This window comes from Tyto alba, unplaced genomic scaffold (genome assembly GCF_018691265.1).
Source record: "Tyto alba isolate M040663 unplaced genomic scaffold, T.alba_DEE_v4.0 Super-Scaffold_40, whole genome shotgun sequence".
NCBI classification, from domain to species: Eukaryota; Metazoa; Chordata; class Aves; order Strigiformes; family Tytonidae; genus Tyto; species Tyto alba.
Genome location: NW_024881316.1, coordinates 18,014,229 through 18,152,284, shown reverse-complemented (window position 1 = coordinate 18,152,284; position 138,056 = coordinate 18,014,229). Strand labels below are relative to the sequence as shown.

The 138,056-nt window shown below is 41.7% G+C and overlaps 2 protein-coding genes and 1 long non-coding RNA gene across 7 annotated transcripts; all 3 read right to left on the bottom strand.

Annotated features, from left to right (window-relative positions):
* Positions 1 to 6,230: 6,230 nt before the first annotated feature.
* On the bottom strand, positions 6,231 to 22,359 carry OGFRL1 (opioid growth factor receptor like 1). Of its 2 annotated transcripts, none has more exons than XM_042803168.1 (7): positions 21,988 to 22,359; positions 19,847 to 19,933; positions 19,182 to 19,263; positions 15,889 to 15,967; positions 15,730 to 15,796; positions 15,442 to 15,587; positions 6,231 to 13,436 (listed from the first exon to the last, which is right to left on the bottom strand). In XM_042803168.1, exons 1-7 carry the CDS (start codon positions 22,252 to 22,254, stop codon positions 12,677 to 12,679), a joined length of 1,488 nt encoding a protein of 495 aa, XP_042659102.1. In that variant the 5' UTR covers positions 22,255 to 22,359; the 3' UTR covers positions 6,231 to 12,676. The 2 variants fall into 2 exon arrangements, with proteins under 2 accessions (XP_042659102.1, XP_042659103.1); XM_042803169.1 differs by having other exon boundaries at positions 19,182 to 19,260.
* A 37,923-nt stretch (positions 22,360 to 60,282) lies between these two features.
* LOC116964128 lies at positions 60,283 to 98,972 on the bottom strand. Of its 2 annotated transcripts, XR_006166522.1 has the most exons (5): positions 98,843 to 98,972; positions 91,356 to 91,470; positions 76,573 to 76,637; positions 75,898 to 76,016; positions 72,582 to 73,347 (listed from the first exon to the last, which is right to left on the bottom strand). It is a non-coding gene; the product is annotated as an uncharacterized LOC116964128 (long non-coding RNA). The 2 variants fall into 2 exon arrangements; XR_006166521.1 differs by lacking the exons at positions 72,582 to 73,347; positions 75,898 to 76,016; positions 76,573 to 76,637 and adding an exon at positions 60,283 to 61,835.
* A 17,389-nt stretch (positions 98,973 to 116,361) lies between these two features.
* On the bottom strand, positions 116,362 to 137,678 carry ASRGL1 (asparaginase and isoaspartyl peptidase 1). 3 transcript variants are annotated; one of them, XM_042803492.1, is made up of 7 exons: positions 137,359 to 137,678; positions 135,960 to 136,253; positions 132,283 to 132,425; positions 126,835 to 126,989; positions 122,513 to 122,631; positions 120,394 to 120,504; positions 116,362 to 117,763 (listed from the first exon to the last, which is right to left on the bottom strand). In XM_042803492.1, the coding sequence occupies exons 2-7, from the start codon at positions 136,144 to 136,146 to the stop codon at positions 117,528 to 117,530; spliced, it is 951 nt and encodes a 316-aa protein (XP_042659426.1). In that variant the 5' UTR covers positions 136,147 to 136,253; positions 137,359 to 137,678; the 3' UTR covers positions 116,362 to 117,527. The 3 variants fall into 3 exon arrangements, with proteins under 3 accessions (XP_042659426.1, XP_032858701.1, XP_032858702.1); XM_033002810.2 differs by lacking the exon at positions 137,359 to 137,678 and adding an exon at positions 137,147 to 137,224; XM_033002811.2 differs by lacking the exon at positions 137,359 to 137,678 and adding an exon at positions 136,701 to 136,767.
* Positions 137,679 to 138,056: the final 378 nt, after the last annotated feature.

The window sequence follows — 138,056 nt, the reverse complement described above, 5'->3', positions numbered from 1 at the left end:
CTTCAGTGGTTAAGCTGATTTTTACTAATTCGCTTTTGTAGGAGACTTATAGCTAAAAGAGAAGCAAAGGTTCTCTAATCTTGCCAGTAGCTATCATTGCAGAATCAGGAGGAAACCAGTGCCAGATGAACACAGAAACTGAAATACTGTCATGACCTGGGCAAATAACATTGTGCAAATCCTGAACAGTCTTATGATTACCTGGTTTTAGCTTTGAGTGTTTGCTCTGAGTTTTGACTCTTTGGGCTTGGGGTAGCATCTGCAGGCTAGAGGCAGTCTCCAGTCCAGTGAAGTTACCATCCAAATGACCACCAGGGTTAAGAGAAAGGTTGCAACATAGATATGGTTAGCAGTGCTGTCATTAACATAGAGGTGAGTGCTGATACAATTAACAAATGTGTGACTGCCATTAGGTTTGGTCCTCATATTGGCTGTCTTCTGAGTTTTTCTGTTGAAAAGGGACGCAGATGAGAGTGAGAGGGAAGCAGGAGAGATGGAACCAGCCTGCAGTCAGGACAGCAAGAGTGGGGGGAGAGAAAGCCTGAACCCAGAAGAGCAAATGAAGCCACCAGCTGTGGGAAAATGCTGTAAGCCAGCAGGCTCTAGGGCTGTGGTGCCAGAAGGGAGCAGGGATCAGCAGCAGTGCAGATGCTCACAGCTGCTGCTCCGGCTGCTGCCATGGTTTGGGGCTGTGGTGGTGGGATGAGGGTATTTGAGGAGGGATGATCCTCAGGGGCCCTCCAGACAAGTGTCTGAGGCACCAAAGGGCCTTACCAGCAGTCTATCTCATTATATTTGCAGCAAAGACTATTTAATTAAATTGTTTAACCTACTCTTTCCCTTGTCCTGTTACAACACTGAAAAATAACAGTAATGAAGAAGCAGGCCCAGTCAAGCCATGAGTCAAGTCATCCGGCTGGGCTCGGTGAGGAGCACAGTTAGGCGCAGGCATGGCTGCAGCATAGCTCAAGAAAAGCCCAGGGATCAGCAGCTGAGCTTAACCTCAGGTCCCCCACGAGGCAGGGGAGTTCTCCAATGAGCCATCTCATGGCTTTTTTTCTCCCACAGCTCTTTTCAGAGCAGCCTGATCCTGGGTTACAGGGCTGCAGTGGGTTACGGCTGCCATGAACACAGGCAGCCAAACCCCTCGTGGGATATCGCAGAGCCTGTTGGTGCACCCTGGACCCTGACATCGGGTCTGCACTTGGACAAAAAAAATTCAAGAATTGTGAGTAAGGACAGTTGCTCCATGAGGATCTACAGAGTGGTTGCTGGCCCTTGAGGAAGTCAAGCTCAGGGTAGGCTCAGGACTTTTTAACAAAGCTTTTCGCTCAAATTACAGTAAAGTGAAAATAGATTTGCAGATTCATAGACCATCAGGATTTTGAATGCAATGTATCTCTTCTGAAATGTTTCTACTTGTCTCCAAGTCAGTGACATCCAATCAGCTCTGGCTGAAAACGTGAGTAGGTAAAGAGGGGAGCACTCACCTTCAGTCTATACACAGTCCATCTCACAATGGCACGAAAGCTCCTCTTTTCATCCCTAAGTCATTACTTCAACAGTATCCTTGGGTCAGAAACCCTCCAATCCAACAGAGTCCTTTCTGTGCCTTTTCTCTGAGCATCCCCCCTCACAGAACCTCAAAACATTTCATTAACTCCCATCTGCCTCCTGACACTGGAACTTTACCATCAGAGACCGGCCAGAAGTGGGACATCAGGCATCTAGGAAACATATGATTTAATAGGTAAGACAATTTAGGGTTACCTGGATGACAAATGTCACATTTGGTATGCTATTTTTTTAATTTTATATTTTTATTTCATGCCAAAAGGTTCAGTCACCAAGGTCCTACCTTTGTTCTTAGGCTGCTCACAGCAGAAGTCTGTGAGTTATGTTTTCCCAAATAATTCCTGAGAAAGTGGGTGAGGCTTGGTGTCAATGGAGGAAGAATCTCTGGGACAGCTTTCGTCCCATTTCTAATTTCAACAAACAAGTCCCAGATGAGTCAGATTCTCTCCAGGAGAGATCCTTGAACTATAATGTGACTCTTATTATATAAATTTATCATCCTTCTGAGTGTCTATGAAAAGATCTTTGTAAAGTCCTGGCAAAACTCTGCCTTGAATTTACCTGATAGGACTCCTATTATCTCAGTAGCAGTGCAGTAAATGAGTCAGCAGAGAATGTGCCACGGGGTATGTTACTTAATCATTCACATCTGCTGCATTTTGGGACACATCTGAAATAGGCATTGGTGTCCCCAGCCGTGCCCCAGGGAGGCACTTACCCTATGTGAGTGTGACTCAGCAACATTTCTTAATTATCTGATGGTTGCAGGAGATTTCAAGATTGAAATTTTGTCAGCAACATTTTATCCAAAGTGTTGAAAAGCTTCTAAAAAGCACTACTGGGACATATTCTTGCTGGCTTTATGGCACTGGGCGTTCATTACCATAAACAAACTGATACCTGAATGTAGTCTTTTGGGGAATTTCACATAAGGCCACGGGAAGGCTCACTGCAATCACTTACACTTGTTTCCTTCCTTAAAAGCAGTGGTACTCCCCACGCAGGCTGGACCATTTCCCAAGGGATGGTGGCCTTTCCTCGCTGCTCCTCACCGTCAGCAAGGCTGCACTGCCTTGGCGCAGGGGTTACAGGTCTGTCATCATCTCACTGGGTGAAGGGAGCTTGGTACCAGGTGGCTGCACAGTTTAGGGGTGGGATGACAGCAAAGGCCTTGAAAACACGGGCACCGGTTGAGGAAGGAGTCCCCAGAACAACCAACGGTGCACGGATGGGCCGTTACTCACCACTGAAAAAGTGCAAGGAAGAGACCCGGGAAAAGCCTGCTTCTGCTTTAGGAAAGGGAGCAGCAGCTGAGCAAGGAAAGAAACAGTGAGCAGGCAGGGTGAGGCACCCAATGCAGCCTGGAAAGTAACATCCCCGCCAGGATCGGGCGGCGTGTGGGCTGGGGCGGAGGCCTCGAAGCTCAGCCACCTTATAAAGGGACCAAATCTGGGGCTAAGTGAAAGCAGGTGCCCGCTTCCTCACGGAAGAGCTCCTGGGTGTGATCCCCTCCACCTCATGGCTGAGGCCACGAAGGACCGTGGCCACCAGTGCTAGTTACAGAGGGCAGCTCCACGGTGTTGGGCGCTCAGTCGGGCATGGTGGCCAAGCAGGGATGGCTTTGAGCGTGTGACGGCGGTGACTGAGGATGAGCAAGAAGCAACAGAAAACCCCTTCATAGTCTTCATGAGGGCAATTGTTAACTGAGTATCAGCATTAAGTGTCTCATAGTTTTGGTAAATTATACTACATTTCTGCATTTTTAGTTAACTAAGTGCTACAGATTTGCCTCCAAGTGACTGAGGGTCCCATGTAGGGCTGAAGGTCCCAAGTCCTAGTTCTCAGAAGTAATTCAAGGCCCTAATTTCAGCTGCCAGTTTGGAAGCAGAAAATTAGAAGCTTTCTTGTTTAAGCTTTCAAAGGAAATTGGAGAAGTGAAAATGTGAGGTTTCTTTTTTTTTCTATTTCTATTCTGAAATTTGAAACAGCTGCCACAAAATGTTTATAACCATACATAGTGCTCAATAAATGTCTAAACCTGGAAGGAACTATGCATGAATTATGTCTGATTTATACATTAAATAAAAATAGAAAGAGCCAGTTGAATTTTAAATGTTCTTCCTACATTCAGTAAGCCTTGAAATTACGATGTCTATAGAATATTGCCTGCAAAAATGTCTAATGCATTTCATATACTATAGAAAAACATTTAAGAAGAATTCCAAGAGTTTATCAGATAAGGCAAACACTTGGGCCTAATTAAACCTTCTTAAATTGGCTTTTCATGGGGAGAATTCTTGGAAAATAATTTTATTTCTAAGCTCACCCCATAACATGCAGACCAAGATTAACCATAAGGAAAGGGCTGAGCTGCCAGTAATTGCTGCAAGTAATTGCACTTGTGCAGGTCAATAACCCCACTGGGCACATCACTTAGCCTGCAGGAAGGAGACCCCAGCGGTGAGGCAGAACAAAGCCCTGCCTAGCCCTGGGCCCTGGCCATCAGTAGCAGATCCCAGGCCAGCTGTGAGAAGGCCAAATCTTCAGCTCATCTCCTTATAGGAAAATTAAGCGTGTTTGATTACAGCATCTTTGGGGAGGTGGGAGTAGGGCCATGTTACGACCCCAACCCCAGACTCTGCTTGACCGGCTCTCCGTGCTGGCCAGGAGTGACAGTGTCCCAAGGCAGAGACAAAACCGGGGACTCCAGTGGGGGCAGGAAGAGTGGATGTGCAGAAACACTGAAAAGAACCACACTGTAAGGAACAGGCTTCATGGAGCTGAAGTGCAACCCTTATATTGGGTACAAACGAGTCGATAAACTTGTACTCCACACTTTTGATGCAGCCCAGGGTTGACTTTCTGGGCTGCAAAGCCCACACTGGTGGGTCATGTCGAGCTTCTCATCAACCAGCACCCCCACGTCCTTCTCCGCAGGGCTGCTCTCAATCCATTCTCCACCCAGCCTGTATTTGTGCTTGGGATCGCCCCGACCCCATAGTACTTAGCCTGTTTGACCCCAGGGAGTAAAGATATTTAATATTTTGTCCTCCAGTTTATTACCCAGCCAACTCAAAGGAAAATAAATCCATTAAAATGTAATTTTAAGAAGAGTATTCCCAGGTTTTGTTAGCTAAATCACATTTTTGCAATTAATGTCATCATCATAGACATTTTAGGCCTCGCTCACGATCATCCGCATATATCAAAATAAAATATTCTCATCCCAATTTTATGGTACAGGTCTGTTACAGTGAACCAACAAAATCAAAACAAAACCTTGCGGTTTAATTCCCTAAACAACAGAGGCGGTTTAGATTTATTACAGCCATCTCCACTGTCACTCTCTGCATAATAAAACTGCTTCCTAACTCCCCTTGCACAAACACAAGCGCTGTCATCTTGGTCCTTCCTGGCTGCGCACTCTTCCCACCAGTGCAGAAGTGGGATCTGTGTGCCCCCCCCCCCCATCACCCACAAATTTCCTAGGTTTTACCCCCCAAAATAGAGCAAAGCAGGTGAGTGCATGCCCTGAGAGATATGCATGGATTATCCACCCACCATCATATTTTCAGGGAGGTGGGGAGAGCGCAGCTGGCTGCCCTGCTGACCCAAAGGCACCGCGGGACAGCGTGCCCCCGTGTTCCCACCCCTTGGGCTGGGGGAGGCAGCAGGCAGGGCACGGGGTGCTATGGCCACCACCTCCTTGTTCCACCTCTTCCAGAAGCTGGTTTGTCTTAATTTAACTAGGGCCAGCTCGATTTGGGATATCAGTTTATGCTCTTACCCAAGAAAACCTCAGAAGCGGCTCTGGCACCCGTGGGGGTCCGTGCTCACACAGGAACAATCATTTTACTGCAGATGTGCTCAAAGCCTGGAGTTGCTGGTACAACAGCCAGCAACTTAACTAAGTGTTAAGCCGTGGACCTTGAGTTGTGAAGTTTATACTCCAAGAGTAAAAGAGGGCAATTGCCTTGCAGCCACTCTTTGCCAACGAGCAGATGAACCATGGCAGTTGCCTCAGAAAGCTGTAACTGAATTTTCTGGGGAAACCAACACACTGACACATTACATTATTGCCTACCAGGTCAACCCCATCCCTGGATGACCTGAGAACATGGAAGTAAGTTAATATACCCATGTCAATGCCAAGCTTCATTTGAGACACAGACCACATATGAAGCCCTCCTTCTGTATAAGGAACACCTGCTTCCCCTCGCTTTGAGAAGAAACGTGTGAGAATAGGAAGCCCTCTCCCAACCTGCTGGGCCCTTTATAGAGCTACATAATTCTGCAGTCCCACCCTCTGAATAACAGTTTACCACAAAACTGGGGGGGGGGGGGGGGGGGGAAAGGAGATGAAACCATCCAATTCTACAGCTTCAGTGCAGGATAAATACAACCAGCAGATTAAATATTCCCCTGCTAAGTTCAAGCAGCAGTAGCCAGTTGCTGGCACTGCTCCAGAGGCTTTTTGCCTGCACAATCATAATGGATATTTTACCCTTTAATGTTAACCGTGTTTGCATAGTGTATATTTTTCTTTAAAAAAAAAAAAAACTTAACTTTTAATAAAGCTCACTCTGGGCCTTCCCTGCTTCCTCTGCTATCCATGGTGGTTTTCCCACTGACAACAAAAAAGGAGAACCAGAGCCTTTAATGCCCTACTTTTTAAGTGTTAATACGTTTACAGAAGACTATACAAACAAGTGCTGAACAGCAATTACACATTATTAGAGATACACAATATTTGTACATGTTGCTAAAACAATGCTGCTAAATGAAGAAGCTTTATTAGTTTAGAGTTTTTGGCTGCTGTTATTAAAAATATATTTACCTGAAAGGAAATCCAAGTATTTCATTTTACAAACGATTTAAAATATAGCAGTAAGCAACAAAAACTATTGCTTTTTACGTTTATACATATTTTTTTTTGGCATAACACTGCCATACAGTTACAGAATTATAAAATATATCTTTATAGTGCATTACAAATCCAGAAACTGGTTACCACTCCTACCACATACATATGGTATTGGTACTACCAAACATGCACGGCATTCTGTAATTAAACACTGCAAAGGAATACAGAGAAGAGAGCAGGACCATTCATAAAAACTGACACGTAGCTGTTTCATTTTGCAAGTCAAAATAGTTGGGTTTTGGTTTTTTTCTTTTTACTGCACTTTTTTCTTAGAATACATTTTAACAATGAAGTCTATGATATTTCCAAATTTTATCAGTGCAAAACTATACCTAATCATCTGTTGCTGAACTCAAACAGCATAAAGGGCAAACAACCATGGAATAGGTTAAAACACATAAAAAGAGCAAGTAATGATAAGCAAACATGCTTCAGTAGATACCAAAAATAAGTGCCATAACTTTTTTTTTTTTTACAGCAAAACAATAGTTTTCACATAGTTAGCCACAGTAGTAAATACATTTAGTATATTTCACAATAAACTTTAGTTGAGGAATACTCCACCAGACCTGTAAGCATGGTAGAATTAAAAAGGGATGAGTTTCTAAGAAGTGAGAGACTTATTTCAGAACAAATTGGCAATTCTCACATTTGTTATTTTATAGCAAACAGCTTAATCCTTCTGAAAATAAACGTGATTGTAAGTGTAAAGCCACAGGAGGTCTCTATTTAATTGATCCCTATAGCTTTTGAACTGTATTTTACTAGTCCATTAGGTATGTCATGTATTAAATATATTCTTTAAAATAAACTCTTGCTTTCCCCAATGGTCTTAAGTAAGTATACTTAAGAATGTGGGCTGTAAAAGGAACACAGCTTTCAGGAAAATAAATAGTTCATAGGCAATACAGAGCACAAAGATATTACAGAGACACAAGTTACATTCCCCTTGGAGAACTGCATCTAACTACCTGTCAGTAGTGTATCTAGGATGTTGACCACGATGGGGACGGAGGGCAGGCTGCCTACGCTTCGCCTTTGTGACCCATTCTTTACTGTCAGGCTCCGATGGCCACCAAAACCACCTTTTGAGCAGTTACCCCAATTGCAACTGAAATTGGGGACACGTATCAAAATAAGTTACCAAAATGTGGAATGAGGTGTATGGTACTCAGCAAACCCCTATTTTTGTCTTCTACATGATCACAATGTTACACTCACTGATGCTGGTGTCTCCAAACCTAGAGGTACCTCACTCAGATGTGGGCTAGGAATAGGTTTTGCCTTTGACTGGTCTTGCTTTTACACTGACAGGAAAAAAAAATAAATCTGTTCTGCAGTTGGAATCTGACTTCTAATACTTCACACAAAAGGATTTATGTGTAAAATTTTATTCAGAAGGGACAAATAAGAGAATACTGTCATCAACACAGGACAATTTTTCTGCCTAAGCAGACATCATCTGCCTAAGGACAGTAACATAGGATATTTTCCACCTAAGCGGGTATTTTATCATTAGAATCTCCCACAGCTTTTAAAGATTGACTTGAAGTGAATTACTGTTCATCTTACAGTACTTTTAGTAACTGTATCAATATGCACTAGCAATTCTTGAATAAACAGATCTGAGACAAACAAGAGATCACTTTTTCCACACAAAACAACTAAAACATGGAACTCACAGCCACAAGGGACCGTGGAGCCTGAAAGAAACCTTGAGTTCAAAAACTGAAAAATTCCTGGAGAAAATCTGGGTCACCTCATCTGTTCTTTGTTTCACACCATCTGTTGGTGGCCACTGCTGGAGGCAGGATACAAGGCTAGAAACATCTTAGGTAACACTTAGGACAACGTACATCGTTAGCATGACATTGTCACACTTTTATTAATGGCAAAACTTATTTCACATACTTGCATCTTATTCAGAAATACAGCTTTTGTCAAGGAAATTCAGTGTAATGTTACCTGTAAAACTATGGTGTAATAAGAACTGAATTTTCACTTAAACATATATATCTTACTATAATTTGTGATCAGTACCATCACAACCGTCAGGAAAAGAAAGGTGAAAAAAAAATTTAATTAAACAGATATACATAAATTTTACTTAAAAAGAAAACAAGAGCTGTTTTCCATTTAAATCTAGTAAATCTCCCTTGACTTATCTTATTGGATCATCCATCAAAATTAGACAAAGCTTCCAAGATCTGTAAACTTTCTGATTATAGTAAGAGTATATGTAACTGCAGATTGTTACAATTATCCTGAAATAATTCAAGGAGGCTTACACTAGGTTGTATGAAATATTGACTATGATTATACAAATACCTAATTGATCAGGCTGCTGCAATCTTGGAGCAGGAAACTGAGGAGCCAACCAAACCAGTGAACAGCTCTCAAAGGCTTATTGACAGTATTTTTAGCATCCTTCAGGATCACACCTTTAAACATGAGCAATATGGACACCAAGAGCTCAGGTCTGCTCCCAGATGTGTGCACATGCATAACTGCTCTTCTTATCTGGATGGCCTATGGTGCACACCTCATGTACCCAAGCTTTCAGTCTCTACACCAACACAGTATCAGCTACCGAGGCAGTTATGTCCTGGATAGTAGGGCACAGAGCTGTAACTAATCTTAAAGTGCTGCATTTTTGCATGATTTGTACGATCGCCTTCACCTGCATGTGTGTACTCAGCAACATCTTGTCAAGTTGTGCATTCATATCCCCTCATCATAGGATACTTAAAATCAAGTTCACAGGTGTGTGCATATATACACTACTCCCGTTTAACAGTACCAGAGGCTACTCAGATGTACTTATTAGAAAAGAACCCCTACATGGGAGGTTCTGTTTAATTAATAAATGAATTGCTCAGATACTAGTAAAACACTAGGCCAAAATACATTATTGTAGTAAGTACAAAGAAATCCCTGAATACTTAAGCGTATAGCAAGACAAACCCAAGTTTAACAGTGAGCAAATGTCCTGACTTTCTTTGCACACCCTCAGTTTCTGAAGTAATGGTTAAATAACTAAGTACTGGTATTTACGAGAATTCAATCTTTTCAACATATATTGTACTGTAAACCTGAAAGCCAATACTTAAAAACTTCAAGCACGGGGTGCTTCTGGTTGCCAGGGCCATGATTCTGTAATGAAATGATAGAGTGCACCCACTTGATCCTCATAAATCCCAATGGGATGCTACACTGCATGATTGCCCTGCAATGAATCCTTCTTCTAAGCACTTGCAAAATCAGAAGAAACAACTCCTCCATGAAAAGAATGATAAATCATCACATTTTACATAGAGCAAAATTTGTTAGTTAAAGTTAAATTGTCCCATGGGAGTAATTTTGTTGATAAAACTGTAAAACAAAGATTACAGAGTGCAGGAGTACCACCTGACACAAAAAACCTCACTCACCTAATCCCCATAGTTCTTTGTAGGCAACTGGTATGTCACTACTCACTTCTATGAAAACTGATAGAAACTGAGTTGTGGATTTAAAAAAAATAAAAAAATAATTGCAGACTTAACAAGGATAGGAGTCCTAAATTTCTTGACTGTATTTTCAGATACACTGGGCTCTTACTGCAGACAAGCCCTGACAGATTAAAAGGACATTAAGTACTTCATTCTGAGTGGAGAACCAGCAAGCATGTATAGGTAAAAGCTGTGTCACAATAACAGAATACTGTACTGCAGAGAAATCTTTTGGATGCACATCCCAAGAGCTTTCTGGCTTAAAATTAGAGCAAGATTTCTCTTTTTATTTTTTTGTTCAGTACACAAAAGATCTCCTGAGGTCATCGATGTTCAATCAAATCACAGTACAAACCTAACAATATCCTTGGCATCCCTTATTTCACTTGAACACTACATATTTTTTTTTTTAAAGTGTTTAACCTTAATACTAAAGTCCATAAATTGAAGGCTCTGTATAACTACCTACCTTACAGTTATGTCACTCATACACAGGGTATAAATTTTCCCTATGATATTCAAGATATAACTACGTAAAAACAACACTGTTAAGTTGGCACAGTTAGGCACTCGAGATTTAAAAAGCCATAGGCAGAACGTAAAGTTGTCCTCCCTGTGAGTACATGTGGGGTCAGAGTCCTTAACTACACAGACCAATTTTACCTCAGCATTTCGTGTCCCTTTTGGCTCTGATGGTGAGAGGCAAACGTGAACAAGGAGATCCTCGTTCAAGTCCAGGGTATTCTGAAAGGCTTCTCATCAACTTTCCAGCTTTAAAGAGGCAGTGGCTGTGTGAGGAATTCTCTGAGGCATTTCTGCTCGGATAGACTTAATGCCTCCTTGAGCAATCTGGGTTACCCTTAAAAAAATATATCTATATATGTTCCTTTTCTTACAAGTCAGCACAGGAGAAGGAGGGATACGCCTTCCTTCTTCCCTGCCTCTTTAGGATGGAAAGAGCATAATATTTGTCCATGGGTACCAAGATCTCTAATTGCCACTCTATTTGACCCCAAGAAACAGTGTTACCTGGGGAAAGCAATGGATAATGCACTGCCATGATGGGAATTAGCAAAACAGAAAAATACAAGACATTTTTTCTGTGCTCTGAAACCCCTGAAGACTTTGTCATTTTGAGTTATACAAGACTTAAATAAAGTCCTGTAGCACTCTGACACTCAAACTGTAGTCAGCCACTTGCCTCATAACATTTCATCAAAAATACATTAAAGGCAGTGGATAATATATACACTTTTAAATAGAAAATACATACAGAAGTTTTAGACTACTTTACGCCTGTAGAAAGTGTGAGTTCTACCTGCATTATTTTTAAATTCATATTCTACACAATTAACTTGCTGGGTACTACCTTGTTTGACTGAATGGCATGAAGTCAGAAGGGGCTACTCAGAGAAAGTAGATAGTCCTTCAATGAAGAAAGCTGGGAAAGATCTTAATTGGGAAATTCCTACCTGCTGGGCTCCAGCCAGGCCAGCAGACTGGCCTGCCTCGGGTTTCAGCCGATGATCAAAAAACCATTAAACTGTGAAAGACCTCTGACAGAGAGCAAAGAGAGGAAACAGACAGCTGGCAGGACGCATCAGGTCTGCCTTTCTCTCCCAGACCAGCAACAGGGGGTTCATCATTGTGCAGACCTTACCTAAAACTGGCCAAGAAACATCCAAGTTCAGGTAAGATCCAGTTGGACAGGCCTGGTGACATATTTTCTGGCAGCTTTGATGATTCATCAGTGCTTTGTGGTGAAGACACTGATTTTCAGCTGTCCAGAGGCTTTCCAGGTGCTGAACCCAGCTGAGGGAATTGTTTTATTACAGCTGATCAACAAGGAGCTTTCACACTGAGACCAAATCTGAGTGACCAAAGAGATGTCTCCCCCCAAATTAGTAGTAGTAACAAATGAGTCAAGAGAAGAGAGAACATAACAGGGACTGAAAGAAGTCTAAAGTGCAACTTCCCTTTTTCCCAAAAGCTGTGAATACAGTTTCATTGTAAGTTAAACTTTTTTTCAATGTACAATGACACCCAGCTGCATAGGACATTTTGATATCCGTTACTAAGTATCTCTGACAAGGATGCTAATCTAAGGTAAAAGAGGCTGTGCAAATACTGCTGTTAAACATTAACATAGTTCCTAAAAAAAAATATCCACTAGGGAAAAGACTGTGCTCTTGAAAGAATTTCTAGTAATTTCATAAAAGGAAATCAACACTTAAAGCATATTAAAAGAAACATAAAAATTCTGATGTTCTGAGACTTTCTAGTAAGCTATGTTTGGTTTGGTTTTTGGTTTGTTGTTTTTTGGTGGTGTTTTTTTTTTGTTTTGTTTTTTTTTTTTGTTGTTGTTGTTTTTTAATACTGGATTAATTTAATAGCAAAAAAATAGATAAGCTATTCTATGCAATCTGTCTGGAAAAGATAATGGATTTCTTAGCTTTGAATATACACAATTGTTTTAAAGAGCCACACCTGGTTGACTGCTGATAAACTGAGGTTGACAAAAAAATCAAATTCATTAACGTAACAGAAGCCTAATCTGATGCATTCGCAACAAGCATAGTCTCATCAACATTTTATACTACATTAGCTGGAAATTTCACCTAAAATGAAGGAGGAATGAATAATTTGCTTCATTCAATATGAAACATAATGATTTTTAACCTCAGATTCATGATTTGAGCTCATCCTTGTTTATTGTGGTGGTACCCCCTGAAAGTGTATCCTTATCAAGGTTATCCTGTAGATCTGCTGATGTGTTATTTGAAGAATTCTCAGTGTCACATAAATCTTTCTCTACAGTGCCTGGGTGATTTCCACAGTCATTGTTTAGGTTTTCATCATCTTTTTTGGAATGAGAAGCATCCTCTTTCCTGTCTGAAGTATCATGAATTTCTTCTGATTTTGAAAGCTGACTGACATCGGTATCATTGTTCTTTTCACTGTTGTTCTGCTTAACAGCATCACAGTTCATTTCTTGTTCATCCTGGTCATTTTCTTCCCCATTTTTTATGAGTTCCACCTTTCTTTCTTCAGTTATTTTACCAGCTGAGCTTCCACTTGCTGATATATTCTTAGGCTCTTTTGATTTCTTATTCTTAGAAATACAAGTATTGTGAATAGAAATTGGAGATGCTGGCTTTTTATTTGTTTTGCTTCCCTCTGACTTCTGTTTTCTTGGGGGTCCCCAGATAAAATGCTCTGAGGGCGTATAGTGTTGCTGGGCAAATCTCAGGAGTTTCCTCCTTTCTCTTCGGTCTCTAATAGTATACACAAAATATTCTAAAGCACTTTGCTTAATGTTGGGAATGGTATCTTCTACAAGTGCTTCATGGAGAATAAATTTTACCAGGGGAGATTTGAAACTCTCATATCCAAGCTCGCCAAGACTTTTCAGAATTCGAGTGATTCTCAAGTAGTTGTGTTGGGACCTTTGGAAGAAAAGGGTGAAAAAATTCCATTGAATCAGAAAAAAAAAAAAAAAAAAAAAAAAAAAAGAAAGCCTTGCACAGAACTGGAACTGCAATTCCTCACTGCTTTTTATCACTTCAGGTGTGTACTTCAGGCTTCCTGTACTTCAATTTCTCACAGCTGAGGAAGCTTGCTAGCACCTCCTTTGCTGGGATGTTGCGAGTGAAAATTAAGATCCGTAAAATGCACTGAGGCAATGGGATGGAAAAAGATTAAAAAAAAAAAAAAAAAAAAAAAAAATATCAAAGTGTGCACTGATTTTGATTCCTTCTCCTGTATGTATTCTTTCTTAGGAGAAAACCCAATTGCTTTAAAAAAAAAAATGGGGTTTGCAGTGCATTGCAGCAATACAGATACAGAACAGGGTTCACTGCACTTCACTTAAGCTATTTAACAGCTGGGTCGCCAGCCTAGGCTGGCTACCTGCACTTCTGATACAGTTGATGCTGGGAGAAAAACAGGCACCTCTGGAGAGCAAGTCCCACTGTCATAAGAACTGAATAATATAAATGGAATGAACTATCTTCTGGAACTGTTTGTGGAGAACTCTCTCCCTCATGAAGTACACGTCAGTAAACAGGAAAACTTAAATGCCTGTATTTTAGATGGCTAAAATCAGGTAAAAAGAGTCCGAATTCATGACTTAAAACTGCGTAGCTACTCACTGGTGAGAGTATCATAGAATGGTTTGGGTTGGAAGGGACCTTAAAGATCCTCTAGTTCCAACCCCCCTGCCCTGGGCAGGGACACCTTTCCCCAGCCCAGGGTGCTCCCAGCCCCATCCAACCTGGCCTTGAACCCTTCCAGGGAGGGGGCAGCCACAGCTTCTCTGGGCAACCTGTGCCAGGGTCTCACCGCCCTCACGGGAAAGATTTCTTCCTTACATCTAGTCTAAATCTGCCCTCTTTCAGTTTAAAACCAGTCCTATCACTACACTCCCTGATAAAGAGTCCCTCCTCATCTTTCCTGTAGGCCCCCTTTAAGCACTGGAAGGCTGCTATAAGGTCTCCCTGGAGCCTTCTCTTCTCCAGGCTGAACAGCCCCAACTCTCTCAGCCTGGCCTCACAGGGGAGGTGCTCCAGCCCCCTGAGCATCTTTGTGGCTTATAGGACTTGCAGTGCTAAAAATGTGCAGTGAGTAACATTTGGGCTTCCTGAAACCCTGGTTTATCTGTGGCCCGAGTCTGTGCCCACACCCCTACTGCCTCATATAATATTTAAGCGAAATTAATAACAAATTATTGACATTATTCGCCCCAAATTAGCCATCAGCAATTCTATGTGCAAGCTTTCATTTGGATGGCAGAATAAATAATACAAGAAAACAATCTTCAGCTTTAAGGTCAGAGGTATTAGGGAAATGATCAGAAGATTTGAAAAGTGTGCAAACTTATGCTCCACACAATGCCGATGAAAAGCAACAGGTGTAATTTGCTGAAAGTTGGGCTAAAATTTGACTTAATGCATGTCTAAACCTCTCCAGTTTACCACTGCATTTAAAAATTATTAAATACATAGTATATCATGTTTTGAGAAGGGAGGGAAATATTGTTATTTAGCTTCCACACAGGTGTGGAGAACTTGATTTTTCTCAAAAAGAAATGTGAATACAAATATAAACCACTCGTCCTTTCCAACTGAGAAGCAGCACTTTGGGATCAGGTGAAAATGCATTCAGTAGCATGAGAAACAAGTTAATTTGTAACAGTGATCATCTTCACCACCATCTGAAGGTGTATTTTGAGGAAATTCAATTATGTCAATTAGACTGGTAATGGGTGAGAAGCACAATCAAAAAAAAGGGGAAGGAGGAATGTACACATACAGACACAAACCAGGCATTGACTATTTCTTTTTCTCTTTTTCCTGGCGAACTGTGAAAACGTATCTTCCCTTTCTCTAGAAAACAAAAGGCTAAAGAGATTCTGCGGCAATTCTAGAGAGTGAAGTGCACGTCATTACTTACTCATTCAAATGTTGAAATCTTTCTTGCCAGTTAGCAGCTCGTGCTACGTTTCCAGTTTTATCAATTAGTTTTATTCCAAAAAACTCCAACATCATTTTGTAAGCCAAAAGGAATCTTCTAATTGCTTCTTTTGTTTTCTTGAATTCCTAATAAACAAAGAATACATCCAAAATTCTAAGTGGCACTACAGCAAGTACTTCTGCATTGAAGAAAACAACTCTAGATAACAAAAAGCAGTTATGTATCAAAATTAATGTGATGGTTTGTACTGAGCTCAATTTGTATTACCTCAATTTCATATGTAGTTAATTCTTTAGCATAGAAGTTCAGACCTTGTTCCCTCAGCGGGAAAAGCCTGTTAAAAGAAAAGGCACATTACAGCTCACAGTATATGAACAGTTAATCAAATTAATGCTTTGAAACAGAAATAGGTAATAAGTGACCAACCACTGTATGTAAGTGTGGTTATGTTCCAGTTTTTCATAGTCTCCTTTCCATTTATTTAGCACTTCTTCAATATAAACCCCTGTACAAAAATAATTTGAAAACTGTTAGGTAGCCATCAAAAACATCATTCAGCTACATAAAGTACATGGCATGTTACCATAATGATGGAATGCATACTTCAGTTATCTTTCACATACTATGTCAAATAAGGTCTATTATAGCCATTAATTATTAATTAATATTTTTAATTACATTACTAAAATTTAATTAAAACCAAGAGATTTATCAAATTTCAAGATAAACAAAACCAACTGACTTATACTGAGTTACTTACCAGCAGAGGGTATGTGACAATAAACTCTGTAAAATATACTTCCCCAAAAGTTCTCATGTCCTAGATCCCTTTATTACACTGACTGGTAATTAACAAGCCGTTTACAGAAAACATAGCATTGTGAATCACCTGGCATTGCTTTAATATGACAAAACTCCGCATATAGATGTAGATATATGTGTCGTCTTCGTAGAACAAAGCCTCAACTCTAAGAAATCTCCTATTCCAGGAATCTCTCCGGCTGCAAATAACGCTAAGATCGGGAAATCTTTCTCAGTTGGCTGCGGCCAAGAGTCTTGCTGCCACTGCTATGAGTTTGACCTTGAGTTCTCAGGTCATGCTCAACAAATGAGAATTTCAGCTGTTAGTGGTCTTAAAACAGTTGTGGAATTCAGTCAGTTCCTCTCGGAAAGACAGAGTGATAGAAAAAAGGGGACAAAGTACATGTAAAAGGACATTAATCATTCTTCGCGCTGAGATTGTGCTCCTTAAATTCGCGTATGGGTATGCAAAATACATAATGCAAAATCTGCACAAGTATGCAAAATAAATTAAAAAAGATGATTCTTGTTACAAAACCTGTACAGTCTCTTTCCATGAATAAACGATCAGTGTTAGCTTGTTTCTACTCTGAAACCAACAATAGTTTTACCACTGCTGCACGGCCTCACCCAAAGTCAGACTGCACAGGAGTGGCCTAAAAAGCCCAAAGCCCCACGTAGGTAGTCTCCTATTACACATCTGAGATCTCATTCTCTCTCCCTGGTGAAAATTTCCATTTGGGTCTCAATAACAAAGGGAGAACTCATTTGGTACTTTTCTTCAAGAAATGGAGAAAGCAGCCAGTCAAAGAGGCTGCTAAGAACATGGGGTTTCCAGTGCAGGAAAGGCTGGAAAAGGACCTTGCAAAGAGGACCTTCCACCATCACTGCACTGTATCCAACCTACATTTCAAATTCTGGAAAACTTGCTGCTCAGTTCCAGAGCAGAGAGAGAGACAGGCCAGCTCTGTGTTCAAAACCACCAGATAAATCTGTAGGTCATGAAATTAAACCGCAGATCTAGTACTGCACTAGAAATGTCTTTTTTAAATAACATTCCCCAATAGTTCAGTCCCTAACATGATACCTTAGGCTCCCTCTGAACACTCATAGATCCACAGACTTAGGTCAAGGTGGTGGCTACTCTTTCTTATTCTCAATAAATACTTCCACATAACCAGAGCTCACAGCCATCAACACTTCAGCCTCCATGGACTACCAGCTACCTTTTACCCTACCAACTGCAGTTTTCTCCTAAATTATTAAGAGAATTTTATTCTTTACAAATTTTAGGAGGGAATCCCTCCTCTAGGTTTCATGGCTGTCTCTTCTCATGGCTAATCCTCTTCAATTGCTCCTTCATTTTGCACTTTATGTTATGTTAAAAAAAAAAAAAAAAAAAAAGTTGGGATCCTCCTCCAACCTTTTCTGGCTTTCAGTTTCAGGTCCATGTGGTCCTCAGGTTCACATAGACCTCAGTGCCCTTCTTTTTTCTGTATCTGTTCTCTGTTTAACGTCTCCTGAATTTGCTACTGTTGTACTGGTAATTCACAGATCTAACTCTTCTTCCAGTCAAGCTAAAAACACAGCATCTACCTGTGGATATCTAGATGAAGTTGAAGATGATTAAAACAAAGGTCTTATTACTCTTCCACACAACCTGACTTGTTTTCTCACTTGATGAGGATATTATCACTATCTTGCTTACAAACAGCTCTCATCTTCAACCTTCTTATATGTACATCTTTACATCCTTATGTACAACATTCCTTCCCATCCAGCTTCCTATCAGAACTTTGACGTTTTGTATCTCAATATCCTTTTTGCCGACCTTGAAAAAGTACCCTCGTCACGCCTACATCTACCCTGAATGCTGCTCGTAAGATCATGTTTCTAGACTGCAGCTTTTTTATACTGCCTCTTTTTTTGCTTTGCCTTCTTCCATTGTGAAGCCTTTTTCTGTAACATCAAACAAAAACTATACATCTTCACTTCCAAAGCCTTTTGTGACCTGTCCCTTCCTACCTTATCAGAACCCATTTGTTGCTATGAGACTGATCCTGCTTCCAACAGGATCCTGCCTCAATGGCAGCCTCCACATCTCACTTCTGTACTCCAGTGCACACTTCAGTATTTCCTCCCAAGCTGCTATCGTGCTGAGAGGATCTTTCTGAAGACACCTTCAAAGTAATCTCCTCATCGTTCTTTTAAAACTCCCAAAAGCTTATTTTTGGCCTGCAAAATTTTTTTTGCCAATGGCTAAGCTCTCTTGTGCCAAGACTCCTGTCTATCATTCTAACCAAGACTGTTTTATTGCCTCCTTCTGCTTCCCCATCTGTCTGCTACCCTCTTGTCTCTCATACTTCAACTGCAAACTCTCCACAGCAGCGTTTGTCATCTTCCAGTTCATCCTGTGTTTGTGCAGAACCCTGCATATGAGGCTCCTGCTTCACCATCAGAACCACTGGGGACTTTGAGAAATGATCTTATCATTGTTAATATAATAATCTCACCTAAGGTAGCAACAACACATTCTTTTTCTCCTACCCAGTGCTCGGGATAACACCCTGCTCCCTGCCACTCCTACTCAAGCAGCAAGAGCTTGTGCAGTAGAGTGGAACAACTTTGCTTAATAAAAAGTAGTGCCACTACTGTAAAGTGTTACAAACAACACGCTGCACTACATCACGCTGAAAACACAGGAGAAAAGCACCACGTCCCGACAGCAAAATCTAACTCTGGTTTAAACGTAACCTGCTCCCATGTTATCAACGTGCTACTTCAACATAGGAGGTTCAAGTCATACAATATATAGCTATACAACTTTGTCAGCACCACAATTATCACTACAGTTCACTTTGTTACTAATATTAGTGAGCATTTTTTTGTTATCACTATTATTGCCACAGATTACTCACCATCAGGTTTAAACGGGATTTTATTTTTGTAAAAGCGGAGATTGCACAAGTCATTTTGATATCGAAGATCTTTAAAGTTCTGCTAAAAAAAAGGAAATAGGACATTATCATATTACAAAAAAATCTATCAAGAATATCCAGACAGTGGTCTTGTGCTTTTTGATTAATTTGAGGACAAAAAAAAAAAAAAAAAAAAAAAAAAAAAAAATCAGAGTTTTAGGAACCACAGAGTTTTACTTATGCACTTAAAGACTCATTTTTAAGGATTTGCAAGTTCCTTCTGGCTGGTACCTTCTCCTACTGAAGCAGAGGCTAGAGAAGCAAGCATAGCAGCACCTTGACTTCAGTCTCAAGGAACTTGTGAAACAAATAATTGTAAGTCTAAACTCTATAATATACCCTCTTCGATGTTCAAGGCACAAGCCTCTTTCTGGGCTCCTAACACTGTTCCCAGGCTCAGAAATCTCATGTGTTTGCACATACACCTGGGATGAAAAGACACTGCACTAGTTTCATTCCTCTCTCACAAGCACACATTGGGCCTCTGTACCAGCTTCTTGATTCTCATTTCTTATATTTCTTAGGCACCACAAAGGTCTAGGAATGCTTGGGTTATGTGCTGTCTCCTACTAAAAAGGCAATTTTAAACCATAAAATATTCTTACTGGATACTGGTGTCGGTACTTGTATAAATCTCTTGCTGCGTAGAAGCTTCTCTTTGGCTTGGCTGTCAGCTCGGTTCCATCACTGCTCTGAAACAGTTAGACAGATAATAACCATACACAAACACAGTAAATAGCAAATTTGTGTCATATTAAAGTACTTATTTTTCATGACGGAGATCAGCAATGTAAACAAACACAAGTGTATGTATTTGCCTACTGTTTAGCCAAACACTGAAAAGCTCCCTGCTAAATACTTAACACCACACACTTTAAACCTAAACTTAAAAATAAAATAAAATAAAATACAAAAGCAACACTATGAAATGTCCTTCCAATGAGACTGAACTTGATTTAAAACAACAGGTTGGTTGTCATTTCCGAATGCAAGCCTTCAAAGTAACCCAGCAAGTGCTAGCATGAGATGAAATAAGTAACCAAACATGAAAATGCAGAAACTACTTGTTTTGAACAGGAAATCACACTAATTGCAGAGACTATTTGTCATGTGTACACTGACTTAATTGCTGTCATTGCATCCCATAGAAGAAAGCGAATAGTCACGGACAAGCCAAATTGCAATTCTACCACCTTCTTGAACTATTTCCTAGTATTTGTTTCTCAGAACTTAAATTTAAAGCCTAGTAAGGAGAACCACTAAGCCCCAGAACAAAAACCTGCTTAGGGAAACACATATGTAGGAGAACTTGTACCGGCACCCAGCTGTTGGGAAGCTGTGATCTGAAACAACCAGAGCCCAGTTATGTCAACGGAAATAATTCCACTGACTTCAGACAATGCTTGAAAAAGCTGCATGCTTTGAAAAAAAATAGAAAATTAAGCATTAATGTACAGAGACTCCAACCTGCTACCAACAACAACTTTATTTTCTTTGTAATTTCTTTATAACTATACTGCAACAAAGCGTTTAGCCTTCTTCAATCTTGTAAAATAAGTCTCTACACTACAACCAAAAACATCCTGCTCCTTGAAATAAGGATGTAATATATTAAAGCCAAGCCTAAAAAGGGAAGTTCCCTGTCACTGCACTGGACATTCGCCTTTCTTATTGACCATCCCATGGCTTATCAATAGCACATTAATGACAAACAAGCATCCGTTTTCACTCCCCCTTTTGCAAGACCAGGTTTGACCATGCCTACAGGCAAAACATGCTATCAAGCCCAAAAGGGGCAAATGCTTACTCCTATTTATTTTTGCACCGTTTCTGAACCAAACATAAGCATAACGCATCTAACGGGCTAAAAAAGAGATCCAGCTGGCCCACCCCGCATTTAATTCTAACTCCGATAAAATTACTGGTGAAGCAACCCTTAGGGTTAGCGTTTTCAAAGGCTCCTGGAAGGCAGACACTCGCTCCAAAAACTCCTCACCGCGGAGTCACAAATCCGTCGCCACGTACGACCTAATATTCAGCTTTTTTTAACCCGTTTCACGAAGAGGCCGAGCTCACTGAAGGTAAGGCAGGACCTTTCCTGGAAGCAGCGGCGGCGGGGCCGGCGACGACTTTCAGGGCCCCGGTTTTCTCCCGAGCGCGGGTTCGCGCAACGGTGGGGGAAGGCGAGGGGCCCGCCGCCGGCCGAGGCGCGGCGCTCGGCTCAGCGCGCGCCGCTCCGAGCGCCGGCGCCGCGCCGCCCGCCCCCGCCCCGGCCCGCCGGTGCCTCAGCGCGGGGAGGAGGGCGGGGAAGGGAGCGGAGCTGCCCCGGCCCGCCGGTGCCTCAGCGCGGGGAGGAGGGCGGGGAAGGGAGCGGAGCTGCCCCGGCCCGCCGGTGCCTCAGCGCGGGGAGGAGGGCGGGGAAGGGAGCGGAGCTGCCCCGGCCCGCCGGTGCCTCAGCGCGGGGAGGAGGGCGGGGAAGGGAGCGGAGCTGCCCCGGCCCGCCGGTGCCTCAGCGCGGGGAGGAGGGCGGGGAAGGGAGCGGAGCTGCCCCGGCCCGCCGGTGCCTCAGCGCGGGGAGGAGGGCGGGGAAGGGAGCGGAGCTGCCCCGGCCCGCCGGTGCCTCAGCGCGGCCCGTTCTGCGGCGGCGGCGGCTCCCGGCCCGGCCCGGAGCCCTCAGGGCGCAGACGCCAGCGCAGCCCGGCCGCCGCCCCGCGCCCGCCTCCCCCCGCCCCGGCGCCGCCGGTACCTGCGCGGGGCTGCCGGCGTCCCCCTCCGCCCGCTCCCCTTCCTCCGGCGGCGGGGACGGCGGCGGCGGCTCCTGGGACCGGCCCTCGGCGGCCGGCAGCTCGGCCGGCTCTTCCCCGCCTCCCGCGGCGGTGCACACCCCCTCCTGCCGCCGCGGCTCGCCGCCGGGCTCCGCCGCCCCGGGCTCCGAGTCGGTCTCCCAGGTGGAGTCGCAGTCCTCCACCGTGGTGGGCTCCTTGAAGCTGACCCCGCTCAGCAGGCTGCCCATCGGGCAGGGCCGGGCCCGGGCCCGCCGCCGCCGCCCGGAGGCCGCGGGCTGGGAGCGGCCGCGGGCTGCCTACGGCTGCGGCATGGCGGGGCGGGGCGGCGGCCGGGGCTGCTCCCCCCCGGCCCACGGACACGCGGAGGGCGGAGCTGGAGGGTCCGGGATTTCCACCGGAGACACGCACGCAACGCCCAGTCCCACCCCCCCGCCGCCACGCCGCCCCCGGGGGGCCCAGCCCTGGCGCCGGGCACCGGCGGTCGCGGCCGAGGCGTGCGGTGCGGGCTGTCCCGCCGCCCCGGGGGGGACGGGACGGGACGGGGGAAATCCCCGCGGGGAGGCGGCGGGAATCCCGCCCTCCGGGGAATCTCTCCTCTTGCAGGAGAGCCTGGTGTCCCCCAAAGGGTTGCGTGAAAAGCAGGTGGGTGCGGTTGCGAGTGGGGCGGGCGGCTGGCCCGGAGCAGCGGCCTGGGGAGGAGATGCTCGCTCGGTGGCAGGAGCGGCCGCGTTACCGGCAGCGCGCAAGCACGGGTTGTCCGCTAGACACGGGAAGGGTCGCGGTGGGGTGGACCGCAAGGAATGCACAGGTGATGGAGGGGGCAATAGTGCGGTAACCAGCCAGTTTCAGCTGCTCCTAAAAAACCCCTGAGAGTTGGAGGATAAAACTGACATGACATTCAAGGATGGATTTGGCAGACGCCGCGGCAGTGCATTATTATACATTTGGCTAAAGAATGCCTTTTGGGCAGAAACACTGCCTGGAGTGAGAAGACCTGATGAGCTGAAGGCTTAGTGTGTTGTTCCAGTGGCTGCTCTCACCCTCACGATTAAAAATGTGTTCCTCGTTGCTAACCAGAGTTGTCAGGCTTCAGTTTACACTCTCGAACTTCTGCCTTTTCCTTAAAGACCGTTCTGTGGTGCCCAGTATATTGACCGCTCCTAAAGATGTGCACTATCATCGAGTCATCTCCATTCTCTTCTTGATAAACCGAAGAGGTTGAGCTTCTTCAGCCTCTCACTGTAAATTACCTTCCCCATTCCCTCATTTTTGTGCCTTTTTTACTTTTTTTTTTTTTTTTTTTTTTTTTTTTTCCTGCTGCTGCTTTAGTGTTTTAGCATCCTCTTTGAGTGCAGGTACCAACATTTTAACTGGATGTCAGGATCATCGGTGTAGAGGTGATATCATCTGTATATATGTGTTTCCCAATCCACCCTCTGAAAGATCATTTTACCTGAAGTTGCCACAGCATCCTGCTGAGGTGCATTCACACCACTCACACATAACCCTTCTTCAGGTGCGTTTCCAGCGTATGAGCTGCACAGCGACGCCAAGGCCAGGGAATTACTGGGCATGCCCTGGCTGTCTGGCCTGGTTTCATGCAAGCTGCTTTGCAGTTGCAGCTCACCTAGGTGCAGCCACAGCTGCACGGCTGAGCGACGAGCCTGTCCTAGGGCTCCGTCTGCCTGAGGTGCCCGTGCCTCTGCCTCACCCCACCATCACCCACCTTGGCCAAGACAGTTCTCCTCCTCCTCTGCTCTTCATGGAGTTTAATGAAGCCCGTTCGGCCTTTCCAACACCCCTTAGTCACCATGGTGCCAGCTGCTGCCCTCCTCAGCACCCAGCTACTCCCACTCAGCCCAAGATCAAGCCTGGTGGTCCCAGCCAGGACCCCCACCCCAACATTCAGTCCAACCCCACTGCCTCTATTTTAGCCCCAGTACTGGAGGTGGTCCCTGTTCCACAATAATGGTTGGGACAGCAGGATGACCATACACAAATTGGTTGGTCTTTCCCACTCTTCCAGGGTTGGAGATGGTCGTTTAGGGATACTCACTGAAAGATTTAAGAAATGGGATGTTTATTTAACAGTCTTTACCCTGACATACCTTCCCAGTTTATGAAAAATCAAAGCTTTAGAAACCTCCAGTGCAAAAGGTTGCATGTGAGTCTTCATTTTAATAGCCATCAATGCACCTGTTCTTATACCATTTATATACAGTTTTGACCTCCGTTACACAGTGAAACAATGTAACATAGTTTAAATACGTGTTATCTAGTATATATTGTAGAATATAAAATATTATAATTTCTTTTGATGCTGTATAGGTCTCTTTAGTTCTTTTAAAATGAGAAACAGCGCATGATCATTCCCTATTAGCCTCAATGCTATTCACAATTTTATAAACCTCTGTCATTTCAACACCTATTTTTTTTCTTCCTAGATGCAAGGGCTTATCTTATTCAGTCTTACCTAGCATGAAAGCCATTTCATTACTCTTATCATTCTTGTGACCTTTTCCTGTAGGTTTCCTGTAGGTTTTCGAGCCAGAAAATTTTTAAATGTGATATCCAGGAATGTATGTAGTATACAGGAAGGTTCAGCCTCATTCTTGCCAGTGGACAGTGTTTTAATATGGAATAAAAATTCCCCGTCAAGAAGGAACAAGAAAGGTTATAAGAGGGCAAGCAGTAAGGCTGGATGCTAGAACTGCTGTTGGGGGAACATAGTCTTTTATGAAACTCATGCTTATGTTTCACCTTTTTTGAGAGTTTCCTCTTCTTTGGCCTTATCTGAAGGAAAGGCAGATTTGTTTCCTCCTTCCATAATATCTCCCCCCACGCTGTTGGCATAGTTTGAAGGAACTGACTTAAGAAATTCTGATGTCTGGAACCTGTTTGTCTTGACTGCCAGCTGACTAGCTATTTCCATTGAACCACATCAACTGGTCCCAGTATAGACCAGCTCTGATTCCCCTCCCCTGCTATAGCTTTTGACAATACTCCCTCATATTCCTCCTCACATTCAGTGTGATTATACTAGGGACAGTGGAGCCTCAAAAGCATGCCTTGTGCATGCATCAAAAATCAGGTGAGGATTTTGATGATATTTAGTTTGCATGATGATTAATCCCACAAACTAAAGATCTTCCTGCAAGAAAGCTCTGTCTCTTGTGCAAATAACTGCACTTTATAGAAAGCTCAGTCCTACCTGAAGAGCAAAACTGTCAGCAAAATCTCGTCTCAGAGCCTCAGGAGGATTTTTAAAGGATCTGGATCTCAGACCACTGATAAGAACTGGGAGTCAAATTAATGGACTTGGTATTGCTATGGGAAGCCAGTGCCATGAGCAGAAGACTGCTTTGACTTACAGTAGTCGGAGGTGATGTGATGGAGTTTCCTGAAGTACTGGGATGTATTTTTGGAGTTTCTTAAGGGTCGATAACTAGGTATAGCATACTGCTTGCAATCTGTGCAAGAAGTGACAGAAATGATGTTGGCTGAAGCCTGATCGACTGGTGATGGATTGCCAGGGTGGTGCAGGTTTTCCTAGCCAGCCAGAAATTTGTAAGGCGTTGTCTACTGCTATAAAGAAGCTTATTATCAGCAGATAGGCTAGAAGAATTCTCAAATTAGAAACTGAATTGACTGACTGTTGGTATGGCACTTTAAAAAAAGGCAGTGGCACCAATGATGCAAGCCTTCAGAATGTTTCAAATACCCATACAAATAATTTTTGTTTTAGCTGGAGTCAGCTCACATGCAGTTGGTTTTCATCCTTTAGCTTACCACTGGGCAGTGGCTAGTTTCTAAGTGAGGTTGCTCAGGAAAGGAAAAATGAATAGCTCTTACGTAGATCAACATCCAGCAAGAATTGCTTGTGAGACAGCTATGGGGCCTTCACTTTTTGCCTACTGAGACCTGGCTGAACATTGTACAGCTGAATGAGGAACAAAATTGTTCCTCCTCTGAAACAATCATAGGCTATTTTTATCATCGGTTACTTGCAACAGTCTCTTAGCTGCCCAGAAGGACATGGGTTGGACTTTTTGAGATAAAAATACTCCAAGCTTTGGATGTGGTGGGGCAGATCTGCACTTTGTCAGCTGTGTGCATTTTTCCCATTAACAATGTCTTCTTTCACAGTTGCAGCTTATTGCTGGTTCTGGTTGTGAACTAGAGGCAGTCAGGATTCATGAAGAGGCTCTAGCACCTTACCTGGCTTCTTAGGGTGATATTTGAGAGCTTGAACAGATCCTCACAAGTCATATCATAATTGTTTTAAAAAATAAATAATTAATTTTCCGTTATCTCACAGTTGTAACAAGTAGTAATTTTTGAGAAAGTGGTGAATTTTTGGCACTTGAGTTCCAGCACAACAGAAGATGGCTAAGTGCTAAAGCCAGGAGGACCTGTTCTGATCAAATAGTTTGACTTCTGCATAACACAGGCCAGAGGTGTTCTTACCATACTCATTTTTGAAGAACAATAGAAGACCTAGAGAATTGCACACCACTATATATCAAATACAGGCTTTCATAAAGATTATAAAAAAAAAATAAGCATTTGACTTCTGGTTATATACATTTATATGCATTTTAAACAGCATGGCTTAGTCAAATTTTTTTCTTTTTTTTCCTTCATGAGGACATGGTTTTATAAGGACTTTGAAATGGAAACCACATCACTTTCTGGAAGCTAATGCTGCATGTATATCAGTGTGATAACTGTCAAATTTTATTAAAAATTAAATATGAGGTAATTGTAATACTTCACCATTCTCTTGGGAGGATGTTATAAATAGGATACCACAGAGGTCAATTAACAAATGTGGAGAATCTTACCAACCTGATATTAAGGTGATATAAAGCTGGCAGGGATTATGCATCCTTAGAGGATATGAGTAGACTACAAACCCACTTTGATAAATGGCAGAAGAGTGCAAAATAAATAATGTCGGTAAAATGAAATTTAGTTGAGATAATGTAAAATGATTCATAGTCGATACTTAAACATACAAAGGTAGATTTTAGAAATGCAGAAGGGCAGCAATACAACAGAAATACCTGGGAGTTACATTATTTTTAACATACGTTCAGACTAAGGTCTGAATATATTTGGACACCAACATGTATTTGGGCAAGTGTCCACAGTCAGACAAGTATGACAATGTTTTGTATTCAATTGCTGTATCTGACTGGTATTTTAACGGGGTTTGTCACCTTGTTGGCTTATTTCTTAAAGGAACTGGGCATTCTCAGTGAATATTTGACTATGGTGAATTTTAATTTTCTTCTTTAGTTCAGTCATGCCCCAGATGATTGCTAAATGCCAACCCTGATGTATTATCTATAGAAGATGAATCTAATTTATAAAGTTCTCCACAATTTTCCTCTAGTGAATGTCACTGAAAATGATTAACTAACTGGAAACTCAGAAGTCAGCTTGTATATTTGCGTAAGTTTGTTTCAATTGAAACCTGAAATTAATGTGCAGAGAAGAAAAGACTTCACATAGATCATGCTAGACATTACAGATCACTGTATTAAGCTTACTAAAGCCAGTGAAAGTTCTTCCATTTTTTGCTGGGTTATGATTATAACCCTGAAGACCTTAACTAAAGCCCTATTTATTGGAATGGCTTGTACTGGGGCTCTGTAAAAGGTCACAACCAAGGTAAGCCCAGAACAAAATAATAAAAGAGTTTATTACCTTAAGACGGTCTGTCTAAGTGGTCAGAGAAGTAGCCTCAGTCTAGTTCTTCAGCCTCTAAGATCTGTCTCTATTTCTTCCCAGACTGGTCTTTCAAACACAGCACAAGACTGCAGCCAGTTTCTTGAGAGGAAATGAATCCAGTCGTAGGATGCAACATATTCTAAATGAGCGGCTGTACAGCGACCACTGATTTATAGCTGGGGTCCTGTGTTACCCTTGTGATGGACTGAAAAGAGCTGCCTGGGGTCAGCACGCTCAGTTTCCTGTGGCGTAGCTTGACTGCAGTGCATCAGCAGGTCAGCTGCCTGGCACCACTGATGAGAAATGACATTTACTTGCCAGCAATTCACACAGGGTTAGGTGATGCCATTAAGTTTTGCTGAAGGGCTCCTGGACTGCACCAGGCAAGCTAGTAATTTTGGCAGTGGAACCTAGAAAGAGATTCTTCTCCCTGAAATTAAAAAACAAGAGTGTGGTTCAGAAGCCCAAATGTAGGCATCCAAGAGCCCTCGGAGATCCCTCAGTGTATCTGTCTTCTGCTGCAGAAGTGTGCTGGTGCTCCATGGGTGCAGAAGGTCCTGCAGTGTAGCTGCCAGCCCCGCGCAGATGTCTTGGCTGCTCTAGGACATCTTAAAGGGAACAATATGCCCACTAGTGTATGCTTATCATGTACAGGCATAGGCCAGCTGTGCCTGTAAGTGGCTGGTCGGTTGGCTGATGTAAGCTGCATGGACTGTAGTGACCAGGGCTCCATTTATCTAATGGATGCTTATACGCCTAGTTAGCTTGTCCGTGTGTAAACAACTAAATTTAGGTGTGATATTACAAACCCTGCCCCTAATCTCTCTGAGCATCCATATTTCTGCTGGGAAGGTGTGCTACAGACTGTCTTCGCCATTGGACGCGTAAATGAACATTTCTGATCTGACAGCACATAGTATCTCCTGTCTTGAACTTCCAGAATTCCTAAACCAGGCACGTTCTACCTGTGCCAGATGTAGGACCTGACTTACCCATCTACTCAGTGTAGGCCCAAACCCCCCCAAAACTGTGTGACTGTCCTCTCTGGGACATTAACCAGAGACACTGACATCCTTCTTGAGCCTGAGCAGGCTTCTCATTTGGGGCATTTATATGCCCTGAGGCATCTAATATGTAGATGCTTATACCTGAGCTAATCACACAACATTCCTGTGTAGTCAATGGAGAAAACGGAGCACCTCCAGAGGATGATCCATATCATCCTAAATCAGGCATTTTAAATATGTCAGCTAAATCACTAAAGAGTTGTCTGTATCTACTGATTATAAAGGAATCCAGGGCCTAGTCAAACTCAGGTTTAGACATCAGACTTTCATATTGCAAAAATCATGTGACATGACCCAGTCCCACAGTCTGGAGGTTTTCTGAAGCTACTGAATTTTGAATAGAATACCCAGCTTCCCATAGGAACAGGAGAGGGAAACCAACCAAACTCATGGTAAGCATCCCTTTCCCTGGCATGAGGATTATCTGTAATTAGGTCATTCCATGTAATGCACTTCCAGTGAGAGACTGAGAGGACTCATGTTGCAGAGTATCTGTTGCCAGATATGTAGAACTCAGAGTTCAAAGCTCTTTAGGAAGAGACAGGGCTTTAACATTCCTGTGGCATCCTATTGAATTTCTTATGCATAGGATCACAAAGATAAAGAGATTAACAGGAAAATTGTCTCCTCCTTGGTCTTTGAATGAATATCCAGTCTTTGGCTCTATGACCAACAGAGAAGTATGAAAGGGTATAAGGAGATCATAGCATTGTACAACCCTGATATGCCACTATACAGTGCTTTATTTCCTCACCTAAATACAGCAGAAGTTGTGCAGAGCCCCTTCACCATCCATAACAAGGAGGCAGTAATGAATCATGTTCTGCTCTGCTCGGGTTAAAGGATCTGATTTAAGGTGCCATAAAGACAGGGCATCCCCTGGGAGTGCAGCCCATCAGTACCAATACACAGCCATTGCAAATTTGGCCCACCTCTGCCAGCTGAAAGAGAAGCATGCTCAAGCACTAATACTTCAGTATTACTAACAGGAATACTGGTCAGGTTGACTAGACTAGAAGCTCATGCTGTCCCTGTAAAAGATACTGCTGGTAAGCCATTATTTCAAGATCACAGACTCCGCTTGTTTGCTCTTAACTGAATTATTTGTATGTGACTGTGTGAATTAGTTGGGATGGTGCAGCAAAGCTATTTCAAAGATCTAACAGACATCAAAATTGATGTGACTCATGGGACTCACAGGACCCCTACAAGTAAAAAAAGTCCATGTTAAATGATACGCATTTGTGCAGTTCTGTAGTTTGCTTTTGAGTGGTTGATTGTGGATTTCGTACAGTTCGTCAAAGATAATTTGAAAATACCTAAAATCATGGATCTCTGACAAACTCCTCTGGAGTTAAGTCCAGTCAGAGGCTGGCACAAGGCCAAATAACACAAGTGGGACAACTGCAGGCAGTGACTGCCACCACCTGCTTTTCATCCTTTTCCATATCGTGCTTTGTATGCCATCTGTAGAAAACCTATATAAATACTCAGAGTGGGGAAGAAGTTCATCAGGGAAGCCATTTTCAATTAGGTCATTGGTGCTCCACAGAGCTTTTAGCTTGTGATTGAGGCAAACATGCACAGACAAGTAAGCAAGCAGACAAACACAACCAGAAACAGAAAGCACCAACAATACTGGCTTTCATTTACTTGTCACAGGCTCAGCAATTTTTACCATTTGGTCTAGTTCACTTGGTTAAATTATTTAGCACAGCATTAAAACACAGGTCCAGTCCCCACAGCTGCACTGGGGCAGAGCTGTCTTCTGCACCAGCCCTGCCTGTGCACCAGCCCTGCTCTGAGGTGGCACCTCAGAGCGACCCTTCCCCGTGCCTGCCAATCTCTGGGTGACTTCAAGGTGGGCAGGATGGAGGGAGAAGACTACACAGCTAAAGAATTCAACTACTTCGGAGTGATGGGGAAGAAGACAGGGCTCACAGTTTGTGACGTGAACCTGATTTGAGATAGCACTGAAGCATGTTATACGTCACATAATGTGAGCTTCAGAGAAAACTCTGTAAGCAGTTGGTGCACACAGATTCTGGAATGAAAGGAGTGATTTTTTAATCTTACTTGTTGCCCCTGTAATACTTCCTACCACAGGCTTCCTTAGATCACCACAGGACAGCCTAATCATAATGGTATTTTGTTCTATTCTGAAGAAAACACGTTAGTAGAGCCTGTAAAAGCCTCTCCCCCTTGTCTTTGTGGTGCCATCAATACATTAAGTGTACTTGCCATCTCAGTGGAGCATGCAAGATGGTAAATTTAAAGAGATTAAATTCTGCTACTAAGAGAACCGACAAGGTATAGGGAAGATCCTTTCCTGATATGAAGAATCTTGAGTTATGTGTTAACAAATAATGGTAACAAATGTTCACTTTAGGAATCTGATGCAGTGACCAAAATTATCTGAACACAGTGAGCATGTGCAGTATTCCAGAATTAGCCCATTTCATTTTGTAACATGCCATGCTACAGCGTGAATCCACCTGGCAGCTGGAGTACAGGCAGCCTTTGATGTGCTCAGGAAAGACATTGCTACTCTTTCACGTCTGCGTTTGACCAGGTTGAGTGAGCCAGTGGCATCCAAATGGGCTCACTTCTGTCCTGAATAAAGAGATGTGAATAAGCAACATCATTGTCCTTTTGCATGTGGCAAAGTAGGCCAGCAAAATACTGGTGGTAATGTGCTTAAATACAGTGAGTGCTTTGTCCCCCTTTGGTACCTCACAGCCAGGAGTTTGCTTGCAGCCAGATTTGGGAGGAGTCAATTTTTCAGAAAAAAACTCCAAAACCCTAGGTGAGCCAGGAAATTCCAGGATCTGGGATGAACAAGCAAAACTAAAAAAACCCCACATTGTCATCACAATTACAGATAAAATCAGTATTAACAGTGGATAAAGCTATTAAAATACGTTGTCAAATGAAGGTCATTACAAAGCAAAACAGAAACCAGGACACAGACAAAAGAGCACAGCCAAATCCAGACTCAGCAGGCAGAGCTGTGGACAGCCAAAAAGGACAGGACTGATCCAGGCCAGGGATGGGAAGCAAGAAACATCTTCCTTGCTGGGTAAAAATGATTTATTCAGAGGACAGGAGGATCCTTTCCCAGAGGATAAGAGCAACTAAACAATATACTTGCTACATCATTGTCACAACCTACAAAATTCCCCATACTTATCCTACAACAGAAATGTATGGCTAACAAACCAGAGGCAATTTTTATTCTTGAAACTGATGTTAAAAAGGACAAAACCCAATTGTTTTTTCTTAAGAACGTTAAAGTGATGGCATTTCCTGGCTTGTGGTGCTTTGTGGTCGTGTTTCTTTGTAGTGAGAGGCTACAAGTTAAGATCAGGAGATAATGTCAACACTACAAGGAACACAGGACTAAAAATACATGATGCGTGTTTGTGCTCATTAAATGAATTCTTCAAAGGAATCAGGATGAAAACAAAATAAAGATTGCCAGCCATGCGTGAGTAACAATATCGAGTGTTCTGGATGTTTTTTAAAGGGAGCTGGCTGAAATTCTGACACAAGCAGTTCACCCTCATGAAGGTGTCTGCAGTTTCTAGAATGCAATGATCATCTCCCTGCTCTGCTCCAGATTAAAACGGTGACTAATTTTTGCATTACATTTCTACAAAATTTGTCACCCTGTGACACCACTCATAACTGTCCTTAATCAGGGAAATACTTGACAGGTCTGAGGGCATGCCAGATCAAAAAATAAAGTATCCGTGGTAGCATAAGCATCATGTTAGGGCTAAAAAGATAGAATAGGAACAGCCCTTTTCAGCACTGTCAGTTTGAGCAGATGCAGTGGTGGGACATGTATCTAACTGCTTTGTTGTGTTCTTTCATTTACATTACAAAGGAATGTTTTTGGCAGAAAGTCGGTGTAAGCAGCATTCATGATTCCTTTAAGGGGCTTGATAATTCAGTATGTTAATATGCTGCAGGCTATCAATGCTGTCAACCATCCACCAAGATATAAATTAAACCTTGTTCCAGCATCAGTATTTCTGTATGCAGTCCTGAGATTTAATGGGCTTGGAGCTCAGATCGTGGCATGAAAACTAGTGATGGTTGATATGTTTGTGAGACATTTTGGGCCAGGCAGAAAACATCAGAAACTGAATAAAACTTGTGAAAGAAGTCATCATTAGTACACTGGGTGTGAAAATGACAGAAGATGAGACAAGGGATTTGATCTGACAAAAAAAAAAAAAAAAAAAAAAGCAAAACCAGACAACGCCGAAGAGGAATCTGCAAGTACATCTCTGAAGTCTGGCTCAGATACAGAAAGGAGAAGTGGCCTTCTCATGCAGCTCTGGTCATCTACAGCATGGGTGTCTAAACAGTTGCTCAGAGTCCCTTTATAGTCAGTAGAGAAAAACTGGAACTTTTAGGGCATTAATCATTTAATCCTAACATAGACATTTAAACTAGGTGTGATGAAGTACCTCTTTCTTTGTTTTCTTTATAAAGGGGGAGCAACTGACTTACCTACATGTAGACATCCACAGTGAAGATATCTAAAGTTACCCACAAAGCCATCAGTTCTCAGTACCTAGACACATTTTAATTTACCAGGCTGAGCTTGTCCTGCTTGGCCATCTGATGACTGACTGACAAACTCAGCTGGTGTTAAAGGACTCTTGCAAACCTTGGTCCTGCCATAAGAGCAGCTCCGCCCTGCAGTGGTGTCACACAGGAGTCACAGGGCAACGCTCAGCACCCAACTTTGCTGTAATGAAGTAGCTGGCGAGTCTCCACAGGCTTGCTCTATGGGAAATGAAGAAAGAGGGAGACTGGGACAGCAAGAGATTTAGAACTGTAATCTGACTTTGGTGCTTTGCAGCTGCATCTGTATTAGTGTTTTAGTCTGGGTCAGAAGAGAGCTTTTAAAGCTAAATTCCCAATCCTTCCACTTACTGGGCTTTGGTTCACATTATTCATTCACACAGTCTCAGAGAACATGAACTTCATTATTTTTTTAGATCAAGTAAACTGGAAGATGAAGTCCATGAGTGCACCAAATACACTCCAGATGCAATGGGCATTCAGTCCATGGGACCAGATTAAGACTATTCCAAAGAAAAAAAACTCTAACATTTTTAAAGTGTGGGTGTCAGGTCCTCAGCACTGACTGTTTTGCTCTTCAGGTCTGCCATTGCTTTGCATTACCTGCTAATGTAACGTAAATTGAACAGGGCCCTGGAAAAGTCCCTTGCTCCATTAACCATTGGAGGCATTTAGGAAGATGAGATGGCTAAATTAGCATACTCAAAAGTGAATGAAACGAATAACCACCAAATAGACTGTAGGCTAGTTTTCCAAAATCCAGTATTTAAATGAAGGAAACATCCATTAAACAAAGGCAGAAACAAGTCCTGCACAAGGCATGAGGCAGTGAATTAACTGAGGATGCAAAATACCTGCTGTTGACCGATTACTCTTTTGGGCCTACAGAGTTGGTATATCTGTCTGAGACAGCTAGTAAATTCAAAACACAGCTACCCATGGGATTTTGTTTATAGCAGTACAGCTTCAGGACTTCATCCAAGCATAAACTGTAGTAAACTAATCATGACATTATTACCTACCAGTTAGCATGGCTGCAAAAAACAATACAAACTGCAAAACAAAGCACAAAGGCCATTTTCAGCATTACCAACCCAGCTGAGGATACCAATTACCCCAGTGACAAGTAACACTGCACACCTGATAGTGAAGTATTATTAACCCTACCATCATCCAAATACAAAAGAAAATACTTTAGGGTAAATCTTTTAATTATGAGATGGTACAATAAGCTGATGAGAAACACCATTAACCAGGGCTCTACCAAGATGACCTGAAAGATACTGAAATCAGTTTACAGACAGTCCTGAATTTTTACTGATTTTGGATCAACCTTGAAACTGTATTCGGATGGGAGGCTGCCTGGTGCTGAGGGTTTTGGGTCAGTTACCAACACCGGTTTAGCCAAAGACCCAAAACACAGCCCCACTATGCAGGAAGTTAAATCCATCCCAGCCTGACCAGTCTACTGCCCAAATTCTCCCACACCCACACACCTTGCCCCACCAGGAATCAGCTGCCTCAGGGCAGACTCCCGTGTCACGTCCCCTACCAGCTGACTGCCCTTACAAGAAGACAAAATCAGGTTCACAGCTCACATCTGTATGAGAGCTCTGATTGTGTAAGGATGTTCAAGGAACTGAGTGGTCACTGCAGTAAGGCTGGAAACACCTACCTTGGAGGAGAAGGGGATGGTGCCCTTCTTCACTCTCCCTACAAAGCGGCTCCCAGAGGAGAGGAGGAAGGTGTAACTGCTGCTGTCTATATAAAATGGTTCTCCAGAGGTTGGGAGGGCAGTGATGCAAGGGCCAAATACAAGACTGGGCTCAAGGCCAGTGCTTTTATCATAGGTTTCCCAGGCAAGGCAAAACAAAGTGATAAACAACACAGAAAACAGCAAAGGCTGAAAGGAGCCATTAACAAGCCCTGAAATTCGATGTACAGAAAGAAAGGGAGCAGGTAATAGAGCAGGTAAGGGAGGTAAGGGAGAAAATATGTCATCATTGGGACCAGCAACAGCAAGTACCAACCTGCCGAGTAACAGCTAGATATCTATAACAGCTGTAAACTCAGTCTAGTACACTCCAATCAAATCTGTCATGATCTTGAACACCTCAAGCCCCACGCTGGGTGCCAAAAAGGACTGTGGTGGGTTGACCCTGGCCAGCAGCCAAGCAACTACATAGCTGCTCGCTCAGTCCCCCACTCCAGCAGGATGGAGGGAGAAAGTAGGAAGAACAAAACTGAGAGAACTTGTAGATTGAGATAAGGTTGAGAGTTCAATAGGTAAAGGAAAAAGTAAAAAAAACAAGTGAACCAAAGGAAGTGGCTCATCACCTGCCATAGGCAGACCAATGCCCGGCCAGTCTCTGAACACGGGACACCTAGGAAGCCACCCCCTGTCCCTTCTTTTTCCTCTACCCCAGTTTTTATTGCTGAGCATGGTGCTATGTGGCCAATTTGTGTCAGCTGTCCCGGCTGTGTCCCCTCCCAACAGCTTGTGCGCCCCCGTCTTACTTGCTGGGGGACAGAGGGGGAAAAAGAAGAATTTTTGACACTGTGCAAGCGCTGCTCACCGATGGCCCATCGATGTGTTACCAACACTGCCTTAGCCGCAAATCCAAAACACAGCACCGTGTGGGCTGCTATGAATTAAGTTAACTCCATCCCAGCCCGACCACTGCAGCTTGGAACGACTCCTCCAAGTGACCATAACAAGAATTGTTTCATATGACATTATCTATGAGAGCCTTCATTGCTTCACAAGCTTTAAGGTCTTCCTCATGCAATGATTTGCATACTTTCAGGGAAGTTACAAAACCCTTTATCCTTCCTGTAAACAAATGGACAGCTTGATTCTCAGGAAGATAAAAATGACATACTTTGCATACTTTGTTCTTTCATAATTCTGATTTAAAAAAATAGATTGGGCATTTCTCCATAGTTACTTAAAAAAAAAAAAATAGTGAACTGTTTCAGCCCTTCATAGTTTAATCTGAATATGGGGTTAAAATTGAGTTTTCCTGAGAAGTCTATTCTGAGTAAAATTTTAGCAAAGCTGCTACCAAAGAATCAAAATATCTTTTTCTTTAAAAAAACAAACAAACAAACAAACAAACAAACAAACAAAAAAACAACAAAACAACCTTTTTGACGCATTTTGGAACAAGGCTATCTCATTAGTTTTTTGCTCTGTAAAATAGGTGTATTAAGGAAAAAATATCCATGGTATTTAACTCTGCACCTATAAAATTCAAACTTTGTTGCACTGATTTTCTGAGATAGCATAAAAACACCATAAAGGCTAAATGTAATGTTCTACAGGGAACCACAACATTTTAATTTTTGTATCCTATATACAAAAATAAAGGGATACAGTTCAATACATCTCTTAATAGCTAATGTTCTTTAAAACAGGAATTAAAAATCAATCCTTGTGATCTTTGTTCAAAAGTAGTCCTACTTTCACTCAAATAAAATCAGACATTAATACAATTGCAGCTTCTCTGCATGGCAACAAAAAAACACAGACAATTCTGGTACTCTGTGAGTATCTCTGCATATAACATGGTTTCACACACTGATGTAATGCTGCTTCTTCATTCCCTAACCCTCCCCATTCATTTGCAAAGGAGGTGTACATCAAAATAACCAATAATTCTTCTATTGAAAGCATTTACTTCCCCCAGGAATGGAGCTAGCTAGCAGAGCTAAGTGATATAACAATTTAGAGAAAATCATACAGCTTCAGCTGTGAACAAAAAGTTACATCATTCCTTATGACTACCTTTCATAACAGCAGCATCACTCCCATTCTCCTTGTAAATGAACCTCTTATTGCTTGTATTAAACTAACATCCACTGGTCCCAATCAAGGATTTATTGTGCATGCCCCTGTACAAAGCCATAGCAAGCTACTTCCCTGACCTTGAGTAACCCACTCGGGATCTCAGCACATGTAAGCACTGCTGCGAAAGTCATAGAGCGTATGGCAGTACAGCATCACTGTTCACCTGCAAAACTAGCTCTAAATTAAGACAAAATGCAACTGAGTGATGTGAAAATTGAACACAGACAGTGTGCGAGGGTGGATGAGATGGGTAACACTGAGAAAGCGGTGTGTCTTCACTTTGGTGGGCTGCAAGCAGAAAGCACAGGATTGGGGCATTGATCACTTGGTTTCTTGGTCCCAGGGTTTATCTCGGGTTCCTGTCAGGCATCAGCAAAGCCCTGTGAGATGTCACCACCTGGCCCGTGCAATGATATTCCCCTACAACACGTGAAGTGCACATCAGCACTGGAGCCCTGCCCTGAGGGCATGGACCAGAGTCTGGCAGCAGAGCTGACCCCTGTTTCTCCAGCTGCAAGTGGGTTTCCTGGCTGCCCAGGTAGAAGGTTTGTACCCAAGCTGACACCAGCCCAGGCTACAGAAATGCCCACACCACTGTCCTCTGATGGATAGCTCCTGCTGTACCTATTCCCCGCAAAGCTGAGTCACCTGGTACAAAGTGCAAAGGCAGTGTTCAGTTGATGTGGCATGCATGACAAGGCATTCAAAACAAGAATACAGCATTGACAAGGTATTGTGGTAAATGCCATGGTAACCTAAAGAATTTAACTGAGAACACACTGTGTAGGATCTCTGCCTACTTGGCCCAGCTAGTGAAAATCAGCTTTCTTCCACTCCCATATGGAATTCTTTATCCCTAATGTGATGTTAACTCTGCATATATCCAGTCTGAGCATCCCTCCAACACTAGGCAAGAGCTAGTTATGAAGCCATTCATTCAGCTGCTGCTCTTACACCAACACTTGAGGTTACCCAAATAAAGATGTACACCATGTTCACAGGCTCTGAGAAGACTTCTTCAGAGTTAGACAGCGGGAGGCACAGGAGTGTGATTCAGCTGCTCAAACTCAGGTGTCTGGTAAGATCTGAGATGTCCAGTGGAATCAGAAAAGTCCAGTATAGCAAGATACGACACAGGGCTTCTGGTAGACTTACACTCTAAAAGCAGCATCTGGGGACATCTCAGTTGGCAGACACGTTTGCACGGACAATATAAGAGACAGCACAGGATGGGACTCTGGTTGGAAATTTAGATGTTAAGTGTTTAAATGTTTACTTCTGTTCTGCGTCTCCAAACTCCACAACAGTCAGTGGGAAATCTAACATACAAGGTCTATTGTAGTCAGTGACAACCTAACCAACACATCTCAGGAAGCCCCCACATTATTTGCCTTGCTGTAAAGTAGACATGCGATGGCTAGTTAGCTGAGGCTCTCTACTCTTACTGAAATGGGAGTATACAGCAGAAGCAAGCTGTAGACACCTACACTAAGGCATCAGTCTCAAGTGGGATTCTTCTCACCTAGCCAGAGCATTTTTGACAACTATGTTCTCGAAGACAAAAAAGCAAAAAGCATTGTTGCCTAGTTTTTACTTTCATGGCAGTGCAGTGGTTTGGTAGTGGGCTGTGGCAACTACAGCAGTGCATTATTCACATGAGAACCACATAGCAAATAAGTATCCACAACAACAACAAAAAAAAGCCTTTCCTTACTTATTAGAAATGTTACAAAGTGTTCCTCCTTTTCTCTTATGACAGAACAATGACAGTCATGTTTATGTCGTATCTCTCCATTGAAATGACCCAAAGTCATAAAAATTCAACTGAAGTTAGACAGTTGCTAAACTAAGACTGGCATCATCCTGACCCAGGCTGACAGTATTCCCCCATGCATCTATATCCATCTGCTGTTTTCCTTCTGTTATGTCAAGATTATCCATCATTTGGGGCAGTGGAATGCCTTTTATTTTGTGGCTGCTCAGGACTAAGGAACATGTGCTAAGAATACAAATCATAAGTACCACAGTGCCTGTGATAATTTTTCTCCCCTGCTAGTTTGCCTCTTCTAAAGGAGACCTGAAGCCCTTCCATGCTTTTTATGAAGAGTCGTGCACTTTTTTAGCACTTCGCCTCCCATTGCTGGTGAAAACAATTCAGTATAATCAATCTTTTAAGATTTACTGCTGAGCATCAACATACTCAGCAGAAGTCAGGACCACTACTTATTTTCTTTAGATTAGCAACAGGTGATGTCAGGTGCTCTTGTCAACCAAAACCAGTAAAGGGGTGACAGGTATGTGAAGGGAGAGCTGAGCATGGCACAAGCCAGGGGCAGGTTTTGTTCATGGGTTGAGCAGTTAAGCCAGGAAACAGGCTGAAGCCAGTAGAAGAGTCTGGACTTCCACTGCAGAATCTTTCTGCTGGTATTTGTAAAGTAATTACATCAGTAATTCTACAAAAAGGAAACTCTGAAAAATCTGCTCCTGCTAAGGAAAGTGCAGTAGCTATGGTTACCAAGCAAACGGAGAGGAGACAAAGCTGAACCACTGCTCTGAGCACCATACACCATTTTTAACACCAAAAGCCTAGTTTTAGCTTTCCAAAATACAACTGAGGCCAGCCACCCACATTCCCTATTACAGTATGTCTGTGTGTATGTATATATTTATATGTCTGTGTGTCTATGCATGTGTGTATATATATATATCTATAGTGGGATAAGGGGATGACAAAGAGAATGAAAAAAAGCAGTCATCTTTTAGACCATCATACAGCTATGAAGTTCGTCACATACTCATGGGCAACAATCTTGTACGCCTGGTTAGACAGCCCAGGGCCAGCAGCACGGGACTTTCCCCAGGGAACTTCTGCTGCCACAAAGAGGAAATGGGTGTCTTAATTTTCCCCTGAGGATTTCTTAAGAGGTACAAGCAGTTCCCTGTAAAGGAACTATGTCTATGTTGCAGGGTTAGTGCAACCCTTCCAGAAAAGCTCCAATTAACTTTAAGACTTATGCTCATTAAGTACTACTGTAGTATAGTGGCAGCAATGTGGAACTTGACACGTGCCATACACCCCTCTGAGAAACTGAGTAAATATTTAAGCAATTAATCCACATTGAATCACACATAAAATGGCTTCACCTAGTCATCAAGCTCCTTAATTGATGTTTTTGAAATGGTGGGGGTAGTTTAGTGGGCTGTAGCCCCGCCCATATGGTGGATTCCCCAGGCATGGATTTGGACCCGGGTACACCCGCATAGCTACCTTCACGTCTTTGATGGCAATGTCTTAAAGCCATACCTATGCTACCTGATAGGAGTCCTCCCCCAGGCAGCCATCAGCGTGGCCCGTTTCACCTCCTTCCCACACTGCTGTCTCGCAGACAGTCCTCAGAAGCCTCCTGCACCACCACGCCTGATGCACCCTCAGACAAAGCAGCCTGGACGCTCGAGTTCCTGGGCTGTCTGGACAGTACACCTGCCTGTGCCTCAGTGCACACTTGCAGTCTAATCGTGGTTTCTTTAGCATACCATGTAGACATACACTCTGAGGTCGCCATTCAAATTAGTCATCTAGGTTTCCTCTTCAGTCACAAGGAAGAGGCAGGCACAATCATCTCACTCAGGTACCTCCTCAGCACAAAACTCTTTCAAGCTGTTTATATCACTAAACTAGTTATCCAGACTCCCTCTGTAGACTAGCTAAGAGTTTGGTCTCTAAAGACAGGTGAAATGAAACCCAACCTTTACTAGATACAGTTTCCTAGAGGCTGAATGGGCTGCTACCAGTTTGTCCCTATGAATCCCTTTTCCAAAAGGACAATAGGACAGTGGTGGCTGTTTGGCAACAGATAGAGCATGGCCCTCTGCTTTGACACCAACTTCTAGATGAAACAGTCTCATACCACTGAGATGCTCTGGAGTATCTGAGATGTTCAGGCAGGGCTGGCAGATACGACACGAGACTTTTGTGAGACTGGTGTCCTTTTGGAGCAGTAGCCGGGAACCAGGAGGATGGCACGGGGGCATCTTGGCTAGTACTGGACACCTAATCATGTCTACCTGAGAGCTGGGTGTGTGACCTATATGTAAAGCCAAGGCAGACATAGTCAAGAGACCCTGGAGATCGATTCAGCTTAACCCACAACTGACACCATTGCAACCAGAACACCCACACAAGGTTGGTAGATAGGACGCAGGATTTAACAAACTCACAGGCTTCTGGAGCAGCAGCTGGAGGCCAGGCAGGGTATCTAGTAAATACCTGGACACCTGTGCTTGGGGATCTGAATGGAGCACATAGATTCTTGTTGCTTCTGTGAGCTGTTACTGGAAGTCAAAGAATTTTACAAGAAATCTGGTAAACAACCTGTATCAGCTTTCATCCACGTTTCCAAGAAAAGGCAAAATTTAGTCTCCTATTTTTTTCTTCTATACAGCCTTTTTAGATATTAGAGGCAGTCTCCAGTGTAGTTACATGTACACAGGGCTGGCCAGTGTGACACTGGAGTCATGACATAGCAGTGCCCTTTTGGACCAGAAGCAAGAAGGCAGACAGGCCTAGGGTGGCAGTTGCCTATGCTGAACAAGCAAGCCACGTGTATGTCATGGGCAAGATGCACATAGTTTTAATATTTATTTTAAAGACATAGGCTTAAATCGCTTTCATCTTGCAAATGGAAATAAAACAATATACATTTAGTTTTAAGGCAGTAAGTTTTCAGTATAGGCAGGAGGGCTTCAGTTTCTAACTTCTTTCAGCACGATCACAAGCTGGACTCAGTTGCAATACAAATAAAATTAAGGGAACTCAAACCCAATTTCTTTCAAACAATGAAAAGAATAAGGCTTCCTTTATTCAAACCAGTATACAGATCTCCTGCATTCATACAGAAAGGAAACTTTTTTCTATGCTATAAGTAACATTAAATCAAACTGAAGATTTAAGAAAAGAATTCAGAGTAAAACACAACACTACAGACACTGGTAAGGAGTTTCATCTTAACCAACAGAGCCCAAGAAAAATGAATCACAGAAACCCTCTCATATTGAGAAATTTATGCATCCTATAATCCCCAAAGGGAACAATCACATCTGATAAAAATCTTTAAACCAAAATTAAAAATTAACAATAAAGCTGACAGAACTGCCTGAAATACATATTTTAGCAGAGAGTTATTAGAAAGTCAGCATAAAGTGCCTCTTAATCATACTCATCATGTATCTATTGGCAGTAAATCCAAGCAACCCTAGTTTTATACACCTCTGTAGACTTTATTTTATTGCTTACTTGCTTAGTAAATTTAAACTAGGTATATTGGCAATGTGTCTGAGGTGTCACCTGGAAAAGGTAAATTTCCATCAGTCATTATGAGCCTGCTTTAAAATATCCAGTGCTTGGAGCAAAAGGCATGAGTTTGCAAAGCTCAAATTATTGGTCAAACTGTTTAAAAGATCCATCTTCAGAATATTTTTTATCCTTGGTGCAGACATCTCAGTAACTCTGACTTGAAGTGCACTCAGAAGTTTTAACTCGTCGTAGTCAAGATCTCAGAGAGGAAGCAGTGGTAAACCTGCAGTCCTTATAATTTCCACTTTTCATTTCAACAGAGTATCTGTGAATCTGAACTAAACAGACAATCTAGATATACTACCAGGTAATGACTTAGCAATATCGTGTGTAAAAATTATAGTGAACAAATCAAATAGGCAGTGATGTATTATTGAGCTAGCAGCTAATTTCTGTCAAATTCTAGTCATTACATCTTTGTTAACACTTCTACATGACTTCTCCAGGAGAGAGTGCCTACTAAAAAGCTTACTGGAGGAAATAATCTGGTATACAAACTGTAAGTAAGAAGCTTTGCAAATATATTTAGTATATTAAAATTTTCAGTTACTAGCAATTAAAACAAATGCTTTAGAAGTTAAGAATCTCTGAATCCCATAATCTCGTGGATCTTCCAGTTCCCCCAGGAAAAGACAGATAAATCTGGACTTCTTCCCAGTCTCACTTACTAAAGAATGAATAACATTAACATTGCCAGAGCAGGATGTGAGGCAATATGCAACATTTTGCATCAGGCACCATGAAGTCCCATGTCAGATGTCACAAGTTTCCAAGCTATTTCACAGTGTTTTAACAAGCACAAAGAAAAAATTAATTCAGTGTTTAAAAATTAAACATTCAAGTTCTCATTGTAATTAGTATTAAAACAGGATGGAGAATTTACGTAAAATCTGACAATAGGCTTTTACATGCCAGTAACACACAGTGAATTCTTTTTAAAGGCCAGTTATTATTTGAAATGTTCAAAAAGTTCTGACAAGGGACTAATTCATAATATTGGATTACTGGTCTTAGTAAAATGGACACTATTGTCTCCAAAAGTCTAAATTATTGTGAAATCTCAGACGCATTATGTTGTCTGCTTTCAACTATATTTAACACTGCCTTATTATTTAAAAACACAACTTTGAAAGTAAGATAACAAGAACTAAATTTATTTGGCCTAAAGGGAGAAGAATTAAAGGAAACAGCTAGATAACTATATAAATATTCACAGAAAAAAAATAATGAAAGGAAGAGAACTATTTCCACTGGGATTAGTTGTAATAGTGTAAAGGGCAAAAGCTGAAAAAAAAAATCAGTTTAAGCTGTGTATCAGGAAAAAGTGTTTTTGAAGACACTAAGGTCATCTGGGCAGAGAGGAAACTGTGATTGCTTTTCAAGTGAATCAACTGATCCCCTTCCTCTCCTTGCTCCCAGGCAACTAGAGGAGTTCTTCAGCCCTTTCAGGCCTAATTTGTTGGGTTTTGTGATCTGGTTCTCAAAGAGAAACAGTTGGCACTTGTTGTCTTTTCATGAGTCACTAAAATTATTTGAATTGTTGAAAGATTACAGGATTACATACTCTCAGGAGCTTCTCTCCCCTAGTTTCACCCACTTCATGGATACCATTAACCAATGGAGGGGACATCTTAGCTTCTGGGTGACTTGCAGGAAGGTATGCAGATAGATGAGGAAGGTAAAGAAAACATTGTGGTACCTACCAATGTACTTGGGCAGTGCAGGACTCAGACCTACAGGAGAGAAGGTATATGGTATCCTGTAAATCAGAGGTATTGAAGTACTGCTGTAGAGGAGGTTTTGAGAAAACAGATAACCACCACTTGACATGACTATCAACTCAGTCCCCAGGTGGTGCGGAGGTATTCAAGATGGCATGATATCCTAAACAGTTATGCTTTAGCTTATACAGAAACATCTGCAGTTAGTCCACAGGGCACATTTTTCATTTTGTGAGATGAACATTGCACCTGCATATATGGTTAAAAATTAATAATTAGGTCATTCTCTCATAAAAGCAAACAGCAAAATCTGTTGTTATTAACCTAAGAAAAAGCAATGTCATTCCCTTCCCCAAAACAATTGCCACAAGAGTATAATGCCCCTCCCTACCACCCTGACAGGTTGGCATTTATTGGATAAGTAATGCTGCAAAAGATGTCCTGAAAGGAACTGCAAGCACAAAGGCTTGGCTTCTCTGCTTAGATGAAGCTGTAACATCCATATATCTGTGCCGGGTTTGTGTGTGTGACAGGGTTTTTGGTAGCGGGGGAGGGGGCTACAGCAGTGGCCCCTACTGAGAAGCTTCTCAAAGCTTCCCCAGCTCCAATTTGGACCCACATCTGACCAAGACCAAGTCAATTAGTGACGGTGGCTGCGTCTCTGTGATAACATATTTAAGAAGAGGAACCTGGGAGGAATTGGAATTGTGAGGAAGAGTTGGGAGGAAGATGCCTATGTGAACACTGAGGTCAGTGAAAAAAGGAGGAGCGGTGGAGGTGTGCTAGAGCAGACACCCTCCCTGCACCCCTGGTGAGGCAGCAGGGCTGCCACCCCCACCACCGTGGAGGTCCATGGTGGAGCAGACGCCGACCTGTGGCCTGTGGAGGAGCCCATGATGGAGGAAATGGCTGTGCGTAAAGGAGGCTGGGACTCTGAGGGAAGAAGCACCCCCTCACTGTTGTAGTTCCGTGCTGGGAGGACTGCAACATGCAGCGGGGGATCCACACTGGAGCATCTCGATAAGAATGCATCCTGTCAGAAGGACTCATGCCAGAGAAAGTTCTTGAAGGACTGGCTCCCATGAGGGGGACACCATGCTGGAGGAGGGGAGAATGTGAGGAGTCCTCCCCCTGGGGAGGAAGGAGTGGCAGGACTGACCTTCCCTGCACCACTGGGGAGGTGAAGAGGTAGAGAGATTGGGAACAAAAACAGGGAAGGTGTTTTTAAGTTGTAGTAATGCTTCTCACTGTCCTACTCTGTTAAGTGTTGTTGTGTTTTAATTAAATTGATGGTTTTTTCCCTTCCCTGTCTTTTGCCAGTGACCTTAATGGATGAGTCATCCCTCCCTGTCCTTATCTCAATTCCCGAACCTTTTGCTTTATTTTCTACTTCCCATTCCAGAGGGAGAAGGGGTAAGTGAATGGATGCATGCTGCTCAGTTGCCCTGTGGGCTCAAACCACACCAGTATCTCCTTCCAAAAAACACATGGAGAGGTCAATGCTGCCATGTAAAAGAAAAAGTGGGATGTCCTGTACACTTCCCATTGAAATGAATGGAAAAGACTCATGAAGGTGAAAAAAATAGCTAATATTTGTTGGAAAGAAATAAAACCTATACAAAAAAGGTAAAAATAGATTAAGCTAGAGAATAGTCACCAGGCTTTGAAGTATGCCAGACTGTTTCTGACATGTATAAAATTAATGTATTTGGTTTTGAGTGAATACCATATTAATAGAAGGTCCATGGAAAAACACCATATGCATAATTGTTTGATTTTTTTCTCTCTTTTCTGAGATTCTTCTGATTTCAGGTTGTGAAAGAAAAAAAAAAAAAAAAGAAGAGAAAGGAAGAAAAAAAAAAAAAAAAAAAGGATGTCGTAGTTTGAGCCTGGTCGGCAGCCAACCACCCCACAGCCACTCACCCACCCTGCCCCTCCATCCTGGGAATGGGGGAGGGAATTAGAGGGGTGAAGGGAGACTCACAGGTTGAGACAGAAACAATTTAACAACGGCAATAAAATGAAAGCAATGACAGTAATAGAAAATATAAATGGGCAACGCACAATGCAATTACTCACCACCCGCTGACCAATACCCAGCCCGTTCCCGGTGAGCGATCCCGAAATACCAAGATCCCACAGTCACAATCCTGGAAGCGAGAGAGAGCCCCTTCCCGACCACCCCTCCTCTATACAGTGAGCATGACGTTCCATGAGATGGAATATTTCATTGTCCAGTTTGGGTCTGGTGCTCTGGCCGTGCTCCCTCCCTGCTCCCTGTGCCCTTGCTCACGGGCAGGACATGGGGAGTCAGAGAGTCCTTGAAGTCTCAGCAGCAGCTGGAAACATCAGTGTATTATCAACACTCTTCTCATACCAAACCCCATACTGAATCCAAAACACAGCACTATTCTAGTTACCAAAAAGAAACATTAACTCTATTCCAGCCCAAACCAGGACAGAGGAAAAAAAAGAAACTGCAACTGCATGGAAACATTTATTCTAACTTGCATTCTTTGGCATAGTTTTGATAAAATCCATGTTAGCCCATAGGTTGACACTGTTTTACCTTAAGTCTGGCTTCAGCTGTGGTCAGATACCTGCTGCAGAGCAGCTGGCACAGACTGTTGTTGCTGTTGGCAGTGTTTGTCTGGTTGGTTTTTGTTTTGTTTTTTAAATTATGGTGACACCCCCACCCCCACCCCCCCAAGCTGAAGGGTAGCATCTGGCACCAGTGGCTTGGCACCACACGTTTAAGCACACCTTATCCTTGCACAGGCATCCAGATCTATCGCAAATACTGCTGAAGGCCGCTTAAAAGAAGGGCGTGCCGTATAAAATCTGCTGTGCCAGCTGGGTGGCTGGCAGTGGTGGTACCTTCCGCAGCAGATTGGCAACAACCATCAAGTAGGCAAGGTAGAGCTCAGCATCACAGCAATTTCCATGCTGACTTGGATAACCAGAGTCCCTGCGTCCAAACAGAGGTCTCTGTTAGTTTCAGAAATCAAACTTAGAGCCTCAGTCAATTAATTAGTCAAGCTCCTGTACACTGACAGAGATCAAATCCGCAATGAGTGTCTGGAGATACTCCTCTTCTCCTGCTTCCTTAACTACTACAATCATGACTTTTTGATTGGGTTTTTTGGACCTTAAAGAACTTGTGCTTTCCAATACAAGCAGAGATGAGGACTGTGCAGCAAGTTGTTGCTTGTTCACAGGAGAGAAAAGCAGGGCCCATTCAATAAAAGTGAAATTAAAATTCAGCTCTGTTTCTCCAACATTTTAAAATAAAACATTTGTTCTGAACCGTGGCCTCTGAAAAAGGAGGAATAAACACATCTTTCTTAATGGAGCCAGCCGAAACACAGTCAAATGGTGGCTGAGGTAGAGCAATAAACGTATATTAAAGCAGTAAAAACTTTGAAGGCCAAAAAATCTAAACATCACCAGGCTTCCTTCATAACGAATATGCTTTTTGGGGGCATGCTTGGGAACTTGTTAGAATTACCAGGAATTCACTAATTTCCATGGACTTTGGATCAAGCCAAGTCTACCTTGGCCAAGACATAACACCAAATGACCTGGCTTCCAACACATTCTTACAGTAAGTACTAGCAACAAGGATTTTCATCTAAACCCACACAGATTTCTGCAGCACGTGACATGAATTGCTCCCACAGGAAGACGCTACTTCCAAGCTGCGTTATCAAGAAATATTCCCTGCCTTTGGCATAATTGTTCAGTAATATGCATTTTGTGTATGGAATAAAACAGAAATGCTGACGGGCCAGCTTTTATGGCTGCTGACACAAACTTTCTGAGCATAGCTGTGTAAGATCTGCTGACACAAACCTTCTCCTTGAGAACAGCTGCGATCGCCTGCTGCTTTGGGGAGGGGATGGGGGGGCTGTTCTTTTATTTCATTTTCTGCCTCCAGCAGAGAACTCCAAAGTGCTGGCTGCGCTTATAGGACTGAAGTATCTACCAACGCCTGGTTATGATACAGATGCGAACATACAAAAGACAAAGTCAGTTCCTCTCCTAGCTTCAACCTCCATTTGTCTTTCAGATTATTTAATAATCCCACACTCAGCAGTATTTGGATAAGATGGACAGTTATCAGAATTGCTCCAGTTAAAGCTGAATAGAGCATTATGCCTATTCTTCTAAACTGGTAAGCACTCAGGATAGACAAAATTCCCACAAATAGTCAGTTGTAAGGCACCATTTACTTGAAGGTTAGTGAGCGTATTCACAGAAGACAAGTGCAGCTAGAGAGTAAGGCAGCAGCTTCCCAGGCTCTGCATTTCAGGGCACAGCTAGCATACAAGTGTTTTAAAAGATACTCAAGGAGCCTCCCAGCTCTGTTCAGCACTGATAATTAAGAGCTTATGTCTCCCCTTCATCAACAACAAAGTGCTCAAGGATATGCTTAAAAGTGTTTTGCTGATTTAGGGCCTCAGTAAGTTGTCTGCAAGGATCAGAAAGCCCACAACTCCCCCTTGAAAGGAAAAGTGCATTTGAGTCCTGGAGGAATTGATGTGCATTGCAAAATCTTTCCTAACAGTTGCCACAAAAGAAACCTCATTGCTTAATTTAGATGTCCTCCAGCAATTACTGCCAAGTCGTGCCTGGACTGATACAGCAGGCATTTTGAAATTCCGGATTTTCTTGGTCCTACAGCTGCTTTAGCATAGCACAAGATTAATCTGCCTTTCTAACCAACCTGCTACTTACAAGTGTCTCAAGCTCACAGGCTTTGTCAGCGGAGCTGGTTACTTCCTCAATATGACTATACCCAAGTGCAAAGGTTTAAAGCTCAGAACTCACCAGAACAGTTTGAAGCTTGGAGCTCCTGGAAGAGCAATTGAGAAAAGTCAAAGTAGCACCTTTGCACAACTGCAAGTTACAAATAAATAATTAAAAAAAAAAAATAAAAATCAGTAGTTGTGCTGTAAGATGCAGTAAGACTGGGGTGCTAAGCCAGAGTCTAGCATGTTTTCCCACTAGCTGCAACGGAAATTGTGTGACAGCAGAACTCAGGCACACACTCAGAATTGCATTTCCTCCTTTTCTCCCCCATTCATGTCATAAAGTTGATTAGACCTTGAATAGCACAGTAGTTGTCCACTGAAACCCCCTCTGTTGCAGACAGAAATCAACATAGCCATGTTGCTCAATTCAGTTGGATGCAGAGAAAAAGCCTGGGCAGAGGGATGACATACTGCAGTGACAGACAAGCCAGCACACTGGGCTTTCTTGCAATGCAAATTAACAAGCTTTGCCTGCTCCTGTTCTAAGAACTGTAGAAAGTGAAGCCATCCACAGCTCCCCAGCATATTGACTTTACTGCCCAATTATATACAGAAATTCTGATAGAAATATTTATCTTAAATTTCAGCAAAATGAAAATGGGAAATAAATTACTCCCCAAAGCTCCAGGGTTTAGAGTTGTTCACAACCTTTCTTCAAATAAAAATTTCCATTTCCTGCACCAAAGGAATGATTTGGAGTCTCATACCATCCCCAAAAAGCCATCTCAGGTGGTACATAATCATCTTATCCTTTGCTGTCTTTCCTCAATGATTTCCTCCAGAATATAGTGGGACAGAGAAGGTAGTGCTCATAGGGTGACAAAAATAAATTGAAAACAGCTAGCAAGATGCAATCATAGCTGGCCTCTGTCAACTGTGCAGCTTGGATCTGTAGCTTCATCTGAAAATGCAAACAGTTTTGTGCTTCTGCTAGGTTTGAAGGTCTTACCTCTATCTACATCCAGAAACTGGGGACATGATGGGCAAAAAAATATGTTTCTGAAACCTACAGGCTGGTTAACAGTGAGACTGAGGTACCTAGATGCTGGCACATTAAGGATAATTTTACAAAAGCAAGCCCTGCCCTTTCTGCAAGCTGTTGTAAACATCTCTGCCCCAAACCCAGCCAAAATTAGGCCAAATCTACTGTAATTCATGGACTAGTTAGCTGCAAAAATATTTCATACTGCCTTAACTATCTATTGCCTAAATCCTAAATGAGCAGGGACACAAAGCAGAGTGCATCTACACCTTGAATTAAAGCAGAAAAATCACTTTTCCTGTTCTGAATCAGAAAACAGCAGTCAGAAAACAGGAGTTACTAAGCTAGGCTATATCCTCACTCATTAAGATCCAACCTTTATTCACCGATTATTACCTCAAATTATTCCCAGTTTCTCATTGAGGCAGCGTAAGGCAGTCGTCCCGTGTATCTGAGCCGGGGGAGGTCCCTGGGCAAAGCGAGGCGCGTGGCTGGGCGATGGCAGGGGAGGCCAGCCTGGAGAGGCAGGCAGGCCCAGCGGCCTCACACCGGCATTAGTCCAGCTGAAGGGACCCACATCAGACTGAGGGAATAATTTTATTTCTTTTAATTCTGTGAGTAGGGATTTTAGATTGGTTTTCAGCTGAATGGAGAAGAGAGTGCTGAGGGGGAATAGCAAATTTGCTTCATCCCAGCAGCAGCGCCTTAGACTGTTTTTTTATTATTATTTTGTAATGTTTCGGAGGCAGCCCACCAGCTCTATCAGCCCGACAGCCTCCAGTGACCAAAAAAATCCCCCAAAATAAATCAACACTATCAAACTTATTTTCTACTCCTCTCTTGCAGCCCTGCCTCTGGTCTCCTCACACCAGCCGCCACGGGAACCAGCAGGAGTACAGACAGCTCCCATTCTGTACCGCAGCACTTGATGAACCTTACAGACACTGCAGAGCTATCTCCAAAATTATGCTCAGGAGGAGGACAATGTTTAAAGAAGGCCTTCCAAAGTCACTTGTTGATAGAAGACAAATTCTTAGAGTAGCTTGATTTGATGCAGGTGGTTTTGGTAACATATATTTGAATCCTTGGCTGCTTTATATGTTGCTTTTTGTTCAGGATGCCCAAGAAGGTAATTTTGTGATGAGTTAACTCTCCCTTTCAGAATCAGACTATTTCCTGCTGTCACTGGCATCTTCCTTTGATGGTGCAGGGGCTTTGGCTACGGGACACTGGAGCAAAAGCTGCCTCCTTCCAGAAGAACATGACACCACAGACCAGGATCTTGGCAGATGACCTTACCTTTTTGGGGCTGAGCAATAGCTGGTTGTCACTGGACTGATGTGGGAGGACCAGTCCTTCCTTCACCAAAGGACAAGCCCACACAGTAGGGCTTACAATAGGCACATACGGTGTTTTCCATAGAATTACAAGTTTTCTCTGCATCATCTGGACACAAGCTAAAGGTCTATCAAGTCCTGTCTTCAAAAAAGGTTCACTGTGCTCTCCTGGTACAGTACTTCCATCGTCTCTGCACAGGCAGAGCAGTCTCACATTTTGCTGCCTTTTAATTCTATACAAACACATTGCCCACATTTTGCATTTTATGCCCTCTTGTGCAGGATTGCATGCCACCTCCTCTCCTGTGAAATCAGCTGCTGCGGCTCTACATTAAGTAGCAAGCTCTGCCCTTCCCTAGGTTTGTTGTTCTCCTTGTTTCCCAAGACTTCTCCCTACTCAAGCCATCCTCAGGTTGCTCCTGCTAAGCCTTTCTGCAGCCCTGTTTCTAGGTCTCTTTCTGCTGGCAACCATACCAACTTTAGCCCCTCTTGAACTTTCCTGGGCAGCTACCTATTCTCAGCCAGATTTCTCTCAGTCCCTAAGCTACGAATCACAAGATGTGGGAGACATCAGCTGAGAGTTGGTCCTCAGTCCCCCCTAGTGGGGTCAGGCAAGCTCCATGAAGCAGAGAGTTGAGCAAGAGGGACACAGAGCAGAGGCTGCTGGTGAAAGGCAAATCTTGGAAGGGTATAGCCCCGTCTGCTGAATGTTGATCTCCACAGGACTGCTGGCATCAGCAAGGATTGCTGGACCTTTTGGCCCTTTGAAAAATGCGTCTCTATTTTCTTCTCTGTGCATGATCAGCTCTTGATTGACTCTCTTTTTCTTCCACTTCCCTTCCCCACAAGAAAAACGTATCCCAAATCTAAACGGATGCTTCTATAGTTAAGAAATGAGAAATTAAGATGACTGAATTTGGAAAATATTCTCTTAAGCAGGCTGCATGTCAATGTCTTCAGACCATAAACCAACTATATTTTTGTCGTGGTTTAGGCCTGGTTGGCAGCCAACCACAATGCAGCAGCTCTTTCTCCCTTCCCCTCCGGCAATGAGAAGGGACAGAGAGCCAGGCTTGGGGTTCGAGATAGGACTGGGATGGGGAAAAATTCCCCTTTATGAAAAGGCAGACTCGTTAGGGGAAGGAAAAAAAAGAACATACATTTATTACAGACACGAACAACACATAACAGAGTAGGACAGTGAGAAGCATTGCCACATCTCGAGAACACCTTCCCCCCACCCCTCCCTTCTTCCCGGGCTCAGCTCTGCTCCCGATATCTCTACCTCCTCCCCCAGTGGCGCAGGGGCAGGGAATGGGGGGTGCAGTCAGTGCTGCCACTTCCTTCATCTTCGGTGAGGGGAGTGTCCAAAACTTGTTACCCCCTGCTCCATCGTGGTCCCCCTCTCACAGGAGACAGTCCTCCACAAACTTTCTCTGACTTGAATTCCTCCCATGGGCCGCAGCGTTCCCCACACTGCTCCGTCATGGGTCACTAACTTCCTCCGACTGGATTCTCTCCCACAGCTGCAGCCCTTCCCGAGCTGCTCCGGCGTGGGACTCCCCCGCATGCTGCAATCCTCCCAGCGCTGAATTACAGCAGCTGGGCTGCCTTTTCCCATGAGACCCCGGCCTTCTTCGGGCACAGCACCTTGATTATACCAAGCAGAAGCCGCAGGCCATGAATCAATGTCTGCTCCACCGTAGATCTCCATGGGTGGCGGGGGGGGCCACCCTGTCATCTCACCACAGGATACAGGAGGGTCTCTGCTCCGGCACACCTCCCCCCTCCTTTCTTCCTCCGTTCCTCCACTGACCTTGGTGTTCATGCAGCTGCAGCAACTCCTCCTCACCAGTCCGACTGCCCGTCACCACGTCCCTTCTTAAATACGTTATCGCAGAGGCGCAGCTGATGGGCTCAATTTCCCAAACAGAAGTGGAGCTGAAGTGGAGCTGGGGGAGCTTCGAGAAGCTTCTCACAGGGGGCCGCCCCGATAGCCCCCTCCCCTGCCACCAAAAAACTCCACCACTCACTCAACCCAGGACAATTTTCCATGAACAAACAGTGGAGTAAAGTTGGCCCGAATATGAGAACGCGGGAAGTTGGTGGGGACGTACACAGGTTGGGGTGCTGTTTTGGTTTTTGTAACAGTTGTCAAGATTTCAACACTTGCTTTAATTTTTTAATTGGGTAGAAGAGAGACACGCATTTCAGTCTCCCACATCCCACCTGAGCCCCAGTGCCTGTGCTGCAGGTTTGCCCTCACTGTTCGCACACAAACCACAGTTGGGATCCAAGCATATTTCTCAAAAATTCATCCAAAGTAGAGAACATTTCCACAAAACGGTTTCATTTTCAGCATATTGCCGAGAACTTGTCTATGCCTAAAAACTGTCTGTTACTATTAAAGCAGAGTGTGCATTTCAAATGCAATGAACGATTCAAAAAACCAAATTATTTTTGGAAGCTCCTGTTCTATTCACAGAAGCATTGGGGAGAGCTGTTCAGAACACATCCACATATAGGCAAGTCCCCAGAGCCAGGTAGCAAAAATGCCAATGTTCCTGCTTGAAAAAGTGAAGCTTGCTTCCCCCTGCCTATAACTTTTGGTGTCTCAGCTCAAATTCTCTTCAGGACAGCTGACAGTAAAAAACACCTTAGACTGCCAAGCCACGTGAACTAGCCCTGCTGGTGACAGCCATATGTACTTGTCCATCTTTCAGGTTAATCTGAAGAGAAATTAAACTGGATAGACCTATGAAGTTTCTTTAAAGTTCAGCAGGGGAGTTGGGGGAGCCTACTGCCCCTGCCCTGCTACAATCTCACTCTGTATGAGCCCCTCTCACATCCCCACAGAACTAGCAGATGTTACTAAACCAGCAATATTAAAAAGCCTGTGAAAGCCTCACCAAAAATCTTTGTGCAGTATAGGAATCTTGACTCAAATTGACCGAAGCAAAATACTTACTTCGCCCTCTTCATTAAACATGAATAAAGATTAGAGAGAGGAAGGGAACCACCCTAACACTGCCTTAGACTATTCCAGCAACATCAAATAGATCAAGAGAACAGCATGATGTGGTAAAAAAACAAACACCACCCCCCACAGCAATCAAGAAATCATTATGAACTTTTATGTACCTAAAATCCACATATATTTTTCAGACTGCTCAAACTGGGAGATGACGACAGCATCAACTACATTTCCTCTCATTTCTGATTAAAATGTAAAATTGAAATTACATTTCTGTTAAAATACTCAAAGTCTTGCTTTTAAAATTAAGTGACAGACCACAGTCTGAAGCGGGAACTTCTATATTCCTTTATAGGTAATTACCTTACATGCTGTAAACAATGCATTTGGCATATGTTCAGGCATCATTCCAGCCTACAAAAATACTGAAAGAAACCAAATAATAGAAGTATATATATTTTCAAGCCGCAACCAACATTTTTCTTTTCCCACCCCCGCATTTCCACAAATTTGTTCTATTGTACATATAAAAATCTTACATTTGCCCCAGAAACACCTTAAATCAACTCAGTTCAAGTCTTTGAGCCAGACCTCTTTTTTTTTGCCAAGAATCTGGAGTTTCTTTTCTGGTTGCCAATAATTACTCCGTTCCTGTAGACAAAGATATAAATCCATGCTGTTCTCCATTTAGATTTGTCTTTAGAAATTCCATGGGGACTTCAGGGGAAAACTTTCCATTTAGTTTGTCTCTGGAGTTTCCTGAACTGACAGTTCAGACATTAATTTGTCTTTAATATTCTTAATTTTTGATCCTTTTTCTCCCCCACTTGGAAGAGCTCTGCAGTTCACAGGAAAATCTTACCATATATTTTCCATTCAACTTCTTTTGTCCTCTGAGTTTCAGTCCTGCTCCTTTCCTATCCTAAGCCATAATACTTGGTGAGTTCACACAGCTCTAACCAAACCTCCCAGCTAAAGAGCAGCAAAGCCCCACTGAAGAGCATTTGGGCTAACAAACTGCAGGGGAGAAAAACATCAAATATAGGTGAAAACACTGTCAGAATAACGTTTGCCATGGGAAGTATCGGAAAATAGATTTTTGTTAGCAGTAGAGCTTGTCTCCCAAGGTGTAGTATCACCAAGCACTCCTAAATTTGGGTACTTTCTGAGACTTTTAGAGCACCTAAGCTTCTGCAAGGCTGATCACAAAAGGCAACTGATACTTTTCACTTTCAACAGAGAAAGTAGGTGATAAACACCCCCTCAGGAAAGCCCTTTCCTGGGGTCAGAGGGGAGGCACTGCAGTGGTCATCAGAAGGGCCATGATCCCCAGAAGTCAACATGACAGACTTCTAGCCATGAACACGCGCGGCTGTGGGAATTTCATGAGTGTCAGGACTTTTCAGCAAAGACAAGTTTGGTCACTCCTGTTTCGGCAAACCTACACGCTATGACCCATACCTACTCTGAGTGGCAACAGAGACAACTGGTTTTGTCACCTCTAATTTCAAAGGCTGTATACTATGCACAATTATCACAAGGCAAATAAAACTTGATCTATTTAGATTTAGATTTGATCTGCTCTTCCATGCAAGCGCACATTGTGGCATTTCATCAATTAGAATCACTGAATCATTTAGGTTGGGAAAGACCTTTAAGATCATTGGGTCCAACCGTAAACTTAACACTGCCAAGTCCACCACTAAACCATGTCTCCAAGTAGAACATCTACACATCTTTTAAATACCTCACATTAAATTGCACATAGTCAAGCTACAAGATAATAATTAGCAGCTCCACTAACATCAATGCATTCAGTACGGTCACTGCTAAGAAAAAAAAAGAAAAAAAAAAAATAAAAGAGTAAATCTATCACTGTGCATATTTCATCTGTACTTTGTGAACTAAGCAGAATCTAGTGGCATCTCAACATCCTTACCAAAACTGTTTGCAAGCTAGGCAAGTTGCACAAAGTTCAACTATTTATGAAGTTTATAGCTATACAGAGCCATCTATTTCTAGCCAAGGAACAGAAGATGAATTTCATAGACCTCAGATTTATCTCCTTTGTCAACATCAACCTAACCCTTGCCGATCAGAGATGAGTTATTTTAGCAGCACTCTTTTAGAACACCTGAGCCAGCAGGTGCTTTAGGCTATACAGAAACTATCGGAGAAAGGCAGCTTTCAAATGCTGGAAAGCCCAGAAGTCCTTAGTAGGTGGTGATGCTCGGTGTATTTCTCCTGAACTATGTAATGAAACTGGGTCAGCTGGACCCACTCATAGCCTAAGAATATTCCCAGGGTCTCAGAAAGTGGGGTGAGGCTGGCTTGGAGCGGACTTCCACGCTGCCATAGCTGGGCAGCTCTCAATACCCCAGCTGCCTGGGTATAACTGCACAAACTGTGGGCTGCCCTGTAAGCACACACTTAAAACTACCACTAGTAGAGGTGCTGTATGCCTGGTTGGCACACACGGGACGACAGCATCACAACAGAAGCACAAGAAGCAGCTCTTAGCAGCCTTTCAGATAACCCTGCATTAGGTCTTACAATAAGCACATCCCTTCCGTTCCCCCAGCAGTACAGCCAAGCAGTGCAATCTACCTAAATCACAGTGAAAAGCTGGAACACAATGAGACAAACTAGCTTGTGACGGTGTGATTTTGGGAAACATGCCTCACTGCAAAGAGACACTCCTAAACAACCTGGGGTTCTGTGTTTAGAGAGGAAGTGTCATCTTCCACAAAGGAAAAAATGAAGCACAGAGAGCCTGTCCAAAGACAGGAACAGGACCCATCTTTCTGCAGTATTATTTTATTGGCTTAACAGGACAAAGGCAGCAACAAAAAGCCCCTATTAACTGTATCAGGAACAAAACTGGATCCTCTTGTGGAGTGCAGTCAGCATTGCAAAGGTAAGGCTTACACAATGCAGCTTCACTATAGTCTCCCTTTTTGAGAGTTAAATAAGGTGTAATTTAGCTATCATATTACACTGTGCAAAATAAGCAAGCCCTCAGCTTCTCTTCTGAGGTACTTTATAGACTGTAATGCTTAGTTGAAGTTTGCTTATTATAAAAAAGCGGTTGCTACAAAAGCATATTTCCATTTAATTCACATTAACATCCTTAAAACCAAAGGTCAAAAATATGAAAACAAAAGTGTAACTGTAGCTAAGTAGGTCTTGGATGAAGCCCAGAGCTGACAAGAACCAAAAGTTTCACACAAGAATTAAAGAAGCTTCAGCTTTTGTATTCTGTTTAATTAAATGTGCTTAAGAGAATCGGTTTATCAAAAAGGGTTTTTAAAAAACAGAATCTAATTTTGAAGAAAACCTGAATCAAACAAAAAAAGTGTTTGCTCAGATTTTAAGTTAATGTATTTTTAAGCTTAAAAAAAAAAAAAAAATCTTTGTTTGCATGTGAATGTGTATTTGTATTGCAGATGTTCCACAACCATCTGCATTTTACAGAAGTACAGTTGCTTTTAAATGTTTTTATCTCAATCACAGCAGATAAAATTAAAATCTAGAATCCCCTCTCTCATTTCAGGTGCAATTATGACTGAAGTCCACATAATGTGTTTTTTTCCTCCTCTTTCATTTAAAGTAAACTCTTTTTTTTTTTCTTTTTTTCCTTCTTCATTTTAGATATAGGTCTTCAAAGTAGAATAACTTGTCATAGACCTTAACATTCTCCTGCACTGAATTAGAATCAGTGATACTGAAATTTATTGCATAAATAAGAACTCTACTTTTGTGTAAGCATCAAGGACAACTGCTGCTCTCTTTCACAGTATCAAGGAAGTGTTCATACTTAAAATCAACAGTATATTATTTTTCCCCCTTTGGATGACAAGTCAGTCACCCCTCTTCCCCCTTCACCTCCCTTTTCCCTCACTAGCAGCTCTTTGAAACTTTTAATACAACGTTTTTCTAATATTTTCACTTGTAAACCTCAAGGTCAGGTTGCAATCTCCAAACAAGCAACAGCTCTGCCCAAGGCCTCCCACACATCTTTCTTCCCACAGTGATTCCCCTGATTACCAAAACTGGATGTTAGGCAATTACCTAGAGGGACTATGTAATCAAAAACGTAGTTAAAAAAAAAAGGGGGGGGAAAAGTTCTGCTTCACTTCTGTGCTGAGAGAGAGAAAATTACAATACCTAAATTTAAGTTTAGAAATAAAAACACATGATAATAACAACTATCTTACTCTTCCTTGTTAAAAAAAAAAATAAAAACATAATCAAGACAGCATGTTTAGCTTAGCATGCAAGAATGATATTGCCCTGCATGGTGCCAAGAATCACTTGAAACAAGTCACTTTTGCATTTTGGCAGAACCACCCTTCAAGGAAAAAAAAAAAAAAAAAGCCCACACCATGCCTACAATCAGCAATTTCCCACAGATGACTTGCTGTGGTAGCTATCCAGATTATCTCTCCATGGATCCAATCCAAAACTCATTACTGGCAACAGGCTTTTGAAACAGCCCTGTATTTTTTTTCACAATGGGAAAGCTCTATATTTAATTGATAGACTGGAAAGAATCTTAAACTCTTTGAAGTCTGAGATTAACAAGAGAAAAGGACGTAACATTTGCCTTTGGCTCGGCAAGTGATATCTGGGGGAAAATAACTCTGTGATCTAGAAGTAATACAATTTATACAGTGCTCAGTATGGTGCAAATACATCAGATGATAACTTTACAATTAAAGGTCTGGAGGTAGCAAAATTACTGGTTGCTCCCTATTGCCAACACAATTCAGTCATCAGACTTTACAAACAAATCTTTCAAAGAGAAGCATGAATGACATTCAAAAAATTAAAAATTTTAATTAAACAATTTTATCTGAATTTGTTTTAGCAGCATAGTTACACTTACATTCAAACAGCATTAACAGAAAAATTTAATATCAAATAAAATACAAAAATATACAAAATCCTGTAATTTCACCATTTTATTGTTCTAAGATTTCATAATCTATTTAGAACAAGCTCTGTTTTAGCTCTTCAGAAAAGTGGCCATATTTGAAGGTATCAGCATTTCCAGTAGCATTTTAGGTCACAGCACAGTAGTGGAGTAAGCCATTACTCAGCTGATCCACATAAAAGCTGTTTTGCTTATTTAGTTTTCAGCAGGGTCAAGCCACTGAATTAGCTTGCAGTTTAAACAAATGTTAACGTCAGCACAAGTAAGAGGGCAAGAAAGTGTGGCCAAGGAAGAATGTATGAGAAAGACTCCAACAGTCCCAACTTACACTGATGAAACCGAGGATGGAATTTCACTATTAAATGCACAAATAAATAATGGTAAATAGAGAGATGTTTTCCCAATTGACACAAATAATGATTCCAAGCCTATGGCAAATCTAAATAAGATTAATATAAAAAACAAAACAAAAAAACCCCACACCCCACAAATTCAGGATGTTACAACCTCCTGAGAGGAGATCTTTCCCAGACAGTCAGTGTTGTCATGCAGTGGAGGATGTAATAGTGTGTTCCATCACCCTCAGAAATATCTCTTTGCCAAGGAAACCATGTGTATTAGGAAACACTACCCTCTATCGTTTGGCTAGTCTGAACAGCTAATGTCTCCTTAAAACAATCATTTTATGAGGCTAACTCTGCTTTTCTTAGAAATTACTACACAAATCATGAGTTAAAACCCCACAAACTTGAAGTGCTGGTGTTTCTTACTGCACAGCCAGACCTCAGCCTTCTTTCACTCTTTGGCTACAGCTCTGTAACAGGCCCTCTGACTCTAGCTTCCCCTCTAATTCCTTTTTCCAAAAGGAAGGCAAGCCAGAGTCTGAAAAATAATTATTGCTTCAAATAACTTGACTTTTTTTTTTTTAGCTTTTTTGTCCATTTTGTAGAAGTACTACTACAAATCCTTACACGATCTTTTACCATTCTCCTATTGTCTTCCCACTCCCATCACTTTCTAAACCCTGATACTTAAACTCTTAGAACAGCCCTTATTTCAAAGATTTACTATTTAAATGCGTTTGCTAAAAAGCTGAAGCAGCAGGATCTGAAGACATAAGAATGCTATTGCAAAAGGACATAGAAGGTGATCTTCGAGAGTTCAACTGTATTATGTAAAATTTCTTAGAGACCGTAAGAAGTGTCCCCTTCCATAAATAAGAAACAAGAAAAAAAGAGAATATTCTTCCTGTCAAAGTCACTGTTTAAGATCTGCAAAACTATAATTCATGAGGATTTAAGATCATGTCAACAAGGCATTAGATTTAAACGGAAATATTTTTTTTCAGCTTATTCTACATTTAAAATGAGAAGCTCTACTTGTCTAACACCAAATAGAATGAAAGAAACACAAGGAGGAAGAGGAAGACTGCCAGGACAAAGTACAAAGAATAATACAGTCTGGGGAACAAGTGTCAGGGAACAGCAAGTGGAAAACATAAAGGAAATACCTTTGTATCTTTAATTCAGTTAATTTAGAGATGGAGTTAATCAGTGTTGACAACTCTGAATTTCTTCAAAAAGAAACTGAAATTTGAAGTCCCCTACAACCTTTTTGAATTCTCACCTCTATTTCTAGGCCTTTTGGATAGGAAACAAGAACGGAGTAAATCAGAAAACAAGAACCAAACATTTAAGGATGATTTTGATTAAATACAGTACTAATGTGTCAACCTGAGGATGTCTGCACTGTAACTTGTATGTAGCACCACTTATAAACAAACAGTGCAACAGGTCTGCTGTAATCACTGCTTAAGGATGAAAGTATTGTAATGTATTACTGCTACTATTTAAATTTCCCTCAAGCCAGCAGTGCAGCTAAAGCATATTGTAAGGCCCTTCTGACCTCGGTCAGAACATGAGACACTGATGGCATGATATAATGCTATTATTTGTTTACTGACACCATAACGCAAAATATGAAATACAGGTTGTCAGAAATACAATCAACACAGAGCTCACAATATTCCATCCTTGTCCTCTGGACGACTTCCAAGGCAGGGAGAGTAAACAGCCTTCTCCCAGCTTTCTTAGTTTCCACAGCTGAGAGTGTAGGATGTTTACAGTACCTGTCACTCAGAGCTCTCGAAAACAGACCAAATGTCAGCAGACCTAGTACAGACTTCATCACTGATTGCCAGAAACATGCAGATGTCAAGTAAAGGCAGAAAAAACACCCCTGCCCATGACTATTTTATACCGCATGAATTCCAATCAATGTTAAGTCCTTTGTGCACAGGCTGGGAGGTGTAAGAAAGAAGTTCAAAATCAAGCTGAGCTTCAGCATCTGCAGAGGACGGCCACCATTACTGCCACCATGGTATTGCAAGGCTTCCTGCCAGTTTGCTCCAAAGTACTTCTGAATGTCTTGAAGTTGTGTCTGCAGAAAAGAGAAGATTCGCCATTTTAATGAGTGCACATAAATACACTAAAAAACAAACAATCAAGCAGAAAAATTGCATTTGCATTCCACAAGTAAATGCTGTCATGCAATTTTTCCAAAGAACTGGAAGCTTTTAACTCAATTTAAAAGCAACATCCTAGAGTGCCGTCTTAGAGGAATGCCTACGATATCTGGCTTACTTTAAATTATCAGAGGAATGATGGTTCTGTGACACCTTTAAATACTGTGAGGAAAAGGACACTTTTAAAGACACAGCTTGGTAAATTTAAGAGTTCAGTTACACAACGACAGATGGCTGTTAACAGCAGTCTAGGTATGCTTGAGATTATATTTTCCTCTCAGAAACAGATTATGTATTTGGTTTCCTGAAATATATTACCTCTAAGGGGAAAGGAAGAACACTAATTAAAAAAATGAAAATCCAATCATAAATAACAAGAAGTTTTTCTCGTGTAGAACAAAAGCCAAAATCATCAGAAGATCAAAATTTCCACTTAAACAGGCTTTAGTATAACATAAAAAACACTTTGGGAAAAGATTATTAATAGTTTCTAGTTTAAAAAACAATGCATGTGCAAAAAAAACATGTGCAAGTGACTGAGGACCCGAACCATCTTACAGAATCACAGCAACCTACTTTAAGAAAAGTTGATTTACTATTGAAAAGGCAGAGCTTTATTAGAGAGCTTAACCCATAGAAGGGTTGCCTCAAGACTGGTACTGTTCTCACCATTATATGAGCACCATTTATAGCACAGTATATTGGCCAGATTTCTGAAGAAACAGCTTTCCTTTGGGCATAAAGTATGTTTCAGTTGGACCAAAGTAACTGTACAACTTTCTCCTCCATGATTACCTGCATCTCATTCCAGCACTTCTGAAAATCAAGCCACATATCTAAAAGCCCAGTTCTTGCAGTCACAGAAATCCCCACTGGGGATCCCTTTGGTCAAGACAAAGAACTACGGCAGCAGGAGAGGGAAAGAGGGGGACTATGTAATTGCACACCCCACTTTACCATTTGTAAAAAGGTCTAGAGATTTGCAGGAGCCTGAAAAATTGAAATAAATCTGAAGGTACAGATCACCTTCACCTTCCAGTCTGCTACAAGATATGAACTGCAAGGGCAAAGGAGGCAAAAATTGGCAAGAATTAAAAGGTTTCCTTGTCAAGCTGTCTGTCCTGAATAAATCAGCTCTCTGGTCAGCTAAACAACCTATGTTAGTTCTGCGCTCAGAAGATACATTTTTCCTAAAAACACTCCACTAGTTTTACATGTTGACTGGGGTTGGATCTCTCTAAAACACAGGGCAGAAGGGGGAAAATCCATGTCCTTTAATCAAGTTGCCAAGCCAGTCAGAGTGCCAAGCAACCCTGTGAGAAATAGAATGGCCTGGTGTTGGCTCAACAATGTAATCCAGCAGTAGAAACAAAAGCATAAAGTGCAGAAAGAAAACCATGGAGCTACACCCTCAGAGCGAGACAAAGGAGAAAGTCTCAGAATAATCCAGGTACGAACACATCTCAGGAAGTCACCTAGTCCCAGCCCTTGCTGGAGGTAGGGCCAGCTAAGAAATCCCACAGGAACAGCTGCTAGAGACCTTATATTTCTCATGCAAGGTTTTCCATATTAAGTACAGTTTGCAGAAGGCACTTCAACCCTTTACAAGAGAGAGCAGAACAATAGTATTGTGGTAGTCTCTGACTGAGTTTGCCACAGTACTTTCAACCTTTGGCAGACAGGCACCCGATACTTCTATTGTTAAGAAATCCTATTTTGATCCTCTAAGGGCTATGATGAAATTTTTTTTTATATTCAAGTGATCAATCATGACATCATCTTGATTTGCATCTTTTATTACTGTTAGTTAGAACATCTACTTACTATTATTTTATTCTCCCTGTACAACTCAAAAATCAGGGCTTAAAATCAGACAGGTGACTTGGAGAATGTTAACTTATGTTAGACCCTCTAATATTAAAACAGCTTTCCCAAGAGCAGTACATGGAAAATAAACGGAAACCAGAAAAATTACACACACACACCACTCCCCCTGCACACCCCCCCAATAATCCAGTACGTCCCTAAAGCAAAAAAAAAAAAACCCTGACTATGTAAATTCAGAGAGCATGGATATTGTATTTGCTAAAAATTAAGTAGGAGGAAAAAAATCAAAATGTCTGCTTTGGCTTTTTTCTATAGCAAGAAAGAATTCTGCTTTCAAAATAAGACTATGAGCTACTGGAGCTGTTGGCTTCATATCTAAGAAAATTCTTGAGAGCCAGTGCAGCAACATGCAACACACTGTCAGCACACAAAGGAAGAAAACTTGTCAAGGCAAATGATGCAGTGACAACAATCCAGAAATTCAGAACAAAAAAAAATCTGAATAAAAACTAAGCAATATATTATTGTCTCATACTATTATGGAATCCCAGGCTCTTTTGAGACTTATTATATATTCTTCAGCTTCAGCATTTAAATGAATGACACAAGCGACTTAGGACTTTAAAAGTCAGTTTTGCATATATATTTCAAATGTGTTTCCCACCAGACAGTCATAACAACTTCAAACAATTTCAGGAAATCTTCTGGTAAGAACTGCATTTATACTCAACACAGTAACTCCTATTCTGAAGGGCCTACGTTCAAAACAAGAGACAGGAGAACATGGCAGCAATGAAATTATTACATTAAGCACAGATCTGTTATATTTCTACTGCTTCTCTATTGACTGCCTTCGATTTCCAAATAATTTCAGGTCGTATTTTATTTTTACCAGTATTTATGAAGTCTGAATGAAGCTTTTAAGGTGAGATACTTGGGAGGGGTAGGAAGTTACATACATCACATTCCTTTGCCAAAATAGATGCCTAACACCTGCTAGGCACAGTTCCTCCTCTATGCCTAGGTTCCCACATAGCAGCAAAAAAAAACCCACCAGCTTTCATTGCAAAGTATGTCCTTCTATAGGTGTCCGAGAAGAAATCAATCTGGCGACTTGCCAGCAAGTCCCACACAAACCTAGGCTAAAATTCTGCAGCTGAGGGAGTTAAGGGAAGGCACTACCTGCATAGACAGCCACAGGGGTGATCATGGTCTCAGCAAAGCTATCACAACAGTAAGGATAAACTGATACAAAAAAGTGTTCTCCCTGAGATGTCCAAGAGGCAAGGTGTTAGTGAAACAGCTATTTAGCTGATCCCAGAATCTGTTCTCCCTCCCACAGCTTCACTACCCTAACAGATAATAGAGTTATGAAAGAAACAGCTGCTAAAGGAATGTAGTGCAACAACAAAAACCAATAGCCCCAAAACCCAACTGAAGCACTGCCCTGCCGTCACCTGGAAGGAAGGGATTCTGAATTGCACAATATGGGCCACACTATAAAGAGACTGCAGTCGTTCATTTGCTTTCATTTCACAACAAAGCATGAAAGAAAGGGACTTAAAAGAAAACCTATTCTCTTCCCTTTTTAGCAAGTTATGTATCTCATTTCTTGTGATGACAAGAAGCTGGGTACCAACATACACAAATTACTCACTGCTCACTTTACAGAATATTCGTTATAGTCAACAACCACTCGATTATACCACCCAACAGCAGATGACTGGAAAATAAAGAAAAATAACCCTCAGTTTGTAAACAGGGAGAAAATGATATGTAGTGTGAAGTACACCACCTTTACAGTCTTATCAGATGAGCTGACATCCTGCTACTTTTCATGTACTTGTGGCCCTCTGGAAAAGCTTGTCTTTCTGCTACCTCTGCATCAGACACAGCATTAAAATGGTGAAAAGTATCACTGAACGTCATGGATATCACGGCATTATCAAAATTGTGAGGCACTACTTCCATGGTAAGCCCTCTTATACTGCCTTTTACAAATGTAAGCAGTTCAAAATGTTCTCCAAAACCTTCCTCAAAATTAATCTATAATGCACAGAGGGAAGGCTAATCTGCCCACAAACAGGCTACCTGACTGATCTGCAGTGACCCACTTGAGGGGCAAAACACTTGTGCTGTATCCCCCCTCCTCAACAGGGAGTTTAAAAAGTAGCAGGCCCAGGGAAGACTTCAAGGTATTTAAAACCCTTCCTTCCTTGCCTGGTGGAATCCTGGGGTAAAAACTGTGTGGTCTTTACATTTGGAGATATATCCCAATTTACCTCTTTCACTGACTTGCCACCCTCAAAAAGCAACTAGCAACATCTAAACAGCCATGTCAGTTTGAAGAAAGAATTGAGGTTTGGACTTGGGAAGGAACAGGCAAAGTGGCAGGCATCCTCAGAGCTTAGCTAGAGTCTGGTGGTTCCCCCTTCATATGTCTCCATCCTTAGGTGGTAGCTGTGAAGACCACAAACAGCTCACTTCTGCTGTTCTACTACAGGAAGCAGCATCTCCCTCAAAATTGCCAAGTTTTTCTTCTCACCTAACTGGTCCTGGAAGGGCACACAGCTTCAGTGAACAACTTCTGGTTGTGGTAACAATGACTTGTTATCGACTTTCTCCAAAAAACCCTGGCATAGTTGTAAGATTACTTCAAACTCATTACAATGAATTCTATGTTTTTTCCTGTCCTGATCATTCTGTGTTACATTTTGGATGTACTTATATATCTGGGTATGTAAGGAAGAACCCCAGGGTCTCTCTCTGATGAGGAAGACCTGAAAATGGAGGTGGATCTCAGGGCCCTGCCGTAGCAACTGTACGTGCCTTTGGCTTCAAAGAAGAAAACTATCCCATTCATTTCCTTCATCAGCCTTGCAGCTCTTTGAAGGGAAGGGGAAAAAAAAAGTTTCCTTTTCCATGTAACTGCTCTGAGACACACAGAGAATAAATTAAAAAAAAAAAAAATTAGTCCTTAGTACATATTTTAACTAGCTGAAAGAAACATTAGATTGAGCAATTTTAAACTTTTTTTCCCCCCCAGGAGTCAAAAGCAACATGGTGGAAAAAGAATGGCCACCACACAGAAGCCACAAAATACAATGAAACAGCCAAAAAGACAAAAGCAAGCAGACTGTAGATAAGTAAGTGCCCCATCTTTGAATGGAAAGCATTTAAAATACTATATAAATATATAAACAAACTGCCACCAGATGTCAGTACAACCTAGAGAATTGCTGGTTCAACCCTCCAGGATGATATTTATTTAACATCCCACCAACTGTCCGGGTACACAAATCCAACCCTGCCATCAGTCCTGAATGGAAAGAGTCACACAAAATAAAAAGTCTCACTTTTATACGGAGAAGCAGCCCCTGGGGCCTGCCATATGATCTCATTTGCACGTTATCAATGTGCAACAAAATGAAACAGAAAGCTGTAGGAACAGGCATCAGCTTCTACTGCTACAGGACATAAAGAACCAGATTTTTTAAAAAAATCTCTAATTAAGGTTCAATGCCCTCCTTTGTCATACCTGTTAGACTCTAGTTACGGTATGTGTCTTTGTCCCACACCTTCGCATTCCCTCTGCTCCTAAATAGCTTTAGTCTCCTGCAAAGTGTTGAGGAATATTTAGCAATGGGGTTGCTAAGCTAAATAAAGCTTTTCTGCAAAACAAGCATTAGCATGACTGTCCTTGTGCTACAGCAGAGGATCCTTTCACCTTCTGCCTGTCTCTGATTTTTTTTTTACAAGAGTTGTAAGGGAAGTGTCTCTGGATCATCTCCCACTGAGGTGATTTTACTTAGAAAATTCCAACAGCAGCATTAATCTCATTTCTTCATGCAAATAAGTATAAAAACTTACAATTTCTCAGTAGTAAAAATTTGTTTCAGGAAGATAGATGTGGCACAAAAACACTTTTGCTGCACCATGTCCAAATTCAGTTACACACCTTGGTACTAAAGCTATTAGCTAGATAAATTTCACAGGCTACTTAAATAAAGGGCAGGACTTACTTTATTAGTACACAGATTAAAAACAATCAATCAAAAAAGGAATTAAACCACTTCCTCTGTCCCAAACATAACCGATATTATTAAGTCTTAGCAAGAATTTTCAGCTTCACTAGTTTACAGATTGAGCTTTCTGTCCTACCACAATCAACAGGTCTTACTCTGAAGCAAAAACACCCTAAGAGAACACCAGAATTCGTAGAAACCAGGAAAAGAATTGTCAAGTGATTAAGAAATCTAACTCATGTCACTTCTGCTTGGCATAGAACCACTGTTGGTGATATCCTGATAGCTATTTTGTAAGAAATATGCAGGTAAGCAAAGCAACATACATACATTGACATACAGAATTTTACATTAGGAGAACTTTGGTTTTAATTAATTTCTTAGGTACAAGAGTAACATAAGAAACCAGGTTTATGGTTGTAATAGTGGCTTATTGCATGACCTTACAAAACCTCTTCAATTTCCTTACCAAATACAGTCAAATCAGTGCACATATATTCTTACAGTCCAATGTAAAGAACTTCAAAAATGATATAGTTAAAGGAAACTTCATGTTCAGTTGAAAACAGTGAACAGAAAATGAACTTTTTAGGCTGATGGCTAGGAAGTTACTGAAACATCTCTGTCATGCCTTAAAGAGTGATTTTAGTACAGCTCTGAGGTTTCAACTTAAGTTTTAAGCCTACCGCACTCTCAGATTTCCTTTGCATGGTTTCATATTTCAAGTTGAGTAAAATTAAAAGAGCAGCAAAAATAGACACACAGCAGCTTTTTTTGAGAATTTATGTTTTCTTAATATAGATGCTGGACAACTTGGATATTAATATGGAAAAGAGAAATAAAAAGCAGAGAGGCAGACAGCATCCTAGAAGATTTACCTTACATAATTCTGTAGGGGAGTTGGAGTACAAACTACCTAGTAGTAGAGCAGCAGCAACCACAAAAAATGAATCTGAAGTAAATTGCTTCCCAGGAAACCCCCCAACCACTTAACATGGTATTAAAATTATATCCAAAGGAAGAATGCCTCTAATATACCTAAATAAGCCCTGGAACCTCCCCCTCCAATTCAGGTGAGGTACGTAGTCTCAGAAGTTTCTCCTGGAGGAGTCTGATCACAGACTCAGGAGGGAAGGCAAGTTCTGTTGCAAACCTGACTAAGTGCTTAATTAAATATAAAACCTACAAGCATGTTTCACCTTGCTTTTGAGTTTCATCATGAAACCTTTGCACAATTCCTATTTTGTTCCATACAACTACAAGTCTCTGTCAGGTTAAAACAAGAGGTAATTTATGTGCACTCTCTAAACTGTAATTTTTAATTCATGAGTCTTGGCTCTAATCGTAACAAAGACCCTTGAGGCTCACAGTTTCTCTCTGTTAACTTCTCTCCCTCAAATTCTCTACACGTAAACACTTGTTTCTACGACAGTTCTTCTGCAGGACAGTTTTTCCCCACTTTTTGCGCATTCAAAACATGCAAACCCAACCCCAAGTGCCTTAGTTTTACATGTGCCACTTGCTCAGTCCGAGTTCAGCATGCCCAGGTGACAAGTACTATTCCAGTCACTGTCTCTTCAGGAAATCTCAAGAACATTACTGGCATTAAGAGCACATGACTCAACAGCCAGCTTGCACACTATGCCAGAATAACAGAATAGTAACCCCCTTTTCCCCGGGAAATCTAGCCTCTTTAAAAATCAAGGTTTTGAGAAGGCAAAGAATAATTTCAGCTTTTGCAGGAGCAAAATTGCAAAGCTTCACCTAAAGGTACTTAAGATACTACATCATCAGCAAAATTTCAGTAGAAAGAAGCTTACAGTCAGTTACTATTCAGCACAACTTCATTTCCTAAAATCTTTAATTTAAAAGTTCACCCTTGAGCGTCAAAGGGATTTTTGTGTCCTTCTCTAAATTACCTAAACTATATTCAGCTAGCCTCTAACATTTCCTCTACACCCACCAGGCAGCTAGCCCTGCTGCTGAATGAACTGTGGCAAATGGCATTCAAGCTGTGAGACTTTGATAGAGGCTAGCATTTCAGTAGTTACAAGGCAGTATTTGCATGACCAAGCAGATGGGAGTATGGTGGATGCATCCTTTTTCCTCTACTGAAAAATTTCTAGATAAAGATGCTTTTAAGAAAGAGAAACTGCCAAGCTAAAATGTTATCATTTTTACGTGGACAAGTAGAAACGAGGTTTGGCACAATACTGGAATGACTTGTACAGTCATTTTTTCTTGCCACTGTTGGTTTAAGAATGCTCTTAAATTCACAGAGCAAAAATTAAGCAAAGCAGGAAGCATTTCCTATTGCTTACGCTTAAAGTTATAGTAACCATGTTAAAATATTTTTGTTGGTTCGTTTGTTTTTAATGATACCTCTTTTTTAAGGATTTACAAATAAGTTTTATGGAAAAGTATGCATTATTAGGGAATTTCCATCCTTTAGCTATTTCCCCCACCTTAGATCCTTCAATCTCCTCACCTCTTCATGCACTACTCAGATTTTCATTTAATCTCCAAGCACAGTAGTTGCCTCAAGTTTCACTTTTCTATTTCCATCCTAGACTTTCTTCAGGTTAATTTAGCCAAGAGTGTTCTTGCCAAAGTCCAAATATATTTGCACTATTCCATCCCCGTGCATTCCAAGTTGTCAATCATCTTTTCTGTGATAGTCTCTTATTCAGATACTTTATTTTCTCTTTTCTTCCCTATCAGAAGATCCTCCATTTGTTTTTAAAGTGGAGATCCTGAAAAGCTCTTCTGAACATCCAGTCTCTGGGTGATCTACTTTGCAATTTTTAAAAAAATTGCCACCTCTGTGAACATGGTCCGGAAAACTGCCTCTACTCCAGATCTGTGTCCAATGGTACATATGAAATCTTTCTTCATCTCTCCATCACTTCAAGAAGAATATGCCTGCCAACTCAAACACATCATTAGTAGTTGCAACCCCACAGACCTAGCCAAACACCCAGTCTTGCAGATTCTTTACACATAAAATCTAAATTGCAGATTCTTGCATTTCTGTTCCATCCAGTGACTCTTCCCCTTCCAGGTTCACTTTTACACAATGTTCCCCAATGAAGGAAAGGCAAAAATCTTGCTGTGACGGTAACACATTCAGAAAACTACTGCTAGAAAGAATAGTCTAAGAAGTCATCCCTTTACATGTTCTTATAGCTACCCATTATCAGCTGAATCAAACGGCAGCTACTGTCATGCTGTAGGCCTATCAAGGTCTACAATCATCTTTCCCCCCTGTTAAGCCTTCTTTTCTACCTCCAGTTATCACATGATGTCAGCCTCTGACCCTCACATTACACTTTCTATTAAGCCTCATTTGTGCTTTCCTCTACATTGTGTCTTAACAGAAATGCAATTTCCAGCTCCATAGCCTCCCTCTGAGTCTTCCTTCCTCCTATCCTCATTACACTGCCTACAAAAAAAAAAAAATTAAGTGACAAACTGGTGTTACTGGCTTACCAACCCCCCCAGTGCTGCCCTGCCCCATGCATCCCCCAGTGCATCTACCCACTGTGATCCAGAACTACGTCAGGGATCTCACAGAAACCATGGTGCTCAGCACCACCATGTGCTGCAGTCACACTGAACATCCAACTGACTGACAACTTAGAAAGTCATTTAACGCATTTTAGGCTCAGGCTGACAAATCAGCATCACCAAAGAAAAAATTTGAGAGAAATAATAGGTATTGCTTGAAGCAGCAACTCTGAAACTGAAAAAAGGATTTAAACTCATCACTTGAATATAAAGATAGCAAGAAAACTCACCTGAATATACTTTCTTTTCTCCTAAACAGGCAGTAAACTTAAAACTTCTTTATTAGTATTTCGGTGAAGCTCATCACTATGGTATGTGAGCAACCCAAGAAGATCAAGTTGCTCATCTGTATTAAACAACAGTTGCTGCAGGATGAAAACAAGCAGGGCTTCAGTTTTACAGAAACTCAGCTGAGGTTTCTGTTTGGCAAAGGCAATGTATTTCAAACAAGGCATGGATCCAGATCCCATTTGATCTGGTTCTTCCTGATGCATAGATTTCAGGTAAATTCAATAGCTCCTCTCCCTCCCCTCCATGCAACACAAAGCTTTTCCCTCTGTGTGCTAACAGGATTAAGTATCACATTTAAATTTCATCAAACTCCACTTTGTTTTCTCACCCCTTCCCTGAATTAGCAGGTTATTGCTGAAGCGGGCAAACACACGACTTCTCCTATTTGTTAACATCACGGACACACAGTGGCACAAATCCAAGCTCTGCTTTCCTGCAGAGGATATAGCTTCTGTGGATGTGAACAGAGGATATAGCTTCTGTGGATGTGAACAGAGGATATAGCTTCTGTGGATGTGAACAGAGGATATAGCTTCTGTGGACGTGAACCATCTCCAGCAAGAGCGTAACACATCAGCCCATTTCCTCTGTTGGAAGGGAGTTTCCCAACTCATGCCCTGAACAAACACAGTCCTGGAGCCAGCCCATGGACAGTGTTTACAGAAACAGCAATGTCACCAATAGGAGAGCTTCAGATACTTTGAAATAAAAATAGTTTGAAGGAAGAAGGGGTGGCGGGGGGGGGAGCAGGGACGGGACAGGCATCAGGTTTTTTGTTTGGTTTTGTTTTGTTTGGTTTTTTTAATTAAAAAGTAGTAAATTAAACATTAGTCAAATGCTGATACATTTTATACAGAGGCTTCTTTATAAACCACATCTATTTTACTGTGGTTAAAGCAAATCTTATGCTGAACAAAGGAACTGAAAAGTACCAAATTAGCAACAGCTCTGTATTTCTATCCCCACCTCTCCTCTTGCTGCCTAACTTATACATGTACAGAGGAAGGCCCCAAGTAGTGCCAATATAAAATAAAGGAACACCCTTTTTTTTTTTTTTTTTTAATGCACTGAAAAACTTTCTATTTTCACAAAGTTTAGGCAGTCTAAAGACATGGGCAGCTGAATTATTTATTTACAAAGGTTCTGCACCATCTGTAATTCTGCATACATGCATTTTGACAACTCCATGTAATTAGCATCAACCTTCCATCACTTAGCATGCTGCTAAGTATTAGTCTATTTTGATTTTATTTATTTTAAGGAAGTGGAACAATACAGTGATCATCAAAAATAGTACATCAAAATAGTACACGCTGTACCCCATACTTAAACAAATAAATACAGACAACTATAATCCAAGAGTAGGATATATAAATATAAACCGTAAATTTCACAAAGTTCACGAGAATTAAGACTTTTGGAAAATCCAGTCCATCTGGTAATTAAAGTGTTTTCAATCTCTGTTACTAACACATGAATGAGGCAGAAAGCTGCTCTTGGTATGCATTTTGCCTACAAATCAAATTTGTAACATCTTATGGTCAATGTATAAGACAAGGCAAGTAGGCATAAGAGAAAAATGCATCATGTTCCTTTGCTTGTTTCTACCTCACTTCCAGCCCTACAACCCGCCTGATGACTATGACAGAAACGGCTGGTAGGAAGCCAGAGGCAAAGAAGCACCAGTCAGAAGCAACATGGATATCCAGGCTCCAATCTGAAAAGCAAGAAGGAAGAAACTCGAGGGTCAGTTTATCTTCCTTATCGGAAGATAAGGACAGAGACAGGCCGTCCGGCATAAGAATTTCTGTAAGTAAATGGCCTGGCAATGGAAATAATATTTTGAAAAGTTTCCATGCATCCTCCCGCAGAGAGACTGCTAAATCGCATCCTGCTGCCCTGCTCAGGGCTGTGAATCATTGTGCTAACCTGGAATGGTGCCACTCACCTCCAGAGCTTCTGTCTGCTACAAAATTAGCAGACTACAACTCACAAAAAGTAATTTGCAAAAAAACCCTTCTAGACCCGATCATCAAACAGTGGACAGAGGCTTCATTTTCTTTCCCAAGTCTTACAACACCAAGAAATCTTAGAAGCAGCATGGGGGGAGGGGGAGGGAGAGAAGGGAATTAAAAAAAAAAAAAATATCAAGCGACCGCCTACAGTTCTGCATGTGCCCTTCCTGGCTGAAGATGAAAGCAGGCAGCTAGTATTTCAGATTGCTCGATGCAAGTGACCTCTCCAACCACCACCCCATATTAACTTCCTGACCAAGCTAAGTGAAAGCCTGCCAAGTATTAAAGGGAGAAGCAAGGGATGTAAGCAGCTCGGGTACTTCCTTTCTGGAGATATTTTTGACCAGCGCTGCAATTCTATGGGTCTTATCTGACGGACTGACATGTTAGACAGGGTTCAGTAACATCCCAATTCTACCTTCTGCACTAAACACAAGCCTGAAGAGAGGGCTGATGGCAAATGTCACAGAGGTTGTTTGTTAGGAGGCTTTGCAAAATAATCAGTGTGCCTTGTGAAGAGATGAAAAAGCCATGATGCTTGCCTTCTCTCCTATCCTGACTTAGGTTTCTAGCTAGAAATACTCTAGTCTTTCTTCAGAGTTGCAGCAACTGACATTTGCCTACTCACAGCCCTTGCGAGCAGCACAAACTGCACTAAAACAATTCTGTCATCACTGTTAGCCACTTCAGCAGAGGTCAAAAACTGAATTTAAAAAGCATGGTAACACATACACCTTCTTCATAACAGAAAATCTGTCCTGGTGCTGTTCATGCCAGTGCCAAGAAACTTTGTTGTCTAGAGCCCAGCAACATGACACCTCTTGCCAACACAACAGTAATGTCAAGAGATGCTAAAATGGGAACCAAAGAGGAAGTAAAAAGTTAAAGTTAGGTTCAGATTTTAATTTTTAAAACAATGCAATCCTCCATTCTGAAGTGATAAATGTGGAAATGAAGACTGAATGATGTTCAGTTTCACATCATGTGTCTTCAGATTCTTTAGAAAGGTAGAGAAATTTTCTGAAGCAGAATTTACTGCATCAATTGTAATCTCTCTGACCAGATTTGAAAGCATACACCTTGTTTTCTAAAATGCAAATATTTTACTCTTATTAAGTTTAAAGTGACTGGAATCTTAAAATGAGATCTGACACAAACCTTAGTAGAAAAACATAATGCATATACTAGCCTACAAGAACTAATGTACCTTGAATGAAGTAATTAAGTTTTTCATCAGCTCAAAGTTAACTTTTGTCCCACCAGCTGATGGTTCTCTCCCGAGAGGAGCAAACTGGTTACAGCAAATCAATTCCAGCAAATTAAAGCAGAGTATTAGCAACAGAAGGCAAAATGCAATCAAACCAGAGATGATTTATTGTTTACAGTGAAAACTAGAAGACTTATACCTTCAGATGTCCTCTTCAGTAAGCATCTGAAATCCAATGCAAGCTATTTCTTAATATATGATGTATGTCACAACCCTGATTTAGTTCATGATGCAATTTTTAGCACATGCTGTTTCCACTCACATACTTTACATGACGGAACAGATTTGATTTGCTGCAACCGTGGAAACATCTTTAAAAAGTTAAAAACTACTTACTTTTAAAGCAAAAACGCTGTATCCGTACATTAGAAGTTGAACTGTACAAGTTTTATTAGGAGCTACTGAGTCTCTAGGAACAAAGATACTTCACCATTATCTAAAACAGAGAGCAGACACTCTACAGATGCAGTTAGAAGCGTTTGCTTGTTTTACAGCTTTCATGGAGGCGAATGCATACCTGCACATGGCACTATCTTGTAACTCACTGCACCTAGCAAGTGTAGTCTGACACCAGTTTAGAAAACTTCTCTGCAAGAGAAGCATTGACAATGATATGACCAAGTCTAGTCACCCATGTCCCAAGGCATTAGACAGAAAGTGCCAGAATTTTGAGGGACTTAGAGCACCAATACCCTTTCTAGAAATACTTTACATCTATTTTAGCTACAATGAATGAGTACACTTAGATATTCAAGAGAAGCTGTAGACAACAAGCACTTCTGAACACAAGACAAATAGCATGCACCTCAAAGTGAGTACCCAGGCAGGAACATGGAAGCTTCAGCCCCATTACGCAAGTGCCTTCACAAACATCAAACAGTCAGTTGGCAGTGGAAAAAATAAACATGTATAACCACAGAAAAGTAGTAGACATGCTTAGAACTGGGTCCAGCTGACACTACTGCAAGGAAGATGCTTTCCATACCTTTATTTTATGCTTGAAGGTTTTTGTCTGTGTCCTAATGAGGAACAGTTGCCCCTTCTTCTCCTCAACATACATCCACTTGGCAGTACAAGGGCTAAACCAGTCTTAAATCAGCAGTACTCAAAAAAAAAAAAATCAAAATAATTCTGAAATAACACTGTCCTCACAAGTAGCAACTGCAAAATGCCCGAGGCAAAATTGTATTACATTCCAAATTTTAATTATTCAAACTCTGTCCTGAAACACATTCTCCTCTTCATAAAGCTACCAATTCATTCCATTTAACTAATGTGGAAAACCTGCAGATCTTCCTGTTGAGGAGGAGAAATGCACAGATTAGAAAACTTGCACATTATTTTTCAGTATGAGCTCACAGCTCCTTTACAATCAGATTCTCAATTCAGTACGCTGACATGGCAGGAAATGTAACAGAAAAATAAGATCTTTTCACAAAGCTGGTATCTGCAGTCAGTTCCTCCCAGGAATGAAACACCCAACTTTCCAAGACAGCACCAGATATGTTCGTATAACATATCTTTGTGATAGAAATGAACAAAAGAACAACAAGCCTTCTCTACAGATTTCCTCATACAAGACATGAAATCCTTCTGTGTAGATAGTTGCTATGGTGCAGACTTAAGGGGAAAAAGAGGGGAGATCAGACTTCTTGCTTACAGGTTTCCAATACGCTCCACTTGATCCATCTTGAAATTGAAACCCTTTAGCTTCCTGTCTTTAGGCTGTCAGATGATAGAGGACAAACAGTGTTAGCAACTTTACAAAGATTCCATGTGTTCTGCATGGAACTAGAGAAAAACATCCACGCAGATTAGATGACAGTCCCAAGGGACAATGTAATTTAAAAAAGAATAAATGTCATACTAAATCCTGAGAGACTTACTCAAGGGAAAAGAGACTTACTCTGGGAATAAAATGCCAGATTATCTTTGAACACTGTCAACACTTCACCACAATGTAACACTGCATGGGCCTGTAAAAAACTATGCTGTTGCAATATTCTCAGGCGAAATCCTGATTCTTCCAAGAAATTCTTACACAGGTTTTATCCAAACAGGTATGCCTTGCTATTTACAGATTCAAGAAGAATAAAACAAAGACATTCAGGGTAGGACTCAACTCTCAATAAGACACCTAAACCATATAAAGGCACACAAAATTTCCCTAGTCAAAACAGCCTATAGAAAGATTCAGCTTGTCCTACAGCAGATGCTTTGGGTGTAATTGAGGTACCTAGGCACAGATATCTGCTGGCAGTTCCATCTCAATTCCAGTTGACTCTGTTGTAAACCCTGCAGGTCCAAGGCTGTATCCATCAGCATTATGCAATTTTTACCAATGCTTCAGAGATCCTAACTCGCACCAGGTTTAGGCAAGCAACCATAGGGCTGCTATTCAGGCCCCACTGACTCTACCAACTGAATTTTCACTGTCTATGAAGCGAGAGGGCATAGAAACTTGGTGCAGAAGTATAAAACAAATGTTTTTCATCAGTCATGAACAGAAAGCACCCTTTAATCTTTTGCCAATTGACAAGATAGCAGCTATCATTTGTAGAATAGTCTTAGGCTATTCATTGTTGGGAGGTTGATGCGAAGAGATACGGCTTTTGCAGTCACTTCTTTACGGTCTCATCTTCTAAAAGAAGCAGCCAAATGTAAATTCTTCTCTAGATCCTTTATTCACTTGCCAGAGTATTAGACTAGAACCTTTTTGCCAAAGTTTTCTATATAACCTGCCTGCATGAACTGCCTTAATCAACTTTTCATTAGTATGGTGCATAAAACCTACTCATACAGAACAGGTTAGTTCTCCCATTCAGTCAGTGACCAGTCTGGTTCTGCCATATATTATGTTTTTACTGAAAATGCAGGGTGGGGTAGAAGCAACTAGAGTATCGAGGATAATTCCAAGGTTTGGGAACTTAATGATGCAGTCTTCCTAAAATAAGCACAAAGTTCCCTGAACAGACACAGATGCCTTTAAAGACCTCCAGAGGGAGATGCTGCCTAATTTTTGGCATTCAGATTGCTTCCAACATCCATCTTAGGCATCATTATTGGCCACACCAGCATCTTGCTACAGCCTGAATATTCTACTCTGTCTTATCAGGAATACAAAATTAAAAATAATAAATAGGAGAGGAAATGACCTGTGACAGCTTTGAAATTCCATGGCAGCTTTCTTGCTGTCTTTAGACTGCAATTTATTAATTTCCTGCCCCCAATGCTATTGTTTGCCTCATCTATTTCTCTTTCTTTACCTGCTTACTATTTGAACAAAGTGTAAAAATACTGTTTTCCATATCAACACATATACCTGGAAAACAAATGCCCCAAATCATTTACTCCCTACTGCTAGTAAACAGCCTAAACTGGAACAGTAGCATCCAATCTGTATTTATGCTACTACCAGCACCACAAGAAATTTGAAAGAAAAAAAATCAAATACACTGGAGAATATTAGCATAGACTTCTTGTCATTATTTTTTGATTCTTCCATCATCTAGGATTTGTTTCCAATTCTGGCTGTTAACCCAGAAGCCTTCCTGACTGTCTTCTGTCTACAGAAATCAGACCTTCCCCCAGGCCAGACTTGGACAGAACAACTACTAACTTTTAAACACTTGAGAAAGTATTGTCCCTTCACTGCTACATTTACAAGCACACATGGTTCTCCTTTCCAATTTATTTAACAAGCATCTGAATGATTACACTAATGTAGCTATAACCCAGTTCTCACAGCTCAGAGATGAAGAACACTGCAAGGAAATCACTCTGCACCCAGTGCTTCTATAGCTATACTCATTATGCACAGTCCACCCAGTAGTAGGAATATTTAAGAGAGTCACAAAGTTCCCATGGAGAGAGAGCTGAGATCTTGTCTGATTTCATTCCAAATCTACTGAAAACAGAGAAGAGTTTTTGCCAAGGCAATTTTGGCAAGTATTTCCACAGCAGTATTCCAGCTTGCCAAACTGCATTTGAATTTTGCTGGACTTATTTACTTGTTCAGTATGCTGGGAGAAGTAGAAACATTTATTGCTGTAGAGAATTTGGCTTACTTTAAAGACCCGGAATAACAGTTAGAAGATGAATCAGAGACTCACTGACTTAGGAATTTGATCCGTTAACCTCAGCTCCTATTGGTGTTGTAACCTGAAGTGTTAGAAGTAATCCACAGCTCAGCTACTTCAGGTCTGAGATCAGACAACTCTCTGAACTCTCAAACAACACTTTTAACACATTTTTATACAGCCAAATTCTCCTCCTTTCAAAAACACCATCCAACACAAGCCATAAGATAACTCTGAAGATCCTCTTTAGGAATCAGAACAGCACAATTACATTTTATGACAAAACTGGCACTCTTTGCTGACTGAATGGAGATGAAAGCCTCATTTTCTGAAGTCATTAAGCATCCAGTCTCTCTCGCAAAACCAAAGTTACAGCCCATTAGGACACCTTTAACTAAAGGCTGATCCCTCCCACACTGCTGTCCCCACCCTCACACCCCACAGGGCTGGCCTGTGCTCTGCTTCCACCCTGTCACTGGGGCACACAGGAATGCTTTTGATCAGGTGTGCCAGAGGTACACTGGTGACACATTTTGCCTGCCACAGTCATGCTCAACTGCTCAACTCAAAACCTGGAGTGAAAAAATTAAAGTATTTCACAAGCATTATCTGCAGCACTTGTTCTCAAGGTTTTTGGTACTGTTTCCTCCTATGTTTACCCATTCCACAATTCCACCTTTTCTTTCCTCATTTTCTTTTTTTTTTTTTTTTGCCAAGCAAGACTTCCCTCTTTCTTGCCTCCCTCTATTGTCCTGTATTCTAACACTGACCACTACCTTGCAATAGGCCAGCAACCTTGCCTTCCCTTTTCCAACACAGAAGTTATGTACTAGGTCATAGCCACAGTCCAACTATCCTCAAAGCACATACTGCTAGAGGAAAGTAAAAAATACCACCCAGGCTTACAGTGTCATTTTTCTCACTCCTCACTGTTACACTATAAATTTATCCTGGAGGCATAGCATTTTGTCTAATTCTTTCTTTTGCCTTTTAAAAGCATATATTCTTATAAATCATTCAACCTATTATCCAGTATGCATCTACAATACACTTTTCAAATACAGAAAAATCAAGTCTAAACATACCCTAAATTTCTAATTTCTAAATGTGTATATATGTATTTCAATTGTGTTCAAGATGAACAGTACCAACTTGCTTCCTAAGAGATACAAGTACACTGTTACATGACCTGTTCCCACCTTCACTGTATCTTTCCAATATTTAATTCACTTGTAGGCTAACAGAAATACCTCTGGTTTCCTCTACATAAACCAAAACCAAAAAAAATAAACCAAGAGCAGATACAGAATCAATGTCTACCTCTCTCTACCCCAGGGAAACATACCACTCAATGACAATTCTTCATTGATAATTACAGCTTTAAATCTGTTCACCAATTTTTAATCCCTCTGATACATGATCGTATCTAGACTTTTTACTATTTCAATTTTTTCCGTCAGGATGTTTGGGTTGTCAACTCCAATATCCTGAAATACATTATAAAGGTTAGTGTTTGTATGAGGCTACTAATCTGTTTGATTTAACATGAAAGAAAATAAAAAGATGACACAGTAGATGAGTTGCATTTCCCAGTATGATTTACTTCAATTACCTACTTTGGTCCAAATCCTATTTCAGTACTTCCAAAACCGTGTCAAGCTAACAGCCTACAAGCAGTCATACACTCTACTCACCCAGTTTAGCCCCAGCACAATTTCGTTTCTATCTGTAATCTGGAGTACTCTTATTTTAGACTAGCAGTCCACAGAGTTTCTCACATTACTCCTCTCTAACTTCTTGATACAAGTTATTGGCATCTTCTAAATTATGGCATATTTTAATAGCTGATGTTAAACATCCTCCTGGCTTGCTGCAGTGGAAAGAATACCATCAACAAACCCAGGAAAGTATCTGACTAAAATCTAGCTTTTTAACGACATACCTGACAAATCTCTTGAGTATTTCTGTCTTTAGGCACTGCTCTATGACTTTGACTTTCACCTGGTCACAGAGCACCAACATTAAAGTTAACTTTTGTTTCTAATAAAAAATCTTTCTTTCTCTGACTGTCCAGCTGCCCTCTCTCCCTCCATTTAATTTTCTTACTAATTTTATACATTGCTTCATTATCTGCTAATTTATATTCATGGAATAAAAGCTGACAACCATCTATTTAGGGATTTCTGGTGGCAGCAGGAAGGGAAAGAGTATTTTTAAGAGCTGTTTCCACCTCTATTCTCAGACATTTTATCTTTGCTGTCTCCCTTGATTGTGGATTACTTCCACAACTAGTAAGATTTTTGTAAGCCATTCCAAAGCACTCTGCTTCTTCTGTTCATATTTTATCTCTCACCGTGTGTTGTTCAAAAGCTTTGTACCTTTTGAATTTCCTCCTTTGAGAGAAAAACACAGTATTCATCTGACCACATGCAGACTTCTTTAAGGCAAGACACCCACACCTGAGCTAGTTATCCTAGACTGACTTTGAAGATAAAAGGAGAGAAATAAGCAGGGCCAACTGGGGACAAGTCATCCCATTTCTAAATATATATCTAAAATAAATAATCTAAATTGTCCTGTAAAAGGGTCTCTCCATCATTAAGCCTATAACAGTCCAGCTTGGACATATTTAACAGCACAGCTGTAGTAAGTTCAGCAATATGAGTACTTTTCATAGTTATTTCCTACCAACTTTCATGAACAATTAGATCATCACTAAGTGTTCAAAGGTAATGATAACCACACAAACCCACTGTGGGAGAGAAAAATCACATTTCTAGTGTTTTTTTCCACCTTAAGACAAGACCGTATTTACTTTCGGAATGTTAATTCCTATTTTTTTCTTTGTGATGAAGCTTAGTTGCTCAGAAAATAAGCAAGTAACCATTTTATGAGGCACTTAACTGATTCACAGAGGCCTGTATTTATGTGACCTGCCAAATGTCTGCTATACCACCTCCAGAGCCACCTTTGGTCAGAGCTATACAGCTGCAGGTCTGCAGGGTCACAGCCCTGGCCTTCATCTAACAAGTTCTGCAGAATATATACAGCCATTTCCAACAGGTCTGACCTATGTCTTCAAAATATTTATGAAGATGCTGCCATATATGCAAACTTCTCTATGAAGTGGTAGAGAAGGTTTAGCATGGTTTAACAGACAGAACATTGTGCCAACCCTGAAGAGCTGTTTGAGCATTGCTTTATATTCTTTTCCCCACTGCTCCTAGTTGGGTCTTGCCCTGTAAGCCTAGGACTTAAGCTAGTTTACTTTCTTTCATTGCTTTCCATGCATTACATAGAAGCTCCAATTACTGACTGGAGTGTCTCAAGGGACAACCAAACCAAACACCCTCACAGCAGATACAGTTTCAAGGACTACTGTGTCCAGCTCTGGGCTCCCCAACATCAGAAGGACATGGAACCTGCTTGAGCAGGTCCAGAGGAAGGCCACAGAGATGCTCAGGGGTCTGGAGCGCCTCCCCTGTGAGGTTGGGCTGAGAGAGTTGGGGCTGTTCAGCCTGGAGAAGAGAAGGCTCCAGGGAGACCTTATAGCAGCCTTCCAGCACTTAAAGGGGACCTGCAAGAAAGCAGGAGAGAGATTTTTTACAAGGGCATGTACTGACAATGTTAGGGGTAATGGCTTTAAACTGGAAGAAGATAGATTAGAATTATATATGAAGAATAAATTCTTTCCAGTGAGGGCGGTGAGACACTGGCCCAGGGTGCCCAGAGCAGCTGTGGCTGCCCCCTCCCTGGAAGGGTTCAAGGCCAGGTTGGACGGGGCTGGGAGCACCCTGGGCTGGGGGAAGGTGGCCCTGCCCAGGGCAGGGGGGTTGGAGCTACAGGATCTTTAAGGTCCCTTCCAACCCAAACCATTCTATGATTCTGTGAGATAGTAAGTACTGTTGTAAATGCATCTTTCTGTTATTTCACCACTGTTTAAACTGCTAAAACCCCCTCCATATGTTTTGAAAACATTTCAGGATGTTGATGATGAACATTTTTAGCTATAGAATTAATCACTGCTATGAATCCCAGGATTGCATCAGATATATGGAAAGGCGTTAATGTTACATATCTTTTGACAATCAAAATAAAGGAACTTCACAGCTCTTTCTAGTTGCCATATATTAAATTGCTGATGCACTAATAAGATCTTTAAAGGAACAGCAGCATTTGTTCTTAATGTAAACAAACTAAATACTCAGTTGATTTTTTTTTTTTTTTAAACCAATAATTCTTGAACAAGAGCTTCAGATGAGCACATATTCCATAGAATAATGTTGTAAATAAAACACAGCTAGAATGATTGAAACTAATTGTGTTAAGAAATTCTAGAATACCAGGCTGGTTGCTCTGCTCAGCACGCACATCTAGGCATCATTAGTGGAAAAAAATGAGCCATTTGCTCAGCTTCCTTTGCCTCTTTCTTCTCCTTCTTTCCTGATACATGTAGGCATGTATGTGTGTGTGTATACACACTTGTACATAAATAAAAATTCAAGGCAGAGTATATCAGCTTTGTATAATAGAAGATCTTAACACAATTAGTTTCAAGCATATATACATATATATAAATATATATAAAGGCTTTGCAGAACGGTGAAAACCTTTCTGAAGGAAGTAAAATGTTTTCACCATTCTGCACAGGATAAAGCAGACAGTTTCCCCCAAAATGGCAGCACACATCAGAAATGCAACTATCAACTCTGCAAAGTCAACACTGCAATAAGAAAATATTAATGCTACTCTCAAAGTATACAGAAGGGGATGAGGGCAAGGGAAAAAAAAGTACTACAAACATTATTGTAAGAAGATCTGTTAACAGCCTATGGCCTTCAGAAGAGTGCAGAAACTCTTTCCAAAGCTTTTACTGCAACAAAGTAGTTAGAAAGGTTGTTGACTGATTAGCCTTTTATTTCTGAAATCGAGCAAAAAAGTTTTAAAAGTTTGAAAGAGATAGAAAAAGTTCAAGCCAATAATGAAGAATATCATTACAGGACAACTGGATGTGGGAGTTAATACATGTATAGGCTATGATGGCCTTGAAGACAAAAGCAACCAGTTTAAGTTGCATCTAATGAATAAACGTGAGTCAGGGGAAGGCAAAGAGACGAGTGATCTGGTGAGAGCAAAGAGACAAGAGATCTCTGCACAGCATCCCGGAGAGTCAAAAGCAAATGCTCTGCCCTTACACAAGGCAAGAATAAAAAAACAAAATAATAAAAAAAAACAAATGTCTAATGAAGAAGACAGAATAGCTCAGAGCTTCTCCAGGCAGACACTGAAAGGCCAACTATTAACTGAAGTATACCTGGATGCTACGAAGAGAATGCAAAAAACCCCTCTGAGTAATATACCCTCTCTTCCTCTGATATTCTTGCCTTGTTATAGGCAGAGGCTCTGGAGTTAGTTTTCTATACCCTGCATTATCAAAGGAGGTGTGTATTTAATCAAAAGGCATACAAGGGAGGGGGAAAGAAAAAAAATCTTCAGCAACACAAAACAAAGTTACTGAAAAGATCTCCAATTTTCTCAAGAAAAATCAAGTGCCAATGACAGGAAGTCTGAATCGGAGCAAAATGCTTCCTACCCATATTAAATCAAGAGAAGTATTGTTAAATAAAAGCAGCTACGTTTACATCCACAGCTAAAAAGATGCCTCAAGCCATCATCTGGAAAAACACTATGTCACTGAATGGCACATGGCTTCCTTCTCGTATTATTTGTTCGTTTATTTGTTTCATAATAACTGTTTGAAGGTTTAGGAAAAAACAGAACAGACTGTATATAACAGTACAAAAAAAAAAAAGTGATTTCATGCATCTTGGTCTATAAATTACTGCTTAAAGGGAAATAAGTGATATGCCCAATTCATCTCAAAAGAATCATCCTTTCCAATTCAGATTTGTTGTACAACTACAGGATTAGTCCATCTTCTTTTACTGTGTTTTTAAACAAAACAAGCACATTGTATAACTCCTATTTCACATATCATTAACAAAGAAAACTCCCCCTGAAGAGTGACTATTAAACACTATCACTTTTCAAGCAGAGTTAAAGCACATATCTGAACAATTTACAGTTCTGAGTGTGGCTTGAGTAGGAACAGCAGCTCAGTACTGAAAGCTTTCCATTCACATCATCAACTGTATTCTCTTCATAACAAGTGCATATGTAGGCAGATGGATTGTGCCTTTTCCAACAGCTGTCCCGTCATTTTAAAGACTATTCCCATTAACAGCATGCATGGGTAAGTAGCACTGGTTGACTTCCCCACTTCCTTCCCTCCTTTGTGGCTGACAGACAGAACTTCTGCAGAGGCAAAACCAGGATCCTTCAGACAAGAATTGCTATTCCCTTTCAAGAAGGGCCAGGGAGGGAAGCAGCTTTTTTAAGAATACATCCATTAATTCAGTAGAGAGGTGAAGAGGGCTTGACTTGAGCTACCCAGATCTGGAAGCCAGGGCCTGAAAGCAAGACCCTGCCTTCCAAGTGAAACAGTGACCTCAGCAAGTACCAGGTAAGACAACATACCTGAGCATTTAGGGTAACACAAAGCTAGCAGCCAGCTTACACCACAGACAGAAATTAATGACCACTGTTCCTCTGAAGTTTAGCCCTAGCAGGTTTTCAGAGGTAGCTGGCAGAAGAATGGTTTACGTGTCTGAAGCTGTTTTTCTGGAAGAAAACTCCTCAAGTGCATGTAGTGAGATTAGAGGCTGAAGAAAACAGTCCCAACATACTACTACATTTTCCAAGAGGAAACATGCTGAACTTTGAGACAGTACGTAATTCAGGAAGAAGAGTAACAGAATGGGTATTGAAAGAATTTCCTGCCAAAGCACAAATATTATCAATATGTAAATCTTCACAGGAGGTACTTAATGCTTTTGATATTAAATACTCTGCCTATGCAAGTTCTCTCCTATTGCTCAATCCTCTTCTTCAAATATATAGCGAAGCTTTCCAGATGAGGAGATTATGTCAAGAATCCTCTGCCTAGATTGTATTTCTCAAGTGCATCCAAGTTCCATGAATTTAATTACAAGGTCACTTAGTAAGTTCTCTGGGTTGACAATAAAGCCAGGTTTAAGCCCAGAAGGGTTGCAGAAACACTCACCTCAAAATTTGTTATTTGTTGAACCATAGCTCTCTTTATTACTGTCCTACTTTGTCAGCCGTAACACCCATCTCTATCATTCAACTATAACCTGACTGTTGTCAGTAATTTCCGTTTCTCTCTTGCCACAGATACTCAGAAAATTCAGCTACTTCTACAATGAATATAAGCCCCATCCCCGACATCTAACTTGGCCAGTTACATCGCTAACTTTTCAATACTTCTAAGTCAAACGTTGTATTCATAATTGACTCCTAAGTTCACTACAAGCTCTCCAGAGTTTCTTAGATTTGCAAGAAAAGGCTTTTAGAAACCTCTGTCCATTTCACCTGCTCCCTCTGCTGTACTTCGAAAAAAGATCAACCTAAAAGACAGCTTCATCAGTGTCTGTCTTAACTTCCAATCCACATGCCATCCAACTAAACCATCATCTATCAAGATATTTTTAGCCAGACAAATTGCTGGCTAAGAAGATATATCTTCTGTCTTCCTGCATTTTAATTAAGTAAACAATGCAAAGCCACCTACATACACACACAGACAGTTACTCCTAAACCCATCACTCTGTCCCCCTGTTTTTTCTCTCACTCTTCTTGTTTGTCCCCCCGTTCATCATCTGGATTCCACTTTGATGCTGCTGGTCTTGATTAAGACAGTAATCCCGTGTTGGGAGAACTCATACCTTACTACAGACAGTGAAGCATGCAAGAAGGTACACAGTGCTAATCATAACAGGAGTCCTCAAGCACTACTGAAATACAGTATAATCTGAATCTATGTCAAGTGTACAAATCTACAGAGACAGCTATTTGCAAAGCATGGATTCGTGAAACTTCCTGAAATGTAGAGCATGCTTTTTGGACACTGCAGCTACTGCTTTAACTACCTACAAGTCAATAATGTTTTCGAAGAACTCTGACCAGGACATTAGCTCCTTTAAAAAAAAGTCAGAAACTCCAGAGAGTCTTAGGTTATCTGCATCTTATGTGAAATGTAAAGGGACAGATTAATGTTTAGGTTATGCCCCCTCGTACTTTTATAGGAACATGCATACGTATTTGAGAAACAAGGATACGGACGACAAGAAAAAACAAGTTAACAACAAAACTCTCTTCACCAAAGGCACAGATACTTAACATACATACCAACAAGATCCGTATCTCCTCTCAAGAGTGAATACATTAGTGCTTTCAGTATCAACTTAAATCAGTTATGTGCTACAACCTCACGGTTCTTTTTCTGGCATGAGAGCAATCATCTTTAAATACCATCCCAAACACATAAACTGTTCTCTGTGTCCTGGGGTCATATTTAAGCACAGAGGTCCACCCACACATAAAACTAGCTGGCAGGACTAGAGTCTTGAAATTGTCTCAACTGACTTCTAGAAAAGTATGAATCAGCTTTCAGTACATCCTCCTCCTCTTTTTTTTTTTTTTTCCCCCAAAGGGAGGTGGGAAGAAGAATGAAACAAAAGGGAGAAGGAGGAGGAACACTGAACCTCAAATAGCTGAGATGCTAGGATTCGTCAGAGGTGAACCCAGTCACATGAGGTCTCCCTGACCTCCCCATCATTTTATAGCTTTGGGCTTCTTCCAGGAAAAATTATTTTTTTTATACTTCTTTTTCATAGTTGCTCTAACTGTTGCATTGCTAGTTTCCAGAACTCCTGTAAGTGATTGCTTCCTACAAGGCTTAGGATTTCAAATTCTAAATGAACCATGGCAGAAATACTAAACATACAAAATAATCTTGTAAAAACTTTGTACTGGAGTCTAGAAATTAAGCCAAGCAACCTGTACAGCCAAGAAAGCTGTACAGAAATTCACCTCTGAAAACTTAGAATTGATTTTGCAGTTAAAAATATAACCTAACTGATTCCATTTTTGCTCTTATTCCTATCAGAGATTGTATGACTCCTGGATATTCAGACACAGACATCACAAGAAAGATTAAGCAGTACATAGAAAAGTTTGGCCTAAATTCATATGTCTGTGATAAACCAAATAGACTAGAAGTTTTAAACAGACAACTATGCTTTAGGTGTCAAACATTTCTTGACGTCTGTGGCAGTTGGCAGCTGCAAACATCCGACTGAAAGCCCCATCTGCTGCTTCACAGCTTCCAGTCGAGGATGTTTACAGTCGCTCACTGTCAACAGCAATACACATTCCTCAGCTGTTTACTTTATATTATTAACATGCAGAGGCCTCCAAGCAGGTTAGTTAAGATCACTACAACTTCTGTTGCTGTGTTGCTACCCACAGATGTACACGGGACTGTTCTCCTGAGTATTTACAAATGAAATAAAGTACAATTTCCAGAGGAACTTTTGCAAACAGCCAGGTGTATTTTCTGTTCAAGCATTAAACTTTTAGAATTATGTTGCCTATTTTACATCCAGTAAGAATAAAAGATATATGAAAAGAGCAACTTGCTGCCACGGTTGTATTTGCCTTGCTCTCCAAGAGACCAGAGCAATCCTGTCATGTTCATTGCAAAAACTGCACTACGCCACAACTAAGTTCACTTATCAGCACAGTGACTAAAGATAGAAACTGGCACAAAAATAGAACCAAACCCTTTCTAAGGGTATTTCACTACAGTATCTGGGATGGCTTCCTTCCCCACAAAAAAAAGTGGGTGCCAGGGAATTCTGTGCTATTAGAAGTCAGTTTAGGCAACATTTGCTTCCAACTAAAACTGGAAGAAAAAAAAAAAAAACAACACCCAACCCACAGGGGTCTGTGGTAAAGAGGGAGGAAGCTGTGTAGCAAGTTCTGCAAAGGCTTCAATAAAGTTCAAACCTGTTAGAAGATTTCTACAAATTATCTGAGCTAACTAGTTGCTGCTACACTTCATGTAGTTGGCAGAATGGCATTTCTCACCAAATGAAAAAAACAAAAAGATTTGGCATAATAACGTCCCTGTTGTACAGTTCTGCTGTTTGTTTTTCATTCTATCTCCTGTTTCCTTATTAAGTTAATGATGGGGAAAATTAAAGATTAATCACTCAACTATTTTTCTGAAGTCATATGAAACCGCAGCAGGCAAGCAGAACGATTCTATCACTCTAATTAGAAGGTGTTTTTTCCTTGAAACTTTCTTGCCCCCAAATGAAATTACCGCACTGTAAACAGAGTAGGTTATGAAAAGACCGTAGCTGGAATGCAGAAGCCTGCGGCACATTTACTCAAACTGATAAGTGTGAAGGATCTCTATAAATCACTTTCAAAACTCAGGGTTATATTTTCTATACTAAGGTCAAGAAAATTAATCTTTCAGGCAGCAGGTGAAAACAAGCAGAATTATGCTGAGGCCTTTCCCTTTATTCAATACCAACTTTGAGGTATTAAAGCTTCCTAGGGAACCACATTTTCTCAATGGGTCAAGTCACTAAGGAAACAAAGCAAACTTTATCAGTGCTGCACAACTCTACATTCCCGGAATTCCTAGCACTTGGCATCTATATACCACACCAGATCCATGGGATACACTCTCCCCTCTCCTTAGGAGAGCTGCCATGACAAGCTATGAAATGCTCAGCGAGGTGCTCAACTTCACAAAGTTGACAATATGAGGAGGTACTGACGTCCCAGCATGAATTCCACCAAAGAACAGGAGGGAAAGAAAACAGATTTCCTATAACAATGCTTTTGGAAAAAAAAAAAAAAAAAAAAAAAAAAGAGTTCCTCTTCTGACAAGTTCCATCTTTATCACAAACCAGCTGAGAAAAGCAGAGTCACCTTGCAAGACAATATATATAGACTGTAAAATTTAAAAAGCAACAAAAAATCCTTAAATGCAAATCACTGACTGCAGAAAGAGAAGATTTCAGCTTAATTATACCTAGCCATGAAACAGAGATTAGCCTTTCATTTGTAAATTTACCAGCCTAGTATCTACAACTTAAAAGGGAGAAAAAGTCAAGAGACTATAAAATCCTACTACTTCAAATTAATTAGATGAAGGACATTATGTCAGCAACAACATGCAATTCTACTCCATGTATGGCTTCCTTTCTGCTTTTAAAAGACATCAAACAGATTATATCTGTATGAAAGTCAAGGCAAGGTCAATCTAAAACTGTGAGGCATTTTATCACACAGTATGGACTGTTAGGCAACAGACCACCATCAGTTATCTTTACTGCTCTGGTTTTTAATTTGTACAGTACTCTTACAGAGGTGTTTAGGCCGAAAGCGTCCAAGACTCAAACATCAATCATCAGGGCTTGATACAGGCTGATCTTGATGAGGTTTTGAACAAATACATGTAAGAAAAAAGGACCAACATTCTAACTTTTCAATGTCTTCATGAATTTACAGTTCAGGTCACAGAAAGAGAAAGGGGCAAACTGGTGGTGCTAAAGCAGCTAAAGCACTGTTCAGGTAAAAAAATAATTCAACTGTTTTTCACTCACTCCAGAAATTTCCAAGCCAGATAAATGGATTATTGGTGATAAAGAAAAAAAACAAACAAAAAAACACACAATACAAAAAAAGCAACTAAACCAAAATTTTTCAAGTGCTGCTAGAATTCAAAATCAGGGCCTCTACATTTTCCATCACCCTCCATACAGATGAGGTGATATGCAAATTCAGGCAGGTAAAATAGTTTTTAATCATATTAGAATAACACTGGAATACCAACAGATAAAAATGCAAATTCAAAGCTGCATAGAACTTGAAAAATACTTAACTCATGGCAATTGTTTCCTAACTTGGTCTGTAGTACATGTTTTCAAATTTGCTTGTCAAAAGCCTTCAAATCATCATTAAATATGGAAAAAAAATTACTCCTCCTCTTCCTGTCACTGGCAGTACAGGAAGATTAAGCACACATTACTTATATGAACCCAAGTTCACAGCTGTTACGATATAGCATGAATATCTCCAACTGTTGCCGATGAATCCAATTCTCCCAACTGCATTTGAACTCACTCTAAAATGCCTGAAGAAGCAGGCTCCCCCTGAGCTGAGCAGGCAGTTGAAGACAAGCAGTCGAAATTACGCACCAAATGAGACAGAATATCCAAATGTTTGGGAACAAGATGTCAAAACTATTGGTAAAAGCATGAACAGCATATAGTGCACTTTCTTGAGCCTCTTCCCAAGTGTCTCTTCCCAGCGTCTAATCATTTGGGATTTTAATCAGCTTTTAATCCATCTAGGTGAATGAATACTATGGTGCGTGCATCTCACTAGAAATGTATCTGGAGAAAAAAAAACAAGAACTTACTTCTTGATACTAGCTGATCCTACTTCGGTCAGTCCCCTTCATGTGACATACCCACACCTCCAGGGAGAACTGCATTCTTCGGCTGCTGAAGACTGCTCCTCAGATTTCCAAGAATCTGTATCACACACATGAACAGAAGTTATTGTAATTCCAGAAGTTCAGTAGTTCAGATCACATAGTTCTCATTATTAGGACTGTCTGCAAGAAGTCAGATAGCTTTTAACAACCATTATTAAAACTGTGTCCTTTTCTAGTACAGTCATTTAAAAACTCAATGTGTTTAAAGTGACATGTTACTTCTGAATACAGCTGCCTCTCAATTAGATGAGATAAAGGTTAACTGCTAAGGCAGCATAAGTATTCAGAACCTAACTTGAAGCAGTTAAATTTCCCACCAGAGTTAGCCATAATGATTTATTTATTATCTTAAGAAACGTACAGATTACACAACCAAAACCAACGATACAATAAATCTGAGATTGAGCATCACTTCAGAAAAGTAAAAGCCCCAGAGTTCTCTTAGTTAAGCATTTAAAATGGAGATGGAATTTATTCACACAATCATTCTGGAGGAAAAGGGACGCACAGAAGCCCCTTGCAGATGAATGGATGGACAGACACCTGAGACAGAACCAGATTATTAGGAGAAAACCAAAAAGAAATAGATAAATTGAGTTTGAGAGAAAGAGTGTGGAAGCAACAAAATAAGTGTAATTAAAGTAAACCAATCTGTAGAAGAATACACACATGACAGTTCTGAAATCTCAGTTATGAGCACATAACAAAAGCACAAGAAATGCAGTAAGTAGGGCTTATTCACTGAAATGTATGTACTCAAAATATATTATTTATCAATTTGCACTCCTGACACCTTTTGAAGGTACCTGAACCAGTTCTGTATGTGATCACATGAAATGAGGATGCCTTTAATAAACACATCTTCTCTGTCAGTCGGCCAGCTCCAGCAACAAGTGAAGGCTAAGGAGGAATATCAGTGCTATTTATGCTCTGCTATAGAACCAGTGAACAGTTCAGTGTCGTTTACTACTCTACATTTCAGTGTCACAAGGGCATCACTGTGAAGCCCACAAACCTTAAGTACTGGCCAGAAAGGAAGGTGCAAGAGGCTCAACTGTCCTTTCGTATCAGCTGGCAGAAGTGGATGACACCCGGGTGGTTCAGAGCGTCACTCTGCTCGCCGGCAGAGCCGAGTGCCAGGCCGGTTGCTGTTCCACTGTGGAGCAGAGCAGGTGACCGGCCTGAAGCTGTGCATAAGTATGCATCACACTGCCACTTCCCAATGCAGAACGCCTAAGTTGGTGGTTTTCTATTTCAGAGAAATACAAAGACCATGTACTGGGTCAACAGTGTATATTGGACAAGAAAACAGCCCCCAATGGCAATAACTCCTTCTCATGGTTATCTGGGAGAAGCATCGCCCAAGCTTAGCAAAGAACTTTTACTTGGATTTAACAGGGTGAACAAACTACCTATAGCGCACAACTTACCCAGTCTCACTGTCTGTATTCAAAGGGAAGGCAAAATACAGCTGCAGTGAGAACAAGCCCCTGGCACAGGGGACATGCTACAGGCAGCAGGTGGTCCGTATCTGAGATCCCTGCACATAGAAGTGAATGTATGTTTAGGCTGACCAGAACCATCTTCAAACACAAAACTCTGCCCCAACATCTTCCAAGAATTTCTAGGATGCTTTCATCCTGTATTTTGAGAACTGTCTCCTAACTCACATTTCTTATGTCCTTTATTCAGGACATGCACTTTGCTCTGAAGTCCCATCTCTGCGGAATGTTTCTTACAACCTGCTGTACTCTTGAAGAAAAGCAGGGACTTGAACTCTGATCCCTGCCTTGGTCCGGTGACCCATACCTCACGTGCTACAAGTCTAACCTCATATTTCTAATTTCAGGGTCAGACAATTAATGCAGGAATCCGTTCTGCTTGTCCATAGCCAGGACACAGCACCCATCCCAACTCCCTCGTAAATACAGGGAAGGCCATTTTTCTCTTTCCATCACCCCTTCCCTTGTACAGAGCTCAAACTCACAATTGGGACGTAAATAATAATTTGCACAATCGTAACGGTTGTCCTTCATCTCCAGTAGATCAAAACAAATACAGCCTCTGACCACAACACTATTTTTACTTCATGTGCTCCATAGTGAACTGCACCAGCCCCACACGCTGCAGTAGAGTCTGCAAGGCTTCAGCTTACACTTTTTTACCTATTAGGTTGTGCAATGAATTGATTACTCATCCTGAAGGTACTTGAACATTATCAGAAATTACTGCTAGATGCAAGAGAACTTATGGGTACAATGTTAAGCAACACATCCACTGAAAGTGTGCAGAAAGCAACTTTGAAACACCACCACGTGCTAAAGTAATTTAGAAAATGCTTGTTTATTCATAGCACTACACAAGTAAAAGGGAACAGCAGCATTTAAGGAACAAAACTAGAATTTCAAGTACAGAAAACGCATTAACCTCTGAACACCTAGAGACTGGGGCAATACACTTACTCAAGTCCCATTCTTCATTTATTTCCAACAGCCTTCCCTTTCCCTGGCTATGACCAGACTTATGGCATGAGGGAACAGAACAAGGCTGAACATCAGCCTCAAGGTAAACACTTGCTTGTTCCCACAATTTGTAATTACATAGTCTGAGCTATTAGATAAAACGCTGACATCATACTGACAGAGCCACGAACCTGAATCCTGTTAATGTCACACTTTCAAATTTCTCTTAACCTGTATTCTCATCAGTGTGAAAAGATCACTCCTCTCAGCTTTCCAGAAGCAGAAGCTACAAGAGACCAATGTGCACAAGGAACAAATATCCACCAAGTGAAAAAGAGAAACAATTCAGTCCTATGAAGAGAGGAGAAAGCATTAGCCTGACCACAGATCCTCATGTGAAAGACCAGGGACAGGGAGCAGGTAGGGAGAGAGCAAAGACAGAAGAAACCCTATTGCTAGTATCAGGCATTGGGAACTTAAAAGTTACCCTGCTTCCCCACATTCACTCCAAAATTTCCAGTATAAGTCATAAGAGTTACTCTAAGCACTGCTCCAGCACAGCCTTCTACAAATGCAAACAAGTGGTATAACTGCATACTGTTCCTGATCAGCAGAAATAATTGCCCAGAAGTTACAGAAAAGGAGAAAAGGCTATGGGAGGACACCTATGAAATGGTTTCCTACCCAAAAAAATTCTCTTGCTGCTTATTACCAGAGAAAATCCCCAGTGGATCAATGTAGCTCCCGTCATCACCTAAAAATTAGAGCTATTAGAGTGTATCTTGACAGCCCCAAGAACAGCTCCCAGTTGCTTAGACTCATAGAAGGTTTATAATCAACTTGCCATAAAAGCTTTAATTTTGAACATGTGTTATTGAAGAAAAAACACCGAAGCAAGATCAGACTTTATTTTTCAAATGTATTAATAACTAATCTCCTTCGGATTATGTCAAGCATGTTACATTAGGATGGCTTGGGTTCACCTTGACCAGCGAGTATGTTAAAATGCAACTAAACCCGTCTACATTTGCACTCCAACACGTGCTTCTTTTAAATTTCAAATGGTTACAGAGGAAATGCATCTGCTGGACTAATGCTGATCAAGACCACGCTATCATCCTGTTTTATTCAACACGAACTGTTACAGGCCAAAATATTATTAGAGAATGATGTATAGCTTCTTTTCTATACACCCGAATTTAAGAGAGAAGGGGGAACTTTTCTTTGCAAAACATACTTGCTGTCGTAGGTTCTGTTATTAATAAGGGTACATTTATGCAGTACAAGTTCTTGGTGCAAAGGGTTATATATGCAAACGGTTGGATTAACAAACCAGAGCTGAGAATGAGCTTTTCCTGTTTCTGTTAATTTATGGCCCAGTGTTGCATTCCTTTCATGCAGTGCCATAATCTTCAGTGAATGACTTCACATTATCCTCCTCAGAGTAATCTAGGAACGCAGATGCAAAGAACATCAAGCATCACCTTCATAAGACTCTCCCTTTTAACCCTCAAGGGTTTAGATGCCTGATAGAGTTTTAGATAGGAATAAAACTTTAAACATCCATGCTCAGCTGCTACTACCCTTCAAGCACAAAACTTTCTGCCAGTGGATACGTGTACCAACACGGAAGCTTGAACCAGTATTGCACATTCAAACCTTCTTGTGGCTCTCAAATCCCCTGCTCGCTCTGTCACACCTCAACTGCCGAAACGCAGGAACGTGCTTTTCAAAGCGCAGCTTCCAGATCTGTCCTTTATCCCAACAACAAAATCAGGAGTTTGGGAATGGACCGGCTGCAACAGAAACCCTTTTGTACAACACAAACACTAGGACAAGAAGTGCTGAGGTTTCAACTCCCCCCTAGGTTCGTCTCAGCCACAAACCAAAATCTGGCTTTCGTTACCCCAGCTGAATGCTTATATCCTTGTGGTGATATCATCCATGCTTTGTCCAGTAATTTCAACAGGAGAGGCTCAGCCCAGGAGCTTCTGCCACCCAGGAGAGCAACATGTTCAAATCACACCTTCAAATCAGCAGGATGACTTTTGGGAAAAGGGACCCTGCTCAGACATCTCATTCCAGGACAGTGTTTGCAACTGTAAATAATATGAATGGATCAACACCTTCACGCAGCTAGACCCAAGACCTAAGCCTCTATCAAAGCTGACCTGCACGGCAGGTCTCTCTCCACATGTCCTCCAGAGGCACTCTGCTCCTTGTCCCCCAGGGTGGCCAGAGGACACCTGGCATGGCCTTTCCCTACAGGTCATACGGACAGAGCAGGTGCCAACTCTGGGCTACAGGGCACCAGAGCAGTTCCAGATCAGGCATCTGCATGCTCCAGCCCTTAAGTTACCCTGGATTTCTTGCCTCCTCCTTCCATCAGCTGTACAGAAAGTACAGACAGACATGCTGTTGGCATATTTATCTTCACTCAGCTTTCTAAAGATTCAGTGAAACGAATCACGTGCATCACTTGCATCTATTGTACTAAAATAAACAAAACTCAACCACAGGATCTCTTTTTAGTATTCAAAGCACTTGCCCGTTGGTGGACACAGGCCTGATGAAAATGCTCCCTCAGATGACATTCCCCTACACCCCCCCCAGGGTTTAACAGCTCCTAACCCTACAGAGTGGCAGGGAAGTTACTTGGCTGCAAACGCAGCTTGAACATCACATCTGACTTCACAGTTAGGGAAGGGGATTCCTGCTACAAAAGCAGCACTGAGAAAATAGCTTAGAAAAGTACAGCAGCACCGCCAGGCCTCTAAGTTTATAAGTGGTTTTATAATTAAGAGTAAGAGCTATTAATTAGTTTTCAATGGTAACATCAAAGAGCTAATGATCCATCAGGAATCACAGACACTGCATTTAACATTTAGTCTTTTCCTCACTTCTCACAAGGAAACAGATAGACTTATAAATTCAACATATGACACGAGAGGTCTCTACGCATGAAAAATTTTGCTGACAATATTAACCTCACCAGGAAACCTATCCTTCAGAAAGTGAACATAGTAGAAATTAATCTTTACCCAGATCTTTCGATAGCAACCTTGCATGAAACGCTTCCATTCTCGGTACCTACACAAGTTTTGGTTACAACAAAGCTATGGACAACAGCCATAAAGCAGGTAGTATGCGTTTTAAAACGGGTCTATTAGGTTTGCCTTTCAGAGCCAAGTTTTCTTGGGGGGAGGTTGTTATCTTCTGCAATCAAGCTATTTAAACTGAGCCTTCTCCATCCAAACAGCTATAGAGTTTAGACCAGCTTAAAAGAGAAAACAAAAGCGAGCCATTGTGTTTTGACTCGCAGTAGACACAGAAGTAACCCTCAAGGTTACCTTGCCCTATGTGTGGCCTCAGGAAGGAGAAAAACACAGTTTCAGCAGAGGAATTTCTTGCCTGGCTGGAGGCCACACCCGCCACAACAACTGATGGCAGGAAAGCATTTGGATTCACAACTCTACCCATAGCAGCCAGCCGGAGGCGAAGCAAAACTTTCTCATTTTCAGAGAAGAAAAGAAACTCTTGCCCAATAAGTAGCAATTATGCTGCAGAATTTATATGCTGAGCACGGCTGAATGTACGAACACCAGATCAGTCAACCATAGCTTTAGCGCTTTGAGTATGATTAACAGAATGAACTTTCAAAGGTCAATTAAATGTCAACACATTTTAAAGAGATATTCTTCTTAAGTTGAGGTGATGTGTAACTGTATCTTCCAAAGCTGCTGTGCCACTTCCACCTTAAAATTCTACCAATCCTATCCTTACATGTGCAGATATTAAGATGATAACTAATTAACCTTTGAGAGAAAATAATGCCTATTTATGCTCCTGGCTTTTCTATGGCTACGCTGTCCTTATTACTCGTGTCTAGCCAAGTACACAGAAACACTCCTGTCTATCTCTCCAAAATTTCATTTCAACTGTTCAGGGTCCGACTGAAGGGAGAAAAAAAAGGAGTAAGATCAGTTTGAAAGTCTAATAATTCACTACATGAAAACGAGAAGAGGCTTTTGATATGCAACTGAGCTGCCTAGATGTAAATCTGGAGGGGGGTGGGTTGGGACTGTAACAGAATTAATTATGAACACATTAATCATGATTTTAGTCAACCCAGCAACAGATCTTTTAAATACTTCTGGAAAACCAACACGTCAGGTAACTAGCTCAAGACATCTTAAAACTAACGCTGAAAAGGTGAACACCCATTAAAACCACCTCTCAAACTGGATGCTCAAATCGGCAGTTGGTTTAAAAAAAAAAAACAAAAAAAAAAACAAAAAAAGTCTCCATCTCAGTACAAAGTCAAAGGATGAAAATCCTGACCAAGGCCTCACAACACTACTAGCAGCATCATCTTGACATGTGCAATATTTACTCAGGAGCGGAGCTGAAGAACAACTTGAGAGTTGCGAAAAACCAGCAGAGTCTCGCGCTCCGCGCGGCTGCAAGAAAACGGGCTGGAGGGAGAGTTTTGGTTCCGCAGGGGCAGCGCTCCCCGCACCTCCCTCCGCAGGTCGCGCTGCCACCGCCGGCGGCGGGCGGACGGGCGTTTCGGGGGGCGCCGGCACCGGCACCGGCAGCCGCCGCGCAGCCCCCACCGGCTTTCGGGCCGGGTGCCCCCGAGCCAGCGGCAGGGCGGCGGTCCCCCCCGCAGACCGGGGCCGGGGCGGGCGACGCTCAAAGTTTGGAAAAAAAAAAAAAAAAAGTTCCCAGAGGCGGCGGCTCCGTAACCCCCCACCCGGCTCCCCGCGGCCCGCCCGGCCCGGCCCGGCCCGGCCCGGCCCGCCGCACCTGCGGCCCCGGCCGGCGCCCACCTCGCCCACCGGAGCCGACTGGCAGCGGCGGGGCGGAGCGGGCAGCCCCGGCCTGGCTCCCGCAGGTGCCCCGGCCCAGCCCCGGGGCCCGCCGGCCGCCGCGCCCGCTCCTTACCTGGCCGGGTCCCGCCGGGCCGCGACCAACTTTCCCCACTCCGGGCGAAACTTGCGGCGGGAGGCGGCGGGCCCGCTCCCGGCGGCCCCGCGGGGCGGGGGGGGGGGGGGGGGGGGGGGTAGCCGGCCCCAGCCCCCCGCCGGGCCCTGCCAGCGGGGCGGGGAAACGGGGCGGGGGGAAGGCGAGCCGCCCCCCGGCGCCGGGGCGGGCCGGCCCCGGGCATTGTCCGCCCCCGGAGCGCCCTTGGGGGGGGGGGGGGGGTGGAGGGGGGGGCGCGCAGGCTCCTCCTCCCCTCGCCATGTTCTTTGTTTCGCCGGCTCTCCCCGGCTGTTCCCCTTGACGACTGCGGGCCCGGCCGCACCGCCCACCCCCCCCGCCGCTCCACACACCCCCTCCCCCCCCCCCCCCCCCCCCCCCCCAGCGGCGGCGGCGAGGCGCGAGGAGCGGGGCCGCCCCCGCTGCCGGTGACCGACCGGCCGCCCCCGACCGGCGGCACCAGCACCGCCCCCCCCCCCCCCCCCCCGCGCCGGAGGGGATCCCGCCCCGCTCCGCCAATTAGCTCAGGGGGAAAGGGGCAGCCTCGGCCAATGAGGCGCCAGGGAGCTCGGAGAGTCCGGCCCCCCCCCCCAGAGTGAACCAATGGGGCGGGGAGCGGCGGGCAGGCCCGCCTCCCCGCCGCGCGGAGCCGGGCAGGCCGCCGGCCGGTAGCGCCCGCGGGGTCGCGGCCGCCGTGGGGCCGCCGTGGGGCCGCCGTGGGGCCGCCGTGGGGCCGCCAAGCGCCGGCGATGCGGAGCGGGACGGGACGGGGGGGCCGCCGCGGCGTCTCCCTCTGCCAGGCCCGCGCCGTGCCTCGGTCAGCGTCCCCTCAGCGGCGCTGCCGGGCGGGGGGCACCCGGGCCTGCTGCCCCCCCCCGTCAGCTCCTGCCTGGCCTGCCTCCCCCGGTGCTTTTTTTTTGGTGAGGTGGGAGGGGTAAAAAGCAAGAAGGGCTTGCGGGAAAACAGTGACATCCCGGCCGGGGTCCAGAGAGACTGGAGAAGTCTCATCATCGGAGCAGCGTTGGCTAATTGTTGTGTCTGCTGTGGACAAAAGCCTCCTCTGATTAGCCCTTCCATCAATTTCGGAATGTAAGGAACACGAAGTGCCTTATGTACCCAAGGAGTGAGCAGAAGAAGTAATAATTCAGAGATGAAAGCCACCGTCTTGGGGCCTTTCCCATCACTCATTCAGTGACTCGAGTGCACTCAGTCCTACCCAGTAAGTCACAGTTCTACACCTCAAAACTTGGTGTATTTATTTAGTTTCAAACTACACAACCTTTTTGCTTCCTACTTGAAGTACCATCATGCTATTCCAGTCCTCAAGTTCATGAAAATCTGATCATTCTCCCAGCTGTCCCTCCAGTCCCAAACATTGGGAAATTTCACCTGTACACCCCATAATTTAATGCTGAGGTAGTGGGTGAACCTGTTAAATTTTAGGTAGGTGTAATGCCTGATCCTTCCGGAGCTTCCTTCTGTGGGGAAGCGTTCCCTCTGTGGTATCTCCTGTTTGCCGGTTTTCTACCCTCCCTGCAGCACCTCACCAACCCCTGTAACAGCCTTCCACGGACCAAACGCTGACCAAGGACTAGCAATAATGGATCTTCTGCCTTCTCCTTATTCAGGAACCTCGCTTCTCACAGTGACCACTGAGTTTGGCTCGCAAAATCTTCCTTTGGCAAAGCCCTCTCACATTTTATCCCACTTTCCACTTACTTCCACCTGTTTCATTACATTTTCCTTATACATTTGCTCTCAATCCTTAGAGACTAACGGTGGCAGACAAGCAACCTGCAGTCGCTTGCTGCTGAGTTTGAACACTGGCGGGAAGGGTGCACTGGGGGCTAGCCCACATGGCTCCCTCCTGCCTGGGGAAAAACATCTGTGAGCCTTGCCCTTTGATGAGGGTTGCCATAGTAGAATCCCATGCCATAGATATAATAGAGGCTCATTCCAGCTCGTATGTGATGCACTGCATCTTGTGGCCATGGGAGAGTCATCAATATTACAAATAACAAAAACAGACTTGGCTGAACCTGGATTTTTCTCCATACGTGGCATGGCAGTTCTTCTTTTGAAGCCTTTTCTCTTGAGACCTGAGTATCAGTGCATAAGCATATTGGTGCCAGCATCCTCTCCTGTGTATCTCAAAACACAGCTTTAGCTTAGATTTTTTTGCTGCATTTCTGTTTCTCAATTAAGATCTGACTGACTAAACCAACTCTGTATCTTTCTGGTGCCTGGGGGTTTTAGCCCAGAAGTTCAGGCATTATTATTGTCTGTAACTAAAAAACTGCCTTGTATTTCTGTGCACAAGTCCACGGATGGAACTCGGGCATGCCATTGTGGTACAAAAGTCTCTCCAAGGACAGTCCTGCCCCCAACAACCTACAGCTCAAATTGGACAAGATCTAAGAAATGCTGAAGGAACAATGACATCGAGTATTTATACATGGAATAGTTATCAGAGGATTCAGCCAAATCTCAGCAGCAGAGCAGAACAAAATTGTTGGAGTCACTCAGACCTGTACGCCACAAATCCCTCCTGCAGCAGCCATGTCCAGCTTTCCCATATGTGGGTAAAATAAGATATCCATTGATCACAGCAGATACGTAAGTGATTTGCAACACCTTCATGAGTTGCCACTGATTGAGCCATGGTAGTTGGCCATGTTCCTGCTCATAAACTGTTTCAAATGTGAGAAAAACATCTCCAAAGATGCTGTCACAGGGGAAGGGGTTTATGTTAGCCTCGCGTCTCACTTTTGCTGTAGGTTAAGAGCAGGGATGGACACTGCTGGTTGGCTGACGTCTGCTAACTCCATCAGTGGTGAGCTCTCAGCAGGCTTTAACACCCAGATGGATCCATTGGAAGACTGGGTTAGCCCTGTCTTCCTGGAAGAGCTGAACATTATTGTTTTATACTTAAAATAGCTTGGTAAGCATATGCTGCTCAAGCGAGTCCAGAGGAGGCCAGAAGATGATCAGGGGTCTGGAGCACCTCTCCTATGAGGACAGGCTGAGAGAGTTGGGGTTGTTCAGCCCAGAGAGGAAAAGGCTGCAGGGAGACCTTGTAGTGGCCTCTCAGTAATTAAAGGGGACCTACAGGAAAGATGGGGAAGGATCCTTTATCTGGGAGTATAGGAATAGGATGAGGGGTAATGAATTTAAACTGAAAGAGGGCAGATTTAGATGAAATAAGGAAGAAATTCTTCACTGTGAGGGTGGTGAGGTGCTGGCACAGGGTGCCCAGAGAAGCTGTGGTTGCCCCCTCCCTGGAAGGGTTCAAGGCCAGGTTGGACGGGGCTTGGAGCACCCTGGTCTGGTGGAAGGTGTCCCTGCCCATGGCAGGGGATTGGAACTAGGTGATCTTTAAGGCCCCTTCCAACCCAAACCATTCCATAATTCTATGATATAAATCATAGATTTAAGATGTGCGGGGTTATATTTACTAACTTCTTTCAGTCACAGTTTATTACTGTAATATCTGTGAGGGAAAGCTCTTAGACTTTATCAAATGAAATGTTCTTTGACTTAGAAAAAAAATATATGTCTACTTTGTTAAGGTCAGGCTTCTTACAAACGCAGTAGGTCAATAGTGTCCTTATAGTGATTAATAGAGAAGCCATTCGGAGTCCTTGCAGGGGGTTGGGTTCTTTTAATTACCAAGATAACTTCCTCATCAAATCCACTGCTCAAAGACAAAACAACTGTGTTTTACTCACTTTCACTGCTGTGGTGAGATGAAAAAGTGTTGATATATTCTCCCCAGAGGTCATCAGAATCTACAAACAAGGTTATGGACTTAGTGTATACACATAGACTGGTGGACCAAGCCTAGGGTTTATAGTACTGTAAAACAAGCTGAACAGAAGGGAAGGAGGAGTTTAAACAAGGCATTTGGAAAGAAGAGGTACCTACCCTACATGGCATCTGATTTGCAGCAGAGCTGCTGTGTGGGAGGCTGGGAGGAAGAAAAAGCACAGTCATTTAATTTTAGTTTTAAATGAAGGACAAACACGCTGCAACATTAAGGGCAAAAGCAGTGATATCTCTTGCCTCTTCTGATCCAAACTCAAGAAATGTAGCTCAAATCCATTTTGAGCCAGTAGTCATGGCCTCACATATTATTTCCACCAGAAAACCAAGTCAAGGGTAGAGTTGGTAGTGGCACTGACAAAGTTCTGCTTCCTTGTAGAAGAACATACCTTTGATATTTATTCAGTAGTCACAGATTTATTCCAGTCTGTTTTCTATCAGAAAGAAAGATTCGTGTTTCTCTTAGGCAGCATTTTCCACCCTTCCTCTGCAGCTGTGACTGCTTGTTTCTGCCTCTTCTCTGGCTCCTTCCAGTCACGAACAAGCAACGTGTTCTGGCTGATGTTCTGTTTCTGAGTAGCATGGCCTATATAGTCTGAGCTTTTGGGTGAAATTAATATTACGCCATTTTTCTTACTCCAAAAATGTTTGTACTAAAAAAGTTACAAGGTTAGGCACTCCTCCAAGCGACACATTTTAGCGGTACAAAATGATTTTCTGCATGGTCCAACTTTCAGAACAGCTGTTGGTTTTATAATGTCTAGCACAAGAGGATCTGATGTGGGTTGGCTGATAGATACAACCATAATGAACCTGCTTAATGAATAATACTAAGATTGGGCAGTTCTGCCACTTCATTTCTGATCGAAACAATAATTCAGAAAAATACACTGTTCCAAAATTTGTTTTCTTCTTCATTGTAATGATGGTTTCTCATCTGCAGGAGATGTAACGTGAATGTATAACATTTGGGCAAGAGAGGTTACATCTTTGCCCTCTGCTATTGTCTTCGGTGCTGGAACACAGTGATGGGTTTCTTTGAAAGCACAGCAGACAGCTTTTTAAAGTGGCCTCACTGGTAAAGAGGACAGCAGCAGATGTCCAGTTTGGTACTTCTACCGTGCACACAGTGAGCTACAGTTAGGGACTGGTATATAGTGTTTAACCTTCGAAAAAAATGATCAGAGTAACTGGAATATTGCCTTGCATTTTTGCTGCTCTGGACTTCAAAGGACAATTAACACAGCTTAGAAAATGCTATTTTACAATTTAAGCAAAAGTAACTTTTAGACTTCAGGTCTCAACAATAACAAAATATTATTCTTGACTGATACGGTTCAATTTAGTGCCTCACAGGGATGCTCATAATATCCCCAGTATTACCAGTTACCATCTTCTGTCTCCGTAATTATCAATACCATAATTTAACTCCGTAGAGCATAGTAAAAGAAGTATATGTTAACAAAAAAGACTTGAGTTCCCTAACAAAATGACGAGGTATGACGTTTTGACTGTGATGGCATATACTGGCTATCTCTGGTGAGCTTCGTTGGACAGTGTAACAGTTAATTCCAGAGAAATGATGTGGTTGGAAAAAAAAAAAAATATAGCCAATTCTCAAAAGATGCAGAAGTTCTGTCTGTTTTCAGGCCATGTTGTCCAACCATTTCTAACTTATATTCAAAACAACAAAACCCTAAATAAGTAGTGAGCAAATCGATGTAAAGATATAGGCCTGATAGCTTCAATACTTGTGTTTGCTTCACGGTAGGTATTACAGCTCTTCTTTTGTCCTAACCTGGCAGCTTTGGAAAAGGGTAGGGATTTTTCCAGTAGTTGTTTTGAATTGCGTTCCACTATTGTCTGATAGCATCATTAGCTGAAACCTTAGCCATGAAGTCAAAGTGAAGCCAGGCATGAGGAAAATCTTTAGTACTGAAGGCCAACAATAAGGGCAACATGACTTTGAATCGTTGTTTAAAGAACAAAGGGCCCAGTTTTGCTATTCTGGTATCAGAGGAATTTTCTCCTTGTTTTGCTAAAGGCAACAGGACAATTTAGTTAGTACCACTTGATAATAGTAAAAAACAAAAAAAAAAATTCTAATATCCAGAGGCAAACAATTAGGTTATAATTAGAAATATTTCTTATAAATGTCTTTGAAGACACAGACAGCAGTTGTCCTGGTACAAGACCTTATATATTTATTTAAATTTAAAACAAGTTATATTTGTAATCTTGTAAGAGAACAGCAAATGTCTGTAGCTCTTTGCACCTTCTACCAGAAATAGACCAGAATATATTAAGCATATAATTTCTTAATAAAATTTGAAGTAGAGGTGAATACAGGAACAAAAGATGGGAGAAAGTGAAATACTGTATTGCAAGAAGTGGGATTTACGCATTTTTGGGCAGTCTTGTGATGGTAAATGTGTGTAATGTTAACAGACGCACTGTGCATGAGCTTTTAAGGATCAGGATGTACCCCTGTGTACTTTGGAGGGTGCCATCGAACAGTACCAACAATTCTGGTTTGCAATACAAGCTCCTCAATTCACGCTTATCACATGAATTTTGTAAAGCTTCTCTTCTCTAGCTGGCTGTCTGGGACAAGAAAGCAATTAGTCCACATCCTCTGCTTTTTTCGGAGGGATCTTTTCTTACTGACTAAAAGACTTTTTTTTTTTTTTTTTTTACCAAAAGGTAATTTCAAGCTCCAGGCTTTCCGTGCTATTCAGTAAAACATTTGTACAGTGAGTACAGTATGAGGAGCAAACAAATAATAATATGTTATCACATTATTACTTTAGTAATATTAAATCACTAAACATTTGTGTTTAGCGTATTGCTTTCTATAGTAAATGACCAGTAAAAGTAAGCAGTGGCATTTTTCTTACAAGTTTAACTAGTGGAGTGTAATATAAAATTGAATCATGCAGGGACAAAAAAAAAAGTTGAATTAAAGAGCACAACTGTAACTTTTGCACTTCATAACATGCGAGTGCTTGATTTTATGGCTTTCTTTTAATGTAGCTTTTACAAGTAATTTTCTTTAAAAATTGGAGGAGGAAAACCCCGAAGCGTCATAGTGACACCTGTATGACATTGGCACACTGGGGTTGAAATGTTGAGATTCCCCATGGAAACCACAGCTACTTGAAGCAGTGTGTGTTTGCTTGTAGCTTTAGCTTATTCTCTGTGGGTGGACCAGCACAAGAACAGATTTGCTTGGTGAGTTTCAGCAGTAGTGGCAGCCACCGAGGATTCAGGGAGCTTGGGTGTCACTCCAGGACCCACCACACTCTGTTTTCACATGATGAGTCTTTCCACCTGCTCCTCTCGAGGGTGATCCACTAATCCACAGTGCTTCCCTACCCGTCCACCCCTACCAACTGACCCAAGTCTGCCTCATTCCTTCCATTTCTTTTCATTTTGTAAAGTTCTTGGAGATCTGCTGAAGCAAAACTTCCTAAGCACTGCCTGCAAGACACATCCGAACAAAGGAAGAATGAACGAGAAATGGGAACAAATCTGCCTGATCAAGTGACGAGCACCAAGAACAAGTGAAACCAAAGATAGGAGATCCATATCCTCCCTTTACACCTGTAGAACTGGTAATGAACCTGTTTTTCAGGTCTCAGTAGTTGCAATAACAGAGATGTCAAATTTCTCTGTGTCCTTCAGCTGACCACAACAGAAAATACACTTTATGGGCAAGTGCATGTTTTCAGGTTAATCATCAGGAAAGTTCTGGAGCACACGGTTGCTTTCCTGCAGAGATGCTTTTTAATTTAGTCAATGTGGTAGGTATCTGATGGCTTTGAGACACTAAAAGGCCTAGAAATCCACTGAGAAGAGGCAAGGTTGCGTCTGTGCTGAGAGGAGGGATGCAGCCGGTGTTTGGTGAAAGACCTCTTTCACGTGAGCTGTGTGTCTGCTCAGGCCCTCATCCCACCCTCACCTTCGCATCCCACCCTCACTCTCAGTCACCGGATGTTTCCTTTCTCTGGGGGCTTCACCTGAGGCAGCTCTTCCAGATCCAGAACAATTTTCTTGGTTCTCATAACTTTCATAGTGGGTTTCAAAAGTGCACTAAACTGACAGCACTGCTGTGCTGGAATACATTGAAAACTTCTAAGGCATATAGCACAGCCTTAGCTCTCACTCCCATCTCCTAGAAGGCAGAGTTTTAATAAAACACACTATTCAAAAAATGAAGTCTAGAAACATCATAGTACATAGATTTGAATGGAATCTGCATTCTTTCCATCAGCTGAATGATTTAATACCTGTGTTTATTCAGCAAGGTTGGAAATGAGCTGCTGTGACAGTAACTTAATGATGACAAGCTCTGACTGCCAGGCACTGCTGTTTATAGTAGGTCATAGCTCTCCTCAGTGCTTGAGACAAATGTTGGATTCACTGTGGGATCTTTCAGCAGAAGGATAGTATGTTGAAAATCAGCTTTGTCAAACTGACTTTCCTGTTGAACATTTTCTAGCAGTCACAGAATCTGAACTCTGATTTATTAATTAAATCCTATCAGCACATGCTCTGAAGAAACCAGCATGGCTGAACTATGCCCCTGTTAAGTGAGATTAAAGGACATGACAAAAGTTTGTATAGTATGCTTCAACCCACATTTCCTGTAAAGGATACAGCTTGTTATTTTTCAAAATATGCTGAATATATTTTCTTTATATCTTCGTTTATTATGACCCATGGGAGCAATTGTAAAACTGAAACATACAAGAATCAAGGGAAAAAAAATAACTGGACTACACAGGAGGAGCAGGCATGTCCTGACTGTATTCTCTCTCCTATGAAGTAACAGATTGGAAGATATTTGGCCAGATTTTCTCCAAAAAGAACACATACTTAGAAAGTATCTTTGCCTAAACATTTGTCAAGTAATTTTTCAAATAGATTTATTAAGCTAAGTGACACGTAAGGAGAAATAAAGCCTTTCTTAACATGAACAAAGGAAAACAGAATTTAAAAAAATATTAATTGATAACATGTAGCTGACAATATCATCCTATGACACTTCTATGCGATCACTGGAAATAGTGCCTAGTCCCACCGCACGTGACACACATCTTGCAGTCTGCTCTGCGTTGGGTAATTAGAATGCACTGAGCCTGTATATTCAAATTAGTCCTTGAAAGGCAAATAATTACCTGAGTCCCAGCAGTTAACACTGTAGCCCCACATGGGCAGCTTGGTGCCAGTCTCCCTTGCCATCTCTGCTCCTCCAAGCCCCAGGCACACCCCTCTTGCCTTTCATATTTTTTTGCTGTTGTTGTTTTTGGACCAGCCTGTGCTTCGTCCTGGAACCTGGGGTCATTAGTGCACAGCGCTGCCTCCCCAGCGGGAGCTGGTCCTTGTGGCCGGCCCACTGCAGACCCCCAGTCTTTGAAACACATTTCAATGCTTCACGTGCTGACACCAAGACACGTGGTGGTGGGGCAGTGGCGTCCGAGGGAGTTGAAGTGTTGGCCACAGCCGGTTTTTCCCCTCGCAGACCTGTAGCTCCCTAAATCCCCAGCCTGGCCACAGAGACATCCCCTGCTCTGAAGCAGGCTGGGGGCTGAAAGGACCTCGGCTCTGCTTTGCCCTTCTCGAGCCCCATGTTCTTCCACGGCTCCTGGGAACTCCGTCCCCAACACAACCTCATCTTGCCCACCTCCACCCCAGCATCTCCCGGGGCCTTTCCAGTCTCGCAGAGCCAGTGGCAGCCCTGGCCTCTCACAAGCCCCCTGTGTGACGGGGACTGGGAAAGTGTCGCGTGCAGAGCAGCAACATGGGAATAGTTGAATAAATCCTGAATTACTCACTCAGGCCCTGGCATATAATAAAATCGGCATTGTTTGGTACTGCAGTAGTTTACTGGGTATTACTGTGGTGCCAGGGTACTGCCTAGCTCAGCTTTGATTCAGACCGTAAGTTATTATTGGAGGGGGACTTGCGGGCAGCCCGTTGGCATCTTTGCTGGAGAGGATTTTCTGGGCTGCTCCTACACCTTTTTATGACCCTTTCCTGCCACACCAGAAAAAAAGGTAGCGGCCTTTTTCCGAGTCCTCCTTTCTTATGCCAAGACACTGTCTAGGAGCCCTCTGTTGTCTTTGGTTTCAGCTCTGCTGCTGTTCCAAGTCTGTACCTACTTCACACAGGCTGTGTAATGTGGTACTTCGGGCTTATGGCATCACTTGCTAAGCCTCCCGACAGCAGAAATCCCCCCTCCATGTTGCACCACGCTGCTGTGGTGCCGGTGCAGCTGTGACCTGGCTGCTGCTCACTTGCTGTCCCCCACCCGGGAAGCACGGACCCGGCTCTCCCGCTCCTCGTTCCCCGTGCGGGGCAGGCGTCTCGTATCTGGGAAGACTCACTGCAGTTGCTCACCGCAGTTATGTCTGTTTTGCTTTGTCTGCCCTTATTTCCAGTCACGCCTGCCTTCTGAGGGTGCAAAGGTGCCATGAGAAATTGGTTTGAATGTCACCCCCAGGGGCACTGAATCAGTGGCAGGCTGCTGCCGTGTTCCAAGCCTCCCCGCTCTGAGAACAGCCCATCCACATCCTTCCTTGAGCACCCTCGTGACAGCCCACCTTCAGAAACCGCAGGAATATCGCACAGCGACTGCACAGCTCTTGGCATTAAACGCAAACATGTTTGGTATGACATTTGGCCAAGAGTGAACTGGGATTTCAGACAACTCACCACAGGTACTTACACACTCTGCTAGACAGGAATGCTTGGCTAGATAATAAGTTTTGCTGTGGTGTAACTGGCACAAAGCACCAATGTGCCAGTGCCTGGGGGAGCAGATGGCTTGCCTATTTTCCTCCAGACATTAAGGCTCCAAATCCATGCCACATCCTGTCCCCAGATTCACAGAAAGCTGCAGAGGCACCATCTTCTGTCAACTTTCTATTCCTCCCTGGCAGGACTGGCTCCAAACTCAGCTATCCACGTTGCATAGTTCATTTCTGAAAACTTCTGGTCCTCTAAAGTTTAAAACTAAATGCTGGAATGGGGAGGGGAATAATCCAAGCAAACCACAGCACGTGTGACTAAAAGCAAGATTATAATCAGTGGTCCCTGAGCACTGGAGAAACCCTTCTCTCTTAATTACCAGGGACATGAATGCAGGTCCCACTGGTGAGCAGCAAGGCAGCTAGCAAAGGGCTGTGAACGGGTGGCCAAGAAACACTGAAGCTGGAGAGAACTGTAACACCAAAGCTTTCCTTGAGTTTCTGAAATCCAAGCCTGTCTCACACATTGCAATACAGAAAGGATGCCGAACAACCATTTCCAGCTCCAACAGGAATATTCTCTGCTCTTTCAACAACTGTCTGCTGTATCGCCTCCCCAGCTGGGAAACCGGGGAGAATAGTTCCCTAACTCAATAGGAAGCTCAGGTTTAAATTTAGTAGCTGCTTTTAGAAAATACTTCAGGATTCTTGGACAGGCAGCTTTGTGTAAGTACTTTTGGCTATCACTGCTGTCTCCTTAGGGATAAGGAAAAGCTGTACCAAATATTCAGGATAAGAATAGCAACAGAGGACTGATACTGCACTTGTGTGCAGGATGGGTGAGATGAACGTCATCTTCCTCTTATTTGCCTTTGTAAATGATCTCACTCTTTTTTTTTTTTTTCTTATGTGCTTTCATAAGGAGTGGTGATTTTCACCTTATATGAAACAGGCAAAATGACATCAAGGAGGTCCAGCTATTAAAACAAACTGGTAGGGGTTTTCATGCCCTTATTTCTTCTTGACAGAAAGGGCTTTGGATTTTATGCATAACAAAAGTTTTGGTCCACAATGACAAGAATAATACTTAGCAAGAAGATTACTTATCTTCTATTTATTTGTTTCCATGGCGTTAGACAATTTTGCTTTCAGGAAACACTATGCTGTACACATAAGCACACCAAACCCGTAATGGAGAACACCTAAAGAAAAATACAATTTTACCTTAATAAAAAGGTAAGAGAAGTTGGCCGTTTGGCAGATCCTTGCCCTGCGGTGCAGGAAGGCTGTGGGTGCTTGGAATTCACTCCTATTGTCCCCAGGCTGAATTGCTTTGAAAAAGGTCACATGAGGAGGAAAGGAAGTTTTGACTTTCACATGCCTGTTATTGCTAAGGAAACCACTTCCTTGGTATTCACATATTCAGCATGTCTCCAGTTTTGGCACTCTGACAAATGACATCGTGCTACTGCATCAAGTAACAAAGAAGGGTGGAGAAGGCTGTTAGATAACTTGATGTGTTCGGAACACCAGTACAGCTTTTGTAGGACTGCCAAACTTCAAAGGCTCTGTCAGAGTAAGCAGGGTCCTTTGTTAGCTGCAGATGAGATACCTGGAGTTCAGAAACATTGAGAAAAGGTTCTGGTCTACGTCTCAGCAAGCTCAGGTAGTTCAGAGTTTTTCTGGGTTGTAGCAATGGCAATATTCTTACTTCACTGTAGATATTGGGAGACAAGTTTTCCGATACAAATATACCTGCATTATTCTCTGTGTAGAATTTATTTCAGCTTTCAAGTACATACTTGCCTTTTCTTTGGCATTCGGATATCAGAAATTGAATATCCTCAGGTCATATATGGTGATTTCATTAAAAGCACTTGGATTTGAACTTCAGGTCTGTGGGACTTTTCCCATTTTTTTGACTTCTTACTCAAAGAAATGAGAAAGAGCGACAAGCTACCATTGGTTAGGACTGAGAATTGCCACCAGAGAGATCCTTGAAGAGGAATGAAGCAGAATTTCTTTGAAGTAACACATTTGCAGATCTCAATCTGACAAGAAGAAAATGTATCATAATTAGGCTTATTTCTACTCCAAGACAAAAAAAGTCTAGTATGCTTCAGGATACAAGTGGATTTCACTGTAAATATACCACAGCTACTGAGATTACAGGGACCAAGCATGAGGCACGCACAAATCACAGGAATTGAACTGCTAAAGCCCTGCTCAATTTACTGAGAGGCTCCTGAGCTTCTGATATGTCAAGATCTATTTGTCTAAACATTATCTGTAAAAACAACATAACATAGTGAACTGAGACTGGGACTGCAGAGGCCAAAAAATCAATATTCTAATCTTGGCCCTGCCTCAGATGCATTTGGTGGCTCCAGAGAAGTTGTTTAATCTCACTGCATGCTTGCCAGAGATAACCAGTTCAAATATAATAAACTTCACTGAAGAGCTGTGCAGATCAGTTCACAGCTTCTGTATACTTCTCTCAAGACCTGAACTGTTATATAAATATTATCATTACGTGTAGGACTTCTGGAGGTTTGTCTCCAGGAAAATACAAATCATGTATATTTGAATCTGAAATGTCAGGTCGATTTTCTAGCAGATGCCCTTGCCCCATGGAGACTTCAAGCACAGCCTGGTGGCAGCACAGAAACCACAGAAGCCACCAGGACGTGTGCCATGATAATGTCTTTTTTTGTTTGTTTGTTTTTGTTTTTTTTTTTAAATGTGTTAAAACAGAATTATTTTAAAAATGGTTCAGGTATTTTCTCTCAGATAGTATTATCATTTTCATTCTGTCTGAGGCAGGAATAGACCATACTTCTGCTCAAGTTACTTGCATAATGCAGAAATAACAGAGAGAAGGACCTATGGCCTGTTTATTTAAGAAGTAAGACTAAATAATAATTGTGATTCCTTCTGGCTTAAAGTACTCAAAAACGTGCTGGTTTCATGTTCCACTCATTTTCCCTAATATCATAATTTCTGAGTGATTATTTTAGTAGAGGCTTAGCTGAGTTGTGCTCACTTCCAAGGATCTTAGAAGGGTTACCTGCAGGGAGACAAAAGACAGGTAAAAACTCCTGAGTGAAGCCACAATAACCCTTTTCAGCTTTTAAAAACCAAACCAAATGAAACAAACAAACAAAAAAAAAATCAACCAACCAACACCACCACAAATTATCTTCTATAATGTAGGAGAGAAATACTGGCTGCATGCAGCAAATGAGATCCGAATACAAATCCCAGCAAATTCTGCACTTTTCCAGTCCAAAAGAGACGCAGTTTGCTAATTGTTCTAGAAACTACTTATGAGTGGACGTTTAGGAATTACAAAGGAAAAGCAACTGTTAAAACAATAGGATCTACGTTTACTGGTATGTATATTTTACAGTCATTAATGCTTTCAGAAGTTAGTCCAGCACCTCAAACAACCCCAGGTTTTGTCTCCTGTACTAGGCCTTTGTCGTGCTGTTGTAATGCAGTTAGCACAGGCTGTGGCTGGCAGGTGGTAGCTACACCCAGACCTAGACAAGGTTCTGCGTACCATCAGAAAAAGCTGGAAACATTCGCTGTGTTCAGTGGGGAGGCAACAGGGGAAGTGGTGCAGGGGGGTGATGCACTCACAGCAGCCGGGGTTGCAAAGCACGCAGCCTCCAGTGCCGCTAAGCAGGCAGGACCCGGCAGAGTCACTAAGTCTGGAAGCAGCTGAGTATTTAATAAGCTGCATGCTACCATGCACTTACATAGATTAAGTTGTAGCAAAGCCCTAGCAGTAAAGGGTCAAAAGTGCAGGTCGGAAGGGCTAAAGCCCAGGCAGACCGCATCGTAACCCATCCTGTCCTCAGCGGAAAAGGACTTAGGGAGGAACTGCGAGAAAACGAGTCTCACTCCAACCGAGGAGAATTTTAAAGGCCAAAAGGCAAGAATGCTAAAAGTAATTGAAGTTAAATCACAGGTGACCGGGTCTGGCAAAGCTCATTTATGCAAAGGCTGTGGGGTATCTATCTGCCCCTGATAAACTGAGCCTAAGGAGCACAGTAGGAAAGAAAATCAGATTCTCCTCCTTCGTGGTTTACACATCTAAAACAAAACAACTCTTTTATCACCCTATCCATGTGATCTTAAATATTCTTGTATGTGAACCATTTGACACCTTTTGTTTCCCAGTGTGCATAATTCCCTGGGCATCACCTTCACCCTGACACTGCCGGAGACCGGAGTCCTGTCTCAGGCAGCGACTCCCTGCAGCAGGCTCCCCCCTCTCGTCTCTCCCTCCTTCGCAAAGGCTGTTTCAATACTCACAGAGCTACCGGCTTCGGACAGGCCAGCCCGTCTGATCTCACTTCCTCCAGCGTAATCACAGACTTCGGTGACTGTGCTTTTCATTTATACTGACGTGACCAAGATTGAAATCTGTCCCACAGCAAATATTTATCGGAGCATATCAAAGGAAAAGCAGATCAGAAGAGTAAAAAGCAAAACAGCGAGTTCCATTAAACTTTGCCAAGACAGATTTCAAAGTCAATGAAAACCACCCCAGAGACACAGAACTAAAATGCAGGACAAAGTAGAACACTGAAAAAAATAAACTCAAATTTCCAAACACTGTTGTCCTACAGAACAACTTTTAATTACTTATAACTTGCAAAGATTAAGAAGGAAAACCCGCACAGAACTAGCAATATATGACCAAAACTCAACGATCACCACCCTGCTGCTTTTGTTAACAACTTGGCTTTGATATGTACGTCCATCGTGGCTACCTGTTCAGGTCAGGGACCCTTTCTACAGAGCAGTAGGAAAGAGGACATCTACAACTGACTTTCTAAACAAAATAAAATAACAGGATGCCACACTTTAATTAGATAATTAAAACTCTGTAGCTGCTTTGGTACATGCCAAGGACACTCAGTTTCTTGGCAACAGACCTGTCATTTTCCTTCTTTGATATCCAGGTCACAGCCATTTGGATTAGAGGCTCATTTCCAGCGGCAGTGCGTAGCAGAGGCGCACAACTTCCCGTCCTGCTGTTGGTATCCCCCTGAAGTTCAGCACCTTTTGACTACATTTGTAAAAGCTGTTAAGTATTAGAGCCCTTATAAAAAGTAGTTTCTCCATATTCACAAAGGTCAGGGGACATGTAAGCATATTAAAACATTAGGTAGCCCTGTCCAACACCAGCAACTTCTTACATCATCTGCAACAAAGTCGCACCCTGTTCTAGCTGGGGAACCTGACTGAAAGGGTAATGAGAGAGGAAAACAAATGTTTCATCCCCAGCTCTCCAACTTCTTTGAAAGTTGGGTCTACCCCATTCCTGACGGTTTGCTATCATTCCCCCTTCTTATGAGAAAGGGGAACACTGTCCTAGAAGAGGCCTACCCACTGTCCACATTAGGTGAGGCGATCACATACGTTTCTGAGGAATGTTGATGTGGTCAGCTAGCTGGAAGAAAAGCACGTAGCCCGGGCCACCGGCCCCAGCGCTTTGCCTAAGCTGCCATCATTTTGTCATCAATCTGTATGCAAAGCACAGTTCCTCACTCCCGGCCCCACGTGAACTGGAGAGGCATAACAACACATGCCTGTTTTTGAAATACAGAGGAATACCAAGGAGCAGGTGAGACAGAACAAATCATACAGACCAGGTGGTAGCCACACTGCTTAATTCGGCATTGCAAAGTGCCCGGCTAGTCTAGAGATGAGCCACAGAAGAACCTGTGTAGGATAATGCCCTTTGTTAAGTGCCAGCAGTTTATTACATTATATTCCTGAGAACAGCTGAGTTGAATTAACCACAGTAACAATTTATGACTCCTCCTGACAGCTGCGTACTGCTGCTGTGGTTGCTGGTACCTCCTGGGCAGATGTAAACTTGTTGAAAGCTAACCAAAAGCCAACTGTCCTGGTTAGCACAGTGCCAAACCCTAGCCAATAAACCACCCAGCGGGTGCATTAGCTTATGCTTGCTGCTACGCTAACCATCACTTGAGTTTTGGTCAACTTGGAGCATGACCAGAACAGGCTTGCATCCACTCAGCAAACATAACAAAAACAGCTTGAGAAAGATAATACACCAGGTGTTGCAGTAACAGTGGGTTAATTGCTCCTCCCTCCAGCTACTTCAAGCAAAGGAAAGGTTCCTAGGAACACGCTCTCTGAAGAGTCTTTATTCTGATAATACAGGTATAAGTCAAGATATAAGTATTCTTCTTTTCTTGTGTACAGCCTACATCCATGCCTATGTATCACCATTTAGCTCTAAAAAACATCCTTCATGTTTGATTATTCTTCATTAAAAAAAAAAAATAATCATTGAGTAATTTCATTAAAACAATGCTGCAAAGTGAAATTTGGCAGAACTTGTGGAGGTTGTATTTTCCATTGCTTGTCCTGAATTTGATCTTGCACTAGGGCCAGGTAAGATAAACAAAGCAGATTCTTGACCCCAAAAATCTGATTGCCTTGATATTCTGGAAATGAAGCTTTTTTCCCCCCTGAGAACAGTCTGGCTCTTTAAGATTGCTATAGCGTGCACATAAGGGGCAATGAATTCATTTTCACTTGGAAGCAGACCACTTCTCTCTACAGATGAGCATACCATAAATACTGTTATTATTTCATGAACTACTGATGATCAGATAGTAGCCATTTTCTACATTAACCCCCACGGAACAAACTACAGAGGCACTCCATGGTTAGGTTTTGCATGAGACATCTACTCTTGGAACCACTGCTGTCCACATCCAGTCATCTGCAACATCTAATAAACCATGGATCAAAGTAGAGAGCAGGTTAAACAGCCTTGGCCACCTTACCATCCTGTATGAGCCAGCAAGTAACAGAGCTTATTGTAGTTGGGACACAGGCATGAGTAGTTTCAAACTACGATTTAAGATTTTTACTATGTTTATTTGTGTTATCCTGTAAAGGGAACATTCCACAGTATGATGGGATGCAATTATAACATGCAAATCCGTCTGCAGAGGAAACCCAGTCACCAGCTAAACCCCGTAAAATTATTACACAGTTTTAACACAAAAAAAATAACATGAAGTCAGAAAAAATAGTTTTTGTTTTCTTTTAAAAATCAAAATCTTAATGAAGAAACTGTATTAGAGGTAATGCAGAACATCAATTCTTTTTTTAATAAGAAAACCTCTCCAGAAAACGTTTCAGACTTCACACATGCAGCTCGTTATTTGTTTTAGTACAGCTTGCTTTTATCACTTGATTTTTAGATAATTATTTTTCCAGTTAATTATCATCTCTGTCTCATATTTAGACTTAAAAGGTTCCTATCACCTCTGTATTTGAGTAGTAAGGATTGCTGTTTTATTTATGTTTATTGAAATAATGACCTTCTTTATTACTACCCCAGATACTAAGTCAATAATATCTTTCCTGTTAACTATCCACATATACTTTGAAATATTGTAGCCTATTTTACTGTTGTCTCTGATTTTTAATTGTAGGTCTGATGCCAATGAATGAAATAAAACAGGACTCCTTAGACAGCATCATGTTTCCCATCTCTGGAGAACAGTTATTTTCTTTGCTTTGTTATTATTTCCCCTGACAGTTACCTCAAGCCTATGACAATGACATAGTCTTAACTCTTCACTGCTGTTTGGTGGCTCAAAAGACTCTGGAAAGCAATACAAGTTTCAGAATTCAGTTTTTAATTAATACGTATTAATCTCTCCAATCATCCTGGCAGCAGTTTCTGAGAATAGGCATTGAAAGGGGTTCCTCTAATACTGAAACTCAGGCTCCCTTTAAAGCAGGATTAAGGCATGCTAGTCAAGAAACCTACTGACCATTCTCTTTCTTATCTAGGAAAGAAGGATCTCTTGACTTCCCAAAGGTATTAATAAACACCATACATATATCCATTACCACTGAAGAACTCTGCCCAGATTTCATTTTGACTGTCAATGTGGCAATGCCTGCGAACCAATCAAAAGATTACAGGTCTTTCAGAAAGATGAATCAACTCTCATTGTCCTCCCGCAAAAACTGATCTTCATTCTTCCTCAGCCGCTGTTTCTTCATTCTCAGAATCCCTCACTTTCAGATCTATGTGCTTCATCAACAGATTTTGTAAACCTCTCCCCAGCATAAATCCCATAATGCAGCTGGTCATCCTTTACAGTAGCCCAGGACATCTGCTTGGTGGAGAACCTTGCTGCCCACTCTCCTGAATTGCTAACAACAATGACACCCCCCAAGCCCCCAACTCGTGTCTTCATGTAGTCTAATGCAGTGTCAGCAGCCATCTCTGGTGACATTCCTGAAAAGAAGAACAAGGTAACTTCATGGTATCTGTCTTGAAATAAGTTTTTAAATTCCCTTCCAGCTTCACCCCTCCCCATGGAGCCAGCTAATCTAATTCCTTCTTCAACTAAACTGGTAATAAATTTCCAGTGTAGCAAAGGAACTGTTTATAGGAAGGCTCTGGACAGTTGCTAATAGCTGATATAGCATGGTGCTGCTACCAAGGCAGGACTTAAATAGCTTCAGATTGTAATTCATTTTCAGTATTTGATATAGACTAACTCACCAACTCTATGTCCAAGACACAATATTTCTTATGCTATAATCTGAAGAAAAAAATGCCAACGTGAAAGCTTTCCATCAAAGGTTTGTCACAAACTAGGTCTAAAGCATTTAGATTTTGAAAAAAAACAACACATCAAAACAATCAAAAATTTCAGTCATCATCTCTGTTCCAAGTCCACTGGTCACAATGGAGCTCAAAGCACATACTTCACTGTCATAATTTATCAAAAGCAGACATCTGCATTACTTTTCCTGAAACTTCTGGAAGTATCAGGCAAGATGATGATTAGATGTACCAGACATCAGAGAAAGGACCCGCAAAGCAACTTTATGACTTCATGACACTTAATTCATATTAACAGGAATATTTTCTAAATAAATCGAAGTTAATGTGTACATCATACACACAGGCCTGTAATAGCTGCAGAATATTTGTTCACTACAAGTTTGAATATATATTCAGGAATGCAGCTGGCTCAGCCCACTTGTTCAAAGATATATACCATCAGTAATGTTATGCAGCTTAGGTTGCAGAACAAAAACTGACCTTCATGCCTTCCCTGCAAATTTTGAGTTAAAACCAAACAAAACCAGCAGAGTCAGAATTATTCACAGCACTGGTGACTGACAGGATAAAGCTCCTTTCTCTGACGTTACGGGTGACACTGTGACTATTCAAGTCAGTGACACTGACTTCAAAGGGTCAGTATTCCACTGTTTGGTTTTTCATCACGACAACAGCTGCCACCATTAGACAGAGACTCTAACAGCTGTTAAGACTGGCAAAGCAATTCACTCCTGAAACATGAAAGTAGATTTTGCAGCACTGGCCCAAAAGAAGATATTTACTATATAAATTCCTGAATAGCTGAACAGAATTATGAAACAGCAACTTCAATTGACTGTTCAAGGACTCAAAAAGTTAGAACTTGAGGGTTTGTTTTCAGTGCCTTCATGGAAACAGGGGGAGGGGGGAAAAGTCTGTTGCTGACGTATTTTCCTGGCAGCTGAATAGTACTTCTGGGCAAGATGAATGAAGGTAGAGCAAGCATGGGCAGGGTGAACAAGCACAAACAATCAAACATACACACATATGGGTTAATTTTCTTTTTTCTTTTTCTCTTTTTTTAAAAAACTTTTTAATTTAAGCCTCATTTGCCTTTCATACTGATTTATCAGAAGCCAGATAACTGCTATCAATGCGTATGTTTTGCAACGCAGTTACCTTCAAGCCAGAGAAGAAGCTGGTTTACGCAGTTTAGACTAAATAGAGCTTAGAAGGCCATTTACAAACTGAATAGCTAGAGACATAATATAGAGAGTAAGGGGAGATCATAATGTGTTAGAGCTTTGGGAAATAATCTGTAGGTTGTATTTTATATTGAAACTACCACATTAGCCAAAAGATTTACAGAGAAATGCACCCATTATACGCAAACATCCCTATAAAGCATAACAAAAATATTATCAGCTGTTACTTGTCTCTCTACTTACTGCTTCTCCAACAAAAATGTAAATTGAAAGTTTTCCAACTCTTTCCAGTTCGGTCAATCTCAAAGCAAGTTACACGCTGCTGCCCAAAAGCTATGGCTTTCTAAAAATAATGGTTATATCTATATTCATGGTTCTTCAACTGCATGCAATACAACTATGTTGTCTGGCTATGTTTACAGGCTGTAATATAATCAAGGGTTTAAATGACAGACTAACACATGAAGGTAAAGCTCCAAAGGGTCATCCCACAGACAGATTATATTACAGTCACATAAGACATACTGTGTCAGCTGTTTACCACATACCCACCCAGTCAGTTTAGTGTATTTTCCAAAACAAAATGAAAATTTAAATCATAGTTAAAACATCTTAAAAGCACTTCTGTTGCTATAATCAGAGTTGTTAAAATAAAGACCTTTACAGTTTATGGGAAAGGTGATATCTTATGCTTTCTTACGTCAGCTCTGATTATCTATCTCTAGCCCTCCCCTACTGCTTCCTTAAATATATCTTGCTTTTACTTGTTTTCTGTGTCTTTGTTCACAAAATTTTAGTTTAAAATTGAGAAAAAAATATTAAAGAGAACTTCAGTTAAACAAAGTAGACAATAACGTCTTTCAATGTACATTGATCAAAAGCATGATTAAACATCAATTAGCGCAGATGCTTCTGTCCACTTAAGGCTATTTTAGCTTTATTAATACTTTAGTACTTTGTTTTGTTTTTAAAGAGAGGTGACCCATCCACATACCCCTGGGAGCAACTCTTCTGACAACTGTTCTAAGATAATGGTACATAAACTGAAACCTGTCATTATGCAACGTTTCATATCCTCATTACTTCAGCTTACAAAAGTTTGGAATATACCTTGCTCCATGTGATAGAGGATCAGTCTGGCTAAGACCACTTTCATAATGCTCTCCCCATGTCCTGTGGTTGAAGTGGCACCAGAATGGTTATCAGCATAACCTCCACTTCCTTTTCAGAGTGTGAGGAAAAAACAAAAAACAAAACAAAAAAACCAAACCAAACCAAACAAACAAAAAAAAAAACCAAACAAAAGGTCAGTATTCTGTAATACAATTTATAAGCTCTGCATTGTTTGAAATGGGTATTGAACATGTCTTCCTAAAGGTCCAGCAGTTCTGTGCACTTCTAGGAACAAAGTGTCAGTAACAAACTTTTCTCATGTCTACCTCAGTTTGAAAAGTAAAATATATGAAAGAGATCAACAACAACTGGATGAAGTCAGTTGCCAAGCTGAGGGCTACAAGGCCAGTGATCTGCTTGTGATACAAGAAGCAGAAGCAGGCCAACACTTCACATGGATGGGCAACAATATTTTCCAGAGCAGCAAGAGATAGTATATTGAGGATCAGCAAGATAGCGACGGGATGTAGAATGCCAGGTCACACAACATTACCAACTGATAAGATACAAAGGAAGATCTTGTGATGACATTGGTAAATTGACCAAAGTTTGAGGGGAACTTATCCACTAGAACAAAAGCAGGTAAGAGATTTGAAGAGCCTGGGCTCTAGTGAAGCATCATGAAGCACCCCTGAAGAATCTTGCAAGTCCTCACCACAAGCAGCGTGTTTCTTCTGTTGAACTCCTCACCTCTCCTTTTTTTTTTCCCCCTCTCATCCTTGTTTTGCTGGCACATTCCACACCCCATTTTCCACCAAGCTTCTGCTTGCTCAACCACCATGTTTCTAGCACATGTCCTAAGAAAAATATTCCCCAGAAGCTGGGAAAGAACATACCACGGCATTATAAACAAGGTACTAGCAGAGGGGAAAGAGGCATAGAAGAGCAACGAAAGTTTTTTCCCTTCTGTAATTTCTTGAACAGATCAGACCCTTTCAAAGGACCCCGATTTACAAGTAAAAAAACACTGGCAGTCAGCCTGTCAAAACCCCTTTTAAAAGGCTCTAATATTGAAAAGGACAGCTAGCATTTCTGTATCCAAGCCTGCAGATGTCTAGTAAGAGCAACAGTTGTAAGCCATTGGCTCAACAGTGCCCAGTTTCATTTGTCCTTCACAAACCTATGTCCCATTCTATAGGAGACCTGAACATGATCTATGTAAGAGAAGGGTGTTTGCAGCCAGAAGGCTGCAGTTAGAAAAGAAGCTGAAAATCATGGTCAAAATGCAGAGGGTACAAAAATATTAGCAGCTTAGGGTGTGAGACAAAGTTAGTATTAGATTTATAATAATCATGTACTGCCAACAGCAGTGCTATTTGAATCTGGAACATGTTATACTAAAAAGAATTATTTTCCAAATCCCAACTGTATGGTAGGACCCCAAAGCAATCAAATGGCAAGTCTGTCCCATGAGAGGAAGAAGTCTGGGGAAAGGATTTCAAGTGTCTCTTTATGCTTGGACAAGAGATCTCTTAAAATATTTCTTTTACTCCATACCACATCTGTTAGGCTCTGAGGCAGTTTTATCAGGGCTCTCTAAGAACAGGAATTTACTCAAAGTTGCCAGTCATTTTACAATTCTGGCTCACTAATATAACGAACAGTAATTACAATTACACCTTCTTCCTTAAGTATCAAGACAGCAGCATCTTTGTGTGGAACAGGCTACATCTTTTTGACATAGCTGTAAGCATGGATGTACAAGAGGAGAGCTTTATCGGAATGACCAGAAAGGAAACAGAGAAAAAAAAAGTTAGCATTCAGGAAAGGACAGGAAAAAAATTCCCATCCCTGTTCTCCAGACAGAAAAGTGTTGGATGATGATAATAATGACATCGGTACACCTCTACTATCCATCCTTACCCACAATCTCCATGCTGTGCTATGGAGCTTGAACTTTGACACATTTGAATGTTAGACCTCCATTTCAGATGTACCAGTATTTATGTTTCATTTCAGTAATGAAAAGGAGAATATGTAATACTTTCTTTTCTTTTTTTCTTTCTTTAAATGAGAGACCTTCTAAAAATGAGAGGCAAGACCCCACACCCCATACCTATGCATGCTGTGTCACCAACACGGCCAGTCAGTTTATTAGAGAGTCCTCCAGTGGATGTTGCACAAGCTACATTTCCTTCACTGTCTATAGCAACAGCACCGACTGTTCCAAGGTCTCTGCCAACAAAAACAGTTCACAAAATTAGGTTGAATTAAAACATACCTGCCAAAGCATGTTGCATTTATTTTCCAGGTAGCTTTAGAAAACATTACTGCAAAAAAAATTACTGCTCATCATAAAGCTATTTTTTACCATGCTTCTCATTACAAAAATAACAAGCAACAGGCAACAATTCTCATCACTTTATAAACACACAATTATTTTTTTTTATCTCCCCCCTTGACCTGCTTACTTTCATATCATGGAAACTTTGACTGGGGGAGGAAAAAACCCACAAAACAACAGAACACAAAGCAGAATATTTCTAGCCATCATAGTTCTGGAGTAGTTTTTTGGCTGTGACACACCTGATACACAACTTTCCCCTAAACTGCAACTCAAAGATGCAAAAACTGTCTCCACTGTCTCAATGGGAGGTTAACTGGATTTATTAATGACAGTGCACATAAACAAGTGAATACAGAAAAGGACAGTATGCACTGAAGGAAATGCACTGAATCACTTCCTTCCTGTTCCTCCTCTTTCCTCTTCCTTATTCCCTTAAATGTTTGAGTGCCACAAAAAAAAAAGTTATTTATGTATCTTTCAACTAGCATTGTTCACAATGCTTCATTAATACATATTTTCATCTTGGTAGCTATGCAAACTTGCAATCTTGAGGTTTAAATCACTTGGCCAGTAGAATCTGTTGAAACCGTACATCAGCTTAACAATCTTCATGCACCAAAGAAAATAGAAGTTCCCACTACTGCTTTATTTCTTCAGCACATGAAAGTCATATATAATAAGCTGCTTAAAATAAATGTGTATTCATTCTAGGAGAAAAAAAGGCTATTGTAACTTACAGTAACAGTTGCTGCACTGAAAAGCAAGACATCACTGAGAAGCAACAGTTTGAGTGTCCACATATTCCAGTTTTGGCAATTCATGCAGGAATATAAAACAGTATCTGGCTAGGAGAGGTGTACCAAAAAAAAAAAAATCTAAATCCCACTATACAGGAAAAAAATCTGTAACAATCCTTCAAGGAACTGTCCAATAGGTGACTAAAACAGGAACACCTTTGGAAGTTGCCTGAGCATTGGTGAGGGTCTCTCTATAGCCCCACAAAATCTCAGCTAATTAAGTCAGACAAAGTCTTTGTGTACCATGAAACCCACAGTCAGTTTCTCACAGAACCAACTTCCTGTTCCCTCTTGCTTATGTAAAATATCATACTGTCAGTCCCCGCACTTCATTCACAGCAATTCAAAGTTGACTGATGAATCACAGGCCTTACAATCTGCTCTGACATTTATGTGGAGACGGACCTCATCTCAAACTGATATGATGGTGCAGATGGGCTTCCCACCCATCCATCTGTTACAAATGATTTGCTGAAAAGAATATTAATAAATTGCACACTCATGTGGCACCCTTCAACCAACTACAGTCAGATCCTCCTGAGAAATTAAAAAAGGTGCATCCAGATGTACATTTTCCTAGGTATCTATTTACATTAAGCAACTATGAGAACAATGGAAGTACAAAGAATCACATACACAGCAGCTACCCGTTTTGGTCCAAGAGCTCAAGTGGCAATAAGTAACAAAGTGAACGTGTCTGACATACCTTATCTGCGATGGAGCAAATAGACAACTACACTCTATTTCTTACTGTCCCTTTAAACTTTTTTATTGCTTCAGTATCACATTTTATTTGTTCATCTTCAGAACAAAGGCAAAGAAGATAAAAACAATATGTTGCACAGCTAGTTGACTCAGAAACATTACCAAGACAGGCAAAACTAAGTAGAGACATTGTATTATAACCATCTGTCTATTGCTAGTTAGTGACAATAGCAAGAACCTCAACAAGTACCTGCAGTATACCAGAGGATGCTATTAGTAGTAATTATTTTATTCGGTCAATGATTATTCTTATGTACTGCATATACTGTGATACAGAATAGATCACTTGGGTTTGCTCATTCCCTTTTGCCTAAACCTTTCATTATTCAGTACCCATGAAGTTACATGTACTTATTCTATTCCCATTCAACTCATAAGGCATCTGCTATTCCACCTCTTAGGCTTGCATCAGTAGTAGGGTTTTCTGTCAATTGCTCTCAGGGTCCCTGTTAATTAATACCTCCTCGAGGTACTCTTGCACCGTGATTCACAGAGGGACTTGTAGCCTGTCTACTACCTTATGGCCAGACTCAACTCCCCTTCAGGGGGGTTTCTCAGGCAATCTCCAGCAATTCTTGACAAATGTATTGTCAGAATCTTTGGAGTGAGAGATGGAAAACAAACCACACCTTATTCTCAGCAAAAGGTGTACAAGAAGCCATGTTGTACGTGCAGTGGAATCATAAGGTTTTAGCATAAATGAATGCAGGCTTCTAACCAGCAGAAGAGGAAGGTCTCTCTTCCAGAGACACCAAACTTTCCTTCGAAAGCTGTGAAACCCCAAGGTTTCCAACACTGTTAGGACCAGAGGACTGGAAGTAAAGGACACACCAACCTTCAAATTCCCAGTATGATCTGGTATTATGTTGCCTCTGACTAATACTACTTCACCTTCTGTCTGTTCACCCCAGGCAAGTTTCTGCATTATCACTGTGGACATAACAGGGAAAAAGAACATTCCACATGTGATACAGGAACAAGTGGGCTTGCATAAAAAAAAAAAAAGATCTGTTCAACTTTGTGAATTTATGCTGATGTTTTGGGCACCAGTTGTCAGAAAAAGAACAGAGTGGCTAAGACAAGAAAAAGTCTTGAGCCTTTCATAAATACACAAAACTTCTATTATCAGGTATTCTAGAACATGACAATGCTGAAATTGAAGATGCCTAACACCGTTATAAGAAAAAAAATAATTAACCAGTTAATTTACCAACTTACCTATTCAGGATACCAAATAGCAGTAGGGGCTATGCCAACCTCAAAATTTTTTGTAATGAATTATAATACCACATAGTCCTTGGATAGATCATGGATCAGAAGAAAACTTCTACTGGATACAAAATGAACTACGACTGAGACCTTATGGTTAAGGAACAACTTCACTTTGTTTACAAGACCATATTTACTCTTGCCTCATGAATTTGTTTCTTCTTCTAGGAATTTACTGAAAGTAACATACAGCTTGTAGTTTATAGCCTCATTTCATGGACTTTAATCAACGTGACCACAGAAGAGATTTCCTCCTTTTGACCTACAAATTCTTCAGCTCTGCTTCTCCCATTACTACTATAACACAGAACAGATGAACAACATGTAATACAGCATTTATGTAATGTATTACAGTGTTTTCCTATGCCACAACCACTGATGTACAAATGGAAGCTCAGAACAATTTAGTATTTATGCCTATCTCACAGGCATAAAAAACATTTTTGACACCTGATGATTTTCCTTTCTTTCCCTTCCACCTCACCATCCTCTCTATATAAACTCTTATTTTTCAAGTGACTTTCATTTTGCTGTTGTGCAGTATCACCTCTTTTCACACCCACCATTACACTGAACTTCTCGGTCAATATTCTAATTCTTATCTACAATGACCAACAGCCACAATGGGCACTCAGGAGGAGTTAGTGCTCAAAATCTGATTTTGTTTAACTACCTAATCCAGTTTAAAGACAAATCCAATCATCTGCTTAACCAAGATCAGCTTTATTAATTTTATATTTTTTCAGGTACTTGTCTTCAAATGTGGACCAGAGTCAAACCCAGGACAAACAGAGATTTAAAGGGAAAAAAAAAAAAAAAAAAAAAAAAATCACAGTTCCTCCCCCAAAAAGGACTCTACAAAGTAATGCCTGCTGTTTGTTACAGCTGCTCTATGCACTTCTATAATTGGTGATTTTAAGAGCAAAAACAAGTTCTAACTTTGTCCCCCGGTAATGCCACAAAACCTATGTTATGTCAAAGTGACTGACAGTCTTCTTAAGTATCTACAAGTTTGTCCAAATTTGTTCCAGTCACTTGCACTTGATCAAATCCATTGAAAGCTTGATTTTTTCATCACTGAGGACATAGTGTGAGGACTGTATCAAACCACATAACACTCTGAAGTATCCTCAAGTCTGAATACAGGCCTACCAGCTTTGTGGGTTTGGGGTCCTCTGTTTGAACTGATAGCACAAATTAAATAACCTGAATTTAAAAAGAAAAAAAAAAAAACAAAAACAAAAACCACAAAAACCTTACTTCTGAAACTCTTCTGGGTTGGAATCTGGCTCAAGGTTCTTCTTCCATCTCTCCCGGGATCTCTCGGTTATGAGTTTCTCCCCTGGAGTCTCAGGAATACCCATGGCCTGAGCAAACAGGTGTGCACCCTGGTCAGTCAGCAGCATGTGCTTTGTCTGCAGAATATGAACAAGAGATTAATTGACAATTTTTCTTTTGCCTTGAACAGTTTTGTATAATCACTATTTTTAGAAGTATCCACACAAAAAAATTTCCAAATTTTATTTGTTAACTTTCTAGATTTCTATGCCCGTATCCTCTTCCACTAGCTGAAAAAATTTTCAGCTCTCCAAAACACAAACTTTTGCCAAGAAAAGTTGGACCAAATGATTCTTGAGGTCCCTTCCAACCTGGTATTATACAAAACTTTCATAATTAGTAGAAAACAATTGCATTTATCTATTTAATACTTATTGTAATGGGAGAAGAAAAATTGGTAAATTTGCTATTTTGCTAATTTGGACGCAACTTCTTTGTACTGTTTCCAGTCAATCACCAAATTACTACTTAACTGTTTTGTCCAGTTAACTAAGAGATCTAGAAGGATTTTACTTGGAATGAAAGAATGGTAAATAAATTTCTGTTCTGTTTGAAGGCATTACACCTTGTAAAACAACCAAATACTGTAAATATCACACACTGATATGTTTAACATCAGCTGAACTATTTTATTTTAAATATTTCCTTCAACTAGCTGCTACTCTTATAGACCCAGAATTTCAATTTGAATACCAATCTAACAGGTTTGACCAAAAAATGTTTGTTCTAACAACATCTGCAGAAGCTCAACTTTGATTCTTTTATTTAGTAAAGCACTTCGACTGGGTTTGAAGACAATAACCTTAGTTAAAACCATGCTTCAAAGTCTGTACAGCTTGGCTAATTCATGTTTTAGAGAAACCTGCCAGATAAATTTGTTTCATTAATCCTTATAACTTTAGTAGCAGCTCTAAAATCTGAGGTTTTTTTGTTGTTTTTTTTTTTTTTTTTTGTTTTGTTTTTTTTTTTTTGTTTTGTTTTTTTTTTTTTTTTTTTTTTTTGTTTTTTGTTTTTTTTTTTTAAATCTGTGTCCAAAAATAAGCGTCAACTTCTTGGACCACTACACAGCTGTAAATTCCTCATCAGAGCCCAGGAAGGTTTTGGAGGAGTAGTGTTCTGACTATACAGTATGGGGTAATTTCAGAGCACAGCACCTAACTTCAAGCAAGCTTTGATGTCCATGCAGCAGCACAGCGCACAGGCACCGGCTGAGCTCCAGAAAGCAGAACCACATCATGCTGGAGGCAGCAAGCCCACAGAACCCCCAAGTGGCACATACTCAGCTCTCGGCCTGAAGTGAGGACACCAGAGGTTGGGTATTTCTGTGTCACGCTGCATTCCACAGGACATTTACAGTCTCAAAACTTCAGACTTTTAAGATGTTGCAGACCATCAACTTCTGTTGATTTCTAAAGCAATGACAAGCACTCACTACCATGACCAACCCATAGCATTGCATTGTTTTAAGGGATTCCAGCCAAACCTCTTCTCAAACTGCTGACACTGATCTCTACTTAAGCCGATTACAGGTTCTGCAACTAACCCCTTCAGATCATTACAGAAGTGGGAAATGTGACTACACTTTAGAAACGTTCCTGATGTTGTGGCCCTGACTTCAAACATCTTTGAAAATTTAAATGCCTTGTTATTGATAAATTAAGTCCTCAATTCAAGAAAGTATCGCTTTAGGGAACAAGAATGAAGGCTACAAGGAAGAAGTCATCTGTATCTGTGGAACAGTAGAGAACAGACTTACATGCTGAGTGATGTTACCAGACAATAAAACACCTACCTATTTCTAATAAAGCTAGTGTTCTCCAACTTGAAAGACAACTTCTTTGTGCAACACTGCCCCCCCCTGCCACTAAACCACCAGAAGCACACAATCCAGTAATACAAACTGGTTTTGGGGGTGGTGGTTTGGGTTTTTTTTTTTTGTTTGATTCTTTTTTCTGGTGTTTTTTCCTTTTAGAAAATACATCAAACTTTTCTTTTGACTTTATCTGTATTAGAAGGCTATGTCCTCCATCACCTGCTTTCTTCATCAATTAAGACCCTGTATCATCCTTTAAGGTTTGGGTTTTTTTTTAATAAAAATCAAAGTTTTATTGTAAAAAATGAAGTTATTTCTCAAAACTTTTTAAAAGGGTTACCTCCCATATGCAGATTTTGATAACATACCCACCTTCCTGAGCTACACAAACACGAAATACTTGCAAATAGAAAAATAAGCTTCTATAATAGGATTTTTTTTTGTTTGTGGTTGCTTTTTCGTAGTCCTCACTGAAAAGAAGCTACCTTAAGGAAAATCTGATTTGTTTTTCTCTTCAATATATCTTGTTGATCAAAAAGAACTAGCAGAACATTGCAAAAAAAAAAAAAAAAAACCCAAAAAAAAAAAACCAAACCAAAAGTAAATTTTTCTGCCTCATCCTTCTACAGTTTCATGCGTATGTTTGCTAACTTTCTTAAGTGACTAATTTTTCTGGGACACATTTATACAATGTAAACCAACAGAACAACAACAGCAACAAAGTTAAAGTTACAGAGATCTTACTAACAAACAACAAATGTCAAGTTTAGTTAATTTCATGAGAAACAGGGAAGAGAAAACCCCCCAAATTTCTGCAGCTGGCCTGAAATTCAGACCATCACTGTTCTTTATTTAACAACCTTGGCAGTGCATACAACACAGCAAAAATTTGCACCTTTGCCTTGAGAAGTTTATGTCCTAAGCTAAATTCCACTTTGTCTAATGCAAAGGGCTCAATGATATAGTAGGAGAAAACATATACATAGTTCATGTATTCCAATGAATCAGTGCTCTAATATTCACGAGATGCCCCTCTAATGAAGTGCTGAAGCTGAGGGGGATTAAATGCCCCATAAAAAAAAAAAAAAAAAAAAAAAGACAATCGATTTCAATGTATTCTATTTTTGTTTACTACAAACAGGAATAATTCAACAGGAATTTAACTGCTTTCTCAAGGATTTGTTGAATTAGTTAATGTACTAAAAGTCTTCAATCTCTAGAGGCTGCCATGTTCAATAGCATAGTAAATCATGAATGGAAATTATTCTGGTGCCCTCCTTTCTTCTACCCCAGGAATCTGGACAAGTTTGAGCACGGTGAGAATGTGACACCACAGTGGATAAATGTGCACAGCAACAATCCAGAAGAGCTACTCTGGCCACCAGATGGAGCCCATATTGTTCCACATTAGTAACGGAAATCAGAAAATTACAAGCAGGTGGGGAGGGCATTTTTGGTTTGTTTGCTTGGTTTTGGGAGCTGCATGTTTCAAAATTCCTTAAGGCAGTGAGGTATCTCAAAACCGCTAGGAAATAAGCATCCTAACATGCTTAGGACCCCGGGAAAACTAGAGTCATACTACCCATAGGTCACAGAGTTAAAGATATTTTTAATTGTGCACAGTAAACCAAAACAAAATACACTCTCAAATGTACTCAGAGACAGCCAGGATTGGTATCCCAAAATTCCTGTCCAAGATGAACAGACAAGTAACCTCAGATGGTATTGCCATTTACAGTATCTGACAGAGAAGAGCAGTAGAAACTCACCTCAAGATATAGCAAGCAATTTAGGTGAACATTTACATTTGAACTTTGTCATCTACACCAAATTTTTTTGTATCTGGGCAAAGAGTAATACACTTTACCACAAAATTTCATGTTTTTAGGGCTACACCATTATACTTGGTCCTGTATGGTTGAATTTTACAATTTCCTTTCAAATTTAGCCTCAATATTTTTGAACACCAGAAGCACCACAGAATGATGACAAAGACCTTATAATAGACAAGACAGATAGAAGGAGAGGGTTTTTTTTTTTTTATTTCGGGGGCTTTTTGTTCTGTTTTTCTGAAAAACACTTTGGAAAGTTATGTTCTCAAAAATCAACAGTAGTTTTTGACTTTATTCTTGTTGACTTAAATCGTGTTTTTTTATGGAGAAGATAACAACAACAAAAACGATCAGTGATCATGGAATACAAACTGAACAATGGGCATTAAAATAAGTTATCTACAGAAATAAATACAATAAAATACAACATTCCCCCCCAACATGCTAGAAGACATCTCTCCCCCAACCCTCCACCTATGTTCTCAAATTTTGAAAAATCTGGTCTTATGAAGCTAGTCTACCAGCTATTCTTATTTATCTGTTTTAGCTAAATGACAGAATTAAACCCATAGGATGGAACAAAAAGCTTAATCATCATATGTTTTAACATTATTTTCTAGTAGACATACATTAAATACTTCAGTGAAAAATTCTGATTTTAAAAGCAGAATTATCCTCCAATTAAGGGCAAAAATAATTCCTATGTTCTTCAGAGGCTGTTGAGGACAAATTACATTTCAATCATCTTTATAGCTCACCGAGAGAGATTTGTTTCCTCAAAAGTCACTTTGAAAAGTTAGAGAAACATAGATCCTCTTTGTTACTAAGTCTTTTTGCAAATATGAGCCCTTTGCAACAATGGGGTAGCTGTACTAGCAAGATGAAAAATGTAAACTCCAAAAGACAGTACAAACTTTTTTGACCACTGTCACAGTCTATTAATGGTAAAACATATACACATATCACACAAATGTCCTCCTCCATCCTAAACCACACCAGTTGCACCATTTCTGAAAAACAAGAGAAGTCTGCTGTGGCAGATATTAAAGGGACTTCTTCGTGGAGTAACATGGGATTGATTTTATGTAGAAGGTCAAATAGTAATCATTTTGCTGCCCTGATAAGTTTAATTCTCTTAGAAAATCTGTCACCATCACATAGTGCTAATGTTACCTTCTACTGCTGAAAGACCACAACTTTGCACTAAGGCTCCCATCTCATTAGGTCACAACGGAGAAGGCTACTTAGAACAACATACGGCTGCATTACATGGCCAAATATGTTACTGGGTCATTTAATTCAGTTCCATGTCATTGCAATGGGAACAGTGTATTATCCAACTTTAGTCTTGCAAGATCAAGCAGAAGACTCAGTGACAGCATGCAAGCTCTTTAAAAACAAGTGAACAAAAAAATCCCTAAAATCCTGAACACCAGCTGTGGATCTACAGATCAGACATATACAGGTCAATTTGACCCAGAGCTTCCAAATGCATGGCAGAACTTCGGTTCCCTTAGAATGCTATTTTTAATAAGTACCCCTCAAAAAAGCCTTAAAAAAAAAGTTCTTCATGGTCATGACCATAGTTTCCAAACACTACCATCCATTTTCCCCTTCTTTTCTGCTTTAAAGCATTACATAAACATCATTATTGAGGTGTATCAATATACTGGATGAACTTCCAAGGGAAAAAATGCTTTATACTCAGGCACATATTCAGCATACCTTTTCCATGACAAGTCGAGCAAGTTTTATTGGGTTTGCTATACATTTAACTGCAGATACTGCTCCAGAGTCTAAATTTTTTCCATCCATGATAATGGCATCCATTTCTACTTCACCTTTTTCATTTAGAACAGAACCACAACCTAATGAAGTTTTAAAGAAAAACAACAAAAAAAAAAATCAGAAAGGAAGTGAAGTCAGTCATTAAGAGCTAACCATCAGGTGATTCAATTCTTGTATCTCATCAAGCAAACTTTCCCATTTTGTCTGACTTCTAGAAAGTGCCTCCTGACAACAAACAAAACAGCAGAAAGACTGCTGAGTATAACTGCAAAAATCCAACAATTAACAGAAGTCTCACAGGGTACAACATCTACTTTAAAATTGAATTTTTAGAAGGTGAAAAACACACTTCCAATCCCATCTAAATGATATACTAGGTATAAAAGTTAAAACAATGAAAAATCGCGAACAGAATTCTTTATTCCCCAGACCACTTCAAGTGCACATAAAATTGTTTTACCTTTACATTTCTTCCAAAGGAAGATACAACATAATCCACCAAAACAGTATAGTGTTCAATTCTGTCAAGATTAACATCACAAAGCATTCGAAGAAACTGTTGAAATTGATGGAGCAGAATAAAAGTGTCCACTCACTACTGTAACAAAAGCTTGGAATAACAAGTTCTTCATTAACAAATAAAAACAGTAGATGAAGGAATTTAAACAAACGAAAAAAAAGTAATAAAATGTTGGGTAGTTGTTTTCTTCTATAAACACGGGTGCTACCAGTAACCTAATTGAAAATTAATGAGATACAAAATGAGACAATGCAAATAGGCTTTTTTTTTAATAATGCCAATAACCGCATCACAGGTGAATAATCAACAGTAAGTCATCAAGTGTACAAGCCTTGCTAATACAGATGGAGAAGACTAAACCACCAAAAAAAGTCAAAAAAAACAAAACAAAACACGATAAACTTACACAGTAGCTCAGGTAAAAAGACTTGAGCATTGTACGGAGCTGAAACAGTTTTTTAATTTCCGTTAAATCAACATTAAAGCAGGTCAGAAACCACTGTTAATAACTGTTGATATAAAACCTCTATACCAATGTACTTCAGACCTGAATATATGAAGTTAAAACCTCTGTTACAGGAAGCAGCAAAATCCTGTAATCCCCCTCCTGTAATCTCCAAACCTCCCCTTCACACCCCCACCCCCACCCCCAAAAGATTATTTTTTTTTGCCCCTTTCCAACTGCATAAACTGTTCCATAGTTCAGTCCTGCATCATTCACAACACGTACATTTCTAGACTACACTGATGTGTAAAGAGTTTACAGGTAACTGCCTTGTGCCACCCATGTTAGCATCTTCTAGCTTTACCTTTATGCTGGTGTAAAGAGTAAGTCTTTTTTGTTTTATTAGATAAACCCTGCCATACTCTTTTACCTTCATTTGACAAGGTAGGCTCTCTAGCCCATGATCACAAAATTTCCACTAGAATTAGGGTACCCCCTTCTCATGTATCAGTGACCACAAACATGGTCCCAGGGGAAGTGCTACCAGCCCCCTTCATCACTGCATTAACAGTATCCTATGTCTACTAGATATCTCTCATGGGATACATTTTAAGGTTTCCTGATCAGAAAACAGTTGCAGACAATTCCTCTAGTCAAAGGCAGCTTCCTACAAAAGCCTCCTTTTACAGTCGGTGAAGAGACACAGGTGCCCTCTCAGAACAATTCATCCCACTTGCCTTGGAGAGCTGTACAGCCACCCCTTCTCATTCCACTGACCATTGTGAAAGTTTGTACACCACAGCATGGCTAGTTACTAAACTTCAGGCTATCTGAGTTTGGATGAATCATTTTCACCTGCCTTCCAGCATGATGGGTGAGGACTACCTGCCATGGTATCCATTGGCAGCAGCACTGAAAAAAAAGTCTGGTTCACTTGTGAAGCAAAGGGCAGGGAAGAAAACAGAGACACAACAGAGGACTGAAAATCTAAGGGGACACAAATAACAAATGTGTCTGATATTAGCCAAATCACAGCAGGGGTACCGAGAGGACTACTCTAATTCCCTCTACCTACAGACAGATCTGTCATCTGTTCTGCAAAGACTGAGGAAAGTGTGCAAGGATCACTGTAATGATAGTTCCTGTATCTGGAGTATTCACACCAAGCTAGTTTAAATACTCCTAGTCAAAGAGATCACATGAAGGAAATATAAGCAAGGCCACGTCTTCATCATAAACAGATCTTAATGACTCATTATGCTGCACTAAAATGGTAGTTTTGGACAAGAGTATAGCTTCTGAGCCCCTCCACCAAGCCTACATCAAGATGCATCTACACAGCATGGCCAAACCCTATCATTCAAAAAAGGACACAACTTGATCGTTATGCCCATTCTTCCCAATCTCTATTGTTGGCTCTTAGCAATTTCTGTGTTTTCCTAGAAAATATTACAGTAAAAATTATTTTCTTTTACAAATACAAATACCACACAGTGAGTTTTAAACAGCCACTCCAATCAGGGCCCTCTTCACATAGCTTTCATCTCATTCTCACCAGCTACTGAGAACAGCTGTATCTAATGAGTGTTAATGCAATTAGATGTATCTGTAAGTGATTACCAGGCTACTTGCCATTTAGATCAGCATAGTCAAACCTCAACAAGGGCTTAAGGCTCAAGTCCAGTTCAGTAAAATGAGAGAATGCCAATAGATGTTAATTATATAATAGTATACAGCACACCTTTAAGTCCACTTCATGAGTTCAGCCTGAATCCTCTAAAAATCAAGATGTTAAGCCCAAGTCAATAACAAAACACTGAAAGCTTCATATAAAGTAAAAGCTCTCCCCTGCTCTCAATTACAAGTTGAGAAGGACCAAGAGAATTTCTACAAACTAAGTGTGCACGTAACTAATAGGTACGTTCTCTAAACTGCTGAACACTGAAAGGTCTTTCTTTCCATGTTCATTCTTGACATACCTTGGTGCGGGTGGGGAAATATTTTCACTGAAATTCATCAAAATAATAAATTTGAGGTCGTAGAAAGGGGAAAAAATATTTTACTGACATTAATTAATATTAATTGTTAGGAAATCCAGTTATGAACCCTTACTGTATAAATTCATGACTCATATACCATTACTGCATTACTTCTGTAATAGTATTTACAAAAGAACTAATTGCAAATAGTAATTAAAACACCTAAAATCCCCAAGAACAGTATTCCTCTGGCAGTAGGTAAAGGTCAAGCATTAAGGCTTAAACATTGCTGCAAGCTATATTCAAGTGCCTTGAACATTAACTAAACATATACTCCATTAAGGAGTTCATGTCTTAAAACTGAATATGCAGCACAGTAACAGGAGATTTACAGAATAGTAATACAGCACCACAAGAATGAAATGGCAGGTATAAAACATTGAAAAATAAGAAAATAATAACTCTTCTGCCTAAGTGTACTCATGAGGACCTATGTACATACCATGCTATCTTATTATACAGAGAAATAAACTGATTTGTGACAGCCCTATTTGCTCCACTGCAATATGCATAATACAAAGAAAATGCAAGCCAGCATTTTCAGAAGCGTCAGGGCAAAACACTTGAAATGCATGATGATCCTAAACCCACTTAATTCTTGAAAAATTACCTGCATTAAAATGAGGATCATCTTCCATTGATCGTACTGCTTCCTCAGCTGCATCTAAGGCACTGCCTCCCTGTTTCAGGATACCATAACCTCGCAGTGCAGCTCTGACAACACCAGCACGACTTCCCTCTTCTCTTTCTTTAAAGATCCGGCCAGCTCCACCATGCACCACAATGACAGGCTTCATCCTGCCAAATTCCTCCCAAGGCTTGAAGCTGTGCACACAGGTTACTTGTAATTAGCCTGTCTTGGAAAGCGTCTTTAGCACGTGCTCCCTTCTACATGGAGAGAGATCTGCAAGTTAATTAACAGATATGGTCGGTTTGACTGCAACCATTTTACCTTTCAGGAAGGCGAGAAGTCCTCATGGGAAGGAGCTCCTAATTCATGGCTAGACTGGATGAGGTCCCAGGCAACTTGGCGTATCTTTGAAGTCAGCCCTGATTTGAGCAGGAGGCTAGGGCAGGTGGCATCTTAAGGTCGCTTCCAGCTACAGTCTTAGGATGTAGCATGACCCCTGTCTGATGATGTGTTACCAGTTACACAGAAACGAGCACTTGAGTAACCTTTGACCCTGCTAACTGGATGGGTAGCCCCACTGAGGACAGTAATATAACCAGCAATAAAGAAAAGCGACTGATCCAACCCGAGTTAAGTTTAACCAGCCCTACTGTCTGGATTTCAAACCTCTGACCTCTTGCAAAACTCTGTACTTCACACAGGAAAACAAGGCATTCAAACCTGGCAATCAACAGCTTGCTGTTACTGCTCCCAGCCTCCTGTGAGCAAAAAGGAGTGTTGCTACACATTGCCAGTGATGGCAATCACATTTTTGCTTCCAGTAAAAGGCAAAGGAGAAGCAGCCTCATCTCCCACTGAAATCTAGGGCACCTCACCGGGGAAACTCTCCACGTGAGAACAGTTTCTCAGGGCCAGCTATTTTTGGAGGCTGTGAAGAACAAAACCCAACAGCCTTTCCCTCATGCCACACGCGCTCCCTTCGGTCGGAGGCTCCCCGCAGCCCAGCGCTCCTGACCGCCCGCTCCCTCGCGCTGCCGCCGCCCCTGGAGCGGCACTCGCTCTCGGGGCCGGCCTGCCAGGATGGCAGCGGGAACGCCCCAGGCGAGGGCCCTACCCGCCTCGCTTGGGCTTTTCCCCCCGAGGTGGCTCAGAGACGTCTCGATTACCGCCGAGCGATCCCGTAAGCGTGGCCCGTCACATTTTTATGTCAATCGGCTGCTACGCTCTTCCCCCCGCGAGGGCCAGGCACGGGATCCCCTCCGCCGCGAATCAAACCGTGCCGGGCATCGCGGGGGGGGGGGGGGGGGGCCCAGCCGGCTCCCACCGCCCCCGCTCAGCCTCACCCGCCCCCGCGGAGAAGGGAGGACTCGGAGCCCACCTGCAGGCGCCCCGTCCCCGCGGCAGCCGAACGGCGCGCTGGCCGCAGTCCCCGGCGGCGGCAGCGCGGCGGGCCCAGCCTTTTCCTCGGCGGCGCCGCTGCGGGTAGCCGCCCTCAACAGACATGGCGCCCCGCCACCCGCGCTGAGGGATGCCCACAGTTGAGATGGCGGCCCGCTGCCACCCTCAGCGGCGGGCGCGGCGCCGCTGCCGGCTGCCTGGCGAGTGGGGCCGAAGCATCGTGCCCCTTCTCGGCATCGATTCCCCCCTCAGCCGCAGGCAGGGAGTGAGTTCTTCGGCAGCGTGGTCCCACGGAGAGGCTAGAGCAGTGCTTAGCGCTGCTGCCGTGCTGCAGGAGGCAGTAACGGCCACATGGCACCACCTCAGGGCCCACCGCTGTTACTAGAAGGTGGTAATTAATTCACTCCCTAAGAGTCAATTTTGGAGTTTTAGAAAGCAGGCATTCTTTATTACAGCACCGGACGCACAGGGGATAGCTCCTCCTAATTTGTGTGTGTGAGAATGAAATCAACAAGCATTTATACTACCTTAGTATTCACTGCATTTTTATCATATTCATAACTTTCCTAGGAACTCATGTAGCATATGTTAATGTCTCTTGCACGTGTCAGTTGGAGTCTTCGGGTGGTTGTCAGGGGTTTTCAGATGAAGGGTTGTAGTCTTCTTCACTGTGTTTGC

Bases quoted from the DNA above. Each gene is read 5' to 3' on its own strand.
- OGFRL1 (XM_042803168.1), bottom strand. From the start codon at position 22,254: ATGGGCAGCCTGCTGAGCGGGGTCAGCTTCAAGGAGCCCACCACGGTG. The intron at 19,934-21,987 runs GTACCGGCGGCG...TAACTGTTTCAG, and splicing joins ACGCCGGCAGCCCCGCGCAG to AGCAGTGATGGAACCGAGCT. The intron at 15,968-19,181 runs GTGAGTAATCTG...ATTTTTGTACAG, and splicing joins AATCCCGTTTAAACCTGATG to GGGTTTATATTGAAGAAGTG.
- ASRGL1 (XM_042803492.1), bottom strand. From the start codon at position 136,146: ATGAAGCCTGTCATTGTGGTGCATGGTGGAGCTGGCCGGATCTTTAAA. The intron at 132,426-135,959 runs GTAATTTTTCAA...AAACTTCATTAG, and splicing joins TGATCCTCATTTTAATGCAG to GTTGTGGTTCTGTTCTAAAT. The intron at 117,764-120,393 runs GTATATTCCAAA...TCTTCTTTTCAG, and splicing joins CCTCTATCACATGGAGCAAG to GAATGTCACCAGAGATGGCT.